This window comes from Oreochromis niloticus, linkage group LG8 (genome assembly GCF_001858045.2).
Source record: "Oreochromis niloticus isolate F11D_XX linkage group LG8, O_niloticus_UMD_NMBU, whole genome shotgun sequence".
NCBI lineage: Eukaryota > Metazoa > Chordata > Actinopteri > Cichliformes > Cichlidae > Oreochromis > Oreochromis niloticus.
This window is the reverse complement of record NC_031973.2, coordinates 4,340,301-4,483,108: the sequence shown is the minus strand read 5'-3', so window position 1 is coordinate 4,483,108 and position 142,808 is coordinate 4,340,301. Positions and strand designations below refer to the sequence as shown.

General features: G+C 41.1%; 7 protein-coding genes across 13 annotated transcripts; 6 read left to right on the top strand and 1 right to left on the bottom strand.

Annotated features, from left to right (window-relative positions):
- The first annotated feature begins 23,807 nt into the window (after positions 1-23,807).
- On the top strand, positions 23,808-37,290 carry fam171a2b (family with sequence similarity 171 member A2b). The gene is made up of 8 exons (XM_003448706.5): positions 23,808-24,075; positions 28,141-28,368; positions 29,018-29,110; positions 30,556-30,714; positions 31,058-31,237; positions 31,336-31,449; positions 31,905-32,031; positions 32,691-37,290. Exons 1-8 carry the CDS (start codon positions 23,979-23,981, stop codon positions 34,180-34,182), a joined length of 2,490 nt encoding a protein of 829 aa, XP_003448754.1. The 5' UTR covers positions 23,808-23,978; the 3' UTR covers positions 34,183-37,290.
- A 1,135-nt stretch (positions 37,291-38,425) lies between these two features.
- grnb (granulin b) lies at positions 38,426-54,102 on the top strand. Of its 5 annotated transcripts, none has more exons than XM_025909682.1 (17): positions 38,426-38,571; positions 38,859-38,934; positions 41,893-42,033; positions 44,381-44,506; positions 45,165-45,269; positions 46,453-46,594; positions 46,716-46,843; positions 47,039-47,168; positions 47,252-47,343; positions 47,963-48,107; positions 48,581-48,678; positions 48,851-49,087; positions 49,577-49,813; positions 51,097-51,351; positions 51,428-51,661; positions 51,965-52,219; positions 52,313-54,102. In XM_025909682.1, the coding sequence occupies exons 2-17, from the start codon at positions 38,932-38,934 to the stop codon at positions 52,457-52,459; spliced, it is 2,475 nt and encodes an 824-aa protein (XP_025765467.1). In that variant the 5' UTR covers positions 38,426-38,571; positions 38,859-38,931; the 3' UTR covers positions 52,460-54,102. The 5 variants fall into 5 exon arrangements, with proteins under 5 accessions (XP_025765467.1, XP_013128876.1, XP_025765468.1 ...); XM_013273422.3 differs by having other exon boundaries at positions 45,156-45,269; XM_025909681.1 differs by lacking the exon at positions 38,426-38,571 and adding an exon at positions 38,620-38,752 and having other exon boundaries at positions 45,156-45,269.
- A 1,297-nt stretch (positions 54,103-55,399) lies between these two features.
- Positions 55,400-73,386, bottom strand: LOC102078859 (scavenger receptor cysteine-rich type 1 protein M130). Its single transcript, XM_025909685.1, has 11 exons — positions 73,341-73,386; positions 67,345-67,377; positions 66,928-67,215; positions 63,338-63,652; positions 62,979-63,263; positions 62,503-62,814; positions 62,138-62,428; positions 56,911-57,225; positions 56,806-56,844; positions 55,941-56,023; positions 55,400-55,833 (listed from the first exon to the last, which is right to left on the bottom strand). The coding sequence occupies exons 1-11, from the start codon at positions 73,384-73,386 to the stop codon at positions 55,723-55,725; spliced, it is 2,118 nt and encodes a 705-aa protein (XP_025765470.1). The 3' UTR covers positions 55,400-55,722.
- Positions 73,387-79,398: 6,012 nt separating this feature from the next.
- On the top strand, positions 79,399-82,325 carry LOC102080391 (serine/threonine-protein kinase pim-1). Its single transcript, XM_005453684.4, has 9 exons — positions 79,399-79,556; positions 79,957-80,199; positions 80,333-80,467; positions 80,589-80,683; positions 80,817-80,864; positions 80,968-81,186; positions 81,294-81,474; positions 81,561-81,731; positions 81,821-82,325. Exons 1-9 carry the CDS (start codon positions 79,496-79,498, stop codon positions 81,910-81,912), a joined length of 1,245 nt encoding a protein of 414 aa, XP_005453741.1. The 5' UTR covers positions 79,399-79,495; the 3' UTR covers positions 81,913-82,325.
- A 1,770-nt stretch (positions 82,326-84,095) lies between these two features.
- Positions 84,096-96,634, top strand: map3k14b (mitogen-activated protein kinase kinase kinase 14b). Of its 3 annotated transcripts, none has more exons than XM_025909519.1 (15): positions 84,096-85,269; positions 86,907-87,183; positions 87,807-87,879; positions 88,241-89,051; positions 89,704-89,838; positions 89,976-90,105; positions 90,189-90,317; positions 91,361-91,465; positions 91,880-92,043; positions 92,133-92,283; positions 93,116-93,682; positions 94,190-94,296; positions 94,668-94,788; positions 94,865-94,965; positions 95,278-96,634. In XM_025909519.1, exons 2-15 carry the CDS (start codon positions 86,913-86,915, stop codon positions 95,440-95,442), a joined length of 3,030 nt encoding a protein of 1,009 aa, XP_025765304.1. In that variant the 5' UTR covers positions 84,096-85,269; positions 86,907-86,912; the 3' UTR covers positions 95,443-96,634. The 3 variants fall into 3 exon arrangements, with proteins under 3 accessions (XP_025765304.1, XP_005453742.2, XP_025765305.1); XM_005453685.4 differs by having other exon boundaries at positions 87,804-87,879; XM_025909520.1 differs by lacking the exons at positions 94,865-94,965; positions 95,278-96,634 and having other exon boundaries at positions 87,804-87,879; positions 94,190-94,345; positions 94,668-94,745.
- A 3,427-nt stretch (positions 96,635-100,061) lies between these two features.
- arf2b (ARF GTPase 2b) lies at positions 100,062-108,875 on the top strand. The gene is made up of 5 exons (XM_003448636.4): positions 100,062-100,215; positions 101,310-101,467; positions 102,277-102,387; positions 104,999-105,123; positions 106,981-108,875. Exons 2-5 carry the CDS (start codon positions 101,320-101,322, stop codon positions 107,140-107,142), a joined length of 546 nt encoding a protein of 181 aa, XP_003448684.1. The 5' UTR covers positions 100,062-100,215; positions 101,310-101,319; the 3' UTR covers positions 107,143-108,875.
- Positions 108,876-111,715: 2,840 nt separating this feature from the next.
- Positions 111,716-135,214, top strand: grb7 (growth factor receptor bound protein 7). The gene is made up of 15 exons (XM_005453686.4): positions 111,716-111,881; positions 117,867-118,035; positions 119,904-120,021; positions 125,055-125,211; positions 125,286-125,407; positions 127,629-127,703; positions 128,520-128,657; positions 128,755-128,865; positions 130,088-130,186; positions 130,270-130,353; positions 130,442-130,558; positions 132,569-132,626; positions 132,780-132,867; positions 133,690-133,783; positions 133,873-135,214. The coding sequence occupies exons 2-15, from the start codon at positions 117,872-117,874 to the stop codon at positions 134,017-134,019; spliced, it is 1,572 nt and encodes a 523-aa protein (XP_005453743.1). The 5' UTR covers positions 111,716-111,881; positions 117,867-117,871; the 3' UTR covers positions 134,020-135,214.
- Positions 135,215-142,808: the final 7,594 nt, after the last annotated feature.

Genomic DNA, 142,808 nt, shown 5'->3' with positions numbered 1-142,808 from the left:
AATGATTACATGTTTCTTAATACAAATGACAATAATAAAACATAACCCCAACAAAAGTGGTAACTGACACTTTTGTTACCTACTTATTATTATGAAGTCTGAACTGTAGAAAAGGTGTAGCCAGCATTTTCTGTAACAGGGCCAGAATGGAGAGAAAGACTGGATAGAAACATGCAAATTACTAAAACCCTTTTATTTTGGTCTATAAGCCTCCTGGTTCTACTTTTATTTTGCACTTGATTCACAGATATATTACTTTCTGAGGATGTTTTGTGATTTTAATTGCAATTTTTTTTTAGTGATTTAAAGTTCGGTAACCGCTAACAAGCTAGCCCTGTCTCATTTTCCCATTGTCGGGTAGGTGTTGTGGAGGTGGGCAGATTTTCTTCTGAGCATTTTCAGCTGTGTGGAACTCAGCGAGGCTACAGACAAGAACAAGGATTACTTTACATCTCAATCATGTTTTTGAACATTGGTTCCTTGCATATTCCTCCTGTCTGCATCTGATCCCAGGAATATACCTGCTCCATGTCAGTACATCTTCACCTTTCTGAAGAGGTTGTTTTGAGATCTCATTAGGAGTCTTTCATTTATTCTGCACAGGGTCTTTTATATAATTGTCTCTATGGCACTTGATCTGAAGATCATCTGTAATTACCACGAGAGACTAAAACCCATTTTGTGGTGCAGAAACGGTAAACAGTGTCATTTTTGTACCACAGATCAGGTTTGTTATTTAAAAAAAGCCAAATAATTAAGAGACATTAAAATAGTTCTGGGTCAAGAGCTGCTCAGATAAATTAAGAGTGACTTATATTTAAAATTTGCTGCTTTTTTTAAAATAATAAATGTTTAATTAGAATTTTTCCGTGCACCAGTCACCCACAGTTTGTTTCAGGAAATCTCTGCAGCTCCTGAATCAAACTTCCTGGCCTCATCATCTTGTCCGTGCAGCTTGTGTATTTTGAGTTGTAGGGAGCAGAGAGTGACTTCTGAGACATCTCTGAAATGAACTGTGTGGGATTACACTTATTGTCTTGAATGGGCGTGAGATGGCTGCAGCTGTGCCTGGTTATATCACTTTCTTCTTTGTCCTTTATTCAGATTTCGTTTTTGCTTTACGTTAAGGGTCTGTGTTTTTTCTCCACTTCCCTCCTCCGCTCCTTTTTTCACATCCTTGTTATTGTCCTAATTGAGCTCACCTGTGCCTTATTATCCCGCCCACGGTCTTTGTTAAGAGTGTCTTTTCCTCATGTTCCTAAATCATCTTTTGTTGGCTGCCTGTTTACTGTCTTTTATTTCTTTTGAATTTTGACATGATTTTGGATTTCATCAGCTGCTTTTGTAATTTTCCCCGTAAAGAATCTTTGTTGTTGTTGTTGTTTACCTGCTAGGCTCCACTGCCTCGTGTTTAGCAGCTGTTTTCTCCTTTTGGAGTTATTTCTGACAGTGTTCTGGACTCTCCCGACTCATCGAGCAGCACTTTTTGTTCCGACCAATTAAAGTTTCATTTACCTCCTTGCCAGGCCGTTGTCTTCTGTCTGCACTTGGGTTCATGTTAATCTTGTATAATCTCTGCACAGCCAGAACACTTACATGGTGAATAAAGAATCTCCCTCTCTTAGCTGTCGTTTCATCACTTAAGCTCTGCTCATTGTGACGATACAACAAAAGAGAGACCAAAACTAGATGATGCAATTTCTGGAAAAACTGTGGGCTTGGTCTTTGACTTGCTGTTAAATAGTTTAAAGTGGAAATGTTGGCTAAAAAAGCTAAAGGGAGATAACAGTTTATGCTATTATCAAAGAAAGATGAAAAAATGTGATTTAGGAGAGAGTGAATAAACTAGTAATCAGAAGGTTGGTGGTTTAATCCCAGGATCATCTAGTCTGCATGCCAAAGTATCCTTGGGCAAGGTGCTTAAGGCTGTGAGTGCGTGAATGTTAGGTTTAAAAGTGCCTAGCCAAGAAAAAAGTAATTGTGTGAATTTGTGTGAGTAATGCTTGTACTAAGAAAAGTTCAAATAGACTAGACGTGCTATTTAAGTACAAGTCCATTTATGCAGATGGGTTTAAATAGGGTAAATATGTGTGCAGGTTCATTTTAACTGGGACTTTATTGAGGTTTTGCAGACATGTGACATTAACTTGTTCCCTGTTTGGATGTGTGACAGTCGTGGTGACAATGTACGATGACGTGAATAACGCGCCAATCTAACAAGCCTAGAACCTGTCCACTGGCGATCTGGCAACCACGCTTTCCCTCACGAAAAATAACTATTCCTCCATCAGTTGTGAGTGTTTCCTGGAGTCCTAGTCATGCTACAGACTGGTCAGTGACCCCTGAGTGGTAGTAAAAAAGAGGAGCAGTCAGTAGTCAGTCCCCTACATAGTGGAGGCATGCGTTTGCTCATTGGGTACCGATTGTTTCTTTATTACTTCGTTTTGACTATGTTTTACCAGAAGTCTAGCAATAAATCTACAATAGATTAAGGTTAAAATGTCCCCAGGCTAAACCTGGAACGCTAACGGTACCCAATCCCTCTTTGTGTGAGTCATGCAGAGAGAGGTTGAACATGCGCTAAGTGACAGAGAGGCAATCTCTTCCCACTGAACAAACTTGCGTCTCCACTACATAACTTACCATTACCCACACGGCCGATATACATTGGCAATGCATCGCTGTGGTGTCTGGGAGTCACTAGAAGAATTTTAATGCAGCACCTTCTTTGCAATCAATACCATCCAGTGAGAGCGAGCAAGCTTCTGGAACTACCACCAGACAGCTGGGTAATACATTGTTTTCCTTAGGAACCAGTGGTTATCTGACAACCAGTAAGATGGACAAGTCATGAGTGATGTGCATATGAGGCCTCATGAGAATTCTCAATTGAGTTAAATCATATCAACCAATTGGGGTTGAGTTGAGGGGTTTTTCTACACAACAAACATATAACAGGATTGTTTCTTTTGGAATAATCCCACCAAAGAGTAATGGGAAGTTGAGCTGCATGCATGACTCAATGGATGTGTGCGTGTGACAGAGAGGTGCAGACTTTAAAGTCAGACAGATATTTCAACAGCTCAACATCATGTAAATACAAACAACATCTCCTTCCAGTCAATTGGAAGCACTTCCAGATTTCTAACCCAAACTGTTTGCAGCTATGCCTCGGTAATGTCAAAGCAGTGTGTATATCGATCCCACTCAGGCGGTCAAAGCTGAAAGCTGAAGCTTTTAGGCACCCGTGGCATTTGGATCATGATGCACACTTGACTATCAAATCACAGAGACAGAGTGTGTGCATGTATATAAACTCACTATGACATAAAACTAAAAGTCAGGTGCAAGGTGAGCGTCAGCAGATTCTGCTCACATGTGGAAAGTAAGTCATGCAAACATCTTCTCACAAGAAGCTGTCTCGTTATGAGGGGGCAATAAACTGACAAAAGGAGGGTAAAGCTAGAGAAGGGACCCTCGAAGCTGGCCAGGAATAAACACTATAGTTTGATGCAGAGCAAGCCTAAAAGAATAAACAAGTTTTATGTAGGCTTGATATATCTCATTTTAATGAAGAGCTTTCTCAAAAACACGTAGCTGGTTCTAAAATCAAAATTGATGAGACACTGATGTGTAAATTATCACAGAGAGAAGAGGCCCTGGTCCTGATGGTCTGGGAGGGAAAATACTGAAGTATTGCATGCATTTACCATCCTCTTTGGAATGACGGAAAGTTCCCAGCATATGGAAAGAATCTGCTGTGATGCCAGCAACAGGGTAAGTCTCTTACTGCACTCAATTATCATAGTTCTGTGGCCCTCACATCCGTTATTATGAAAACATTTGATCACATTGTTAAATCTGAAGTTTTATATGCAGTGTGTGACATGCTGAAGTCCACACAGTTTGCCTTTAGGGCACATTGGGGACGGGCCGCTCTGTTAAAACACTGCACTAAGTGGCCGGGAAAGAAATCAGATCTGTGCATGTTTGCTTTTTATTAACTTGTCTTCTGCTTTTAATTTCATTCAGCCATATTTTCTTGCACAAAGGCTTTTATCTGATTTCAGTGTCACAGTGAGTCGGCTCACTTAGTTTTTAACAACCAGCTCCCACAGAGTTTGGGTTAATGTACCTGGTAGGTGCTCATCATCCACTGGATCCCTTCGGGGTTGTGTGCTTTCACCACTTTTATTTGTTTTATTTGCTAATTAATGTCAGAGCAGTCAGATCAAGAATTATCGTTAGCTGTGTCGATGACTCTGTAATTATCTTCTGCAGGGAGTGGAGCATAATCACAATCACGATCCTTGATTAATTTAACTGGTATAAACGGAGATATTGTCATGAAAATGCAGCTAAAACCTCAAGAAATGATGATTTATTTTTGGATTGGGCCCCTTCCCCTCGTCTCTGAACCACGGGTGATTAAAGTTACATTTTTCAGTGCTAGTTTTTTTTTTTGTTTCAAGGAACTTACAATGTTTTCCTGTAAATATAATTTACAATCATTTATTGAGTTAGTCCTTCTCTTTTCTATGATTAATCCTAAAAAGAGGAGCAGATGGGGAGGATTGTCAGAGATAGCTGAAAGATCACCTGAGCCGTGCTTTACAAGCTTCATCTGTTTGACGTCAGGGTGTTTTCATGTTGAATTCCAGATGCTGTCATCATGGTGAAGGTTTGATTGACACCAAGAGATTCAGATTATGGTAACAGTGTAGGTCACCACAACAGTTTTATCTGAAGTGCAATTTTCCTTATTTTTATTTCAGCTCCTACCTTTAGGAGTCACCACAGCCATCATCTGCCTCCATATCACCTTTGCATGTCCTCCTTCATGACATCCACAAACCTCCTCTTCCTCTTTCTTCCTCTTTCTCTCCTGCCTGACAGCTTCATCTTCAACATCCTTTGTCCAGTATTTGCACTATTGCACCTCTGCACATGTCCAAACCATCTCAATCTTGCCTCTCAAACTTTGAGCTGTTCCTCTGACGTACTTTTATCTGCTCTATGGGCTGTTTTCACTTACTCTGCTGTCAGCTTTGTGGTCACAGTAAAACAGGCTACTCAAGGAAAGATCTCCTTATTAAAAATAGTATTTAAGTAGAAATGTTAAGATGTGAAATACTCAAGGGATATCACCCAGGTGATGGGGTATTGCAAAAATAACATATAACAAGTAGTGTGATGTGAATAACTCAAGTAATGCATGATTTTAATTCAAAATCTCAGCACTATTTATAGCGCTTAGATTTTCTCTGTTGAAAAATTCACAGGTTTTCAGCATTATTCTTTATCTCTGAGCTAAGAGAAGCTCCGTGTGAGTTTTACATTGTGCAGCTGTCAGAAAAAATAAAAGCACTGATGAAAGGCATTGATAAACTTAGATACATAAAATTACAGGAGATAAGATTTGATTGGCAATTCCTTTCCTCGCTCCTGCACAGGAGTCACATGGTGACCTGCTTTAATCTGATGTGACTCTCATACAGGCTAACAGAACTACAATTAGCATGCAGCAGAAACACCCTCAGGTAACCGCAGGCGGATTTCAGCATCTGTATGTCAGCACACAAGGGGGATCTGATCATTTAAAGCCTGGTGCTGATCACGTCTCTGCATCGCTTTCATCAAGCCCAGAAGGGGTGCTGTGATCCCACGGCTCGCATGAAGATCAGAGGTGCTGATGGTGAAGTGGTGTGCTTCATTTCAAATAATCATGCATTATATAAATCCCACTGTTCATTGGTGGGTGACCCGAATTCAGCAAGAGCACGGTGACACAGGTCACTGACAGCTGGAAACCACTTCTCAAGCTCTCCTCTGCCCCCTGCTGGTGCACTGCACTCCATGCATGTGCCAGAATCCAGTAAGAACATGCAGGTGACGGCGCCGATGCACAGATATAAGGTGTCAGTGAGGATGTAAGAGACTGCATCATTCCATAAACACTCATGTCTGTAATAATAAAATATATTTTAGCTTTAGCATTTATAAAGTGCTTTGTCAAAAGAGCGAAAAATCTAATAGTCAAAGACAAGATTTTAAACAGCGAGACAAACGTTAAAGTCACACACAAGCCATAAAAAATTGGGACTTAAAAAAAATCAATGGAAAACAAAGATGAAACAGTGAAGAGGACAAACAAAGGTGGAATCAGACATTGGCATTAAATGTGTTGTCTTTCAAAGGTTTTAAGACGTTATTTTAAAGTATGTCACTGATTCTGTGAGGCTGATCTCCTCAGGCAGGTTGTTCCAATACCATGAGATCCTGATGGCTCCTATGGAGCTTGACTTTGCAACCACCAAGGAGGGCAGCATGTGAGGAATTGTGAGCTGGCTAATATGGAGCTTAGGGACAAACCAAGATGAGCTTTGGACCTACTGAGGTGTAAACCTAACCCTAACCCGTCAGAATAAGCCTACTTGATTCTTTTAATGGTTACTAAATTGTTCTCCCAAGAATTAACAAGCAGCAGTCTGTTTTACCTTTCTCCAAAATACAAGGTTTGCACTTCTGATGACTTGGATATCAGAGGGTTAAAAGAGATGAATAAAAGTTGGTTCTAAATGATGCGGGAACTCAGAAGAGTTCATGATGGGATGTGATGCCATCAGTGAGAACTAGTAAGAAACCAAGCAGGGTCACTTTGAACCAGCTGGAGATGAGACAGAGGTTTTCCTTCATACCAGAGAGAAGGTTGTTGCAATATTTAAACCATAAGAAAACAAATAATTCCCCACATTTGTTAAGCTGTTGTGTTTTAGAAGCTTTGATTGATAAACTTTTACAGATATAATGAAACTTTAGAAATTTTAGCTCCTGAGCTGCACGGACTCATCGAGTCTGCTCAAACTATAAGTCGTGTTGTCACAGAATGATCTGAAGACGTCTCAAAGAACTTCTTCTAAACGTTCACATGGATTTAGGTCAGGTCGCAGTGAAGGGATCTGCGTAACAGTAAGCCTTCTTTGGTCTCCCAGTAGTTCTTCAAAGCTCTGAGATATGTTTGGACTTATTATCCTGCTGCACTGTGGATGCAGAGCTCAGGGTGGAGCAGGTTTCTGAAGAACAGAGTGCTGTTTCTTCTCAGTCACTGTGGAGTCGATTTAGTCCAACTCTAGAGTAGCTAAGCATCTCAGACACCGTGGCATCCTTCTGTTTCCTGTTTGCCTCCTTGCCTTCCCCCTGCTGTTACTCCCACTAACTTCTAACTGGGATTCATAAGGAAATAGGACTTTTTTTCTCTCCATCATACACTGTGAATTCCTGGTATGTCTGTCTTAGTCTGCTCCAAGGGTTTAGCCTTATTTGCCATCCTTCAAAGTGATTTACAGGCTCCGCTCATCCTCAGAGACCAATGGAGGAGACAGACCATTTTTATATGACTTGCCAGGCTGAGACGATTACTCACATTTGGGGTGAAGCACAAACTGATGCCCTGCATGAATATAGCAGTAGTTCCTTTGATGGTTAATCAAACACTTAATTAAAAAGGCATGACTGCCTTGTACATCATGAAGACTAATAAGGATTTTATGAAGCCCTTAATTGTAAAGATGTAAAAGTGATGGTAAAGTTCAAAAGATAATTACAATTTTAGTGGTTTTGATGTTAAAATGTTTCCATGTGGACATGTTTCCACAGCAAAATGCTCTTGCTTGGAAAACAGTAGTTACTGGATGTAACTCCAGTTCTATGAGGTTTTTTTGAAGCTCCCTAACAGGCTTCACGTTGAGTTTCTGTAGCCACACTTTTTCTGCGCTGGCTATAACCACCGCTTAGCTCCGCCCCTGTCTGAGACCACTATGACACTGGCTTGTTTTTATGGAACTATTGCTGATTAGAATCTGACACTGTCATTTATTTTTGATGTTTTTCCACCATCGTGTTGCTAAATTTCCAGCAAAGTTCTGCTGGAAACTTGAGGCACAGTCATATTTCTAGCCCATTAAATGGCTTTAAGTACTGATTCTCGTAAGAAGATTTACCTGCTAAGTTTGTTTCCACAGCCACTGGATGCGCTTTTCCATTTCATACAAGCATTAACAATTCGAACCATAACTTTTTAATTTATTCACATCCAAGCCAGTAAATTAGCCGATTTAGAAGAATCTGGCTTCTATAGCCTCTGCTGTTGCAGAGAAAGGAGTCAGGTAAGGTAGCAGACTTTAGTCTGACGGAGTTGGAATTGTCATGTGTTTTCCGACTCATCCCAATGTCTGAAAAAGAGACCACTTCCTGGAAAACCTTGTGCAATACCGCCCAAGCTGAGGGTGCATGAATGCCAACCTTTCAAAAGCTGTGCTCATGTGAGTTAAGATGGCACTACTCAGAGGCAGCCAGCTCGCTGTGTGAAAGCCATGCAGAGCAAAGGACACTAATGGCTAAACAGCTTCCAATGCACAGACCCACATCTGAACTTCTAAGGATTTTATTTACTTCTGTAATTTGGCAAAGTAGGCTTCACTACCTCACAAATACACACAAATGCCAAGTGTCAGCATCAGGGCTACAGTACTACAGGGGATAAGTCAAATTAAGTTATTATGGTATACTGAGTTTAAGTCAGAAACACTTCATACAACTTTTTATTTAAAACAATCAGAAAATGTCCCTGTGAGTGGTCTGGAGTTTCTTTTAGAGTTTTGTTTTTGTCTAAGTAAGATTTAGTAACGATAGATCTGAGGCTGTGTTGCATTTCTGTATCCTGCACAGTTACAGTAATACTGGCAAAACAAATCTGCACATAATCACTGACCGGGAGTCATTAAAACACAACAGGAGCCTCAGCCGGTCACATCTACAAGAATCTAAATCCAAACATGACATCAGTAAAATAATGATCACAACTCTGCTAAGTGAAGGATTTAAAGTAAAGCGGGCCTGTGAGTCTGTGCTGCTCAGTTCAGAAGTGTTTGTAGTTTGTTTATATAGATAACGCAGTATAACGAGTTTAATGTTGTCACGATCAAACAGGCAGGACTCAAACGCAGGAGTCTGAATGATGCAATAAAGAGAGTTTATTTACAGCTAGACACCAAGTGATATTTATAAACAGTGATGGGGGGAAGAGGGCTCCGGGGAATCCAGTGAATCCGGGAAAGGGAACACACATCCAAGCTCCTCTTCACACAACCTGTGACTCACACATCCGAAATCTCACTCCACGCAGATGCACACTCACACTCGCTCGACAAGATCCGAGGAAAACAGGAAGGGTTCCAGAAGGTTCTGCACAAGGACAGGAAACACACATTAGAAAACCAAGATAGCATGACAAGGGAAACGGGAATCACGAAGAGAGCCTTAACTATGTAAAGGACTGGAGGACCCTGACAAAGTTGATCCAAAATACTGCAGAGAGTACTGGCAAAGACTGATGGTGTTTCTCCCGTGTTCGATTCTCTTCAATGGCCTCCTGTAAACCCCAGAATTTAAAAATTATCCTTCCATACAAAGTCTTGAATAATCAGTCCCCATCATATTTTTAAAAACTTTATAGTAAAGAGTAAGGCAGAATCTTCAGCTAATAGGCTCTTTTAATGTGGAAAGAGCTCCCCATTCGTGTTCAGGAGACACACTTTCTCTGCTTTTGAATTAAAGCTAGCACGAAGAAACTATTATTAGGTATAGACAAACACAATCAGCTACTACAAAGTGTGGGGAAAAGGAAACAAACTAACAAATATTGAAAATTATTTAGGAAATAATCTGAAAGGGACACTCAAAATAAACTAACACAGAAAAGAAGAGACAGAAGGAACACTGGAGGCATAGAAGAACATTACAATAAAACACTATGAAATAAATCTATGATTTAGAACATAAACCATGCTTTCAGATACTATATCACAAGTATGAGCAAGACTGTGATTTGGTAACGCGCTTTTACTCAGTAGAAACAGATTTAGAAAATATCCATAATAATTGATTCAACAGAGGCTGAGATACGAGTTTTGCAGTATGAGTCAGGCAATTAATCCTGAACTTGCTGGAATGTGATTTAATACCAAATAAAAAAATATTTTATGCTTGATGCTTTGACAGGCTGTCTGTTGTAACTCGGGTCTAAACAACTGAGCATATGAAAATCATTTTGACACAAACAGAACCTCATCAGAGTCGACTCAGTATTTCTTGTTTGTTTTTCTGCGTTTTTTTTTAAATTTTTGTTTTAATCATGATTGGAATATTTCAAACTGCTGTCCATATTTATTACCAGTATAGGTTCATTTATGTCTAAAATGATGTTTCACTCTGAATTCAATTTTCTGTTTTTTGCATTTTTCCTTATTTATTATTATTAATATTAATATTATTATTATTGTACATACATTAAGCTTTTTTGCACTTTTGTTTTGTGCTAAAGGAGTGCAGATTTGATTCCATGTTGTCCAGTTGTCGGTCTGTGTCCATCGCCGTTGCTCTGACTTCATCACAGGAAAATTTAGAAAAATTTCAGATTGACCTCTTGACCATCTTCTTTGTGAGAGCTGATGAAACCAAATATCATCTAATACAGAAATATCAGGCTCAAATGTCAGAGCTGCTGAACGGCTCAGCTGGTCACCTCTGTGGCTTTTCATGCAGAGGCTGAGGGTTCAAGTCTGGGCCAAGCTTTAATACGTTTTTATGCTTGTTACGGTCACAGAGCCCACAGAGGGCACATCAGCAATAGTTTTTGTCCTTTTTATTTTTTCATAGATCATGTATATTTTTAGTTCATAAGAGCACAATGAATGAGTCCAGGTTAGAGGTGAAGACAGGAAACAAGCACGAAATAGAAGTGATCCTCTACAGTCGCTGATATAAAGCCACAAAACAATAAAGTCCATAACGGTTTAAAAGGAATGCAAAAGCATGAAAGACAGGCAATAAATGAATGAAACACGCAAGAACAAATTGTGCAGAATGACAGGAGAACGTAGCAGAAACCCAGACATACTGCACGCAACTGGTGTAACTTTTACAGGGATGTCATTAAACCATATATGGCAGGAGCTCTCCATCACTAAAAACTTGTTTACACTGCACTCCAACTCCTCTACATCACACATGTTGCCTGAGGTGGCTTGCAAGAGAAAATACATCTGTCAAAACAAATCAGAGTGATTGTTTATTTGCTAATGCTAGCACTATTCCACACAACACACAGATCATTTCTGATCTCAGAGCAGTGAAGGCAAAGCCTGGGACAGTTTGTCCCCCATGCTGCTCTCCAATCAGGTTCTACAGATGTAAATGGAATCAGAAGCGAGCGGAGTTAATCCAGCTTCCAGAGACAATAGCCAACTGTGGCCACAAGATGGCAGTAATTTAAACAATTGTGCAAACAAGCTAGAAGCTTTATGACAGTGCAGTCCTTGCATGTAAGGCAATAGATTGCTTTAACTTTGGTCTTAATTAATGTCTGCTTTTTACATTTCATGGGGCAAGCCTGCCTACACACACACACACACACAGTCACACAAACATGCATAGATACAGTGTAATTAAGGGCACAAGTGAGGTCAGAAAACAAGAGAAAGCAATTATAAGCAGGTGAAATAATCACGGAGAAACTGCCTTGTCCTTCCCCACAAAGGATTAGGTGGGAAGTAAAACCCTGAAACATAACCTTAAAAGTACACTGGATGCTGATGGCATGAACACAGAAAAAAAGAAAGAACAGAAATATGGAATGAGCAAAATTCACAAGAAATAACCAGCTCAGAATATAAGCTAGGACTAAATAAAGACCAAGGGCTCTAATATTTATGGAGTTTAGAGGTTTTTCTATTTTAGTCCTAATCGGCAATTAGAACAAACAAACTAAAAAACCCCAAAAGAATCAAAATAATTAAAAAAAACTAAACAGAAACCCATAATACACCATAGTAACCATAATACATGAAGTTAATAAATGAAGAAACTTGAGATTTAGGTGCAGATTGGCAGGAAGTATCAGACAAGCTAGAGAATTCAGCCGGTCATCTCTCTGTGGATTTTAACTCAAAGGTTCAAGCCCAGAAAAACTTATAATATATCATTTTATAATCATAATGTCTAAGAACCTCCAGGTGCTACTGATTTACCACCTGGCTTCACAGCTGCACATCTCAATAGGTTAAATGAAGGGTTAGAGATCAGAGGGTGAGTGTTTCAGACTTCTTGTGCACATTTCATGAGGGAGTCATGGTACTCATGCTGGTTTATGCTGCAAGTTAGATTTTATGATGGTGTATCCTAACTACATATGACTCGTGCTCAGTGTCTCACTTTAACAGATAACCCACCTCTGATGCTTCATATGATGATCCACTTCACCCCCTTTTCCTTTCAGCCTTTTTATGTGGCAGGTCTAATCTGCAGGCACTGGAGGGCTGGTGCAGCCCGTTTTCACATCAGTGACACTGATGTGCCAGAAGCGCTGAGAGCCTCTCCTCCCTGAGATACCGTTTTTGATTTTGGTTGCTCTTTGGTTTGTACCCACATACGACTAATTCTACTGACTACACAGACCATGGTTAGCTTGAGTTCTTTCCTTGTTTATTTATTTAATTTAAAATAAATAGTCTTAATTGGCATTTGTGTAAATCTCCCTTTTGTAAATGCCATGTGGCCCGGTTTGTGACTATTTGTTCATCTGTAGTGGAAAAACCAGCTTGTTTGCACACTCTCCTGGTATAAGTTCCTACATAAGCCCTCTGACTTCCTGTTGGCATTCTTGATCAGACCGACTGAGAGAGAGAGTCCCTGAAAAAACTCTCTCTCTCCGTTAGGGTTTGCAGTATATCGAGTGGAGCAGAGCCTCATAGTTACCACTTCATCAAACATGAAGCCTTTTCAAGCACATGCCAGAGCTGTCAGTGTCTCCACGCTTTAAGCAAGACTTGTTTTCACTATTCTGCATTTTGTTTTTTAAACTCATTTTAAAAAACCTGACCTGCTCAGACCTGTATCTCTGGCCCCTGCTTTCCACTCCTGTTGGTACATTCCCTCAGCTTCTTTGCTACAAAACAACAGCCCCCCTTCACCCAGCCTGCCAAACTACCCGCTCTCTTATTCCCAGGGCGTCAATTAATGCTGTTTTGTCAAAGCTGCTGGCGTATCTGTGTTACGCAGCAGTTAGTGGTGCATTAGGGCGTCACAGTCCGTTCATCTGGGTGTTTTTTTCACACAAGAGATTGCCTCGCTTCACAGCACTGGACACTTCATGCACAATCCACTAGACAGTGATGATAGATGATTGACAGGTGTAGTCCTTCTCATACAGTCTTCTGCAGAAGTACAGTAAGGTGTACCTGACTCACAGGTGCTGTCTATGTCCAGATTTTAATGTCCAACATGTCTCCTCACCCTCCATTCATTTTATCCAACCTGTCATGGGGTGAAATGTAGGTGCACCCTGGACAGGTCTGTAGTCTATCACAGGGGTAACACTGAGACACAACTCTTCACTCTCACACCTATGCGTGATTAACCTAACCCATGCATGTGTTTGGAGTGTGGGAAGAAGCCAGAAAATCCACTCAACCACAGGGAGAAATCTAAACCTCAGTGGCCTCAAAGCTAGCAGAATGCACAGTGTGGCCAAAATACTGGCTTTAGAAAGTGGAATAGATGATGACAAAATATTTAAAAATCCATCTTATAGACAAAATGACAAAACAAAGGTGAAATGAAGCAAAAATCTAAATACAGTGTGACAAAAGACAAAGACAAAAAACTGCAGTAAGTTCATTCATTTAACAAGTGCATTAAAGCTTTAAAGTAAAAAACATCTTGACATTATTCTGCAAGATTTCAACTTTTGGTTTTGCTCTGTTCTCTGCACTGAACCCAGTGACTGGTGCAGCAAAGAATGAGTCCTCTGTGAAATACCCAAAAAATATTTATGCAATTTTGCACGAAGCAGCTGCAGGAAAATGAATGTCCAAAGACAGGAAATAGTTTAATACATGTGAGTAGGTCATGCTCCCCTTGTCCTCTCAGGTTGAGACCAACCACCTTTCTATCATATCTGCATGTGTATGTAGTTAACTGTACTTATCTCTGCCAGGAAGTGAGCATAGCTACCCAAGGTTCCCGCTGGCACACCTGTTTCTAATCAATACTGACCTGCAGTATTTAACCACAGCTCCCCTTTCATCACCAGATCAGTGGGATTCCTTCCTGATGTGTCAGCCTGCCTGTCCCAGTCTTGCCCCATTGAAGAGAACTTAACTGTGCAAAAACCTGTGGAAATCTGAAAGAGCTTATCTGTGCCAAAGCTAGATAAACTGTATCCAAAGTAACTTTGAACTGAATCCTTGGGTTGAATATTATTTAATATATGATGTAACCGGAGTTAACATGGTCAAACTTTAATATCCAAATCATATCAGCTATGCACAAATGAATATATAATGCTTTTTCAGTTGTCATTGTCTTACCTTCCGTCAGATAAAGTAGAAAGAATTCTGAAAAGAATCTCATTGGTCAGTTTTTCTAATACATTTTGTAGAAAAATGAAATGCTCTGTCATTTATAGTAACACACTGTACACACCTATTACAGTCTCCTAGTATACATATCACAGTATAACACTTTTCAAATCAAAATACAAAATACAATAGACTAAATCCCACATAGCAAAACTGGTATGGCCCGGATCTGGCCCACACAATGTGCTTACACATGGCCCACATACCACAAAGAATGACGGCCCTTTGGTGGTCCAGATCTGGTTTGCCAGAGGTGGCCCACACATGGGCCAGCACAAGGTCAGTTCCAGACACACTGGTGGTCCTGTGCTGGCCCAGAACAGTTTCACCTCTGGCCCCAGATGTCAGCCTAATGTGTACCTTAATGTAGCCATGTAATAACAACATGTGCCGGAACATGCAAAACAAACATGATGAAACTGTTCAGACAGTGAATGGACTGATTCTTATATAGTGCTTTTCTAGTCTCCCGGATTACTCAAGTTTCTATACAACGTGCCACATTCACACACTTTCTCAAAACTGAGTGCTTCCTAACTACATTCATTCACACTCTTGATATGCAGACTGGAGGAGCCAGGAATCGAACTACCAACCTTCCAATCCATAGGTGACCTGCTCTACCTTCTGAGCTACAGCCACCCACTGGCAAAGACGAGTAAACCCTCTCTAGGTTTTGGATAAAGTTTACACTCACAAACCTGTTAAACCTGCATTTGAAACTTTGGCTACCAGAGCAGTATAGTATTGCAACATGGTATTTGGGTCTGCAGACAACTACACACACGCCACATGTGTGTCTGCTATCTGCATCAAGCGTTGTAATCATAGCTTTCTTACTGTTGTTAAGCCTGGATTGGTGGCGTGGTGGTTAATGCTGTTGCCTTACAGCAGGGGTGTCAAACTCCAGGCCTTGAGGGCCGGTGTCCTGCAGGCTTTAGATCTTACCCTGGGTCAACACACCTGAATCAAATGATTAGTTCATTACCAGGCCTCTGGAGAACGTCAAGACATGTTGAGGAGGTCATTTCAGCTGTGCTGGATCAAGCACACATCTAAAACCTCCAGGACACTGGCCCTTGAGGCCTGGAGTTCGACACCTGTGCCTTATACCAAGAAAGTCCTGGGTTCAAATCCACAATCTAGCTAGTTTACAGTGGGTTCTCTCTGGGTATTCTGGTTTCCTCCCACAGTTAAAAGTCACGCAGTTATTAGACTTAGGTTAATTGGTCATTCTAAACTACCCATGAATGAGTGCAAATGGTTGTTTGTCTCTGTGATCACATAGAGACTGGTGAGCTGTCCAGGATGTACCCTGCCTCTTAACCTATCACTTTGGGGTTATGCCCCTGCGACCCAGATGAAGATAGAATGTAAATCCATTCAATTTTTATGTTAACTAGACTTTGTTGAACATTATGTAATATGAAGACAACATGTAGTATTTAAGTGACCAAGTAGTATTGGGGTAAAAGTTATTGAATAGTGTTGGAATAAAATGACAAAATTGTGAAAGATTAAAATATTCCAAGAGCTCAACTTACTTCATCTAAACATGTTTCAGTCATGTTTTATCAACACAAAATGCAAAAGGTTATTGAATATGAATGAGCTGTGTTGATCTAACTCAGCTGTTTAAGTTTCTGCCAAAGCAAAACAATTGTGTGCAACCAATGTCCACTATTGAATTAAGTAAATCCAACATGCTCTTTTTTTCAGTGTGCCATGTTGCTGCTGTTTGTTGCTCAACAGCTTTCTGGAATATCACTTGACTGTTTTCAAAGAAAAAAAATGAAGCAATACCAAACATGTGATGGAGAGGCCTCCAGGAGAACAATGGCTGATTGTGTCTGCCCAAACATGCCCCTCCCCTGCTGACTCAAGGATGCTTCCTGATCTGAGAGCTGAAGAATGTCATGCAGAGTCATCACTTCACTCATGAGCTTAATTAAATATCCCTTTGTCCGTTCAAAAGTGTCAGCAGCAGCTTTAATCTGTTTTATGATGTTCCAAGCAGCAGCAGACGCTGGCAAAGTTTCAAAACTCATTTTCTTTATGAAGCCATTAAAAAGACATTTGTCTAAGTGAATAACAACCTACTATAGAACAAATTAGTCCTACACTTAAAAAGCTATAACCAGCGGCTGTGCCTGATCCAACTTTAACTTTGATCTTAAGTTAAATTTGATCTTAATTCCCAAACATGAGAAAAAGACCAGAATTAAATCTTTTTCTTTGGTTTTGTGAAATTTATGCTCAGCACTGTCACATTTTAATCTTCAAATAACATTTATGATCCTAGTTGCATATTTGAATGAATTTGTCAATATGCTCCTACAACTTTTCAGTGTTCTTTACATGAATTGGCCCAATATTGTGGCGAGGATAATTTAAGGTTATGTGCATACATCTAATCCTCTAATCACTACATCGTGATGTTTTTGAGTGATCAATGGCTAAGGGAGCTAGAGTAGCAAGATTTAATGCCGCAGAGCCGGTAATGTGGAGTATCTTTGCACAAGTCCTTTAAATCATACACAGCAGCAAAGCAGATGTTTAAATTTAGTTTGAAACAGAACCATGGATGTAACAAAGGATACGAAAATAGCCCGACTGTTATGAATTCATTGTAAACTGTAAAGTTTTCACAGGACTGCTGTCATATGAGAAACTAAGTACAAGCCATTCTGGCCCACTCAGCTTTACAACAATACATCAGATCATTGAGGTTTGCAGGCATTCATTCATGCACAGCTCTGTGAATGTCACACCACAGCATTTCAATCAGGCTGATTTCTGCATTACGACTGGGTCATTGCAGGACGCTTTTCTCTTCTTTTTTAGTCATTCTGTTGTAGATTTGCTGCTCTGCTTGGGATCATTGTTCTGTTGCATGACTCAGTTTGGTCCAAGCTTTAGTACTTGGACAGATGGCTCACATTTGACTCTATTATCAGCCCCTCAGTGCTGATATGCTGCGTTTGGTTTTCCCAGCGTGGTGGATCATGGTCAGAGATCTCCACTTTGCTCTCATGTGTTCACAGGTCATTGTTCCAGGAGTCTCGTGGTTTGTTCAGACGCAACTTTTCAAACCTAAGCTGTGCTTCCATGTTTTTTTAGAGATAAGATGCTTACTCCTTGAAACCCTTCCTAACAAACCTCTTGACTCTTTTTTCTGTACCGCCATGGACTTAAATATTTAACATGTCAACTGAGGCCTGTAGAGTCTCGGGTGAGCATTCTGACATTGGGGTGAACTTAGTGGGATGTTCACTCCTGGGAAGACTATGGCATGATCCAAACAAACATAAGGTTTGTCTAAATAAATTTCATTTGCTAATTTTTCTTTGTATAAAAGTGATCAAAAAACAAAATTATTTAGATTTAATTATTTAAGAACATTTTCCACAAACAAAGGAAACCATACAAGTATGATAAACACAGACAGAGACATTTAAAAAAAACAATTTCTGTGTAAAACATAATTACATAGGTTCTTTTAATTGCTAAAATATCTTCATTAATCACATAACATTCACCAGAGAACCACAGAGGTTTAGGCAGCATTTCAGCCACACACTAAATAAGCCTAAAAGATGTTATCTGTCATATCAAATCTGGCATGCCTTTCCAATTACAAGATTTTCACTTGGGTGTTCCAAATAAGCAATTCCATCTAAAGCGGGGGACATGAACATAATCATAACCTAAACCCTGCACAGGTTCAACACACCCAGAGTATTTTCAATAATCAAGGAATAGGCTGTATGTATGTAAGACTCTGTATTCAGCCTGATGCTCATCTGGGAAACACAAAGTTTAGACACTCTTGCTTCTTTGTGCACAGATTGAAGAGATCTTTCAAGAATAGTGATGTTATTTTCCAGACTTGAATGGTCAGTAGGTGATTTAAAGCTATGAGCTCTAATCTGGCACATGACCTCCTCCAGAGCAGATAATGTTGACAGTATGATTTACCATAGGAATGCACTTCGGTGAGAACAAGTTACCATGGTGATGTATCAAAAATGGGTTAACCCCAAAGTTTAAGATGAAATCCTGCTTTGTAGGATTTCAGATCCTACTTATAGGACAGGTCTCAGAGAGTTCTGCTGGATGTTAAGCCAAGATAAGGCCTGCAGTCAAACAGTAAAAAAACCTACTTCCCCTTCCTAATTACATTGCCTTGAAGTAAAATGTCATCAGTAGCTGGATTTATATGGACTTAGAAAAACTTACACTGGGCTTTATAGTTTTTCAAGCAATTCTCATACTAGAAAGTTCATTCTCACTGCTTTTAATGCAGTTTTCCATTTCTCATAATAATCTGTGCAAAAGACACTGAAGCAATCAGAACCTTTCTCAGATGTCAAACCACTCAAAGTCAGTCCATCACTGTGGAATTAGGACCCAAATCCAAACAAAGCTGAGCTGTTTATTCTGGCACATGTACAAGAAATCAAGAACTAATATGTATAAAGTGTCAAAATCCAAAGATGTGCACAGGCGTACACAACCAGAAACACATAAGGGAACAGCATGCTGAAACAAAGACGGAAGAAAACATTTTGTACAGGAGGGTAATTAGGAGAAGTGGACACCGCAGGGTAATGAGAGGCAGGTGAACAAAGATGAGACAGGAGGGAAGTTAAATCTAAAAAAGACACCAGAGACACATAACAACAAAAAGCTATCAGAAACTAGATTCAAGGAATCGGAACAGAAAATCCCGAACTAAGAGCTAAACCAGAAGAACATTTAAAATAAATCTTACAGACCATGATGTTGGCCAATGAATAAAAACTTCTCACCTCTATGTTAAGATCCCAAATGTTTTGATATTTCTAACCAAACCTTACCGTACTCTTTGAAAAGAGTACTGCAAAAAAATACAGGCCTAACGTAGAGTAACAAGTGTTAAAGTGTTAACACAAAAATGAAACTTTAAGGATTTATTTCAAACTTCGTACAAATATTAACGATTGATTCATTTGATCCATTTGCTTCTGCTTCTCCGAGGTCGGGTTGTGCGGACAGCATCCTAAACAGAGAAGCCCAGACCTCCCTCTTCCCAGCCACCTCCTCCACCTTATCCAGGGGAACACGGGGTGTTCTCAGGTCAGCCAGGAGATCTAATCTCTTCAGTGTGTCCTTGGTCTATCCCGGGGTCTCACGGTAGGACACCTCACCCAGGTGGTGTCCGTATCAGATGCCTGAACCACCTCAACTGGCTCTGAGCTCCTCTTGAATGTCTGAACTCCTCTAACTAAACTGAAATTGAGAAAAGCAAAATGACATGTGAAACTATATGTCTTAGAAAACAAAGAAAAGATACTCCAACATAGAGCCCAGCAGCAGGAGCTATATAGTACAGTAAAGTCAGCACACATGTATATATACAAACATAAATTACCATAAAAGCAAAAAAAATGAAATATTACAGGAACATCCGGTCTGTCATCTGTGTCACACCACATCGCTGTTCCTGCATCACATCCAATGACTTCCCTTGAAACACAGAGGGAAATGTCTTTTATTTGCCTTCCCGAGCCTCAACAAGTCGGAGGCGCGATGTCCTCGCAGTCAGAACATCTGAATATGAATTTCTCAATCATACACCTTCCACCTCAAAACAGAGAAGAATTCCTTGCTTGCGTTGAAGTGACGGCAGTGGCAGGAACTCCATTATTATCTGTTGGTGGCTTTCAATTCATTCCCTCAAATGGCTCGAGTGGTGAAAACCTACAAATTTCCACATTGGGTGGCATATTGGCTTTCACAGTCAGCCTCTCATTTGGGGGAATGAGGGCACTGGAGAGGCCATGTACAACAGCTGAAGAAGCCAGTCTGCGGCACAGCTCCCAAGGATGCAGCATGGTGAATTACCCCATGCTGAGCATTAGCAACACACATTATGATGGTCTGGCACATCCACTCAGGCCTCTTTACTTTATTCAAGTCAAGTCCTGCCTCATCCACACACATAAAAATGTGCAGCATCTCATTTGCATCCAACTCAACTATCTTAGCTTTGCAAAAAAAGAAAGTGCCTAAGCTCTTATACTCTCACTGTTCTCCTCTAATGGACGCTTGTGCAGTCAGACATGTCTGTCTCAGGTGGAGACACTTTCAGAGACGATGCTTTGAAAAATCCAACTGTCCTTCACAAGATCTTTTAATCTCATGGCATCGTTTTCTCTCACCTGTGTCACCTGCTGCTCGTCTAAAACCTGACCAAAGTTTCTGTGTTTGAAGTAAACCTCTTTTTAAATTTGCTTTCAAGTTAACGACAGGCATGAATCCATGCAAACCTGGTCACACAGCGATTACAACCAGGACTACACTGAACTCCATAGTAAAACGTTACAATATCAAAGGTTTGTTTAGTCCCGTTCCTTCATATTTGAGCTCAGCCAAACATTTTCTAAATTTTCACCTGATTTCATACATCAATAAAATCCTCTAAGCAGATGTGAAAAGCCCCACAGACAGGAGATTTGATTTCTGTAATGAAAATGAAATACCACTGTGCCAAATGTATCACTTTTTTTAATAACAATAAATCTACAAACACCTCTGTACATTGCCTGGGAAAAAAAATCCTTGAGCCAAAGAATTTTTAATTAAATAATAAAGATGATAAATATGACAGCCGGCTGCCGTTGGTGAGTGATGAAAGTAGACAGAAAGAAACCTGGATCGAAGGGAAGATCTGAACAGAGTCCAGCACTAAGCCCGTCTGTGAATTTCTGCCCTAATGTGAATAACAGAGCGAGAGAAAAAATCACTGTGCTCAAAGAAACCAAAGACAGATAGATTTATAGTTAGATTTACCGAGCTCCTCATCAGAATAGCAGACATAGCAAAACCAAAGTCGTTAAAACTCACTGCATTTATTTATTTTGAAGCATTATTTAGATTTAGCATAATTTAAATGATCAACAAGACATAAAAGGTGCATGCATAGAATCACCAGGAACAAAACACGAAAAAGTTTTAAAACTTTGCCTCAAAAATGTGGTTAAAATGCTTTTTAAATTCTGCTTCTGTTACTGAATTCACTCGTATATTTCGATTCAAGACTCTTTGAGCACTGCGTCTCTCTCTTATAACGACTGATCTTGGTTGGTTTTCCTTCTTTTGTGATGGTTTCCCCCCTCTGATTAGTTTCACCTGTGTTGTCGTCAACACCTGTTTCCGGCCAGTCACCCTCCCCAGCTACTGGAGGTTTTTGTTATTCTTGTATTCAAATGTCCGAGCATCCCTCGTGTTTATAGCTATTCCTTTTGACTTTACAACAAGAGCCACATACAGCTCACACTGATATCACATCATATCGTATCGTATATTTTCCAAATGTCTTAACATGAGAAAAGGAAATGTAATTTCAGCAGTATGTCTCATTTTTTCTACGTGATAAAATAAATGCTGCTGTCAGCATGGCTCCTCCAAAGCTGGACCGGATTGGCATGCCAATTCTGGCCCCCAGGCCTCATGTTTGACACCCCTGCTCCAGCTCAGCGCCCCATCTAGAGTTGACTTTTGTTTTAGCTGGATGCTAAACAAGCACACTTTCAGAAACTAGAAGGTGTTACCTTCCTACATTCAGTTCTGCATTACATTGTTGCTGTTAAAGGCTTTTCCAGCTGGCTGGATATCGGTGTAACCCAAACCCTAGATGTTCAACTAAGAGTTTAAGTGAAAAGTTTAAATTTTCCTTTGATATTTACTGTATATGCACAAATTCAAAGAAACACTGAAGCCTCTCAAAGTTAACGTTTGACATAGATTTAACCACTAAAACACCCAAATACACACGCTGACTCATTAGGGCTAATATTAAACCTGAAGGTGACTTCTTCCTTACAAATGAGTGAAGACAAGAACGAATAAAGCTAGATTTGAAAAAGAAGTCCAATTTCAAGAACAAGTTTCAAATGGATAAAAAAATGTTATATTATCCTGTGTCAATCAGGCTCAGTCAGTCAGGCACATATAGATATGTAAGATAAGATCAAAAAAGGTGGGAGAAGTTAAAGATAACGTACCAAAAATATTTTAAGGTGACTGAAAACTATAAAATAATTTAGTGAAGTTTTTATACCTGTCCACAGAAGAGAAACTCATTATATGAAGAAGAAAAAAAGTTTTTGCAGGGCTCTGAAACAAACAAAAACCAAATACACCCGTGCCTGAATACTTTCAGAACTACCTTTAACAGCAATAACTTAAAGTAATATTTCTCTGTATGACCTGATGCATGCTCGATCACCCAGGTCCATGGACACTTGGATGTGCTGTGAAAGTCTTATGTTTTGTTTCAGTTCATTGAGGTTTGAAGGAATTCATTTATGCAGAGATTCTGTTGCATAATCCAGTTTGTGCCGAGCTTTAGCTCCCAGACAGATGTAGTCTCGTTTGAATACTTTGGTATACAGAGGAGTTCACGGTCGACTCAATGACTGGAAGACACCCAGTCCTGTGGCTGCAGAACAAGCCCAACTCATCAGCCCTCCGTGCCTGTGCTGACAGTCAGTATGGGATGCTTGTGCTGATGTGCTGTGTTTGGTTTTCTCCAGACGTGGTGGATCATTGACAAACATCGCCATTTTGGTCTCATCTGTCCAAAGGACATTGTTCCAGAAGTGTTGTGGTTTGTCCAGATGCAACTTTGCAGACCGAAGCTATTCTGCATTGTTCTTTCCACAGAGAACAGCTTTCTCTCTGCAAACCTTCCAAATAAACCACACTTGTTCGGTTTTCTTCTAATTATACTGTCATGAACAAACATTTTGAGGCCTGCAGTTTTCCTGAGCATTGCAGTCTGACCTTGGGATGAATTTGCTGGGATGTCCAGTAACAGTTTAGATTCTTTTTATCATGAAAAAAAGCAAGAAACTACAAAACATTTAGCAGCTTTTCAGGTGGGAATATTTGATGGTTTTGTAGCATTAAACTCCAGCTATTAGTCAGTTTTGGCCTCCTCCAAAATGCATATTTAGCAAAAGGTCAGCACCTATTATGACGGATGCCATCAGAAACAAGACTGGATTATCCTTCTGTTATATCTGACCTTGTTTATCGCTGATGAACTAGATTATTATTTTGGTTTTAGTCATTACTGGTCTGTTATTGAGGTTTATCCTAATAAAGGCTTTTAAAGATGCCCTCTGTTCCACGCATTGATAAAAAAAACAAAGCTGAAAAACTGAGATTAATAATCTAATAATTAATAATAATCACATTCCGAGCAGGGGCTTTGACCTCCATGAAGGGTCCAGATTGGTATCAGAGTAGTGCAGATGGGTCGCTGTTCCACTGGAGATCAGCAGAGGGAAACGTAGCTCCCTTTCCTGCGCTCCTCCTCAGACAATAAAAACAAGGCGAAGCCCACACAGTCGGCAGCATCTCGGCTCCATTCAAAGACGTCTGAAGGGGGGAAAAAAATCAGAAATATGGACACACGGCCGCCGGTCTGGGTCTAGAGATGTAGCTGCAAGGATGCCAGCCAACTGCATCTCCCGTTTGCTCCTCTTCGTGTCGGTGTGCGCGGTTTGGGAGGCGCTGGCCAAATCTCTTCCAGATCAGGGAGCACTGGGTAAGCTCGCCATACGGGGGATGCAGCACAATGAGGAGATGGGAGTGGTTGCATTTTTACGGCTTTTGTCGACAATCAGTCGATCTGTGCAGCGATGCGCCCTGATTTTATGCCAACCTGAAAGATATTTGCGGATAATTACAGGCGAGGCTTTTTGCCGTGCTTGCCCCGGGATAGCGTCGTCTTTTGGCGGTATAGATTCTTTAATATCTGCAAGCTGCTCTGACAGAGAGGCCACGCTGGTGGCCGTGAGCTGGTTATGCTCCCGTGCTGTGCAGATGTGAGAGATTCAGATGTGAGTGCAGGCCTGAGTCTGTTGTTCCTGTGCAGTGTCAGGCCCAACTAAGCCGGGCCTTCATGTGTGTCATTGTTGCTTTGCACAGTTAGTAACAGTGAGAGCAGGAGGGCCTGCGGTCTTGGAAATGTGTCAGTCCCTGAGCCAACATTTTAGATTTCTTCACTCCAAAATCAGTTTCCCTGGATGAGAAAAAAAACCCCCGCTATTGTTCCGTTAAATAATGCTTCAGCAGAGGCCTTAAAATACCCCGTGTTTATGTTATTGTGGTGCATGTTTAAGGACATTATGTAATTACATTGCATTATGCATGCCTGAAGCTATTTTTGACATGCATGAATGGTCACAGGCACAGAGAGTGGAGGAATGTAACTGAGTATTTGAGTTACTTGCAGTGCTTTCCTGCTGTGACCTTCTCCGTTTACAGCCCCACACTGTAGAAGGAAATGCTCTTCTTTTTAATCATCGTCCTTATTTGTAGAGTCACGTATCAAAAGCAAGCTAATAATAAACTGGAACTACAGAAGATTGTGAAACCATTCCTAAAATGCTTTTTAGTGGTCCTGTATCTTTTATTATGTAGATTTTATTGATAATTCTTCACTTTACTTTTCATATTGTCACTTTTACTTTTAGAAAAAGGGTCTGAATGCTGCTTCCACCTCTCCTTTAAGAAATGTTTTGTCTCCTAGAGTCTAACTTTTTAACATAGATTTTGCACCTTTGCCTCGAGGGAGGAAATTGTTATTTAATTGATGCGTCAGGCTTGTTTCGGGAACAGCTCAGCAGTTCTCCAGACCTGCAAGCATTTGCACAATGCTACAAATCTATTCCTGTATTTAGAAATGTCACATTGCTGACACATTCGGGCCTAAGTTGTGCCACTTTATGTACTTACTGCTCGGTTACAGCCCTGGCAGGTGTTCTTTGGGTCAGCTGTGGCCCCACTGTCACGACACACCTGACATTGGGCCCTTGCACTGTGGACCTGTGACTGAGTTGGAGCAGCCAGATTCACCCTGAGCCAACATTGTTGGTCGAAGACAAATGTGGCCCATGAGAAAACTGCACATGTGGCTGAAAGCAAGGCCAAACATGTGTTACTTTAAAAAAAAAGCAAATGATGTTACACTGAATTTCTGTGAACATTTCACTCTTTTCTAACAGTTTGGTCATTTAATGGACAAAGCCCAAGTTGGTTGAGGCCAAACATTAGTAATAAGTAAACTCCAGATGTGAAACACAAACCATACATTGTTTGCTATGTGTGTTGGTGGGGATGCTGCTTGTTTTGGAAGGAAATAGATTAAATCAAATCAAGCTTACACCAAAGCGTAATCCATCTGCAGATTTTTCTTTGCATCCATATTGAGTCAGGTTTACTCCTTTATGCATATAAATTTAAAACATAAAGTCAGAGATAACAGAAACAGCGCAGGTATGATAAACACAATCGGAGCCATTAAATAGTCTTTCTGTAAAACACAAAAACAATGTCACTTTGACATTTCAGTGACTAAAGATCAGTTTATGGCAATTATATTAAAAGAAAAGTGCAAACTGTACAGGAAATTAGAGGCTTCCTGCCTCTGACTTTGAGAACCATTCGGTGAATTTAAGTTGGGTTTTGAGATGCATCCACTGAATCACTTTTGAAGGACACTGAGGGAGTGAAAAATTCCCACTGTGTCTCACTGTGACACTGTGACTCTCAGTGTTTGTGTCAGTGGAGCTGCTTCAAGCCTTCAAGTGCGGAGCCCAGATTGAGGAAATCCTCTCTACACGCACACACACAAAGGAGCCTTTATTGGACCATTTATGTTAATGGATGGCAGCATTTATGCATCCACAATGGATATGGACACACAAACACCCACACACAAACATACTGCTTATTATCTGAATGCAGCCATTAGCTGCTGTCTCTGGAAGAGTTGTGCATCGAGGGGTTTGTCGCTGGAGGCCTGCGCGGTTTTAGCTTGCAGTCCTTCAGGGACTGAAACACAACAAGCCAGCTTTTTGGAGTGTCAGCTTGTATCCATGGGAACATCCCCAGCATGACCCACATCTACGTCGTCCAAGAGACGAGATGAGAAAATGTTCCCGGGCTGAAAAGAATGATGAGGGGATGGGGGGCAGAAATAGCCATGCAACGGATTTATGACGGGTGTGGCTGTGATGACTACAAACATCATCATCAAACTAACAACAACAATCATCCCCTGCTGGAAGTGATTAGTCTGCTGCAGCAGCGCTGACAGCACATAAAACTCACCGGTCAATACATTTAAAACTCTGAATGCATTCTTCTTCAGTCACATCTGTTGACTCATAATATACATGCTGTGGGGTCAACATAAGTTACACCTCCTGGTGATGTTATACTCACTGATGCCCTAAAGGAGACCTATTTTGCGTTTCCTAATTTTCTGTCAGGGAGATATATTGTTACTACGGTGGATGCACCATAGTTCATGCTGCAGACTGACCTAAACCTTCAGCTTTAAGCTGTTTTTTCTTGTCTGGGATCTGTGTGATGTCAGTAAGAGGAGATACCTTAAAGCTGGTCATCTCAGGCACAGAAGCCCCACCCACCTAATGTTTAAACCTTCAGTTTACAAGGCTCAGCCAATCAGAACAAAACTGGCTTAAAGTGGGAGGAGCTAAAATGCCTAGTAAAGGATAAATAAGAATTATTTCGATTTTTTTTCAACTCACTATGTGTTTATACACCACTCTGCTTTTATTTCTTACTTATTATTAGTGCTGTCAGCGTTAATCTCGTTAAAATGACATTAACGCCATAACCGCATTAACGCGGCAAATTTCCGTTAGCGAGTTAGCGTGGATCACCCCCGTGCATGGGGCTGCACGGAGCTAACGGGTTAACGAGCTAACCGCGCTAATGCTTTATTCACCCCAAATATCTATGTGCCAACATGAACTGCTAGATGATGTGGCATCTTTTATGGTGCTGTTTGCTAAATGTAAGTCGCTATAGACAAAAACATACTTTTAATGCACTGATCAGTGTTTAAATATTGGGCTGTTTTGCTTCTATAACCTTTTTTTTGGAAAAATGAAGTTAAAATGTTTATTTAACCCAATTTTGTCACTTGTACATATGTAATTTAATACTTACTTGATGGGAACATATTTGCATATTTAAACATAAACTTTCTGAACACTTATGGCAAAAAATCATTAATTACTTTAATTTGAACTTAGTGTAATAATTAACTGAGGAAATTTAACATTACCATTTTTAAACTTAACTTTTCAGAAAACTTTTATTACAAAAACCATCTCTGTTAATGTAATTAAATCTAAAGCCTGATTACCTCCTCATATAAGGCAATTCTAATTATTATAGTAAATAAAATACACAGTGTATTTAATGTTTTTATTTCACCTGTTGGGGCATATGCTGTGTTTCATGGTAATTATGTGGCCTTGTCTCCGTGTAGGTCATTTTGAATGACATTGTAATGCTGCTGCATAATTATGCCGTCCTTGTAGGACAGCTGAGGGTGACTTGATAAATTGAGCCATACTCAAGTGTAATTAGATCTTTAAAACTGCAGTTTAATGAGACTACACAAGACTGGTGAATTGGAAAGCTTCACTTTTAATATGACAGAAATGTTACAGACAAATTGTCTTTTATTCTGTTCAATAATTGACAAAATATTAGCCTTGTTTGTTCAAAACACTCATCAGTTAGCTACTGGCTAATTACTGGACCTCTCTCCCGCTTTTTTTTCTTCCAGAGGTGCAAATAAGAGTCCAGGTGTTTGACAACAGCGACCTGTCCCCGTTGGCAGACGCTCAGGTGGAAGTACACGGTAACCAGACCCTGTTGGCGTCCAGCCGTGCTGGCAAAGATGGCGTGGTGAGAGTCAACTTCCTGTACCGCGCAGGAACATGGGTCATTATTACAGCCTCCAAACAAGACTACGTCACCAACTCTGTGCCCTGGCACTCCAGCCGCATCCCGCGTAAGTCCAGAGCATTTTATGCCGTGTTTGCTTTTTTTTTAACTTGGCGAGTACCGTAACGGTAAAGCCTTTATAATGTCGAGTATAGAAACATTAGATGCTATGTCCATCTTTTATATACATCCAGTAGATAATAAAACCTATGTGGAAGCTGTAGAAGGAGTCGACAGATTGAAGTTTAAAGTATTTTTTACCTGTTGACCTACCTCATCCATTTTAAGATTACTCCAAAGGGTGCGCTTGGCTTCGATACTGCTGTGATTAAAATGGAAGCAGCATTTCTGTTCCATAAAGCCTGGTAGAGCCACAGCTGAGATTTTTTTTAGAACAGTATCAGTAAGTCAGCGTTCACCGCTTTACTCTCTTGTTTTTAATTGTGGGAATAAAAAATGTCTTTTTTGTTTTTGTTGCTGGAGTTTTGAAATCTCAGTCGGGCCTGTGGATGAGGACGAGGAGACTGGATTTAAAAACTGCGTCATGTGTAATTCACCCACAGAATCCATCTTTTTCCCCTTTAGCCTTAAGGTTATGGAGCTGCTTTTGCCTGGATGATGGTTATTTTTATTATTGTGAGACTTAAAACAAACTCTGTCTCAGCAGTGTTCCTGCACCTGTGAAATGTGCTGATTTCATTTTCTTCTTCTTGTAGTGTATGCAGCAGTCAGCCTGTACCTGCTCGTTCAGAGGCCGGGAACTCTTATTCTGTATGATGATGTCCTGCAGGTGCTCTCCGGGTCTCCAGGTAAAAACAGCCTCTAAACAATTTAATATAATATAGACTCATTAGAAAACGATAGTTCTGTAGTGTTGATTTGGAGTGTTCAGTTTGGCCATTCATGAGTTTTTATTTTTATGTTACAGTCACACGAGGGAAAACAGAGGTTCAATACCAAAATGGTTGCAAATCATCGCAATCTTGTTGCCTTTTAAATGGTTGTTTTGAATTGGCTCTGCACCCACTTCCAGTTAGTAGTCTTGAAAGCAATTCTGGTGTGTCAAATTAGCAATAAAATGGCAATAAGAAGAGACAGCCTAATATCAATTTGCATTTGAATGGAGGCAAGTTGCTAATTACATGCAATCTGTTTGTTACATTTTGGTGATTAACTGCAACAAAATGTCGGAAATTGCAAATCTGTTGCACAGAAGTTCACACTGGCTTATGTTCACAGTCCAGCCTGAAACTCATAGATCTGAAACAGAAATGTAGAAATTAATTCACAGACAGCGATGCAGTTGCTTCAGGGGTGATTTAACTGCACAGTCACAATGGTACACCTGTGTAGGAAAACAACCAGAATACAACCAGCTGGCAACCAGATGACTTCAGTCCTCTATTACTCACAGATGAATTGCACTCATCATCACAGGTCGACTCAGATTGATTGCAACGTTTTGGCGAACTGTTTGTTTATAAATTACACAGCAAATATCTGCAAACCTTTGAGATAAGAGTAAATGTAGTCAGTCTGAGTCTGGAGAAAGGTTGCCTCCCATCGGGTAACCCGTGCAAGTGCATTCACAGGCAATCGAAAGTGGACATTCAGAGGTTGAGGGCGTTGCACATTCAACTTCTGGGTGAACATTTGGTCATCACAACAACTGTAATCAGTTACTGAGTATGAAACAGTTCAGTGGTTCCTGTTTTTACCCTCCTGTGACTGAGCCATTACACAACAACAGAACTCTGAGACTGTACTGTATTCCCTCCACACCCTGTATAAATGAAATCCCTGGATCCCAACAGGTATTTCGATCAGGTTTGTTTTCTTTTTCCTAATTTTACTTACTTCAGTGCGAAGTAATCCATATTTGTGAACATGTAGCCAGTTTTTCTCATCTATGGTTAAACAGTTACCGCATCCAGAGTTGGATCCACTCCAAAAATTAACCACTTCTGAGTCAGAGTGGTCTCCACCTTTCAAGAAATTTTGTGGCAAATCCTCCGTAATCCTTCTAATAATTAGATAAACAAACAAACAGATAAGCCATAATTAAGGATTCACACCCCTCTCCACAACCTTAAGCCTAGAAGAGCTGTGCATTATTATTACAAATATAGCTCAGTCACAGCCGCCTCCGTACAGCTGTAATGCACTCAAACCGATATCGTTACACCTTTTCAGAAACAAACACGGTGGTTGTAGGCGTGACAGACTGTGAGGACGGGGATTGTTTCTTTTTCAGGGGCTCGTAACCAGCCGCTGGTGCAGCTCCAGAGGAAGTCCATTCAGCTGCCGTCCAGCTCCAACTACACAGCACTCACTGCTGTGCTGACCACAGCCAGGAGCCAGTATGAAATCGGGGGATTCCCCTTCCTGCTGGGCCAAGAGACCAACAGCTCAGGTCAGTGTCAGTCTGTCAAACTGGTGTCACAGTGTGGGCAAAGTTTCTGTGCCTTTCTGGATCGTCTGAGAAGGTTTCACTGGACACATCTACGTCTTTCCAATAAAATCTTAATGCCGCAGTTTGCATGGATATTGTAGTGTGCTTTAGAAGTAGTTCTCCCAGATCTGAGTATAAGCTTGATGTAAATAATTTGCTGCTATTTTGCTAATTTATTGTCATTTATAGCCACTCGTATACCACAAATTTGATGGTTCCAACTTGTCTGGTAGCAAAATGAAGATCAGGGTTATTATTCTGTTCATTTTTAGCTGTTTGTATTTGTGCCTTACCACCAATGCAGGTGCAGAAACTGGGTGGATGGACTTGACGGCACTGGCAGTGGTCAGCATTCAGCTTTTTGATAAAGACGGCAGCGTGATCCGTGTTTCAGATCCGATCCACATCTCTGTGCCGCTGCCGTCAGACACCCGAAACAGGATGGCCACGAGTGTGCCCGCTTGGCTGTATCAGCCAAAGACGGGTAAGCTCTGTGCTAAAACTTACAAATAGTCTTTTATTAATGTAAATTATGTATGTATGACTGTACTTAGAGGCTGCTGATCATTTTTTTTCTTCCAGGGCTGTGGGTTCGGAACGGGACGGGCTACATCAAAAAAGACGGGACACAGTTTGTCTGGAACGTCGTGGTTCCTCAGATGGGATACTGGTTGGCTGCCTTTCCGACATCTTCAGGTATTGAAATTGAAACGGCTGTTATTGGTAAAATGTTAACTGGTGACTCTTCATGTGCCTTTATACTGCTGTGGAAACACAGATGACAAGAAGCTGGAGACGCCTTTACTATAAGATTCACTTTATCGTCCCTGAGGAACTCAATAATAAATCAATAAACAAGGTGATTTAAAAAAATCCTAGCTTCCTTAAACTTGCATCCGTTTTTAATGGCCACCAGGGGGTGACTCCTCTGGCTGAAACAGACACCAAGATGGTGACAGCAAAACCAAAGGGTGACGTCATGTAGCTATTATCAGCTGAACCAAGTTCCTGGTTATTTCATGATCAATGTAAATCAAATTCTTTCCTCCTCACTCACTTTACAAACAAACTAGCAGTTGTTGGGACAGTATAATAGGGAGCTGACATGCTATGAATGAATCTGAGTTAACTTTTGCAATGATGTCTTGCAGGTTTAGGTTTGTCTCATCCAGGCTTGAGGGATATCACCACCTACCACACTCTGTTCCTGCTGTCCATCCTGGGATCACTGGCCTTGCTGGTGCTCATCCTGCTCTGCGTGCTGCTCTACTACTGCAGGTGTGGGGAGCATAGGTCCAGGTCCCACTTTTAGGTTTCTTTTTGTAGCAAAAATGTGGGTTTACTTTAGTCCTGCAAACCCTATTTTTTCTACTCTTCGCTCTGTATGATATTAGTAGAGAAGAGATCTATATATCACAATGTTCGGACCACACCCACCTGCTGTTTATGAGGGGCGACCAATCATAAGGAAAATAGCTTACCAGAGGACGGGCTTGTTTTACACATTTAAAGCAGCTTGTTTAAAACAGCTTGTTTTAAATGTGGGCTTATTTAAGGTTTGAAGAAAGTTTATTTTGAGCATAGAATTATGCAAAGATACTCTAGTAGACATGTTTCCTTTTTTTACTATAAAATAACATTAAAGACATTAATTACATTTAATTAAAGATTAAATAACATTAATTAAAGGTTTCTTGTGTACACTTTTAACAAATTCAGGGGTCTATTATTTACTGTAGCACACAAATAATATCCGCTAGATAGTGTACCACAGTTTTTTTTTCCAGTAATGTACTGATCATGCCTATGATGAAGGTCTTAAAAAGTGGCTTTACTGGGTTAAGTTCCTGCTTTATTAGACACTTCTTGAAATCCCACCTCTTTTTTTAGGAGATATTTTGCTTCTTTCTGACTTTCAGTTTTTGTTTATCTTTCAGACGGAAGTGTCTGAAACCACGTCGACAGCAAGGCAAACCTCACACGTCCAATCTAAACGGCGCTAAGAGAGACCAGGGCACATCCACGTCACGGCTAAATCTGATCTGTGGAGGCCATGTTGAATCAGGCCCCTCCAATGACAAATCTGACTTGTCGCCATCGCGAGACTACCAGAGTTCAAGGGAGGATTTAACTAAGCATGTTCCAGCCCACATGCTGCGACACGCAAAGGGTAAAAATGCGTCAGGTTCCCAACGGGGTGAAAGCTTCCCCATGAAGGTTACACGTGCCACAGAGACCAACAACTTGGACAGCCCTTTGTTGCATGACGACTACAACCGGAACTACAGCCCCAAAGATAACAAGGAGTCCGACTATCACAGACACCACAACGCCAACGACAATCGAGGGTACTCCTCCGATCCCCCGTCCCCACCTCGCTTCCAAGGTTACGTCCCAAGCCAGTCCGACAAGCCTCCGGATTATTCCGCAGCAGCAGCAGACAGCCTTGCCCGACCTACTTCCCTCAACACCCAACCAGGTCAGATCATCTTCTGCAGCTCCATTGACCAGATGAAGGAGAACATGTACCGCAGCATGGTGCCAACCCTGGTTATCCCCGCCCACTACATGCGGCTGCCATCTGAGTTTTCTGGCAAAGATGGCAAGGACCAGAAGGATCAAGACAAAGATGGCACACAGATGGGAGGAGGCCAGCAGCACCATCACCACCACTCCCAGAAGCAAGGCCAGCAGCAGCAACAGCAGCAGCAAGGAGGATCTCAAGGCGACGACTCTGAGGAACCGAGCTGGGCATCTGACTCGTCCGGGGGGCCTGTGACCATCCCAGTGCTATTCAACGATTCCACCATGGCTCAAATGAACGGGGAACTGCAGGCTCTGACGGAGAAGAAGCTCCTGGAACTTGGAGTTAAACAACACCCCAGGGCGTGGTTCATCTCTCTCGATGGTCGAGCTAACGCTCACGTGCGCCACTCCTACATAGATGTTGGGAATGACCTCAGTGGCGGTGGTGGATTCGGAGGTGGCTCCAGCAGCACTCCGCGGGATGTCAACCTGGAACCGCCTCTGGAGGCCCAAGAGCGAAAATCAGCTGGAAATAGAAAGGGAAAAGATGAGCGCTGGGGAACGGGAGGACGGAAGGGCCACGGTGTTAGCAGCGGCGGGAAGAGTTACTCCAAGCTGGCCTACCCTGACCACAGCGAACCCAGCAGCAGTGAGGGACGTCCCGTCTCTCCCGAGGAGAACTCCCTAACCCCTCTTTTGGATGAAGGCCCGTCCTCCCGAGGATCCACCATCCCTAGAAGAGGACGCAGCCGTGTGAACAGCAGCCGCAGCAGCAACAGCGAGAACCGCCGCGACTCCATGACCAGTCCAGAGGATGATTCCGAGGACAAAGATGAGAACAAGAAGAGCCCCTGGCAGAAGATCGAAGACAGGCCTCTGATGGTCTTCCACCCCAGGAAGTGAGCTTTTTGAATGAACACTGGAACTATAACAGCCTTGTGAGAGGGGAGTCTTTGACATCACCGAGAGGGAGGTCACAATAAGCACAGCCACTGCTTCACCAATCCATATCCAGGTTGTTGTTTGACCTTTGTGTTTGCCAGTTACTCTCGTAGCCTCACTGTCAGTTAATCCCTCTGGTTTCCACTGAGTTGTAGATTGAAATCTGTCCAGTTTATTGTGAACCCCGTCTCCTATCACCTGTCACTGAACCATGGTCTGAGCCATTGCACATACTGACTGTGGAAATAGCCATTTTATAGAGCAAAATATAAGAATAGAGCACTTGCTAATAATTTGATAACTTATTGATTGATACTTACAGAGTATTTGGAAGTGGATGGCATTTTTTATGGAACTGATGGGAATTTTTGGCAAATTAGGTTTTTTCCCTGGACTAATTCTACCCAAATGCTCACAAGATGTGAGCTTCTTTTTTCTTCTCTACTCCGAAACAGCTTCCCTGTCTGAAGAAGTTGTGTAAGTTTGTCCTTGAGCCCTTGTGAACAGATTACAGAAATATTATAAAGTCCAGCGTGCGACTTGCATTTTGCTCCTTCAGGGATGTTCTTGATTTCCTCTTCCTCCTGTACTGTGTTCATGTGTTGTAATTACTTACTCAAATAGTAATGATTTGAACTGTTCAGTGTCATCTCCATCTTCTCTGTAATATTACAGTGATCTACTGTACAATTTTGCCAAAAGTACGCATTTCTGCCTTTCTTCTCTTGGTGAGAGTTTTGGCCAGCAGAGACTTTGTTGCATTTGGGTCATTCCAGTAAAAATCAATCAGTGCCTCCCACCTGACCCCGTTTGAATCAGCAGATTTTTTTCTACAACAACTTTAGCATCTGTAATAAAGAAATGTAAGGTTTCACCTTAATACTGTGGATATTTTCAGAGTTATAAGCCCTCAAAATACCTAGGAGTGGTTTAAAATTCAGCTCTTTTTAATTCACATTAAAGCTCTGTTAAAAACTTTATTTCACACCCACTCTGTCACAACCCAAAGGGTCTCAGGACGAGTGGATGCTCTGAGTACAAGCCAACATATGAGAACACTTGAGCTAAACAAAAGTAATGGCCAAAGAAAATCTGGAGACCCTCGAGGATTTTGAAAAACTTCTTTAGAACCTAAAATTGTTGGATAAATGTGATTTATCCAAATGATTAAACACAGTATGTGAGCACCAATGTCATTTCTTGTTTCTACAACTGTGCGCTACAATCATGTGTGTTGAAAGATCACTGTATAGGAATCACAGCTGTGAGATGAGCCTGATATAAAGATGTAGATCAAAACGGGAACCTTTCATATGCTATAGCTTACTATCCCACCCACTGGGTGATATAATCCTTTAAAGTTTACTCAATTTTTTGGGAGTTTTCTCTGGTGAATTATTAGAGTTGTTTCTGTAAAATCTGTGTTCATCAAAAGCAACATTATGGATTTTAGATTGTGACGCTTGGAGATGGTGTAACATTGATTTGGTCACAGTTTCTAACTTTGTAAATGTATTTTTTCACATTTATGATGTTAAAAACTCAAGTAAAACCCTGTGTACTTTGAGGGCCTATAACTTGGACAGTATTTATAGAATGAAGGTAAAAATTTGCATGGCCTCGTTAAAAAAGCCGTGGAAGCTTCCGAGGGGGTCAGGTGGGAATTTTTTTTTTCAGATTTGGCTGATTTTATATGGCATGACCCATTTATCTTGTGTAAATATATGCCCAGATATTTGAAAGACCATTTGGTATAGAAAGGTTGCATGCATATGAATGTATGAAATAAACAGAAGGCACCAAAAGCCCTCCCCTACAAGTTCCTGCTGTGTAGACAACCCCTAAACGCCAAGAAACAAGCGTAGGTCCAAACCGCTTTTACTTGAAGACTTACTACTTCTGAAATATCCTACTGAGCTCAGCGGGGGTTGCCTGTAGACAGAGCCTGAACCACTTCTCTCCTGTAAGTGCCTTCTTTCACATAGGATCGAGTGATAGGCATGCCGGTCCCTTTTTAAAATGCAGTCGGCGGTCACCTAAACTCACTGTCGAGATCGGCAGGCACTGATAAGCACACTGCATTGCGGTAACAACAACACGCGTCACTCTGGGGAGCATGCCTGCCAAAACAGACAACTTTTCTTGCGGCTATTCCGTCCTTGGATATCTTAATTTCTTGTATCTATCCTCTTTTTTCACCAAACCTGTAAATGGTATGATCTATATGAGATTTTATGTGTATACAATGTGCATGTTAAATGTAGAATAGGGTGTTTTTAATGATTTTTTTTTAACTATTATTATTGATAACAAGGATGTTTGGCACAAAATGATGCATTGGACTGTGTTGCCAAATGAACTTCATGAAGATACACTGACTTTTCCCTTAATCCAGTTCTAACGAAATTCACTTCCGGTCGTAAATGTTTACAAAGATAACATACTGACCAACACGCTCCTGCTGTTACTAGCATCACCACTGCCTATTCAACAACTGTGAACTCAGAGAGGCTGACGGCTGTTTTGTTGGTGGTTTTTGCAGAGTAATGGGTTGCTTATGAAGGGAAAACGGCTGTATAAAAGTCATGCCGACATGTTGGTCCTTTGTACCATTCGCTTGCTGTTCATAAGCCTGTGTCAGTAGCCTACGGAACAAGCTGAAAATGTGATGTAACTCACAGTCTGAAGAATAGCACAACCACGAATCGAATCCTGCTGAAATGTTGCGTCCACTGCTGTAAGTGTACTTTTATTTTTTTGAACCAGATATGGAAAGTATTGAGTTGTGCAATCGTGGCTTTTCTTGCTTTATGTTTTGCATATGGAGTGTTTTCTCAGATTTGGTGAATGATTTGACACCGAATCCCTGAGAGGAAACTTCAAATCTGGCAACCTACCGTGCTGGATGTTTTTGATAGTACTTAAGAGCGTCAAGAGGACTGAGCTGTAGGCCTTCATCCTGTGCAGTAAATCATCGGCTTCATTCACCTGGTCAGTTGTTTGTAAACTGTAAATTGATTCAACTTTCTGTACATGAGACAAAATAGAAATAAATTTGTTCCCACGGTCTGTCTGTGTTTGGGATTTTATTTTGAAAACCACATCAAAACTAGCCTCTAATTAGGTCAAAAGTCCATGAAGAAAAGCAGCAAACTCAAGCTGTTGGAAAAGTGAACGTAGCAGAACAAACAGAGATGGCAAATAGATGTTCTACCAAAGGATACTGAGGGCAATCAAGGGAAGAGGAAACAGCTGGAGGAAAAGAAACAGCTGAAATTAATCAAGATCAAAGATACAATTAAAGTAAATCTAAATACAAGACACAAAACACAACTCACTGCCAAACTAAATCAGGAAGCAGGCAAAAAACCTGACAAGAAGATCAAGAATAAAGTAAACCTTGGGTATCAAATATTTAGAAAACCAAGTGTTTTTAAATAAACAAAATAAAATTGATTAATTATGAAATTAAATAAACACTTTTCACATCAATTTAAAAAAACAAAACAAAGCAAAATACACAACAATAATGTTTTAAATCTTCTAATCACCTAGGAGTGGGAAGTATGCACATTTATCCCACCCCTTCTTCATAAATCCAGAAGTATTGTTTCAGCTTCCTTACTGATAGAAACTTCAGAAACAACAACATACATATTTGTAATTGCACATAATTTGTGCACTGTTTGAAATGCAAAAAAAAAAAAAAAAAAATCATACATAGCTTTTATAATTCCACAATTTTATTTCCGCACTTCAAAGGCAAATACCTCCAATTTAGGAATGTTGACTGCAAAATTCGAGTAGAAAAGGAATATAAAAACTAAATAAACAGAGATATTGTTTGAAACTCAAGCATCATAATCTTTTTATTATACCTAATAATGACCATATACTTTAAGCAAACCTTTCCATAGTTTTTCTCCACACACACAAACACGAAAACCTTTTCTAGTAGTATGCGAATCAACAGGTTTGACGTTGCCCACCGCTTTGAGTTATAACGTCCTTCTCTTACAGAAAACATGCTTTCATTAGTTTGTGATGTTTGAATTCTCACCACATCTGTGCCAGTGTCGTATGTTTTTGTAAATTAAGACAAATAATACAATAAATAAAAAGTTAATTTAATATTTTATCTTAATTATATTTTATTTTGTTGTTGTTGATGTTGTTTTATTTTCCTAACCCTGGAACGCTGCAGTGTACTGGCCCTTTAAGACGCTAGCCTGTAGAGTCACGTGTCAGGCGTCATGTGATATAAGTATTATCAGAGCCTGTTTGCTTTGTGTGTTGTGGGTGTTGCAGACGCTACATCAAACGGTATATGTATGTGACCGTTCAGACGAGGTAAGAGGATGATTTCCGTTTCGTACGCGGAGTTTTTAAAAAAGAAAACATCCGCTTAACTTCATTTAAACCAGCTAGCTTTGTTCTTAGCTGCCTAGCCTGCGACGCTAACTTGTATCTTTATTTAAAAAGCTAGCGTTAGATAGCTCGCTTCTTTCAGCTGGCGTTTTTTAAGTTGCAGGTTTGTTTTGTTTTTTTACACGTTGTCCCTCCTTTTTTCCACTGTAATATGATGCAGTATTTCCTAAAAGAGTAACATTGACTGACAGTGTGCTGTTGTTTTTCAGGAGTATGCAGAAAAGTGCCCTGTGCTGATAACGAATAAACTCTTTCTGCCTGCTCTCAGGATTCCTGCTAATCATGGTAAATGTTTTATTTCGTATATATTGCTTAAGTATTGGATTTGTAAAGGTTTAGTTTGTATATTTAAAAAAAAAAAAAGTGGGCGGAGAGCGACTAAACCACATCCCTGAGCTTTACCATATATTGACATATGGCTGCACAGGTGAAGCTTAAGTCTTTCACGTTATGAAGTGTTGCAGTTGTGCTTTTAAAGTCGATGACGGTAATGTTTATCTTTTATTGGAATGTGAGCTTAACGTGTGTTTACAAAGAAACTAGACTTCCCATTATTGCCCTGTTGGTGCAATCTTTTCTATCAACTTTTATTTGCTATGTACCAGATCTGTTTGTGTGCCTTTTAGTTTATATTGCCCTCCCACGTTAGATTTAAATGAGTGTTGTGGTGTTGCACTTTAGCGTTGTGTGCTACTTGTTAAGTATGTCTTTGTAGGTTCCCAGTTATCTGGGTCATGGTAGTCTTTAGATCTGGAATATAAGGCAGGTGGACTTCATAAGGTTTTGAAGATATTTCACTTCTCATCCAAGAGGCTTCTTCAGTTTTAGACCAACTAGTTGAGAGGGAATGCTGTCCTTTCACACCTTGCCTCAGGTGACTGACATCATGCTGGGCTGGAGCAATGCCTGAGGTTTCACTTGTCTGCTCAGGCGACAGGATTGACCCGAGCCATCATGACTCTTTTCCAGTAGCCAGTGTGAAGATGTGGTAAAATTTAGAATCTGGCAGGTGAAACTAAAGTGGATTACCTGTGTAAATTTACTTTAATGATTTCTACTCTTAAACTAAATGCCATGAACAGCACACCAGTCCAGGGCTGAAAGATCTTATGAACTAATCAGATAATTTCAGCAGCACATTACTTATAGATCTGCACTCTGATTAAGACAGTGGATCTGTACATGACAGTAATTAACATAAGCCAGGAAATTTATCAAATGTCAGCATCCTGAGCAGTCCCTAATCTTTCATCTTCCCCTCTTGTTTGCTTTTTTTTAAATTTTTTTTTTTTTTTTTTTTTTTTTTTTCCCCCCCCTCTCCATCTTCTCGATTTCTGAGACTATTGCACATTAATATTTTATTCTTGGACAGTCTCTCTAATTGGAAATTGGGCTGGGAGACAAACTGTGCAGAAACAGTTTGTTTTTGTGGTTTTTGAAACATTGCATTTTAATCCTTGCGCCCCGTTTTTGCAGTACTAGTAGCCACATGCTCCCTCTGAATAAGAGTACGGGGACTATGGGGTCTTTGAAATTGAACATGTCTCTATTACAAACCAGATGTCTCACTTGGGTTACAGAAAAGAGAAGGAAACGAATGAATAGAAACCTGTGAGATGCAATGATGTAAAATCTTAAAATGATAGAATACAATGATTCTAGTAGAACAGGAGCTCATGAAGCTAAATGGGTATTGAGGCGTATACAATTTTGAAAGGTTTCATTCGCCTGTGCTCATGGCAGTGGAGCTGAATGCCATCAGTAATAGATATGGACACTTTCCAAAGAGTGAGAAGTGCAAAAAAACACCCCAACGCTAGCCTAGTACAAAAATGTGAAACTGAAAATTGATGTTTTGAGCAGATGCATAACGCTATTTTAAACATGTTGCATGTGTTCAGTTTGAACATCCCTTTTTCATTCTCGGTACAGAGTGTGCAAAAGATGAGAAGTCGTTAACTTCAGCAAAACGTATTTGTTGGAACTTGGTCTCAAGTGATGGAGCTGTAAAAGCAAGCTTCATTTTCATATTCAGGCAGTTTCAGGCGCAAGCTGTCATCTTCCAACTCTGAAGAAGTTTTTAACCTGAGTTTACCTGTCTACCCTGAGTTTGAAATCCCTGATTCACAGATGCTACTGCTTGCTCTCTACCAATCATGCAGTGCATACTGTTATTAAATTATCCTTAATGAGGAAATACTTGTGGTTTGAGCCCAGAATTGCCACCTTATCAGAAGCATCCAGACTTTTAAGAGACATTTCAGACTGTTTTGTTTCAGTTATGTTTTCTCTTGATTTCCTCTTAACCAACAGTCCAGAGGAAAATCAGTCTTAAATTGGCACTAAATCTTTTTTTTCATTACATTTTCCGTAGTCGCTTAAGTTCTGTTATTCTGTTCTTTCTACTCGATTTGGATTCGGAAGACTTTATTTATCCCCGAGGGGCAATTGAGAGACTGACCTTGCCGACCGTACATACAATACACAAACATCACATTGGGGAGACGGGTCAGGCTAGGTAGCTGGCTGGTCAGCCGCACGAGCAGCGACCTGGTACCAAACAATGGAAAATGCACAACATCAGGAAAGACGAGGAGAAAAAAGAACCCCCCCCCCCCCAGACTGAGCTTCAACAGGGAGATCAGTTTGAGAACAGGAAAAGAAACGCCTCTGCGCATAGCACATGAAAAACTCTTAATACAGCATAGAAACACATGACAAGCAACAGGGATGGGTAAAAGGTGAGAGACAGCCAGTGTAGACAGCGCATCCGGGGGGGGTGGTGTCAAAGAGCAGGTTCTGAGAACTCACGACCGCCGTGAGCTTCTCCAAGATGTTATCCAATTTTCGCTCAGAGGTCTTATTCTGAGTGACTGAGTCTTAAAAGGCCATTAAGACTATCGTTAATGATGCTAGCGGCCAACTAAAAACAACAGACATGAGTCACTTTCAGTCTGTTTTTGCAAAAGCCAATAATTGAATCTTGACCTCGTGACTTCCCATTTATAGTGCTGCTCTTTAGGACATAGTGCTTATGATATGAGAGTTATGACGGATAGGAAGGGAACGTCAATCTTAGAAGAATCTGGGTTTGTTTAGTGGCGAAATCCAGTTTCAGTTGAAATTCTTTTGGAGCTGCTGCACATACTTGTCTTTGTTTTCCTCCTCACTCACAGCCAGAATAAAACCCAGAAATTACCATAAGGTTTTGTATAATTTGCTCACTCTGTTCCCTGTGTTCAGACTCTGCAGATGGGGCTCTTGTGTTTGGCCCTGCTGGGTCTGAGCTCAGCGCTGGTCTGTCCCGATGGAGGCATATGTCAGGGCAAAAACACCTGCTGCAAGAATACTGAGGGGGGATACGGATGCTGCCCACTACCACGTGTGAGTTACCATCACTGCTGTGTCTGACCTGGATATTAATCAAGTACACTATTGTGCTTCTATAAGAATTAAGAGGATGGGTAGCAGCCAGGTGCTGCTAACCAAATGCACTTGATTCATTGATCATCAGTGAGTGTGAAAAAGTTGGCTGGTCTGAAGCATTCGTGTGTTTAACAGTGCTGAAGAGGGAAGATCCCAGTAATGATCTCAGAGGAGCAGCTGTTGCTGCCCATCAATCTAAGGGAGGGTTATAACGCCATTTCCAGTCTGTCTGAAGTTCATCATTCTACAGTGAGATAATTCACAAGTGGAAAACATTGGATACAGTTGTCAGTCTTCCCAGGAGTTTAGGTCCCAGCAAATTTACCGTGAGATCACACCGTCCAATGCTTAAACTGCAAAAAACAAGATCAGCATCTCACACTCTACATGCCTCAGCGTGTTAAAGTTCGTGACAGTACAATTTACAAAAACAAAAGATACTAAACAAAAAACGGGTATGACTTGTTTACAAGTGTCAGGAAAAAGTGCCTTGTCATGGCAGCACAGCTTAGGTTTGCAGAGTTGCATGTGAATGTTCTGCAACTCTTGTGGAATATTCACATGCAATGTTTGTTTGGCACTGTATAAATATAAATAAAGTTTGATTTAATCTGTCCAAATGACAACAGCACCTCAGTGCACTTTATATTATATGATAAAGAGCCTACAATGATTCGAAGAAACCCCCAAATTGGACGACCCTGATGAACAAGCACTTGGCAACAGTGGGAAAGAAAAAAAAAAACAACTCCCTTTGAACAGGAAAGACTCCTGGAATCAGACTCGGGGAGGGGCAGCAATCTGCCACGACCGGTCGGGTCGTGGCAGGGGAGGAAGACGGGACAAAAGATGCTCTGTGGAAGAAAAGCCAGAGATTAATAATAACATCAACATCATCAACAATCATGGGATGTGCCCAGCAGCCTAGGCCTGTTGCAACGTAAATAAGGGAGGGTTCAGGGTCATGTGATCCAGCCCCAAGTACATGCTTTATCAACTCTAATCTTAAAACGTCATTCCAAATGTCAGCACAGTGGTGGAGAGCTGAGGGTTTGTTTCACAGCCGCAGCGTTGTACTCTAGAGTCAAACGGTCAAATAAAGCATGGCCCAAACTGGATCATGCATCAGCACAATGATCGCAAGCACAGCAGCAAATCTACAACAGAATGGTGAAAAAAGAAAAGACTGAAGTTGTTGCAGTGGCAGGGCAAACTGCAGACCTCAACCCAACTCAAGTATAGTCAGGACCTTCAGAGAGCTGTGCATAAATGAATGCTATATGCCTCAATGAGCTGTAGCAACGCTGCAAAGAGTGGGAAAAATTCCTCCACTGCCAAGTCCAAGTCTGATGGTCATGTAGAAAAGAATTAAAGTTGTTGTTGCCTTTAGCGAGCTGCTGAGGCATGGCTTGTACTTGGTTTTTCACATGACAGCAGAGGGTCCTGTGAAAATTAACTTTCTCATGACTATAAAGATTACTTAATGCAGAAGAGAGCATTTTTATCCATCTAAAACAGTCATTAGACGGCCTTTAATGTCACAGTAGGTTGGGTCACATGGAAATCAAGCTCGTGCAACTGTTGCGGTTATTGCACAAGCGGCCAAATGCTTGGGTTGACTTGCATTCCACCATGACTGCTTGAACTAACACAAACGTGTGTTTATTGTTGTATTGTGATTGTCTGAGAAGTTCCATTGTGTTCTCCTCACTCACTCTGGCTTGTCCTGCCACAGTACACAAACTGGAAACCTGCAGCGTGTGAGCTGTAGAGTACTATTTATTTAATTTTTTTTTGGTTTTGTTTTAAGAAACTATCTGAGAGGAATAAGGCGCGCGCTCAAACTCGGGCTGTTTCTCAGCCATAAACTGCTCTCACTGAGAACTGAGTGTGCATTGTGCTGATCGAGGATGACACAGACGGTTTTTATTTATTTCCTCTGTGCTGGGGCGTCTTCCTTCTGACAGTTTTATTTTGAGAACTTGTTCATATTGCTCACATACTGAAGGGGAGTTCTTTCAGAAATATTGTAGTAGACAGTTTAATAGAACAAAACAGTCCACATACAGTTTCATATAATGACCTTGAACATTATGCATATTATTGACAGTATGTTATTTATGACTTTTGTAAAAGAGTTGCAGGACTTTTGTACTATAAACTAATAAAATTCGGTATTTATGTTCTGCATGGAAAAAATAGTTTTTTAAAATAATTTCAGTTTGCTGTCACTTAAAATGAATTTTTTATAAGGTTTCCTCTCATGAACCTGTTTCTCTTAAACTCTGTTTGAATCCACCTGTAGGCAGAGTGCTGTTCAGACCACCTCCACTGCTGTTACGAGGGCACGCTGTGCGATCTGGTTCATGAGAAATGCGTCAATAAAACAGTTTCCCTGCCGTGGATGACACGACTCCTGACCACACCTCAGGTGAAGGGGGTGGGGCAAAGCTTAGCTTCTGTCTTTAGACATCTTAATGCTGATTACCCCACCAACAACCACTGAAGCTGTTTTGGGAAGAAGTTATATTGGAAGATTATCTTAAAGGAAACCCCAGTGAACCAAGCTTAGTTTTGTTATTTGTATGTCCTCCTGGATACGTTGGCTCAATCGGCGTTATCTATCAGAATAATGGAATCATCTTATCTGCCTTGTATGTTTCTCCCACTCCAAAAACAAATGACATAAAAGAATAACACGCATGGCTAAACAAGATGTTTGAAGAGGTGCGAGGAATGTTTTTGAAACGTGCAGAGCATTGAAAGGCACGATGGTGTTGGTTTCACGATGGCACTCCAAGCTGAGATGCTTCGACCTCCCCCACACAGGCTACCTGATCTCTCTTGGTGCAGCACCAAGATCTTTCCAGGGACTTAATCTCTCCAGCAGTTGTTTCTTTTCTTGTCTTGCAAGGAAAAAACTATTTTATATCTGTATATTACACTGTAGCTGAAGTGATTTTTCAGTGTGTTTTGATTAATTGGACTGTTCATATTTGAGTGTTTTAAACCTTTTGTTTGTTTGACCATGTGGCGTCCTTGCATTTGTATGCGTTGGCTGTGATGTGTGATTGCTCCAGCTCGAGGAGATGGTGAAGGCAGTCGTTTGTCCGGACCAGGTGTCTGAGTGTCCGGATGGCACGACTTGCTGCCAGCTTCCTGACAGCTCCTGGGGCTGCTGCCCCTTAGCCAAGGTGACACACATGAGCACAAACACCATCTTTGCCTAAAATCACCGGCTCCACACAAGCCCCAGTTTTCTCACACCAAAAAATGATCAGCTGCTTCTTGCATGAGTTCTTGACGTGCTGCCCATGTAGGTTTGTAGCTGTTTAAAATGAAATATGATGTATTTCTTCACGAACACTGTATGTTTAATACGCACTTCAGTTTTCCTCAAATGGTTTCAGACCATGTTTATGGATGATGTAAAGGATGCACAGGCTTAGAAAATGCAACATCTTTAAGAATCTTAAAGTTTATAGGCAACCCTTCTACTACCACAAATTCCAGACACTTCATTTAGTGATGACTCTGTTTTAAATTCTTAGCGGTGATCATTCATTTACAAAAAAAGTCATTAGACTTGTAGTCTACTGCGGTTGTCTGTGTTGCGTATATATTTGCCAGTGTCTTCAATGATGTTGCCTCAACCCTCATTGAGGGCTGGTTGTGTGGTTCTGAAGTTGCTTCATGAACAAATTGGCTAGCAACACAGAATGACACTGCACTTCTGCCACAGACGCCACATTTTCTAAAGTCAAAATGAGTGAGTCTGACCTTTTGAATCACTTATAGCTGCTGATGTCAGCACTCTGAAGCTGCAGCTGACAGTAAAGGCAAAGAGGGGAGAGCTTGATCGATCCTGAAAGCAGCTAAAAGTATAAATGTCAGTCTCTACAGTAAGTGTTAAAAATGTCAGACATTTAGGACTTGATTTAGACACCCCAATAATGAAAACTTTATATATTTCAGCTTTTTCGTATTCTAATAATGGCTTATATGGAGTGAATGTAATTCTTATAATCTCTGTATACTCCTGGTGGAAAAACATTTAAAAATGTCTGTGTTCAGAGTGAAATGACCATTTCAAGACATTTATTTGGTTCAAATGAAACTTTCTTCACTATTTAAAACTCATTGAGGCTGCAGCATTACCTTGGATTCAGATGTGTTTGTTGGCTGCACATGCAGTGATCACAGTGCTCATTTGCTTTAATAGAAAGGCACATCTGCCTGTTTTATTCAAACTACTCTATATACTGAATTTAAAATGTCTCACGTGCATCAACTATTCATTTTCATGTCCCAGTTATATATCTATAGTGCTGGTGTGCTTCGCTATCCCTGTCAGAAATGATCTTCTTCTCTCTGCAGGCGGTGTGTTGTGACGATAGGCGCCACTGCTGCCCTGAGGCAACAAAGTGTGATATCGCTCACTTGCGGTGCGTCTCTGCCTCGCTGGAGTCCTTCCCCCTGCTGGTGAAACTACCTGCTAGAAGGAGAGGGAATAACCCAGGTGGGGATTACCTCATATAAATGAACTGTGAAATGTGATGATCATGTATTCACTTACAGCGTTTCTAAATTTATATGCAGGTGATACTGTAGTGTTAACAGAAGACTGCGTTTCTTTTTAGGTCTTACTACTTTTGTAGCTTCTATTGGCGGTTCAGTATCATGCCCTGATGGGAAACTCAGCTGCCCAACCGCTTTCACATGCTGTCTGCTACCCAACGGAGAGTACGGCTGCTGCCCATACCCAAAGGTAAATATAAATGCTGTAGGTGTAGTACAAGTGATTTGAAGTCAAGTCTTTCAACAGTTTCCAGCGTTTTTCATATTTTTGTCACTGAATTAAAGCTGTTTGATTCTTACTGTACTGATTAGGGGGAAATTAGAAAAACATTGACACGAGGGCTACTAATGAGGCCAAAATGTCCTGTGTTTGAATCTCATGCAGGCCACATGCTGTGAGGATCACCTTCACTGTTGCCCTGCCAACATGGAGTGTGACCTGAAGCACTCACAGTGTAGGCGTGGCGAGACCGTCATGCCCCTGATGAAGAAGATCCCTGCTGTAGCCAATGACAGTAAGTCTTATCTTTAAATTAAAAACAAACGGTGAACAGGATTTTTATTGATGGATCCTGTGTCACTTCTGTCATCCCCTCAGTCAGTTGTCCAGACAAGAAGGCATTTTGTCCTGATCTCACCACATGCTGCAAGATGATCAACGACACCTACGGCTGCTGCCCGATGCCCAATGTAAGTAGTATGAAGTCACCGAGTGATGGGGTCAGTTTAGATGAACAGAACGTTGCAGAGAGACAAACTCTTGCTATCTAAAGGTCATTGTGAAGCTTTTTAATATTTTATCAGGTGTTTAGTCATTTTAGATATCAAATAAGTGGCATATTTAACAAAATGAAGGCTGCTTTTGCTCGAATGTAATGAGTCCCAATTTCCTTTCTTTTATGAATTTAAAATACTTATGGAGAGTTGATTCAAAGTGTTAAGACTTTTGGTAGTTTTTCTCTGGAACTCTCAATACGAGGTTGAAAGAAATGCTAAAACGCTGCGGTGAAGTCATCATTAGACTGAAAAATCAGAATAAGCTGCACAGTGCTTCAAAATGAATGGATAATTAGCCAAAAACACAGCAAAATGAAGACAGGGATATTCTTCAGTGTACAAGTCCTTCACCTGAGCTCTGCCCAATAGAGCAGCTTGTCAGTTGCTGAAAGCACAAAGACTCACAAAATGAAGGTAGTTGCAGTAAAGGCCCAGGAGAGCAGCTCGTGGGGAGGAAATGCAGTATTTGATGAGGTTGAGTTCTCACTTTCACACAATCATTGATTGCAAAGATTTACTTCTCTTCTTTCAGGCCGTCTGTTGTTCCGATCGCGTCCACTGCTGCCCTGCAGGCTCAGAGTGCGACCTGTACCACAGGACCTGTGTGTCTACCCAGAGAAACCCCACCATGACTCTGGCAGAAGCTGCGACCGAGCTCCTTAAAGTGCAGAGAAAAGGTGAGTGAGATGGCCGTCGTCACATCTTCTGTGATCAAACTGTAAATGTCTAACGTGTTTCAGAGGAAAAACACGTTTTAATACTGTTTTATTAATATCTTCAGTAATGTTGCCTTAATCTGTTTTTGACTAAAATTCATCAACTTTAACATTTTGATTTGATTGTGTGGAGTGGGAAGAAGCTTTTCTCCATCTGTTTTCATCTTGTCAGTGATTAGGTTTCTTTGTGCCAAAATTTGACAAGGAGGAAGAAGAATGTGTGAAATATATATCTGGTTGTGCTGCATTGTGGTTGGTGTGTTTTTGGTGTTTTTTTTTTTTTTTTTTTTTGTTTGTTTTTTTGTTTGTGTGTTTTTTGTTTTTTGTTTTTTTTTTCTTTCCCTCAAAACGTTTCATTGAGTCGAGCAGTGTTACAGGAATCTAAAAATGTTAGCTTCTGTCATGGTGATTTTTATTTTCTGCATGCCTTTCAGTCCATTCCATCCCCTGCAACGAGTCTGTGGCCTGTGCTGACAGAAGCACCTGCTGTAAAACACTAAAAGGAGACTGGGCCTGCTGTCCGTTACCACAGGTACTTGTCCTTTAATGACCTGTTCTCCTTTCCGACAGGGACTCTGTAACTCATGTGAGTGAGTTATTGTCCATTAATAAACATGAGCAGAGTTTATTAATGGACTCTCCTTTAGGTAATGTAGTAGGTTCGTTTGCAGACTCTAAGTCTGGGTTGTTCTGCATCCCTGCAGGCTGTGTGCTGTGAGGACCACCTGCACTGCTGCCCCCACGGCACCATTTGTAACCTGAAAAGCTCCACGTGCGACGCCTCCACAGGTAACGCCGTGACTCCCATGCTTGGACACGTGCCGGTATTTCCTTTACTGGAAGACGGTAACAACAGGTGCGACAAGTCAACGACATGTCCTGGGAAATCCACCTGCTGCAAGACTGCGAGTGGCAGTTGGGCCTGCTGTCCGCTGCTTCAGGTAATCTGGGGCTGAAGTGAAGACTGCCGCCTTCTGTCCTGTCTCTAGTTTTCAAAATGCTCAGCTCATGAAAATCCTGTAACCACAAGTACATCAGGCTCAAACCACCAAGACAGAACTGAGCCAGATTTTTCTGAGGAGGGCAAACTCATGCAGACGTGAGTGGGCGAACAGTGGCGCAGGTCAGCGGGTGAGCTAGTAACAATGCGCTAATTCGTAAACAAACATGATGCCAATTTATTTCAATAAAGGCTCACAAAGAGCAAATTAGTGGGTGTTAAACAAGCAGACTCGATGAGGGAGCGGGTACTGATCACCACCTTTGAAAAGACGTGCTAAATTAATGCTGCCCAGGACGCTCACACAGAGTTATGATCTTAAGAGTTTAAATTTGTAGTTTAAAAATAAAGAAAAGTTGTGAGCTTAAATGGCTTTCTAGTAGTAGTTCGGTGTAACACTCCTCTGGTCTGTATTGTGTGTACCCGGCAGGCTGTTTGCTGTGACGATCACATCCACTGCTGCCCTCACGGCCAAGTCTGCAACTTGGCAGCCGAAACTTGCGTTGACCCTTGGGGCTTCTCTCCGCCCGTCTCCTGGCTGACAAAGGTACCAGCTCTGACCTTAGAGGTGGAGGATGAGAAATGTGACGAGAAAACCAGATGTCCGTGGGGCTCCACCTGCTGTAAAATGAACTCTGGACAGTGGGCCTGCTGCCCTTTACCTCAGGTCAGCATCTCCTTTCTGCCTCCTGATCATATGTGCTGGCCAGATTTAACTCGTGTGTTTTGATGTGCAAATAGCCGAGGGTTTGTTCTTGGTGTCAGCTGTGGTTATTTCTGACATCCAGTTCTAATTTTTCTTACTGATACTTGGATTATTTTTATCCAGAGCACGTTCAAACACAACAGAAATTGTAATAATTTAGTTAACATTAACCACCAAGCCTTTGTAATTCCTGTGTGATCCCAGGAGTGCTTTCATGGTGCATAAGTGGCTCATCTTTAGGTCATCACCTATTTGTTTACTGCAGTAGATGATTTGACCAGTATTTCAGGAAATGGGCTTGTAGATTCCAGCTTCCAGGTCTTGAAAGTTCACACACATCTGTTAAGCCCTATTTGCACAGGATTAGTAGTACCAGGGGACCTCATGTGATTTAGACACTTGCGCGCCCCTCCTAATCCTGAATTAAACTCATTAGAGGTCCCCAGGTAATCCTAGATCCAATGTGAACAGTGATTACAGTCCAGCTTAAGACGTGTGATGGTTAGAAAATGTCAATCAAACCCAAGTCTGAGGATGGAAAATAAGAAGTCAGCTGTGGCTCTGAGTGCATTTCAGTAACGTCTCAGTCACACTAGTTAAAACAAAAAAGAAAACGGGACAGCAGCCTCCTTGTAACTCGGAAACTTCAATTGAATATGTATTGAATTTTTATTTGATCTGTAACTGTTGGCAATTAGATGTGTTGACCAACCTGAAAAATGCTCAACCTTTGGACGACAACCCGGTCATAAGCTGAATACATCCGCTGACCTTCCAATAGGCAACTGGTCTCAATTGAAGGCTGACCACATCTCATCTTTGTTTCTTCACAGGAATCAACTTAACTGGCTAACAGCCAGTTGTGTTCTTGTTAATCCATAAAAATGAAATGTTGCCAAGCGCTCGTATACCTGAGTGGATTTTTCAGAGGCAAAGACGGAATAATCGAAATTCAAAAATCTGAATTTTAAATTTTTGTATATAGACGCGTTAAATCATCCATAATACTCCTTCTCTTTTGGGAAGATGTAACAGAAAACACTGAGCTTTACACCTGGAACCAATGGTTTAACAACAGAACTCTTAATAGTAGACTGTTGGTGTTTCAAAGCTAGAGGTGCATCACACTATGGTGTCAAATAAAATGAGGATAACTTTCCCGCTGTTTCATCAACAGAAGAGCAGCCTGTGATGTTTCGAAGGATTTCAGTCTGATGTAGAACTCGTTCCTTGTTTCGTTCCAGGCTGTGTGCTGCAACGATCACAAGCACTGCTGCCCCAAAGGCTACAAGTGCAATGTGGCCGAGGGGACCTGTGACAAACCCGGTGGCCTCAGTGTGGCCTGGCTGCAGAAGATCCCGGCCCTGCAGGAGGAGCTCGGCCGGACTGTTTCCAATCCAACTCGGAACATGTGCGATGCCCAGACCAGCTGTCCCAGAGACACGACCTGCTGCTTCATGGAAAAGGAACACAAATGGGGCTGCTGCCCTCTGCCGAACGTGAGTTTAACCCCTCTTTTTAAATTATTAATTCTTTTTAAATGGGAGAGTGTCAGTTACCCGTGTTGCCTGTCAGGCTGTCTGCTGCAAAGATGGAAACCACTGCTGCCCCAGCAGACACACCTGTGAGCCCCACCACTCCTCCTGCTCCAGAGGTTCCCATGTTATACCGTGGTTCGCCAAAGTAAGCGCTGTAACGGAGCCGGGCGCCGTGATCGACGTTAAATGTGACAACAAGAGCAGCTGCGCTTCAGGGACGACCTGCTGTAAGCTGAAGACCGGAAAGTGGGGCTGCTGCCCGCTGGTCAAGGTTTGTGCATCAGTGATGTTCAGACGGTTATTAAATCCTCGAGTTTTTCCACAAAGGTGCTCATTTGATAAGATCACAAACTTGCCTGTGATATTTCTGCAGTGTCTTGCTGATGTAGAATATCATTTGGTTTCACAACACGACTAAAATGAATCAGACGGCAGTTTCAAAAGTGATTTAAAACCTGTTTTCTTTCCTGTTTAAACAAATTTAGTGCTTATAGCAGGAAATTGCCATTTAGACCTGAAATGCTTCACTCGTGGCTGTAACATGTTAATATCCGGCATCGTGGTCTCTCCTCAGGCTGTTTGCTGCACTGACCATGAGCACTGCTGCCCTCAGGGCTACACCTGCAACATGCAGACAGGAACATGCGAGAAGAAACAACACTACCACCGCCTCAGCACCATCCCTCAGATCGAAGTGCTACAGTCTGTGAAGGAGGCAGAAGACGAGGAGGATGTGGCGTGTGACGGCAGGGGCGAGTTTCGCTGCTCCAAACGAGACACCTGCTGTAAGATCTCTGCCACGGAGTGGAGCTGCTGCCCCTCCCCCAGGGTACGTTCACCTGTCAGTCCCTCCCACTCACTTTGAGTTTGAGCCTTGCCAATTGATTCAGTGCTGAACACGCTCTGATGTCTCTGTTCTCAGGCCGTCTGCTGCTTTGACTCGAAGCACTGCTGTCCTGCTGGGTACTCCTGCGACCTGAAGGCCGGAGGCTGCACCTTGCAGACCCAACTGACCTGGGACTCGTGGTTTGGGGACCGAAAGAGAGACACTGTCCCCCACGGACTCTAATCCACTGAGGTGCAATGATGATCCCAATCTTTCCGTTATATCTACTACTGGTGTTGTCTGTGGACAAGAAGGGCTTCTCATGTTTCATTTCATGGAGGTGTATTCAGAGTTTTTTGCACTCTTGAGTATTTTGAGTTTTGTGTGGTGGGGGGGGGCATTTGGTCCGCATATGCAGGAAAAACATCTGTTTAATTGCTTTTTGCCATTGAAGGAATTTTAGTGAAGTTGAAGTAGATTTCAAGGGGGAAGCAGGTCAGACCTAGCCTGGATGCTGGTTGAAAATATTTATTGCACTCCTTCAAAACCACTCCACATTTAGGCTTTACAGTGCGTCTGTTAAAGGATTACTCCGGTCTGTTTCAACCTGCCGTGTTATCTGTTAATGTCAGATCTGTCATTAATGCACTCTGTAGTTTGCTTATAGGTAACAAATCCCATTTGAAAATAAACTTCAATGAATTTGTCTCTTTTGAAAGTCGATTGTTTCTGCTGACTTTTTTTTTCTTTCTTTTTTCCTTCAGAGTAGCTTTGCACGAGTGAACTTAAAATAATGAACCCACACAGGGAGCTTGGCACCTGCTCTGTTAATCCTGTCTGAAAGTGGCTGCTTCACTCCTTTAGCTCCATGTATCTTCTGATTGGCTGCCCAAACCTTTAAACAACAGGTGGGTGCGGCGGGCGGAGAAAGCACTTTTAAACCTTTAAGATAGAGGAGCAGGTTTCTGTAAGCTTTTGTACCAAGGTTGACAGTTCCTTTGAGTTTGTGGAACAAATCTTATGCATATTTTGATGGCATTTGTTGCTACTTTCACGAAAAACTCCCTGATCATTAGTGTTTAAACGTGAGTGCACAGAGCTGGTCTACTTCTCTGGAAGAGAATCATGAATGTACAAACTGCCTTTTTGTGAGCAACATTTCCTAAATAATCTGACTTTAACCTTTCCTGATAGTTTATTCAGTAAAATGGCAAAGCCACAAATTAACCACTTTAACAGTGAGAAACCACAAATCTGAACAAACTAACAAGTAGCCTTTAGATCCCCCCCAGTGTCTCTGAATTTGTTAATTTGACTGTTTCAGGCTTAGAGGATGAAATCGAGCTGTCAGATTAGAACTGCTGGGATTGTGGGCGTAGACATTCACTTCATGGTAAAGTGGTTTTGGTGTCTGGGGACTTGATTTTTCACTGACTCTTAAGAGTTTAAAAAAATGAAATCATACAGCAGACTGTCAAACATTATTGTTGTACATACAAACTGAAATGTAGGCGATCCAAAGTCTGTAAAGGTGAGAGGAAAATGACGGGACACGAACGAGCATTAAGAACAGTTTGTGCCTTCTTCAGTAAGAGTTACCTGTATCCTTTGGAAAGTCTTTTGTTTTGTGCAGTTGTAACATTGATTTGCATCTTTGTCTTTATGGAAACGTAACACAGGCGCTCAGGAGAATCATGTGGAGTTACTTGTGAATTGAGACTTGGTCAGTGTCACAGTTGGTAATATGTTGTTTGTAGATTCAGGAGTTCCTAAAAAGCTGAACTCTCTTAAACTGAAGTCATTTCAATGATTTCTAAATGACTGTCATGTAAAATGTTTTACAGATTGGCTCCATGTGAAAATAAAAGTTCATTTTGCTCCTGTCACAGGCTGATTTCACTTTTGTTTGTTGTTTTCCCCCCCCCTCCTTTTTCCCACTTACCCACTCTAACATTGTTAAGAAGACCTGAGTAAAAGCATACTGCTGTGGGTCCAGCTTCACTCTCTTTGGCAGGCCAGAGGTGGCAGCCTTTACTTCATCACCTCTAGTGGTAGAAAACAGACACTACAGCTCTTCTGCTTCAGTAAAAATGTTTGAGTTCTAAATAAGGTCAGATAATCCTGTGCTACTCCAGTTTGGTTACTAATTGTAACCCTCAAGGTCAGAAGGGAGAGTTGGAATGATTTTTTTTTTTTTTTTTTTTTTTTTTGTTTGTGTTAAAAATGTGTGTAGGTGTTGCTCAAAATGAAGGAAACACTTAACACTAACTCCAAATCAGTCACTTCTGTGAAATCAAACTGTCCACTTAGGAAGCAACACTGACAATCAATTTCACATGTTCTGCAAATGGAACAGACAACAGGTGGAAATGATGGGCAATCCCCAGTAAAGGAGTGGTTCTGCAGGTGGTGACCACAGCACTTCTCAGTACGTGTGCTTTCTGGCTGATGTTTTGGTCACTTTTGAATGCTGGTGGTGATTTCACTCTAGTGGTAGCATGAGACGGAGTCTACAGCCCACACAAGTGGCTCGGGTAGTGCCGCTCATCCAGGATGGCACATCAATCTGGGGTGTGGCAAAAAGGTTTGCTGTGTCTGTCAGCGTAGTGTCCAGAGCATGGAGGCGCAACCAGGAGACAGGCCAGTACATCAGGAAATGTGGAGGAGGCTGTAGGAGGGCAACAACTGAGCAGTAGGACCGCTACCTCCACCTTTGTGCAAGGAGGAGCACTGCCAGAGCCCTGCAAAATGACCTCCAGCAGGCCACAAATGTGCATGTCTCTGCTCAAACAGTCAGAAACGGACTCCATGAGGGTGGCCTGAAGGCCCGACGTTCACAGGTGGGGGTTGTGCTGAAAGCCCAACACCGTGCTGGACGTTTGGCATTTGCCAGAGAACACCAAGATTACCAACTGTGTCACTGGCGCCCTGTGTTCTTCAGATGAACTTTATCATATCTCTATCATAATACTTCAAGCTCAAATTTTTAATAAAAAAATATTAATATACACTCGTAATAAATGTTACAATATACCATAAAAGTAAAATTGATTAACACAAAACGATTGTTATGAAATAAGATGATGGATTAAAAACTCTAAAGACATTTTAACAAAACAAGCAAAATCCAAAGTAGAAACTAACATTTTCTGTGTAATCGTGTATGTGTATGTATTTTTTTTTTTCTTAAAAAGCAAACTTCTAAATCAAACCTCCAATATTGCAAAACTAAAACAAATGCACAAAAGATTTAATTTTTTACAAAAATGAATTCCTTACTGATATTAGGCACAACGGGAGAAACACTGCCAAAGTTGGGTTAGCATCTTAACCTTGTAAAGCTTTAACCATGAAATAATTGCTACAACATTCTGACATTTAATTATTCTGGTGTTTACATAACTTTCAGACTTTATATACACCCATCATTTTTGTGCAGTTTATTGTTTACAGTAGCGCTGCATGGGTCTGGCTGTATACAGCAGGTTTTTGAGGGGAAAAAGAAATCACACTGATGTAGAGGTCTCATTTTGACCTTCTGGAGATGCACAAACGATGAGGTCAGAGTCAATCTGCCCACTGGTCTCCTGTCTGCTCAGCATACGCCCCCTGCGGGCCTGGAGAGACATGACAGCACATGATTCAGACTGACTGCGTCGCTTGTCTTTTCAGCCCAATAAAGCGGCCGAGGACTTCATTCTCAGCACAAAGACGGGTTCAGTACCTTCCAGTAGAAATACAGGACGATATTCTCCAACAGCAGAATCAGCGGCAGGACGACCACTCTGATGCTAAGAGCCGTTTCATCTGATCAGACACATTCACAGTCATCAGGAGTCCGACAATCACTTCAACACAGAGTTGATTGATTCACGCCCATGTTTATATCTAAAATTTCACTGAATACTGAACATCACAGCACAACTACAGTTTGTCATTGTTCATTCAGTCAAAGAGCAGCGAGGGGAGTAACCTCTGGATTAATCAAAGTTTGTTTGGCCACATTAACGGGAGACATGTTGCATCATGAAAGTGAAAATATAACTGTGAATTTGCATCTCAGCAAAGGCTGCTGGAACATGATGTGCACATTTCTATCATGGCCACCAGCCTATAAGGTACAGGAGCGCCTGCTTTTTATGCCAACAGGCTGCTCAGTTCCCACAATAATCTTTAAGCTACATATCCACCTATTGGCAGAGGTCATAAGTAACAAATGCTTTGTTACTTTACTTACGTAGTGTACTTAAGAATTTTCAGGCATCTATACTTTGAGTATTACTTTTTCCTTATACCCCCTACATTTTAAACAAATCTCTGTACTTTCTGCTTCTTGCATTTTCAAAACAGACTCATTACTTTGTATTTAGAATAAAGCTAAAGCCTTCATGTTTTAGGTTAATATATTGTTTTTACATGTGATCAAATTCCCAGCTTTTATTTCAGAGAATTGGGCTGACGTACTCAGCTTGTAAAAAATAACATAGTAAAATTCAAATTTGTAAGCCTTCATTTCTTCATACGCCTCATCTGAGGTAGACAAAACAGTGCAGAAAGTCTGAGGTCTCCACGTCTCAGCTCCACTTTACCTGCACAGCGACTGGCTCCTCCCACCATCCTGACAGGCTCTGAACAGAAACAGAGAATCAGTAAAGTGAGTTTGAACTAAATTAATGCTGCAGCTCCTTTTCTACCTGAGCAGGTGAGTCCAACAGCTTTGCCAGGTGAGCAGCTGCTTCTGGTTGAGTCTGAGCTCCTACAGTCCAGGAGAGCAGACTCATGGCCTTCACACTGGAACTCTTTGCTCCACACTGGAGTTTCCTCTTCTCCATAGAGCCCCCCCTGGACAACTGAAGGAGACCCACAGCCAAGCTCCCTACAGACCACCTCTGCAGCCTGCAGGTCAAAGTCAGCTTCACACACTGAGGACCAGCTGGGGTTAGGCTGGTCAGACTTCACCTCCAGTCTGCCTGAACACAGACTGGTCCCATTCATCAGCCTGACAGAGTCTGGAGAGAGAGGAGAGCAGATTAAACAGAAATAGAGGAGGGAAAGCAGACGCACATTAAACAGATGACAGTAAAAAAAATCGATTATAATGTTCAATGTGTAAAAGTTAATGTCACAACAGGAAATATTAAAAAAAGATACACAGTGGAATCTGAATTTATACTGATCATTCAGCTGAACTGTGACAACTGTGCACAAATATGAAGAAGAAACTAAAAGCTGATGACAAAATTGAGTTAGGTTGCAAAACCAGTATAGTCATTAAACAGCACTTTGACTGAAGTCTAGTTGTGTGTTTTTCATGACACTTTCATGGTTTCTCACTTCCTTCACTTGCATCCCTCCCTCCTTTCTTACCTCCTCCTGGTGTGAGGACAGAGGTGCAACATCCAAATCGTGCTTCCACAGCTGCAGTCTGAAGGCATTTCAGCTAATTATGCCATGCTGCACAGCTGGCTCCTCTGTTAGACTGACTATCAGTGTCACACATCTTTATCTCTTATCAGATAATTAAAGACAGCAGGCTTTCGGCCTTTTCTTTCTTTTCTAGCTCATAAACTGTCTACTTGGATTACATCCTGGTTTCTAAACTCATAGTCACAACATGTAATTGTTCCCTTTTAAATAAAAAGAAATAAAAATCTGACACTGTGGCTCAGTGATCACACGAGCAATGGAAAGGCCGTGCAGAAGATATGGAAGACTGAAAATGTGACAATAATCAATAATCATAAATTGAAATAGGCAAGGAATTCGTATTTCTCTAAATTGATCTCAAATAACTGTGACAACTCCTGGGTCATGTAAACTCAATGGTCAGCCCCACTTCTGGTCAGCAAAGGGAAACAGCCACTGAGACGTGAACAGTTTTTAACTGGAACACAGTCGGGGGATGTTTAGCATTGTTGCCTCACAGCAAGAAGGTTCTGGGTTCGTGGAGTTTGCCCGTTCTCCCCGTGTCTGCGTGGGTTCTCTTCGGGTACTCTGGGTTCCTCCCACAGTCCAAAGACACACAGTTAGTGAGGTTAGGTTAATCTGTGATTTTAAATTGGCCCTAGGTGCTAATGTGAGTGTGAATGCGACAGCCTGGCAACTGCACCCAGGTGTACCACACCTCCTGCCATATTGTAGCTGTAATGGGCTCCAGCCCTCCGTGACCCTGAGTTGCATAAGCAGACATCGATAGATCGAATGACAAATGGAAAAAAGACACTTGGCTCTAGATCAAGCCCGGCAACCAAAATCATCACGAACCCTCAGCTAATATGTGTTTTTAATGTCATCCCAATGCAAGAACTGGATCAAAAACGTTCCCGCCTTAATTCAGCCACCTGTTAGCAAGATATGATCCCTAAAATTCTGCTCCTCAAATCCTCTCTACTATTAGTTCATCATCATCTTACTGGTTTTAAAAATGCAAAGTTCAACCTGTCCTAAAGAAAACTACACTTTAGCCTCTCCTCTTAGAAAATTTAATATCTTTTTTTGTCTAAAATGTCATTAAAGTCTGTTGTTTCTCAATCAATCCTACATATGAACAACGGCAATATATTTGAGGAATATCAATCAGTTTTCCATACCCACCACAACTCTCTGTTCTACTCTAATTTTACTGGATCTGAGTTCTACACTTGCAATACAATTGACCATATAAATAATAATTCATATAAACCACCTTGAATGATGTGTTAGAATCACTGTCCCTGCATGGTTTGCCTCCTACTTTTCTATTATAACAGAAATTTTGTTGTCTTTATCATCCCTCGCATGTAGTGTTGCCCAGAGATCAACACTGGGTCCTAATTTCAGATAATAATGCAACTAAATGTCCTCATTTTGAGCGGTGAGAAAAATACAATATTGAATTCGATGACTTGCCTCTCTGACTTTTTTATGTTGTTGTTGTTTTTTTTATGTCAGAAAAGTTTAAAAATTTAGTTGCTTTTTTTCTTAATTTTTTACCAGAAATCTGACTTTTAAGTTGTAATGAGGAGCAAAGCCTATGTTAGCATAATGGAAAGCACCCTTTGTTTATTCAAGCCAACTCTGATGTTGTCACAGAGATGTCTTACCTGAGCAGGTGAGCTCCAGGATGAAGAATGATGACAATGATGTTGCACACTCCCTCAGAGAGGAGCCAGACTAAACACAATTAGATTTGATCCACCACACAGATCTCTCAGCGGACTCCTCTCTCTGTCCTACAGAAACAGCTGAGCCACAGTCCAGATGTTCACAGACCACAGCAGCTTCCTTCAGGGTCGGGTCATAGCCATAGACCGGTCTCCAGTGTGCCTGTTTCACCTCCACTTTACCTGCACAGCGACTGGCTCCTCCCACCAGCCTGACAGGCTCTGAACAGAAACAGAGAATGATCAGTAAAGTGAGTTTGAACTAAATTAATGCTGCAGCTCCTTTTCTACCTGAGCAGGTGAGTCCAACAGCTTTGCCAGGTGAGCAGCTGCTTCTAGCTGAGCCTGACCTTCTACAGTCCAGGAGAGCAGACTCATGGCCTCCACACTGGAACTCTTTGCTCCACATTGGAGCCTCCACTTCTCCATAGAGCCCCCCCGTAGGGCTGATGGAGGCCCACAGCCAAGCTCCCTACAGACCACCTCTGCATCCTGCTGGTCAAAGTCGGCTTCACACACTGAGGACCAGCTGGGGTTAGACTGGTCAGACTTCACCTCCAGTCTGCCTGAACACAGACTGGTCCCATTCATCAGCCTGACAGACTCTGGAGAGACAAGAAAAGATGAAACAAAAGTCAAAGCCTGCAGAGATGCAACAAAAAAGATCCATCCATTCAGGTGTTAATCTATCCTCTTTTGATTATTCAAGTTGTGAGGACAATGGTTAAGGCGAGAACCCCTGGCTTCCTTCTCCCTATCTACCTCCTCATCTGAGGGGACACTGACGTGTTCCCAGGCCATACAAGAGATGTAATCTCTCCAACATGTCCTGGGTCTCCAGGAGGCCAGCCACCCCGGATTAGATTAATGGCAGAAATCAGATTAGCACCTCCACGTCTGAGCCATGGTTCTCAGCTGGAAAAGGCTGGTGCCCACCTTTGTTAAGGATGAGCTGGTGCCACGAGCGGAAGAGTTCAAGTTTGTTTGGGTCTTGTTCACAAGTGAAGAAAGGGGGGAGCAGGGGGTTGATAATAGAAAAAAAAAAAAAGTTTAATATGTGCAAGAAATTAAAACAATAACCACAAAGCATCATCACAGATGCAATATTCAGTATGCACAGTTGGACTTTGAAATCAAGATTTCGGGTGCTTTTCATGATGCCGTCTCCTCTCTTCCTTCACTTGCATTCTTTCCTCCCATCTTATCTCCACCAGTTAAGAGTGTGAAAGGAATGTGAGGACAGAGGAGTGGAACAATTACAAATGAAAGAGTTTTGCTTCCACACATACAGTTTGAAGAGAGTTAGTTATGACCAGTGATGGGAATAACAGCGTTATAAGTAACGGCGTTACTAACGGCAATCACTTTCTGGCAGATGATCACTTTTTGGCACAACACCTGGAGCTAGGGGGGCAAAACAATCATATGAGTGCTGCTGTTTGACTGAGGAAGAATAAAGTAGTCGTGGTAAACCAATCACATGACCATTTCAAGATGAAAGCAACAAGGTGATATATACCAGTTTTTAAACTGATAGGCCACGTAAAACCAGAGTCATGATAAACAATATATATGCTGTGTTTTTTTTCTGAATACTTTTGTCACGTTTACTGTCTAAGGACAGCGCCAGCAGGCATTCTCTGCTTATTACCAAAAAATAAAAAAACAAAACAAAAGACGCCCCTTTCCTGTTGGTGGAAAAATGTACAATGTCGACCAATCAAAAAATGATATGGCAACATGACATTTGGTTGTTTAGGAAGGGGGGGAGTTTTAGGAGTGACGGTGAGACAGAGAGAAAGAAAGAGAGTGGAAAAAGAGAGAGACAGCAAGTTTTGAGATGTGAAAGATTTGTGAAGTTTAGCATGTTTGGAGTGTGTAGTTCGTGGAAAAAAATATAACTTTTTCTACTCTGACTTTATGTTTTTTGTCTGATTTTAGATCAGTTGTGTTAATACAGTATGTCAAAATGAAAACATAACTGTAAGTTCAGACACGTGAGGTTGTGCTGAAAAGGATGATACCAAACAAGGCAAAGTAAATCGTTTTTAAAGGTGAAATGTAGAGGGAGAATCAAAAGTAGTCAAAAATGGCCAATTATACCCTAGACCCCAGAGGGTTAAACATTTTTTTTACGTAACGCAATAGTTACTTTTCCTAGTAATTAATTACTTTTAGAATCTTGTAACTCAGTTACTAACTCAGTTACTTTTTTGAAGCTGTAACTAGTAACTATAATTAATTACTTTTTCAAAGTAACTTACCCAACACTGGTTATGACATGCCGCAAAGCCAGATCAACTGTCGGACCAACTATCAATGTTGCACAGCTTCATCTCTTATCAGACAATAAAATACAGCAGGCCTTTTCTTTCTTTTCTAGCTTTTATTTATCTAGACAAGTGAATAGTGATGTGTAATCCGTGAATGAGCCTGCACTAAGAGCTGATTCTTTGTAGCGAACAACAAGAGCTGAACCTTTAGTCTGTCTGGCTCACCCCTACTGAGAATCCATGCAGAAACAAATGGACTTATTTTGATGAGCATGTAGCCAATTACATGTAAAAACAGACAAAGATAATACTATTATGTGAAAGAAGGAAGAGGGGAAGACTTTGCAAAGACAAGTCTCCAAATGAAGAGCTATTTTTGAGCCATACACTCTGTAAATAAACTACTGTAGTTATTCTTATGTGTCAAATTTATAACAAACATTATAATAAAACATTCCCAAATCACAGGAAAAGAAAGGACATGAGATATTTACTGATGGAGTTACCTGAACAGGTGAGATACATGAGGTATGCATTGTAACGTGGTTTTAAGCATTCCCTCAGAGCAGATCCAGACATGAAACACTCAGAGTCGATCTCCCACCAAGATCTGGGAAAATTCTCCATTCCTTCAATTGCAGAAACAGCAGAGCCACAGCCCAGCCTGTCACAGATAACAGCTGTTTCCTTCAGGGTCCAGGAAGAACCATACATTGGCTTCCACTCACCCAAGTGGTTCACCTCCAGTTTACCTGTACAGTGACTGGCTCCATCCACCAACCTGACATCATCGGGGTCTGAATAGAAAACATGACGTCATCAGTTAAAGAATAAAGATAGCTTGAACAAGATCAAACGAGCAGGTCTTTACCTGAGCAGGTGAGTCCAACGACTTTGCCAGACGAGCAGTTGGTTCTTGCTGACTCTGTGCTCCTACAGTCCAGGAGAGCAGGCTCATGGCCTCCACATTTGAACTCTTTGCTCCACACTGTAGTCTCCTCTTCTACATAACCCCTCCCCTGGAGGACTGAAGGAGACCCACAACCAAGTTCCCTACAGACCACCTCTGCATCCAGCTGGTCAAAGTCAGCTTCACATACCGAGGACCAGCTCTGGTTAAACTGGTTATTCACCTCCAGTCTCCCTGAACACAGATTGGCTCCATTCTGCAATCTGACAGAATCTGGAGAGACGATAGTTTTAGTAGCAAGATATTGATATTATGACTTCTCAACATGATTGAATGATGCAGTCACTTAGTTTTGAATCTCTACAGTCATTATCTTTGGCTCACACATGATGCTTTTTTCATGTTTTCCTCATAAAATATTTAAGTGATAGACTTACCTGAACAGGTGAGTTTCAGGCTGAAGTAAGGGTCAGATTCCAGTGACACTGCACATTCCTTCAGAGAAAATCCTGACTTAACACAGTCGAAATCGATGCTGCATCCAGAGCTATCTGAGGACCTGGTAATGTCTATGTTAAGCGCAGAGCCACAGTCCAGATACTGACAGACTATAGCAGCTTCCTTCAGGGTAAAAAAAAAGCCATCCACTTTCTTCCAGTCTCCTTGTTTGACTTTCAAATTACCTGCACAGCGATTGGGTCCTCCTTCCATCTTAACAGGCTCTAAGCAGAAAGCAGAGTGTTATGAGATGAATATAATGAGTTTGAACCAAATAAAGGTGATGTTTTTCTTCTACCTGAACAGATGAGTCCAACAACTTTGTTACGTGAGCAGCTGCTTTTAACTGAACCTGATTTCTTACACTCCATTAGAGCAGACTCATGGCCTCCACAATGGAACTCTTTGCTCCATAATGGAGACCCCATTTCTCCATAGAGGCCTCCCTGGACAACTGACGGAGGCCCACAACCAAGTTCCCTACAGACCACCTCTGCATCCTGCTGGTCAAAGTCGGCTTCACACACTGAGGACCAGCTCTGGTTGGACTGGTCAGACTTCACCTCCAGTCTCCCTGAACACAGACTGGTCCCATTCATCAGTCTGACAGACTCTTGGAGATAAAAGAGAAATTCAAACAAGTCAAGAAAATCACTTAGATTCAAAATTCAAAGATTTTTTTATTGTCATTATGCAGTCATGATGAAATTCTGTGCGATAGTTTAAAACAGACGGCATATAAAACAGACAAACACACAATAAATATGAACAATAAGGAGCACATTTAAAACAACATGAGCAGAGGGTTAAATACGTGGAGGTAAAGTGAAAGTTCTTTGGGAATCACTTTGTGGATGAAAACAATACTATTTATATGCCATATGCATTTATATGCACACTGAATAGATCTTTATTGTCACTGAACAATGAAACACAGTTTGGCAACTCCCCTTTGGCAGCATGTAGATTTTTAGATTCAGATTTTTTTAGGATAAGAGAAGAAAATAAAATGGTTTAAGAGGTGCCTACTGTGAGTACAAGAAAACAATGATTAGAATATAATATATGTGTATATATATATATATAACTTAAACACCCAGCACGCCCCTGCGGGCGGTTTATCCTTCAAGCTCGGGTCCTCTACCAGAGGCCTGGGAGCTTGAGGGTCCTGCGCAGTATCTTAGCTGTTCCCAGGACTGTGCTCTTCTGGACAGAGATCTCCGATGTTGTTCCCGGGATCTGCTGGAGCCACTCGCCTAGCTTGGGAGTCACCGCACCTAGTGCTCCGATTACCACGGGGACCACCGTTACCTTCACCCTCCACATCCTCTCGAGCTCTTCTCTGAGCCCTTGGTATTTCTCCAGCTTCTCGTGTTCCTTCTTCCTGATGTTGCTGTCATTGGGAACCGCTACATCGATCACTACAGCCGTCTTCTTCTGTTTGCCTACCACCACTATGTCCGGTTGGTTAGCCACCACCATTTTGTCCGTCTGCATCTGGAAGTCCCACAGGATCTTAGCTCGGTCATTCTCCACCACCCTTGGGGGCATCTCCCATTTTGACCTCGGGACTTCCAGGTTATACTCGGCACAGATGTTCCTGTACACTATGCCGGCCACTTGGTTATGGCGTTCCATGTATGCCTTGCCTGCTAGCATCTTGCACCCTGCTGTTATGTGCTGGATTGTCTCTGGGGCATCTTTACACAGCCTGCACCTGGGGTCTTGCCTGGTGTGATAGACCCCAGCCTCTATGGATCTTGTGCTCAGAGCTTGTTCTTGTGCTGCCATGATTAGTGCCTCTGTGCTGTCTTTCAGTCCAGCTTTGTCCAGCCACTGGTAGGATTTCTGGATATCAGCCACCTCCTCTATCTGCCGGTGGTACATACCGTGCAGGGGCCTGTCCTTCCATGATGGTTCCTCGCCTTCCTCCTCTTTCTTGGGTTTCTGCTGCCTGAGGTATTCACTGAGCACGCTGTCAGTTGGGGCCATCTTCGTGATGTATTCGTGGATGTTTCTTGTCTCATCCTGGACTGTGGTGCTGACACTCACCAGTCCCCGGCCCCCTTCCTTCCGCTTAGCGTACAGCCTCAGGGTGCTGGACTTGGGGTGAAACCCTCCATGCATGGTAAGGAGCTTTCTTGTCTTTATGTCAGTGGCTTCTATCTCCTCCTTTGGCCAGCCTATTACCCCAGCAGGGTACCTGATCACGGGCAGGGCGTAGGTGTTGATGGCCCGGATCTTGTTCTTACCGTTCAGCTGACTCCTCAGGACTTGCCTGACCCTCTGCAGGTACTTGGTGGTTGCAGCTTTCCTAGCGGTCTCTTCATGGTTCCCATTCGCTTGCGGGATCTCCAGGTACTTGTAACTGTCCTCTATGTCTGCAATGTTGCCTTCTGGTAGTTCAATCCCCTCAGTTCTGACTACCTTCCCTCTCTTTGTTACCATCCGACTACACTTCTCCAGTCCGAATGACATTCCAATGTCATTGCTGTATAGCCTGGTAGTGTGGATCAGTGAATCGATGTCTCGTTCACTCTTGGCATACAGCTTGATGTCATCCATGTACAGGAGGTGGCTGACAACCGCTCCGTTCCGTAGTCGGTATCCGTAGCCAGTCTTGTTAATGATCTCACTGAGGGGGTTCAGGCCTATGCAGAACAGCAGTGGGGACAGAGCATCTCCTTGGTAGATCCCGCACTTGATGGTGACTTGTGCTATGGGCTTGGAGTTGGCCTCTAGTGTTGTACGCCACATCCCCATTGAGTTCCTGATGAAGGCTCTTAGGGTCCTGTTGATCTTATACAATTCTAGGCATTCCAGTATCCAGCTGTGGGGCATTGAGTCATAGGCCTTCTTGTAATCAATCCAGGCTGTGCACAGGTTGGTCAGTCTGGTCTTGCAGTCTCGGCTACTTAACCTGACAGTTAAAGTTTCTGCAGTCCCCTTCAGCCTGTTACCCACTACTCTCTACCTCACCTTTGGACTATATTATATATACATATATATATATATATATATATATATATGTATATATATGTATATATATACATATATGTATATATATATATATATATATGTATATATATATATATATATATATATATATATATATATATATATATATACATATATATATATATATGTATATATACAACAAAACCAGGTCTCTCTGAAAGTTTCCCAATTATGTAGGAAGTCATGTTTAGGACATCACTCAGACAGCCAGCAGATTAAAGGTAACATGGAGTGAAACATATCACTCCTGGTCCAATTGGGAAGAGGACCAGAGAAAACTACAGTCTGACATTGTTTTGGCAAAAACAAAAGAGGTGGCATAAAAGTATAATTTTACAAAACTTGTGTTTAGTCAGCCAGCAGTTTCAGGGAATAATATATGGGGATTCAAAATATCTGCTGACTTGGAACTCCTGACTTCTTCTTTCATTTCAAATAAGTTCAAAATAAAATTTAAAAATATGCTTAAAATTCACCTGCCTTTGTTTTACTGATAACATTAAAGAAACAATGCTGGTAGATTTCATATCTGTTATTTAAAAATTAATATTTATTATCCATGACCTAATCCTACGTAATATTTTTAAATAAAATACATTATAATTCCCTTAAAAGTAAACACTGCCCCAATAGTGAGCTGTCTTGGAGAAAGTTTGCGATCTCGGAGTTTGTGTTGTGGTGTTTATGAATTAACTTGTGTCTGTTTTTTGTTGTCTTCTCCTTCATGCTGTTTGCTTTTCTCTCTTTACAAAAATTACATCTGGGTTTAAAAGTACACCTGTCAGCATTTCCTCACATACACACAACATACGTGTTAAACACACGTACTATCAGCACTGATGTCATTGCTGATGTCACTTATGGGCTTACCTGAGCAGGTGAGATCCAGGGTATCGACAGAGGACGATGATGTTGCGCATTCTCTCAAAGCAAATGCAGACTGAACACAGTCACGTATGAGCTCCCACACAGGTGTCCTTTCAGACACCCAACTATTTCCTACAGAAATAGCAGAGCCACAGCCCAGATGTTTACAGAAAACAGCTGCTTGCCTCAAGGTCCAATCAATACCATGCACTGCTCTCCATTCTCCCATATTTTTCACCTCCACTGTGCCAGCACAGCGACTGGCTCCACCCACCACCCTGACGTCAGGGTCTGATGAGAAAGCAGAGTATCATTAGTAAAGAAGTCAATGTACTTCTCCAAATAATAAAGTTAAAAAATCTTTACTGCTCATTCTCTTCTGTGATTCTTTATTTCTCTTTAATTTGTCTGTTTGTTTACCTGCTGAACTGTGTGTCCCTATAGACTGGACGCCTGTGGAGAAAAGCAATGAATCCATCAGTATTAAACAAGAACTTGACTATAAAGGTGCTATAAAGCGCCTTGAGGCGACTGTTGTTGTGATTTGGCGCTATATAAATAGAATAAAATTGAATTGAATTGAAACTGAATTGACTGGGGCTCAGTCATAGACAGGGAAAAAAACAAAGACAAAAATAAAACAAATTATTCCCAAAAAGTTGATTCTGTTCATCTGGACGTAGCATTTTCAGTGGGAGAAACGTTTCGTCACTCATCCAAGTGACTTCTTCAGTCTCAGCTGACTGCAGGTTTCCCCAACCTTATACACAGTTCCTTTGCACAATAACTGAAACCAGCCTACTGAATGAACAATGGGCTGTGAGGTCAGTTCCTTGATCATTAATGCAGTACTACTACATGCACTTTAAATCTTTTCTGTTACAGTCTAAAAAACAATGTTAATAAAGTTATTCTTTGTTTTAAGTTTTAAGTTTATTTTTTTTTGTTTTAACTTTCTTTTTTTTTTGTTAATGTTAATAAGGATACAATGTTGTGCAGAGATGTACTTCTAATAACAGTTTTATAGACAAATTATACAATTTATAGTTGCGGGGGAGAATGGGGGGGGTGAAATGTTTTGTTCTTCCTAAGGGGGGTGTAGCAGAAAATCATTGAAAAGCACTGCCCTAAAGTATCCAAATCATAGACTCATACCACTTCTCTATCAGTAAATTTATCGTTTTGCCACTTACTGTAAACCTAAATACTCTTGCTATGACGCTTCCCCATCATTATAAGCTTTTCCCAGCTTCTCCTCACTTGCCTCCTTCCTGCTCACCTCCATCCTCTTCCCTGCTTTAGTACATTCACTTTCGGTTCAACACATAAAATACGTCCACACATGAATCCGTTTATGCTCAGCCATTGTTGTGAGTGCGCACTAGTGGTGTGCGGATCGATATTGAAATATCGATTCTTCCTATACCAGTTATTTATGTTCTAGAATCGGCTGTATAAATGTGTCGCAGCCCCTTGGCGTGACCTCCACAAACAGCCTCCACATGTATTTGCAATACATGTGGCAAGACCACTAACCTCGTCAAACACCCCAGAATAAATCATATCACAGAACATGACGAGCTTATGTTGAGGCGAACTGCAGAGGAGGAGAGGAGAGGGACAGGTGCTGCTAGGGCCAGACAGACATCTCTTGCGAAGTTTTTTAGTGCTGCAGGCAGGAAACGTGTTCAAATAGCGCACAACTGCAGGTTTTTTATTTCTATATGATAATTCTGCATTTTTAACCAATAAGAACAAGTAGTCTGTTGTCATGTAATCATTATGAAGCTATAATTTGAAATATAATAAAACATTACGTTTTTGTACAAATTATCGGTATCGGATCAGTATCGTAGATACCACCCTGAATTTTACTTGGTATCGGATCGGAAAGGAAATGAGTGGTATCACACATCACTAGTGCGCACTCCAAGGGGCTGCGACACCTTTATACAGCCATATTTCACATATGACTAAGAAAGGCGGAAGAGGAAGTAGTTCCTTCCAAGTTAGACGATCCGAATAGTTTCTTTCCACTGTGTTCCTGTTAATGATAAACTACAAATTTACCCCAAATGACTAAAATACTGCGACACATTTATACAGTCGATTCTAGAACATAAATAACGGGTATCGGAGGAATCGATATTTCAATATTGATCCGCACAATACTACTGATTTCCTCTTCAAGGCCAGCTGGAACAACAACTCACCACCACCGACAAGCGTTATTGTCGCCTCACTCATGCGCTTCATTGCAATTTATGCTTGTACTCACCTTGTTTCTCTTGTGCCTAGTTGTGTCCACGGATTTTTTATCTCACCGCCTACAGTTTCCACCCGGACGCTGGACTTTGCTGCTGAATTTGCCACACTTTGGTTCGGACTCCCTTCTTCCTATCTCCTGCCTGCCTCCCTGCTCTCACAGTTAGACCACCTCAAAGATTGGACCCCCTTAAACTCACCCGGACCTTCAACAAAAAACCAACCTCCTCCTCACACATGCCTCAACCTGCAAACAGACAGCAGTCCATGTTTGGCTTCCGGCTCTGAATGTCACAGTTTAAGCCTCAGCTCACCTGTGTCAGCCACCGCTGCAAGCCCAAACTCAGGAGTAATCCCCTATCATAGTATCTCAACCCACCCACCACTTTAATCACACTCTAGATCTTGTTTTAACATATGGCATAGAAACTGAACATTTAACAGTGTTTCCTGAAAACCCTCTGCTGTCTGATCATTTCCTGATAACATTTACATTTACAATAATTGATTACACAGCAGTGGAGAGTAGACTTTATCACAGTAGATGTCTTTCTGAAAGTGCTGTAACTAAGTTTAAGAATATAATCCACCCACTGTTATCATCTTCAATGCCCTGTACCAACATAGAGCAGAGCAGCTATCTGAACGCTACTCCAACAGAGGTCGATTATCTTGTTAATAATTTTACCTCCTCACTACGTACGACTCTGGATACTGTAGCTCCTGTGAAAACTAAGGCCTCAAATCCGAAGTACCTGACTCCGTGGTATAATTCTCAAACACGTAGCCTAAAGCAGATAACTCGTAAGCTGGAGAGGAAATGGCGTGTCACAAATTTAGAGGATCATCATTTAGCCTGGAGAAATAGTTTGCTGCTTTATAAGAAAGCCCTCCGCAAAGCCAGAACATCTTACTATTCGTCACTGATTGAAGAAAATAAGAACAACCCCAGGTTTCTCTTCAGCACTGTAGCCAGGCTGACAAAAAGTCAGAGGTCTACTGAGCCAACAATCCCTTTAACGTTAACTAGTAATGACTTCATGAACTTCTTCACAAACAAAATTTTTATCATTAGAGAAAAAATTACCAATAATCATCCCACAGATGTAATATTATCTACAGCTACTTTTAGTACCATCGATGTTAAGTTAAACTCTTTTTCTCCAATTGATCTTTCTGAGTTAACTTCAATAATTAATTCCTCCAAACCATCAACGTGTCTTTTAGACCCCATTCCTACAAAACTGCTCAAAGAAGTCCTGCCATTAATTAATTCTTCGATCTTAAATATGATCAACCTATCTCTAATAATCAGCTATGTACCACAGGCCTTCAAGCTGGCTGTAGTTAAACCTTTACTTAAAAAGCATCTCTAGACCCAGCTGTCTTAGCTAATTATAGGCCAATCTCCAACCTTCCTTTCATATCAAAAATCCTTGAAAGAGTAGTTGTCAAACAGCTAACAGATCATCTGCAGAGGAATGGCTTATTTGAAGAGTTTCAGTCAGGTTTCAGAGCTCATCACAGCACAGAAACAGCTTTAGTGAAGGTTACAAATGATCTTCTTATGGCCTCTGACAGTGGACTCATCTCTGTGCTTGTCCTGCTAGACCTTAGTGCAGCGTTCGATACTGTTGACCATAGTATCCTATTAGAGCGATTAGAACATGCTGTAGGTATTACAGGTACTGCACTGCAGTGGTTTGTATCATATCTATCCAATAGACTCCAATTTGTACATGTAAATGGAGAGTCCTCTTCACCCACTAAGGTCAATTATGGTGTTCCACAGGGTTCAGTGCTAGGACCAATTCTGTTTACATTATACATGCTTCCCTTAGGCAGCATCATTAGAAGACATAGCATAAATTTTCACTGCTATGCAGATGACACGCAGCTCTATCTATCCATGAAGCCAGGTAACACACACCAATTAGTTAAACTGCAGGAATGTCTTAAAGACATAAAGACCTGGATGGCTGCTAACTTTCTGCTCCTTAATTCAGATAAAACTGAGGTTATTGTACTCGGCCCTGAAAATCTTAGAAATATGGTATCTAAGCAGATTCTTACTCTGGATGGCATTACCTTGACCTCCAGTAATGCTGTGAGGAACCTTGGAGTCATTTTTGACCAGGACATGTCCTTCAATGCACATATTAAACAAATATGTAAGACTGCTTTCTTCCATTTGCGCAACATCTCTAAAATTAGAAATATCCTGTCTCAGAGTGATGCTGAAAAACTAGTTCATGCATTTATTACTTCCAGGCTGGACTACTGTAATTCTTTATTATCAGGATGTCCTAAAAACTCACTGAAAAGCCTTCAGCTGATCCAAAATGCTGCAGCAAGAGTCCTGACAGGGACTAGAAAGAGAGAGCAGATTTCCTGTATTTTCTTCCCTTCATTGGCTTCCTGTTAAATCCAGAATTGAATTCTAAATCCTGCTCCTCACATACAATAAATAATCAGGCCCCATCTTATCTTAATGACCTTGTAGTACCATATCACCCCATTAGAGCACTTCGCTCTCGCTCTGCAGGCCTACTTGTTGTTCCTAGAGTATTTAAAAGTAGAATGGGAGGCAGAGCCTTCAGTTTTCAGGCCCCTCTTCTGTGGAACCAGCTTCCAGTTTGGATTCAGGAGACAGACACTATCTCTACTTTCAAGATTAGGCTTCAAACTTTTCTTTTTGCTAAAGCATATAGTTAGGGCTGGACCAGGTGACCCTGAATCCTCCCTTAGTTATGCTGCAATAGACGTAGGCTGCCGGGGATTCCCATGATGCATTGAGTTTTTCCCTTCCAGTCACCTTTCTCACTCACTATGTGTTAATAGACCTCCCTGCATCGAATCATATCTGTTATTAATCTCTGTCTCTCTTCCACAGCATGTCTTTATCCTGTTTTTCTTCTTTCACCCCAACCGGTCGCAGCAGATGGCCCCGCCCCTCCCTGAGCCTGGTTCTGCTGGAGGTTTCTTCCTGTTAAAAGGGAGTTTTTCCTTCCCACTGTCGCCAAAGTGCTTGCTCATAGGGGGTCATATGATTGTTGGGTTTTTCTCTGTATTTATTATTGTGCTATCTACTGTACAATATAAAGCGCCTTGAGGCGACTTTTGTTGTGATTTGGCGCTATATAAATAAAATTGAATTGAATTGAATTGAAGTTTCACGTATTAATCATCATTCCCCTGTTCATAGTGAATTCATAGTGTAGGCTACTATCTCTCCAAGTACCCGCATTGCTCATAGTTGTATTTTGTGTGTTCCCTTGTACATAGCCATGCCCTGTTCATTAGTCTCTTATGTAAATAGATGTTAATTCACCATTGTATATAGTCACTGTTTCACGTTCACAAGCACTGTATAGAATCCCATCTTCTTTATTAAAAGTTATTTCACGCAGCTCCTTGTGTCTGAGTTTTATCTGTTCCGTGGGTCCACTCTGCCTCCGACAGCCTGTGCCGTCACATTTTCTTTTTTTTATCTGCTGCTACAAAAATGACTGCCAACAAAACAATTTACGATGTCCAAAAATGCACAACGACAACACAGAAGATATCGATCTATATCCCGGTGTCTGATTTTATACATTTTATACTGGGGAGGGGGGTCAGTACGTTTGACCATATAGTGCAACCTTGGGTCTAGCAATGGAAGCAAAGGGCTTCTATTGGTATTTTATCATCTTTCCCAAATTACAGATGCTGATGAATTTTGAAAGACCAGTGAAAATGTCAGGCTTCAGATTTCATTGTGCAAAAAAAAAAAATGGTTTGAAAGTGGGTCAACAGAAATTTATTACCTTTCCTTAATATTCCTCCCATAGCACCAAGATAAACACAATGTTTTTTTCTACCCTTTCTCTTGTTTATGTATGCTTTTGCATTTACACACACACACACACACACACACACACACACACACACACACACCAACACAAATCCATGGAAATGCACATTTAACCATATTTAACTATTATAATCTGCCATTTGCACCTTAGCACCCATGACCACAACGGTCTTCTACATATAAAAAAGGGATACCAAACATTAAAGCTGACTTATACGTGTTGGATGCCCCAAAGTGCTTCTTCTTCTTCTTCTTTTTTTAATTTAACAGCAGCTGGTAACACAAAGCATCCTACCTGAGCTCAACAGCAGCATCACCATCAGAACCACCAAGTGATCCATTTCCAGGTGGGCTTCTCTCTGCACTGATCATTACATGTGCTACACTCACTATTTATCTATAACAGGAAGAAGTGGCACTTCTGTCTTCTTTATCTGATTTTGGTGGTTCTTGATTCGATGTGAAGCATCTTCATTTCACTCACTCTATTTCAAAGTCACAACATGTATTTTATTTGACATTTATTTTATATCACAATAAATCGAAAGTAATTTTTAGTCCATAGTTACTTCTGTCTCTGACCTCAACCAGAGACAGAAAAAGAGCAAAGTAGTGAATATGTGATGCCTGTAAATCTATACCATAGACATAGATATTGTAATGCCACTAACTGGTTAGTGAACTCCTGGCTTGTCCTGTTTACATTATACAAGTTAACCCTCCCTTAGTTATGCTGCAATAGGCATAATTGAGTATTTTTTCTTCCATCGCCTTTCTCATTTTCTATGTGTTAATAGACCTCTCTGCATTTATTCATTACTTGTAATTAATCTCTGTCTCTCTTCCACAGGATGTCTTTATCCTGCTTCCTTCTCTCACCCCAACCAGTCCTGGCAGATGGCCCCGCCCCTCCCTGAGCCTGGTTCTGCTGGAGGTTTCTTCCTGTTAAAAGCGAGTTTTCCCTTCACACTGTGGGTGTGCCGGGTCATATGATTGTTGTGGTTTTTTTATTATTGTAGGTTCTACCTTTCAATATAAAGCGTCTGGAGGCGACTGTTGTTGTGATTTGGTGCTGGATAAAAAAATTGAATTGAATTGAATTGAATACTTCAGATAGAATTTATTAAATCATGATTTAAACAATATTATTAAATTGTAAAGGATTGTATAAACTCAGTAGGAAACTTGTTTCATGTGAAGTTTGTACAGTGATAAAAATATCTAAAGTCTGCAGTTTATGCACAGCAGAAAAGTAACAATATTGTTGTGTGTGACCACAAACCGCACTTGTTATGCTTCAAGTAAATGCACATGCTCATATGTTTGAGTAATAAAAATAAATACAAAAATAAATGAATGCAAACATATTCGTCTACAGTAGAAAAGTATGTGTTATTTAAGCTTTTTTAGTTTCATTGTGTGTATGTGTGTATGCACAAATATATGACAACACGGTGTGTGTGTGTGTTTTTTTGTGTGTGTGTATGTGTGTGTGTGTGCGATTTTCAGCATTAAGCAGCATCTTTTTTATTATCTGTCATCCTTTTCTTTTCATCTGCTCCGCCCCTCCCTGAGCCTGGTTCTGCCGGAGGTTTCTTCCTGTTAAAAGGGAGTTTTTCCTTCCCACTGTCGCCAAAGTGCTTGTTCATAGGGGGTCATATGATTGTTGGGTTTTTCTCTGTATCTATTATTGTAGGAAATACTGTACAATATAAAGCGCCTTGAGGCGACTGTTGTTGTGATTTGGCGCTATATAAATAAAATGGAATTGAATTGAATGTTGGGGGTGAAGGTAACAGTGTTCCCAGTGGTAATCAGAGCACTAGGTGCAGTGACTCCCAAGCTAGGCGAGTGGCTCCAGCAGATCCCAGGAACAACAAGGATCCTCAAGCTCCCAGGCCTCTGGTAGAAGACCCGAGCTTGAAGGATAGATCGCCCACAGGATGGCTTTGCCTCTATGCTAAAACAGAAAAATATGAACAGTCAGAGGTTAAAGTGGGATTTGGAGAGTGGGGGAGCAATAAGATCTGTTATAGTGATTCAGCATGGGGGAAATACGAATTCAAAATCATTTCTGTTGTGAGCTCCAGTAGATTTTCTTAGTGGCCAAGCTATGATCAGCTGACCTGCTGCTTTTTGTAGATTTGCACCACCGAATTCAACGATGTCAGCAGATGTTTCACAGCTTTCTTGGCTGAGTTTCATTTCCTCCACTAACAATATACTGTATGTTCTCTTTATGCTAAACTGTATAACGTTGGTATAGTGAATGAATTCAGTGAATGAATTGAAGCATCACCAGCTTTAATGTAAATTAAACTCTACTACACTTTATGAAAGCTAACACTGACCACCACAGCCACCACGTATCAGTCAAACACAGTACTTTACTGTGACTTCACCACGTTAATGCAAGCATATTATAGGGATGTATAACCTTCCTAAAATTAGTAAATGATAAGGACTTAGAAAGAATATTTAGTTATTGCAAGTCTGATTTTAAAAATCAGAATTTATCTGTTGCATGATTAAAATCTGCAGTTTACGCACCATGGAAAATAAACAGTAACTTTGCGGTTTGTAACCTCAGAAAAGAGATAAGATGTTCCAGCTCACATTTAGCACAGAACCGTGGCTCAGTTTCTGAGTGTCTAAATGAGTCTTAAAAAAACTGGACAGTCTGGGCAATGAGCTGCAAGAACATTTTCTAACAATTTAAGTCAAAAGACTTGTGCTAAAAGATTTCTTTCTTTGTCACAGCAGCTTTTTCTTTATCACGTAGAAAAACAGTTAAATATGTAACTTCTTTACACTGACGGAAAGAGGAGTTCAGGTTAAAGCGGGCTGTCTGGGCGAATGTCTGAGTTTGACACCCCTGATTTACTCGGAAGGAGTGCAGGTGTCCGTGAGTTGTAGTCAGCATCTAGCTACAGAGGGGGAGCATAAAGGGAGTAACTACATGACATGATGTTTTACAGCATTTCTATCAGTTCAACAACATCATCACACGAACTGATGTACTAGCTGAAGAAAGGAAAGAGAGCTAACTTCACTCAGAGATGGAGAAAGATAAGAAAGACAGAACAGGACAGGAAGAATAGATGATAGATTTAAAGATAAGGACTGCTCAGTGGTGTTTGATAAACTGGAAATTAAAGCTGACATTAAGTCCTCACGCTTTTAAATCAGATACTGAGTCTGTACATGTGACATATTGTTCAGTTTGATGTTTCATATTGTGAAACATCAAACTGAAGTAGACTAACTGTGTTTTAAAGGTTACATGAAAATCCTCTGCAGTTTAGCAGGGTTCCTGCACCTGCTGAATCCCATTTTAACCTTCCATACTCATTTTTCTGTTTAGAGGCAAAGTCACCCTCTACAATGAAGGCAGCAGAAAGTAGAGATTTTTAAAAAAAAAAAAAATTCCTTCTTTTTCTCTGCTCATGTTCAACTTAACGGATTCAAGCTAATTACTTTTAGCAGAATTAAAATTCGTACTACTAATATTGTTTTATCATTACATTAATATAGCGCACGGTTCAGTTAGCTTTGCACAAAAATAGCTGGCGCCTTGAGGCATTGGTTGTTGTGATTTGGCACTATATAAATAATTGAATAGAATAAAAATGTCCTCCAAGGGGTTACTTTTTCCTTTCTTACTGGGAGTACACTTTAAAGCCTGTCCTTTTTCACTTTTACTTGAGTAAAGAAGTTGAATCAGTACTTCAGCTTTTACTGGAGTACTTTGTAACACTAGTATCTGTACTTCTACTTAAGTACAGAATGCCTGTATTTTTGCCACCTCTGGTCATCTCAAGAACTTTAATGGCTTGTAATCTGTCTCTTCATTTAAGATTTGGCCCATCTTGCAATAAATGTTCCTTCCAGAGGTTGTTTTTTCCTCCCCCTGCAGTCTTTAATTGACCTTTTAATAGGGAGGCAAACACTCGAGGCTGAAATTAGCTTCTTCATAAAATCTGATGATGTGATAATTAAATTTGGTGAGGTCATCCGTACACAAAAAGCAAAACAAGCCCACACACTTCCTGTGACCTTTTCTCCCCTGTATCATCTTACCCCCACCCTCACCACCCAGCTCCTTCTCGTCATCAAAAGTTGTTATGACGACCTGAGTAAACAGAAGATACGGGAGCAGAGACACAGCTGTGATGGTGGGGGTGGTCTATGTGTGCCTGTCCTACTTTACTTTGAACTTGGAAGGTCAGAGATGCCAGGCCACCTCTAGTGGTAGAAAGCAGACGTGACAGCGTTTCTGCCTGAGTTGAAAACAAAGCTGTTTGAGCTCTAAACCAGGTCACATTGTCCCGTGCAACCCCACGCTTCAGTTACTCATCCTAATTGTCTTTGTAAACAAAGAGATTTAATAATAAAAGCAATCATCTCGAAACTTTATTATAAGGCATTGTGTGAGAGAAAAATGATTCATAGTACATGTACACAGTGCACACATATTCCCTGTTATCCTCTTTTGTCACTCATCCAAGTGACTTCTTCAGGACTCATTAAAATATGCGAATGACAACAGCTAACTTATCCTTAACCTATTTTATAAGATAAGTAAAGTTATTTCATTTATAACATTGCACATAACTATGATAACTTGGTACATAGCTAAATTGTCAGTATAGCTCATAGAGCATGTTTAGCACCCTCATTACTCACCATATTGGTTACACCTTTAAGAAATAAGTAGGATGGATGTTGTATCATAAAACATGATAAGAAGGCTGATTAAGTTTTTTCACTAACTCATCTAAACAAATAATTTTTTAGAGGGTATAGCAGATTTGGAAGTTTATCCTAAAACGACAACTATAATCTCCACATTTCAACTTTTATCTCTTAACAGAATTTTGACTTTATTCTTAAACCAACAATAATTTATTTTTTTCATAATGTGAACTTGGAGCGCATCTTTCCTACCACAAGAACATGAGATGGGCACAGTGAGCCCGATACTGGACAGCTAAGGGGAGCCCAAGTTATCCTGATTCAGTTTGTATGTCAGAAGATACCTGCATAGAGGATGGTCCTCTCAACAAATTCATGATAGATTTAAAGTATGTTTTTGTCATTATGAAGAAATATATATATATATATCAGTCTTCCCTTTTGTTGACATTCCTTAAAGTGCAAACTCTCGTCTTTAGAGTCTAAGAAGCTTGGAAAGGAAAGCGTCCGGACTTCTTTAAGTTGCTTGAAGACGTTTCACCTCTCATCCCAGAAGCTTCTCCAGTTCTAAGGTCAAATGGTGTCTTTAGACTTTTCATATTCCCCCTCTGCCTCCCTGGGCCCAAGAAGCAACAGGCACTGCACCCAAAGCACCGAGGGCGGCACAGACGGATACCTTAGGTGTTCTGCGTCGCTGGGGCTCTGGCACCCCCCACCGTCCCTGGTCCCGGACGGAGGTACAGCATTCCAGTAAGGTATCAAGGGGGTATACGCCAGGCTTTGGTGGACAAAGGCTGCACACAGGCCCTGGTTCACCCCGGGGCATAATTGGAGGAGGAGTGGGTGTAGGTTAAATGTGTGCATGGGGGCACTCACATGCAAAACACATAGGATAAAGGCTGCAGTTAGTTTGTGCCTGTCACATCCCCTAATTTTGGAAACAAATTGGCTGGGGTTTAATAACCTTTTGGGGCAGTATGTGGGGATGCGATCACAACCTTTAGTAGCGTGTAGTGTCTGTGTGGTGCTCAGGATGACGGGGGGGGAGGAGACTCACTAGGGCCTCACTACAAGGGCCCGCCGCCCCGTGAAAGATTTTCCACTGGAGCAGTCTCGGGATGACACCCAACTCTCAGCCTTTGACCAAGTGATAGAAATTGATGGTCGGACCTACGTGCACATTGTATTACTGAATGATCCTAAGAGAAAAAAATACAAAATACAAAAAAACCCCCAGTTACCAATGCCTTTATAAAAAACTGTTATATTTTATTTCACATTTGATAGTCACACACTCTGTTATTGGTTAATCGTTTGATATAATATGAAAGTTTAATGTACAATAATAAATACGTTAAATCAGATGACAATGTAGCTGACACCGTGTTTATCAGTGTTTGGTCAACCAGAACTGTTGATATTGGCATCCACACATCAAGTTTTTATACAAACAATATTAAAATATAAAAAAATATAAAAATATAATGAAAGAAACAGTTGAATTAATATGAAATTACTGAATTATATGAAATATTATGGCTTTGTGTGCCACAGTGTTTTTCTTTAAACTACTTGGGAACACTTTTACTGGCAGTCGGTGATGTCACTGAAAGGCAAGGTTCTGTTGCCATAGTCTCCTGAGTTTTTGAAAGCTCACTTACAGAACTCACTTAAACAGCTCAGAAAAGACAAGCGCACACACACTTGAAGAAGTAGTCACTACATTTTCCTGTTTAAAAGATTTTAAAAATTAAGATGAACAAGGAAACAAGAAAAAATACAAGTCCAGCAGATAACAAAGATCCAGGAGATCAAAGTAAGTAAACAAATACAAAAATCTGTGTAAAATCCCCCAAATAACAGAATCTACATTTCTAAAAATGTTGACACTCTGTGTATAAAATGAATCATTTGAATCCTATGTTGGACTGAAAATAGCAGAAATACAACATGTCTAATCAAAGAAAGGTTACTGGGGCACTTTGTCTTTGGTAAAATAATGGGACAAGTTTATTCTTGGACTCAGCAGTAAAAACAGACCAACAAGTGTCATGAATCTAAGACTTAGTAGACCTGGTATGGACTCGTGTGGCTCTGTTTTTATCAAAAGGATAAACTTATTAGAATTTAACCAACACTCATTAAAATACCATCAAAATCCTTCCAGTCCTGATGTCGAGCACTCTTTTTCACTACTGTGTTGTTGTTGTTTATAGACTGTGAGAGCAGGATGGCTAAAAGAAAGGCCAGTCCTGAAAGGAAGACCCCCGTAAAAAGGAGGAGGGTCACTGAGGAGGCTGCTCCTTCCACCAGCTCAGACACTCATGAGGTCAAAGGAGTGAAGCGTAAGCTCCAGCAAGATGCAGCCGGCACAACCAGTCCAGCAAAGAAGTCGAAACTTGCTGAGCCTACGAGCGGTGACGAGGAGCAAGCGTCTTCCTCCTTGGACGCTGGTAAAGGTAGGCTAATTAGTTGAGTGAGGGGTAGATTAAGTGCACAGCTGGTTGCTCAGTTTAAGATATTAGTGTTTGGGAGATATTTGTGTCTATGATCTAATAAGCTGATGTGCTTTGGTGTTTTCCACATCTGCAGACTGCAGTCAAAGCACAAATGGGTGCATGAAAGATGGTAAAAGAAAGGCTGCAGGAGACAGCAAAGAGCCACCCGAGAGAAGGAAAAGGGACAAAACCAAACACAGCGCCCAAAATTCAGCAGCTGACCAGAGACGTAAGTAGCAAGCAGCTTGGCTTTTATACTCAGGTGAAGAGCAAAATGAACATTTAGGCTACAGCAGAGAGTCATTTGTGTCACAGCTGTAGTGAAACAACATGTGTGTTTGTCTTTTCAGGTGAATTCCAGGCCAGATACGTGGAGGAGCACCATCTTGGAGGAGGCGGCTGTGGAGCAGTGTTTGCTGGCTACCGGATAACGGATCATTTCCCAGTAAGTGTTCAGATGGTGGGAGTAAGACAGGCAGTAACGCAGATAATAATATCGTAAGCTGAGACGTGTGCTGTTTCACACCTTTAATGATGTCATACTGAGGAAATGCTCACCAATGCTCTGTGTCTTTTAGGTAGCCATCAAACACATTCCAAAGGACAGAATCCCCATCAAAGTGAGGGTAAGTGTGCAACACTTGAACTGTTTTTACATTCCTGGACTGAGTGCAGCGTTCACCTGTGGAGCGTCTGTTCCTCATCATCCACTTTGTTGGAATATATCAGGATGAAAACGGGAAGCTGGTCTCAGTGGAAGTGGCCATTATGCTGAAGCTTGCAGCTGAAGCAGACGGATCAGTGGGAACGTCAGCACCCGTGTCTCTGCTGGACTGGTTTGACCTCGGCACAGAGCTGATCCTGGTGCTGGAGAGACCTGTCCCCGCTGTGGACCTGCATGATTACATAACAGAAAATGGAGGATGTTTACCAGAGGAAAAGGCCAAGGTAAGTTGACTGGAAGAGCCTTAGACTGTACAGCATTCAGTCAAAGCTCAGAGTATCAGAGAAGCATCAACACATTGACTCGTTACTGTCTTCTTCATCTTTTCCAGGTCATTCTGAAGCAGCTGGTCGATGCAGCAAAGGACCTGGAGGATAAGCACATCTTTCACCGGGACATCAAGAGTGAGAACATTCTGATTGAGACCGGCTCAGATGTGCCTCGTGTTCGTATCATCGACTTTGGACTGAGCTGCTTTGCTAAGGCGCGATCGCTGTACCGCGTCTTCTACGGTAACATATTCAGCTCCTGCTCTTCACAGATGTAGCAATTTGTGCCTTTTGTTTTAGAAGAAATTGTAATTGTGTCTGTTTATTAGGTACACCTATTCACACCCCTCCCGAATGTTACGGATGCAAGAAATACAAGGCTGGACCCACCACGGTGTGGCAAATGGGAGTGGTGCTGTATGAAGCGCTTCATGTGGGGGACTTTAATACCGTGACGTTCCTCCAAAAGGAATTGATATTCAACAAGGATCTGTCTCCACGTAAGAAAACGTCACGCTTCAACATTCATTGATGGCTTGGATCACTGGAACTATCATCTTCATCTTTTTTCTTCTTTCTTTGTTTCCAGACTGCCAGAATTTCTTGGACGCATGTTTAACCAACGTCCCGGAGAAGCGCCCAACGCTGGGGGACCTCCAGCTTCACCCCTGGCTCAGATAAACCCGTCTCTCTCACACACAGACACACACTTCATATCTTATCATATAAGTGTGATACATTACCTAACTTTCTTTTTTGTGTCTTTTTTACAGGAAAATATTGTTTTTTGTTCTTTTGGCCTATTCTAAATTTTGGTATCCCGGAGTTCCTGTAACACCCCCCCCCAGCCGTCCCAGGAAAGGGGATCTCTCTTTGAATTGGCTTTCCCGAGGTTTCTTCCCATCAATCTGGCCCCCCGGGGAGTTTTTCCTCGTCTTCATAGAGAGCTTGGGCTGGGTCAGGAGCTCCATCAAAATTGGCCTAATTTGATTAGTTTAATGTAATAAAATACTTTAATGTAATCAAATAAAAAAAGAATAAAAGTCTGAACCTTTAACTTGAACTTCCATCAAAATAAAACTTGTTTAATTCAACTTTGCTGAGAATGCTCTTTCATTACCATTTCAAGGATTGTTTTTTACCCATGATGCATTTTGACAAGTAAGAAAACTGAAAACTAAATCAGGTTAAAGTATGCACAAAGAAAGTCACACTGTCACTGCTCTGAAGACTTGCATCTGTTGCCCTAACCCCTAATGCGTCTCAACAGATTTCCTGGTTCTACCAGAGGTTGCAACAGTTTTTCCTTCCCACTGTTGCTGATTGTTTGCTCATAGTGGGCTCTCTGATTGGTGGGATTCATTTTCTAATAGTATAGGGTCTCTGCCTTCCAATGTAAAGCGACTCTAGACAACAGATGTGATTTGTTGCTATAGTTACGGTTGAATTTAATCATTCATGTCCATTCAGGAGTGGAAGTGTTATATTTCTTAATATCCATCTGTACTCAATGTGATTTCCATAAATTTAATAGAGCTGTTTGACTGATCGCCTAATATGTGACAAAAGAATCAGCTGTGATGCTAATGACAGTCTGCGCTCTCTTACCTGTCTGTAAACGTTGGCCTTGTCTCTCTCACTCGTTTAATGTAATTAAATAAAAATTAGTACAAATCTGAACATTTAAGTTAAACTTCCATCAAAATAAAACTTTTTTAATTCAACTTTGCTGAGAATACTCTTTCATTACCATTTGAATGACTGTTTTTTACCCAAAAAAGAAGAGAACTGAAAAGTAATCAGGTAAAATTATAACTACTGGCCTGTATTTACCAGTAAGTACAAACTCTCCACAAGTACCACTTACCTCAGCCCTCTCACTCGTTTCCTGGTCCAGTGACACCTCTCTCCTCTGATGCAGAAGTTTCAGCCCGTGCTCTCCCAGTGTTCCGCGTACCCGACCATTTGTCCGTCCCCTGGTTTCCCACGGCACCTGTGCAGAGTTTCTGTTTACGACCTTGCTCTTGTTTAAGTTGATTCCTCTCATTAATAAATCTTGTAAAAAGTTCAAGCGATTGCACATGAATTAAGGTACTTTAATTTAAAAATGGAAGGTGATACAACCTCAAAGCGTGGTTGCCTCTGGATGTAAAAGGAGAACGAATGTCTAGTAGTTACACTATATAAAGTACAGATGCACAATTGTTTTAAAAACTGTTACAGCTTGTTATGGCGACTTATGCTAAGTTAACCATCTCCTGGCCTTAGAGCTAAATTATTTTTAATGGATCCTGATTACATAAACACAGGTTTTATAGTTTGCCCTCAGTGGCACTGATTCATTATTCCCATCAGTGAATGAGAAATGAAGACGCTGAAACAGCCTCAATGAGGCTTTTCACTTCTATGTATAGCCGATTCGACCCACCAACAGCAGCAAGGACTGGAGTGACAGGAACCCACTGACGTGTGAGGAAACTTTCTGCACAGTCTCACAATTGGTCGACCTCTGATCCCATTCACATGTTACCAGGGAGAGGGACCCTCCACCCAAATCACACACATAACGCACTCCCTCCTGTGGTATTTTACTAATTCAAACAGGAATGCACCGTCCAGTTGTCAAGGGACAGAAGAAACCGAGGCAGCTTTTTTTAAAGTGTGACTTACTTAAAATATGTTATGCAATCATTCTTTAACTCTATACACAAACAGATGTCAGTGTGTGTATATGTAAAGATGTCATATCGACAATAGGGTTACATTTATCAACAATTTGATTTTGTCTTTTTAATTTCTTTTGGTTCTGAACACAGTCTGTCACCAAATAACAAGATGAGCCTCAATTTGATCCTTACATTTATACAAAGTATGATTTCTACTATTTCTTTTTCACCTTTTCGGCAAATTAACTTCAAGTTTGTGTATACAGGTGGGAAGAGAGTTTGTATGCATAACTGTACAAAACAATAATTACACAATTCTTTACAGCATCTTAATATGTGCATTATTTACACTACATCTATATTAATTATTAAATCATCATCAGTACCTTTATTGTGAAACTGCTGATTAAGCTGCATGGATTTCTTCACCACAATACACAAAAGATTTTAAAGATTTCATTCAGTTTAATTTTATTGTATTTGTACAGCTCCAATTCACCACAGCAGACACCTCGGGGTACTTTATATTGCAAGGTAAAGACCCTAAGATATATGAGTGAAATGTCCAACAAACAGACGATCCCCTGTGAGCACGACTTGGTAATGGTGGAGAGGAAGAACTCCCATTTAACAGGAAGAAACTTTCAGCAGAATCAGGCTAGAGGAGGGGCAGGTTTCCATGTGGCAAGAGATAAAAAAAACACACACAAAAAGGACAAAATAATGGACTCACATATAAACCTGTGGGGTAGAAGGTCTCAGTGCATCACAGGAAACCCATAGAAGCATATCGATGAGGTCGCCTGAGGTCACCCGATCCAATAACTGGTTTTAATGAAACCAGTTATAGGCCCCACATATGGGTGGGCTGACATTTGGCACTTTATTTTTATTTTTTCCAGCATTTTTGAGCCCTCACAACTTCTTAAGCACAGGGGACATGTTTCTAGTGCTGGAAAACAATGCTTCTCTTCCTAATAATACCGTCACACTGAGGCTTAAAGCTGAACGGTGAGAATTTGGCTTTAAACTGTTACACTTGCAGTGGGTTTAAAGACCCAAGTGTCATTGAGGACAGCTACGGAATCCATGCAGCGTGTTTGAGGCTGGTGTGGGCGAGTGGGTGGAAGGGTGGGCAAGTGGGTGGACCCGGGTGACAGAGGTGCAAGAGCTCGTAACTCACACACATGGTCAGCCAATCAGCAGGGCCTGTGGGGGCAGAAAGCCGGTAAGTTACACTTGGAAACTAACAAACACATAATAACACAGAGAACGGACAGACAGCAGAAGACAGAAGGAGTCACGAGAGGAACCCTCGATCTGTTCTGCAGGATTTCAGCTGAACCCGAGACCAGCTGACTGAGCTCCTAAGGTAATGTGCTCTGCTGTGACTGGATGTTTGAGTCAGACTTTGCTGAGCTGGAGGTGTCCTCACTGTCAGGTCACAGAGTAAGAAGGACGTTCGAGGCTGATGGAAAGTTTAGTGAAAGTTGCAGCATATCCAGAGTCTAACATGTCGATCTTGCATGTCCTGAAAGTCTGATCGGCTCTTAGATGAAGCTCATCTGTAGATAAAGCCTGGTTAATTCCATATTATGAAAGCAAAGCTCTTCAGGTATCCACTCACACAGGCTCTGTGCGAGCACTTCCAGGACAAGTGCAGCCTCCGTGAGTGGGAAGAGTGTCTGTTTTGATCCCCCTGTATTCGCTGTCAACATGGCGAGCACTGAGGAAGAGAGACTTTGACAGCTGGACAGCCTCAGTGGAAGGCATGCAACCGCCCCTCTGTGTGCTATTTATATTCACCTTGCCGGGCTTACAACCGGTGTCCCTTCATTCACACCCCGGCACGGCAAATGCCACCACATTAAAGTGCTTGTCAGCTACAAATCAGTGGTTTCTACTACGGCTGAATTAATCAGGGTTCTTGTGTTGCAGGAAGAATTTAAGAACCTAAAAGTGAAATGATTATTTTAGGCTCAATTACTGCCTGATATTACAACCCTGTATTTGTCATATCATTTCTGCCATATCTTGTTTAAATATGACAAAACTAGGGTTGTATAATTAAGGATATAAGAATGAAGTAGTTTTCCTGCTTAACATAAAAATGTAGGATAGATATTTAAATAATTAATAATAAAAAAAAACATATACACATATTTCTTCATGGTAATAATTTCTCAGTGGTTCCAACAGTTAAGATAAAAACAGAAAAGAAATCCAATATCACATATAAAATATTCAACATCACACATTTCCATACGGTATACAGTATTCCTGATCATTTTATTATAGGACAACTCCTGGCTTTAGATGATGATTCATTTGTTTTACAAAAAAACAAATGACTCTATTTGCACAGGAGGGAAAGAAGTGAGCTGAGCAGCACCTAAAAAATCTGATCTGTAGTGACCCCCAGTGGCTAAACTCCTTACCTGTGCAGGTGTTGTCCCTAAACAGTTCGTCATAATGAAAGAGCAAACTCAGTCTATTATTTTGTTCTTGTATAAAATTAAAGCAGATTTAGGGAAAGGTGTTTGCATCTGCTGCTGCACAACAAGCTCACATGTTAGTTTAGATTTTCTTAGACAGGCCTACTGATCATAAAAAGACTTCTAACCTTGTTAGAAGTCTTTTTAAAGCATATGGCTTCCTTATACTCTAACTCATCAGCAGCCAAGCAAGAAAAATATCTCCCCATTCACTACAAGGGTTGGGCACCAAATCATATGTAAATATTCAGGATGAAACCTGCCAACTTTGGTGATTCTCAGACATTTTATCGCCAAGAAAAAACAAATGTATCCATCTATTATCCACCCACACGGTTCTACATAGTGCAAACACACACCTTTAAAGTACTAAAAGAACAGGGTCCATTCTTTGTGGCCAAATTATCCACACCAGGATTTTTAGTAGGATCTAACTTACTTCAGAACACTCCGTATGAAACTTACTGGTTTGGTTTCTCTTCTTTTAAACATATTTTTTCCTTCTCTCCTCCAGCTCTAGATGCAGACCGACAGCGACAGAGACATGGCCATACCTCGGATGTTTAACTCCAGCACACCGTTCATCATCGTGGCCGACGGATCTGAGCTCTCGATTCTCACCAAAGTGGACGACAACCAGGGATGCGAGGAGGAGAAGGACTCGCTCGTCCAAGCCATTGGCCCCCATCTGAGTCGAGTGATGCAACGCGGCACAGCCAAGCATGTTGTCACGCAGGGGCGTGAAGTTTCCGAGGAGAATCCGTGTGTTTCTATAGTCGCGCAGGCTGAGCGTAAGAACATGGAGTCAGGACTGTTTTACATTCTTTTCCTTTTTGTTTTAGTTACTTGCATCCTTGTATTATTTTGCTTAAAAAAAACAAAACAATGAAAGCCTATGTAGACTACATCCAGCACAAGTCTCCAGTCTATGGGGCTGCACAAGACTTAATGCAAGACCTGAAGGGCCAAAAAAAATTTCATGTCAGCACATGATGAGTTCTTCTTTTAAACAAAAGGCTTTGATCTTGCTTTTAGAGAGTAATGACTAAAACAGGCTTAAAGGTTTTCAGTTCTCTATAATTGTTTTGAATTGTACATCAGCACTTTTCAGGTTTACAGAACAGCTGCTTATGCAACCAAAGATCACTAATGTTCACTAACAAGCAGGTGTATTAAAGAAATGGTGCATTAGCTGCTGTTGTGCAAAATTACATAATAGCAGCTAAAAGCTTGCAGAGAGGAATGCAGAAAAAACAAAGAAAACATTTTTACTGTTACTCTGAATGGAAGCATGTAGTAGTAGCACATGAACCAGGCTTTAAACCATTTTCACATTTTCAAATCATGTTTATGAACTTTAATCCACAACGAGACTTCTCTAACTCTAACTCCTACTGTTTCTCTGTCCCAGGAGAAGACTTCCAGGAGTTCAGCCCGACTAACACTCAGTGCCCCTACTCTCAGTCTCGCCACCTCCAAAAGCACAGGTAAAGACATGTACAACACACATTACCTGTGCACAGGCTTAAATGCCCTCTATGGCCAAAAATATAGGATACAGGTATTATATGATTTCCATTTAGCTTGTACGTGAGGGTTCAGGGTTCTTTATGAAGCTGGGTATGTGTATGAAGGAAGCTATTGTGCTCGTGACCAGCTACATATTTGAATTCATAGATGGTAACAAGGTTTTAGCTGTGCTTTTTCTCTGTGCATGAGGCAATGACCTCTTCATGCACTTTAAATAACTCATGTGCTCCAAACAACACTGTGACCAGCTGGATTTCAAGGAAAGCATTAAGATTTCTGTGTGAGAAACCAAATTTTCATACTTCTTCTCATTTGTAGGACTCTCAGTAAGGAAGCCGCCTTTGTGATGGACTCAGATGACGAGAACTTTGAAACAGCCGCCAAATTCCCGCGCTACCATCTCCAGAGAAAACAGCGCTGGAAAACCAGAACCACACAGAGCCTCGAGGAAGGGGAGGAGCCTCCTATCATCCAGGGTCTGTGGGTGCAGGAGATTGATTGGCTGAAATCAGCAGACAGAGAGACGACTTCATCAGCTGAAATCATACCTCCTCCTCCTCAGTTTACTGACTCGGCCTCAGACCCCTGCAGAGACTCGTGCATGTGTGACAGCTGCAGCTGTGCAGACGTTTGTGACTGCGTGAGGAGATCAGAGGAGGCGTCGCCGTCAGAGGACCAATGCAGATCCGTAGATACAGAAGACACATCCAGCACCGACCACAGAGGAGGCTCGGGCTCTGACACTGACTCTGTTCGCACTCATGAAAGTGACTCAGACTCGTCTTACGACGTCGACATTGGCACACAAGGCATCATGTTGACCTTTGACCTCATGTATGTGTCTGGATTTACCCCTTCCTCCCATGCAGGATGGAATTCTGACTCTACAGGAAGTGTGCAAAACCCAGTGGGAAATTCAGAGTATGCCCACAGCCTCAGCACTGAGAATACATCCCAGTGCTCCTTTGGGTTTGATGACATGAGTGACACAGTGTTAGATGAGCTGAGGGGCAAAGTGGCACACATACCAAAACTGCTTCTTTCAGCTTTCTGCAGAGATTTAATCAAACAGATCCTGAACGGCTGGAAAACATCGAAACCTGCAAACGAAGGACTCATATTTCACGACGTAAGACATTCACATCCAGTTTATCCACACTGTTTTTGTTTATGGACAGTAGACAGCAGAAGCAGTAGTATTCAGGTACTGAACGGGCCAATCACAGTCGCTGCAGGCTGCATCAGTGCAGCATGTAGTTCAGCTTCTAAGGAGATGTACATCAGGTTACCTTGTAGGTTACATGCAGGGTTTCACAAGGACTCAAATTTAAGTAAAAATCCCACTTTAACCAACAATAATGAATAACAATGTTTTTAATTCATAATATAGTAAAAAATAAATGAAGTGTAAAAATCTGTGACATCTAAAACTCTGAATGCAGACTTTTCACCACATGAAGGTGGAAAATTTTACTTTGTGTACAAGAAAATGAAAACATGTTGATGTGGATGTTTAGAAGCTAAAGACACATTTAAAAGACAATAAAAGTTATGAGCCAAAAGAAATCAATAAAAAATAAGTAAATAAATAAGGTAACTTACTGTCAGCAGTAACTTGGTCTAGATTTGAATACTGGTGGTGAGGTAGGTGAAGTGGCCTGAAGGGAAGGCTCGTCTGGGATTTCAGCGCTTAAATGAGGAAGACTGGCTGTAAAAGTTATTTTTTTATGGGGGATTTGTGATTTAACACATTTCCTTTTTTCTCCCTGTGTTTCATCAAGCATCTCCAGCCCAGCAGTTGTCAGTACAGGGAGGGAGAGGAATACTTTGTCCTTCATCACATCCAGAATGGATCATATGGTGATGTGTTCTGCGTTCGTGACAGAAGCACTGGCTTCAAATGTGCTGCCAAGAGGGTAAGCCAAGATCCACTTAGTCAGTCATTACAATCCAGATGTGCTCCACCCGAGAGGTTTAAACTCCTGAGAGCTGACATGCTGATTTTATTTAAACTATTTTCCGTTATTTAGCTCATTGTTGACGTTCTTCTCAGATTCCACTGAGTCATTTCAGCAGCGAGGAAGTGAGCACATGGACTGCACTGAACTCTCCTCGAGTCGTGGAGCTTTTTGGAGCTGTGAGGGAGGGGCTTAATATTGTTCTCCTCATGGACCTGAAGCCAGGTAACCTAACTACACTCTACAAACTGCATAAAAACCGTCTGAGCAGTCTGAAAGAGTAATCATATTCTCCCAAACCCCATCAGCTTGTTTGGCCCAGCTTCTAAAGGAGATGAACTGCCTACCTGAAGATCTGGCCTTGCATTACCTCCATCAAACACTGGGGGCGCTAGAACACCTTCACCAGAGAAGGGTGGTTCATTTGGATGTCAAAGGTATGTGTTCTTTTTTTGTGTAATGACTTAGATCTAAATGATAATATATACAAACATGTATGAATATAATATATATAAATTTAAGAGATTTCAAACCCTCTGGACATTTTAGAGTGGCCTGGTTCAACCAGTGTGGTCCTAATCATTTTATATATACAATAAATCAAATGTGCAAGTGTCTGCAGATGCATTCAGGCATTTTACTTGAGGAAGTAAAAAAATATCAGCAAATACTCTTAAAGATAATCATTAAAAAAAACACTTGCGTGTGAGAAGTGGGAGCTATGAGCGTCTGGCATCTTGATAACAATAATAATGCCATGCTTTATTTTTAGGCAGTACATTTTATAGCAAAACATTTTTCTTTGTAGAAGTTGCTAAAAAATGAAGGACACGAGTATATAGGTAGTACTTTTACCTTTAGTTCATTATACACATATATAGTTTGTACTTTATTATTTAGGCTCATTTCGACTTTAACTTGCAATGGAGACTTTTACTTGTTTTGGAGTATTTTTCTACTGAGATACGACATGTCAGACTCTACCCCGAGTTTGTTGTGAGACCCCAAAGTACCTTTGCAGAGATTTTATATAATCAGTAGAACATACAGAGAAGGGAGTCCAGCGAAGCCTCAAGCTGGTGGTTCTGCTGTCAGCTAACATCTCCTGTGACGGTACCTAATCCTAAAGTGACACCTCACCCCTAAACCCTCGGTAATCCCTGCTCATACGATTGAGCAGGAGGGGTTTGCACACATTAGGCCCCTCTATTGTGCCCTGAGCTCATGTCTAAAAGCTTCGCTCATCATACATCCGTCAAATTACCCACTCTCATCATATCAGATGGCACAAAGTTCCTGTGCTTTATTTGTAGATGGTACCTTATTCTACCTTGAGATGGCCGTTCAGGCTTTAGCCCCTCATGCACCCATCACTCTTACAGCCTCTGACAGCCTCCTGCTTCTCAGTCAACTGTTTCATAATGAGCACCCAATGAAAACAAGCTGTCCCACTGAATCCTGCGTGTTGATCTTATTCCAGTTGACAATGTGCTGCTGTCTGCTGACTGCAGAGACACATTCCTCTGTGACTTTGGTCTCTCAGAGACTTTAGATGACAGTGGATGGAGCACCAAGAATTTCAGGGGTAAGTTGATCCTCAAAAGTCTGAAATAAACTGTGGTGCAGTTTACAAATGACTAACATTTTGGTTCAAACATTGATCTAATTAAAACACATAAATATATATCACAGCAAAATGTCAGTCTTTTTAAAATCTACTTGTGAAATGATCTACTCCTTAGGCTCCCATAAATACACAATAAGGAGTTTGCAATGAATAAATCTGCCTTTCACCATCATCTTTCAACCTTTAAACATTCATATCTTTAAAAGATAGCATGCAATATTCTCAGCCTACCGTGTTAGCATTCAAAGTTTTGCAACAGTCTTCCAAGTATTTGATTATTAACCCCAACGTTGGACATATTTTGACCTCTACATTCATGAATGGCCCTTTGAGTTTTAAGACTTTCAGTTCATCTAACATTTGTGAATGTAGGAGCTGCATTCCCCGGCACAGAGACCCACATGGCCCCTGAGGTGGCACGAGGGGATCAACTCTGCGCCAAGGCGGACGTGTGGAGCAGCTGTTGTATGCTACTGCACATGCTCAATGGATGCCAGCCATGGATACGTTACTATTCCCATCCACTGTGTCTCCAGGTAAGAACCTCTTATTTGCTGATTGTGGAAAATCAGACAGTTACACGCTGAATGGGACAAAACCACACTTGCGTATTCATCTGTTTTAGATTGTCAATGAGCCTCCGCCTCTGTGGGAGGTGCCATCCAAGTGTAACAACTTCACAGCTAAAGTGTTCAGGGCCGGACTCCAGAAGGACCCTGAAGGAAGAGCGTCAGCAACTGAGCTCAGGAAGAAAACCACCAAGGCCCTCAGAGCAGGTCGATGCACCTTATAATCCTTGATCTTCTAATCATTTAAATGTATACAATTTACATTACATTAGAGTTGTGAGAGTGGTGAAATCATGGCCCACAAACTAAAATGACTTTAAATCACGATACAAGCATTCAAAGCCTTTAGAGAAAAGCTGCATGTCATCACCAAACAAACAAACAGCTTTTTGAGACAGTAATCCAGCCTTTGTTACATCGAGGCTGGATTATTGTAACGCACTTTATCGTGGGGTTAGTGATGCATCCATGAGGCGTCTGCAGGTTGTGCAAAATGCTGCAGCACGTTTTTTAACTGAAACAAAAAAGTCTGAGCACATTACCCCCATTTTAATTTCACTCCACTGGCTACCTGTACATTTTAGGATTGTTTTTAAAATTCTCTTATTTGTTTTTAAATCTCTTAATGGCCTCTTCTCTTTCTGAGTTTAAAAGTCTTCTTAAAACATTTATATTCGCTGAAACATTTGGCACTGTTTAAGGGGGTTGACTCAATTTGTTTTAACATGTTTTATTTTATTTTAGTTATTTATTTTATCTTATCTTATTTTTATTTTATTTTTACTTTGCGTATGCTATTTGCATGTGCAGCACTTTGTGAACTCTGGTTTTATGTTAAAGTGCTTTATAAATAAAGATGGTATGCTATGGTAAAACAAATAAAATAGATTATATAATATCTCCAAGAGGGAGTATCTCTTGAGGAAAATAAAATAGGACCTGTATCCAAATCCACTTTTTGGCAAAGAAGGGACTCAGCTGTCTATAGATGCCAAGTATTTTAAGCATATTGTGACACTGCAAATTATTTTTTCCACAGTTGGAGGTCTGAGTTCTTGGTCCATGAAAAGCGCCTGTGAAAAACTGTATCGTGTCCAGAACCAGAATGAAGACACTCCCTGCTCTTTGTCCCATCAGATTCAGAATAAACCATCACATACTGGCTCAGCACCTGCTATGTACTGGGTGAGCCCTTGGAGAACTGCTGCAGTAGACGAGGACAGCAACGACTGGTCAGAAGGAAACTCAGACCAAGAATCTGAGTTGGAGACATTTTGCTTAACTGGGGAGTGGGACTCTGAGCCAAAATCACTGCGGGATGATTACATCACTAATGAAAAAGACTGGGAGACCGGGTCTGATTCAGAGGTAGATATATACATGGGGGAGGAGGAATATATTCAGGAGAAGTGGCTGAAAACTGACAAGGACTATGAGGGGGATTGGGAAGAGGAAGGAGATGAAGAGGAGGAGGAAGAGTGGGATTCTACCGAGTCCACGGAGTATCTTCGTGCTCTCCGAGGCCTTTTCCCTTTACTGCAAAAAAGTCACCAGATAGAAGACGATTCATGGGGATCAGAAGCAGAGCTGGAATACCTCAGAGATGGTGAGTCACAAAAAAACTCAGTGGAGCATTACTAAAGCCCCGAATCATATTATTATTATAAATTTGGCTCAGATGAGGTTACAGAGCTCTTCGTGTCATTTTCAAAGATACACTTTTAAATGGGACATATTATCCTCTTTCTGTTATTCTGTCATTTGCAGTTACAATGATGGATGCTCATATTAAACACAGCGAGCATTTTTAAAAAAATGAGGTCTGTTTATGTAAACCTAATCCAAAAATTCCAGCTTCAGACTGCAACTTGTTTTCATGCATTTTTTTTTAAATCTTGGTTCTGCATGATGTCACAGAGACAGGATATCCCTAATATGGTCATTTCAGGTACACATCCACAGGATCTTCAAATGTTTTGTTTATGGGCACAGCTAATCAAACAAAGTCGGTTTAAAGGGACTGGAGCTAACTTGGCTTGTTTCAGAGAAGGTTGTCAAAGCCTCATCAATGTCCGCTAATAACAGAAACTTTTAACATGTTGTCCTTTACTAGATGTGACTAAAGGTACCAGAATCAAGACCCCGTCCCCTGAACCTCGAGATGAACCACCATCCTGCTTCAGCTGCTCTGACACATCGCAGATAGATGCCTCAGAGAAGGTGCGCACCCATGCAAGAGGGATGTAGCCAACCTTAACGTCACTTACTGGTTTGCAAAGTCTTGTTTTTGAAATTCGAACCGAGTGCTTTCGCCTTCGCCATCTTAGCATTTAGAAACCAGACATCACGAGAGTCTGACAGTCAAACTGAGAGACATGTGGCTCACACTGCAACGGCTTTTTAATCACAAGCTAGACCCGCGCTAAAGTGAAGCCTGCTTTGCTTAAGGCACTTCTTCACTGGCTTGAATTTTGAGACTGGGACGCTACGTCCATCTTTTACATAACAAACATGTGCATGCATGCTTCATGTTTAAATTTATGTACAAAATAAAATCCTCCACAAAAGAAAATCTTCTTTCTTATTTTTAGGACTCTGATCACTCGTCTGATGACCTCAGCTCTGGCATCTTTTCCTCCTGCAACAGTCAGACTGATGCGTGCTTGGAGTGGTTAGCTTTGGCCAATCGGCCGTCCTCACAGTGCTTTGAGGGTAAGATGGCAGGGATGCATCTCTGTGCAGATCGAGGGCTGTTGGAAGAATTTTTCTAATGCTCTGACATTTGCAGGTATTGATATCTGGATAGAGGACCCCGAGGGCAAGTGTTTGAGGATACGTGAACGTAGGCGGATCAAAGTGGGTCATGTTGCCATAGGAATTAGTGATCAGGTATGAGAGAGTTTTAAGATGTCCAGAAACCGTTTAGCTGTGGTGATACATCAGGCCGAGGTTTCTGTTTTGTTTCCTCAAAGTGTATTTTGGTTTGCTTTTTTCTCTTTTCTTATTTCCGGAACAGAAAGTGAAATGTCCCGAAGTACAGTTAAAGAACAAAATTGGGGAAGTTTAGATTTAAATCTGTGACTATCCAATGAAAGAACAAACACACTAAATTATCATTACCACTTCAGCATTAACCCTTTGCAGATACATCTGACACCCAGTCAGCCAGAATCCATATGAATAATTACATCTGTCACTCAGATCTCGGGGAAAGCCTTCACTTTGGAGACTCTGGACAGGAAGACGGTGTCCTTTGAACGAGAGATCAGAGAGTCTGGTCTGTGGCTTCGCTGTGTTCCTGCTCCTGACAGATGCCAGCACTGGAGGTGGAGAGTCAGAGAAGGCAAGCTCGAACTTCGAGAATGAGACGGATATTTTCTGTTCTCTGTTGTTGTTTTGGTCTTTTGGACTAATTTAATTTGTTTTTTTTTTATTGGGAAAAGCTTTTAAGCACTTTAAAACTTTTCTCAGTGCATTTACACATAGCTCAACATAAATAATCCATTTTGACAGAAATATGGGCAAAAAACCTTAAACACAGGAAAAACAAAGATACCAATCAAGCACTTTATTAGGAACACCACACTGAGTTCAGGTAGGCCCTCTCTTTGCTAGCCGACAGCCTCAGTTTACCTCCTGTGTTGCCAGAGTTGTTCTTCTGGATTCAGACTTGCTGGTTAGGACGACAACGTAGGCCGTCTGAATTCAGTCTCATATTTATAAAACCACGTTTAAGATGAAGGAGCCATTAGAAAATGACTCCTTCCAGTGTGACTGGTGGTTGTTGGTAATATGCTGGCAGAAAGAGACCAAGAAAACATTCCCCATGTTACCCCACTGACACCAGCAGCCTGGGCAGGTTGGCTCATGCTGATTTTGACCTACCATTTACATGGCGATGGATCAATCCTTGCTGCATTTCTGCTATCTGGGCTGCATTTGATAATCTCACCATCCTGTGTTTAGATTAGATAACATGTTTTTTAATCCAGTGAATCACATTATTAACAGGAGCCGTCTGACACTCCATATTCCTGCAGATCCACCAAGGCTGAAAATTCCCTCCATGCCACACATGAACTGAGTATGAACAGGATCCGTGTTTTGTTTTGTTTTTTTCCTCAAGGAATCCCAACACAATTTCTCATTTTTTTCTTTTAGTGTGATATTTTTACGTATTTTTGTAGATGTAACACAAAATATCCAATCCTTCAAATAATGGTAAAGGATCCCTTCAAAATCTCCCAGATCCAGACCTGAAATGATAACCACTTTGAAGTCCCACAGCTGGCAAAGATACACAAACAAACCGAATCAATTGCAAAAATAATCTCTAATTTGTACTTAATAACTAGTTACATGTCCGTTACCTTACCAAACCCCGGTACTTAGCTTATACTGCTGTGTTAAACCAGTGTCATAACCTGCGCCCAGCCTGAGCTGCTCCTTACCAGAAATCCAACAACACATTGTAGGAATCCAGACCTCAGCCCCCGTGTTAGGTCTGTAGTGTGAAACATAATATATTGATGAGCACAGGAGTAATATTTCTGCAAAATAAAATGTAAGAAGGGGCACGGTGGTTAGCACTGTTGCCGCACAGCAAGAAGGTCCTGAGTTCAATTCCACCATCAGGCCGGGGTCTTTCTGTGTGGAGTTTGCATGTTCTCCCCGTGTTTGCGTGGGTTCTCTCCGGGTACTCCGGCTTCCTCCCACCGTCCAAAGACATGCAGCTTGTGGGGATAGGTTAATTGGATAATCCAAATTGCCACTAGGTGTAAATGTGCGAGTGAATGTGAGTGCGAATGGTTGTCTGTCCCTGTATGTTAGCCCTGCGACAGACTGGCGACCTGTCCAGGGCGTACCCCGCCTCTCGCCCTATGACAGCTGGGATAGGCTCCAGCGCCCCCCGTGACCCTGAAAAGGATAAGCGGAAGCGAATGGATGGATGGAAAATGTAAGAAGGATTTATTGTACCTAGCTTGCTCAATATGCAAATACAACAGCTAATATGTGGAGATATGTTGATTTCCTCGTTTTAATAACTCTGTCAGTTTTGTCACGCTCACCTCTTTCCTTCATTTCAGCAAAGTGTTGTTCACATCTGAACGTTGAGCTCTGACAGGATCATCTCTGTTTTCACTGGTGTTAGCAGAACAAAGCAGAGGAACGAGAATAAAAGCAAACATTATGGTCAACCATTCAGCACGGCACTGTAAATGAAGCTTCAGAGTTTCTGCTGCACTGGTGCCACGTGATTGGCTAACTGAATAACTACTAGCACAAGCAGGTGTTCCTAATAAAGTGCTACTTGAGTGTACAAATAAAAGAAATCTTAAAATGTCTATTTTCAGGTTAAACTGTTTCTATATGTTTTAAGTAATGATACAAGTAGTTTACACTCCAAGGGGGTAAACCTGCTTGAATAGGAAATGGTGTTGGTAGAGCTGTAATAGGTTGTGACATCTGTATTTTTTTATTTTGTGTGTTAAGATTGTTTCCCTCTTTCCGTTCTCCTGCTTGTTCTTTCCTTTTATGGATCACTAGGAACAAAAAAATCCGTTCTTTGTATCTCTGTTTACTTTCTGATGTGGAAGAAAGAGTTTGTCATGTCATCTGTTTCATTTTAGAGTTTAAATGGCATGAAGCTGCCTAAAATGATGTGTTTTCCACAATATATCACAAGACTGGAATCTCTTGGTACTTGAATGTAACTGATATTTTATATTCTAATAAAAAAATGACTCAGAGGCACAAAAGTTGCTGTCTTCTGCTCATTTCCAGCTATTGCCTTTCCCAGTCGTTTCTGACTCGGTGTCATTTGAGAAAGACCAGGATTAGACCTGTTGCACACTGTAAACATTGACAGCACTGATAAAGAGGCCCAGCCCTATAAAAACAGATGATGTTAAACACGTGAGGCTGTTACATGTGTTGCATGTGACCAGGAAGGTGTATGAAAACGTTTGCTTCAGCCTGATCCTGTTCATACATTAATTGTAATATAGGTATTGATCTTACACAAATTGTTTTTGTACAGTGTAAACTGTATTTGATAAATATCAGATATAAACATTTTTCCATCTGGGCATGAAATATACAATTTTGCATTATTTGTATTTGAAATAGTTCAGCTAGGTTCCCACTGAAGAGAGATTCATGTTATTAAATGAAAAGTAACTACATGTGACACTCTTTATGACTATAGCAACTAGCTGGCTAACCTTAGCTTCCTTCTCATTGACATCAATAGCAAAAGTGCTATCAAAAGCCAGACCAGTGCTTGCTTTTTGTCCTTGTGTGGTGTTAACTGGTTTTTGACATTACTAATTAACAGACTCCATTTTCTACCCAAAGGTTAGCTGATGATCTCGCTGTTAATGCTGTGAACAGAAGAGTGGTATTCAAACAAGGTTCCCATGAACGAGCACAGCCATCTTTAAACTTTTTTGCAGAAAATTCAAACTGACTCACTGATGTAAAGGTCACTACAAAGTCCCAATTTTTTTAGTTATATTACAAACCCTTTAAACTACAAATAAAAGAGGCTTGATAATTTATTATTAGACTTTTTTTTTAATCTATTGCTGCTGTAAGGCCCACCAAGTGTAAAAAGATATATGCACCTTCCAGAAAGTGTAGTTGACATGGAAGCGCCTTAAATATGCATTCTTTCTAACGACCAGCAGGGGGCGACTCCTTTAATGCAAACACACTTCCAGAAGTTTTTCCTTCCTTGATCTGTGCCCTCAGTAAACTCTTAGCTGGTTGTGCTAAGCTTGTGAGCACAATCTGCTAATTTTAAGTCATACTAAAAAACAACATGAAGTTTCCTCTTTGGCTCATGACTTGTTAATCATAAGATGGCAATTGTTGGCCTGTGGTGTCCACTTTTTTCAAAATACCAAGATGGCAACAGCAAAAACAAAACACTCATCTTGAGTCACCAGCGCTTCACTACCCAATGGGTGATTACGATGACTACATCCATCTTTTGTATACAGTCTACAATAAGGCCTCACATTTCCAGCTTGGTGCTTGAGGAATGTGAAGCTTCTGGATCCTCTGATAGCAAACACAGCCAATAATAATTGCAGACATCAGGTGCTGTTAGCTGCTGACAAGTGTGATTAATTACCATTCTAAAAGTCATAAACCATAAATGATTAAAGACAGTGGTTGTGAGACCCGCAGACAATGAATTTAGTCATGAGAACCTGCAGCCTTGCACTAATCATATAATAGATAGCATTTCTGTGTCAGCAATTTGAATTAACACAATTAAAATAAGTGAGGATCTAAAAAGAAATTTCAGCATATCTCTTCAAGTGAGTCCACAGGGAGGATTTCACTGGTACAAGTCTTCAAAGAAATGCAATTAATCAGATTATGAGGAACGAGATGGAAAGTAAGGCCTAAAAGTTGGGATCAGCCAGGATCTTGAGTCCCGGCATGGAAAAAGGGGCCTCTAAACACAAATAAATGGTAGAACCCTCCACCTCCCTCATACAATTGGAGAGAGTCCTGGAGAGGCCTTCGGTGACCCCAGTGATCACTAGGTTTTACTCAGAAAATGTGCTTAAAAGTAATTAAAAAAATTAAACATCAATAGAGAAGAAAAACGATCAAAAAGTAAATCGAAATGACCGTAGGCAAACATAAAATACAGGAAAAACAATAAACTAGAAACAGATTTTTCTAATGTTGCATTTCCGTGTTTTGTTTTTTGACTCCCTATAGTCCTTGTGTTTATGTGTGGATTTCTTTATTTAATTATCATTATTTGTCTCTTTTGTGGCCGATTTCTGTTTCCCTGTAGTCATTTCTCGTCGGTTAAAAAAAAGGAAAAGAAAAAGAAAAACTCTGAGGGCCCGGTTCTCAGTGTCTGAAACTTGAATAAACTTGTGTACGGCTCACTTCCTCGACATTTTGTGCACTGTGCGCACAAGGCTCTGCCGACACGCTGATTGGACCGCGGAGACATCTGGGCGGGTTATCCGTTACACCATGCGTGCTACGATTGGACGCGGTGTGATAGTGGGAAGTTGCCGTACGCCGGTGTCTCCCTGGTTGCGCAAGACGCCATTTTGGGGTGACAGTGAGAGATAACGGAAAGATCGAGAAGCTGTCGTTTTAAAGGTAATAACCCACATAAACTCGCTTGTTTTTTTTGCTGTAACGCCATTTATTGTACGGCGATTGTCGCACGGTACCAGCGATTCGATTTAGTTTCGCCTGAGCATGACGTCACGAGGTTCTTTCTCAACTGTGACGCGGCATTTAGCTAACGGCTGTTAGCTTAGCGAGCTATCGTGTATCAGATCTTTTAATGTTCACGCCTAAGAAACCAGGCCTCAGTTTTGCAGGTGGATTTCGTAGCAGGTCATCGTTAGATTTATTAATAATATATACTGTAACCGACAGTGGTCAGTAGACCGTAGACGAACGGTGTCGCCTGCTCGTCGCAAGTTAGCATATGCTAGGAAAACTAGCTATCTGGCTGAAGCATCCGCCCTTAGTGAAGCGAACTGTATCCTGTTTCGAGTGCTGGTAACCAGGTAAAGAGAGAAAACTTCAGACTTTACACAGAAAATCTGCGCGTTCACATAGCACAACGTTTCAGCCTTTATTGACACATACTGATATGAACTTTACATTAACTTAGGTTGACCTTATGGTTGAAAGCTAGCGTCTTGTGACGGCTCACTCGTACAGAAACATTATCCTAACCGGCTATTGCAGAGTTTTCTAGCTGGAACAGGCCTCTCTTATCTTTTCATCAGTTAGCTATTCGCTTTATCCACGGTTGTACAGCTTAGCCTCAGGATATGCGATTTTTCTGCTGTTAAATAATTGACACATAGGAAGTTTTAACACTTCTGTAGTGTAGAAGTTAATGGCTGATGTTGGTCGGCCAGAGTTAGCTCTTAACTTAGAGTCGTAGACGAAAGCCTCAGTCATTCGCTTGTGTAAACATTTAACTTGTTCTCCTCCGTGTGTCTCACAATGTACCTCGTTTTTTCGACTAAATATACAGCTGTCATCGAACTGCTCTAATGTGGTGTACCTCTATGAACTGACTAACGATAAAACGATGGTAAATCAGTCCAGATGTCAGCTGTTTTCTCTGATACATTTTCCCTGTATTCACTGCCTCTCACCATACTGCACTGAAACAGATTAACAGCAGACCGTACACTGCCTTAACCCTGTCTCCGTCTCTGCTTTGACAGCTTCATCACCATGGGGAATGTATTTGCGAGCTTATTCAAAGGCCTGTTTGGCAAAAAAGAAATGAGGATTCTAATGGTGGGGCTGGATGCGGCTGGAAAAACAACTATCCTATATAAACTCAAACTCGGAGAGATAGTCACCACCATTCCCACCATTGGTATGGACATTTACATCTATCACTCCACTGTCATTATTGTAAAGAAGCTGTATTTTTAGACTGCTTTGAGAAGATGTTATTAGTTATTTCCCATTGTTATTAGAGAGGACAAAAAAAAATCCTGTTCACCAGATCTTCAGGTCTTTTAAACATCTGACTGTTAATTTGTTTTAATTACAAGGGATACACTGTTACGAAATTTAGGGTCATGACTAATATATCTACTTTTTGGATTTTCTTTTCTTTTTTTTATTGCTATTTACTTCTTACTTTGTTTCAGGGCAAGTAATTAAATCATAATTAAAATTAATGGATCTATTTTAAAGTCTGTTTAAAAAAAAAAACTTAACCAGAAGTGATGTGGTAAATATTGGCCACAAAAGCAGGTGAATGCCATTACCAGTCCACTGGGTGACCAATCATTTTGTAGCTTTAAGCAGTTAAGGTAATTTTTTTTGTGTGTGTGTGTGTGTGTCCAAGTTTAATGCGTTTTGATCTACAGCAACCAGATGTTTCCTTATTTCAGATTTTCTGGACCATTTCATTTTAACAATGGTTTAACAAAGAATAAGTGATAAAATGAGAGTAACTGAAGACCGTTTCTTGATTAAAATGCAGTCATGAAATGTTGACTTTAAAAATAAAGTCATATTAGGAACAAACAGTGGAAAAAAAAATAAAAAAAATAATAAATCGTAGAAATCTTTACCTGCGTGTAGTGTTTGCTGTCGAGTGGTCCAAAGCCTTTTAGTGACTCATCTGTTTCCTCTCCTTTTTTTTTTCTTTTTTTTTCCCTTTCCTTTTCGCAGGTTTTAATGTTGAAACTGTAGAATACAAGAACATCAGCTTCACAGTTTGGGATGTGGGCGGTCAGGACAAAATCAGGCCGCTGTGGCGCCACTACTTCCAGAACACTCAAGGTGAGGTGAAAGGGGGTGTGCAGTGGCATTATCTTAGCTGGCAGTTGTGTCAGTGAGCATTACTGCCCGTAGGTGGCCTCGTTGGTGCATAGAGGATATTAAAGAGACCAATGACTCACATGCCATTGTTCCATTCTCAAAGGGCGTATTGTGTGACTCCTCTACTGTTTCCTGATGTGTAACTCATCAGAATGTATAGGCCTATGCTGTCTTGTGTTTGCCACTCATGATCCGGCTTGTAAGCAAACTAAGTTGAACATTTTGTGGTGTCTTTAATCTTCAGAAATTAATTGTGATTGAAGCCACCTTATTTGCTGCACTGCCACCAGTGCTCCTGTGGTTTCCCTGCATGCATTAGATGAACGTCACCTTCCACATACTGAGCACCCAAGTGTGAAATTGAATGTGTGAATCATTTCAGTGATGATCTAAGACGCAGCATCATTAAACAAACAGCATGTCTGACTACAGAATTTTCTTCTGCAGCAAACAAGGAAAGTTGTGTTTGGGCTAGAGAGCCGAGTATTGGTTAATGATTTCATGATTAAGGTGACAGAAAATTGTTCTTTCCGTTATTTTTCCAGGCAAAAAAGATTAAGGTTCTATGCAAAATTAGACCTGCGGACCATCTCAATCTAGTCTGATGTCCTTAATGGTCTAGCCTCTCCCCAAGAAACGTTTTAAAAAAAAAAAAAAAAAAAAAAAAAAAGACACGACACTTCAGTTTTTTATGATGACCTGTTACATCTTCACTCTAATGGTAAAGTTGTGAATAATTTAAAGTTCTTAGCATGCAAGTGGATTTTTTTTTTTTTGACAATCTAACAGAAAATTCTGTTTAAAGTGTTTCCCTGATCTTACGTTATCTAAGTCAGTATTGTCTTCTGAGGTGGGGGGGAAAAGCTGCCCATCACTGTTTTAGGTTTTTAACACTGACTGTTTTTAACCTGTAGAGATGTAAAAAAAAAAAAAATTGTCAAATGTCTCATGGTGCTGTGATGCCCTTAATGCTCATACAAAGTTATTGTACTACAACTGAAATGCTTAGAATATCTAAAATAGAAATTGTCTCTATCAGTTCTGTCAAAAACATAATGAAAATGGCCATTCTGAATTATAGCTTGACATCTTGATCCCAACATGAAGAGAGTCCAAACAGTGATCAATCTCAGTTATATTAGAAGATCTCTGGCAGAGGTGATAAATGATTAGCAACACTTCCTGGAATTACTGCAGTGCAAAAATACTGCTTAACTGAGTTTATCTGTGGCTTATCAGAGCTGTTAAAATGATATTAATAGAGTTTACAAGTTACTTTCCCATAAGTCCAATAAAGCCTTCTTAACAAGTGTTTCACTGAACCGTGTCCGTCAAGCTTCCACATTTATTACGTCTTTCTGTCCGAACATCATGAGTTAAAATGAGAGTTTGTACAACTTTGTAGTTATACTCAGTAAACATGAGTAGAAAGTTGCTGGTTGGTGTTGTGTGAAATGTTCCCAAGTTATCACTTCGCTGTTAGCTTCCTCTGCGCTACGAAAAACACAGAACTGAATAGTTCAGACCATATAGCGGATTATTGTCTGTGATATCTGATCCAGGTTCTGTAGATAGGATTAACCAATATATAATCAGATTGGTGTTTACCTAAAAATGCGTAATTATCTATCACTTACGGTAACAAAGAATCAACCCTCAAAACAAAGAAAAACCAGCACTCCTGTCCTTGATCATGATCCATCAGCTGAACACCAGCTCAGTCTCAAGAATCCTAAATTTCAGGCAAACTGACCAAATTAACAGCATCACTGTGTCCTGTAGAAATTCCTTTCATTTTTGTGCCCTTCACATCTCAGCACAGAGTCTGTAATGTAACAGGTGGGTCAGTGGTGCTGCATACAGATTCTGGTCTAGCTTCACAAACAAATAGTATCTCAGTTATAGCATGTGATCACGTCTTGCCCTGTTACATGAATATAAAAACATCCTGTTTGTACATTCAGTGAGCTGTGGGTATGATGAAACATTTCCCCAAACAAGCTGGCACACAGATCAGGAAGTGTGCTTCAGCCATAGGAAATTTAACAAAATTACCTCCGTTTTCTTGGCTTTGTCTTTATTTTTTGTGTTAAATTTGAAGCAGGAAAACATCAAACGTTCAGAACACTGTACTTTCATCCATCCCTTATGTCATGAAGCTTTTTTTTTAATACGGTCATTAAACTGTCGGTTGTCTCAAAATACAGCTTTCATATGATCTATGACAACTGAAAATCATTTGGCAGCTTTATGTCATAAATTAATCTGTACTGAACTTATCAAATGACTGATGTGTTTAACAGCTTCTGGATTTAATATATTCTCACAGTCAGCAGACCTGAAGCTGCCAAATCACAAATTATTACTGATACTTTTTAAAAAGAAATTTACAGCCCACTCTACTGTTTTGGGGATTATTAAATGGCCAAGAGAGCTGGTCCAGACTGAATTATTACTGGAACAGAGTCAGAGCTTTTTATCTGGGACAATAGAGCATGTATTGTAACCAGAATATAAATGAAGACATGTTTCATCATTTTTTATCCTTTTTTTTTTTTTTTTTTGTATGCAGGGCTCATCTTCGTGGTGGACAGCAACGACAGGGAGAGGGTGAACGAGGCGAGGGAGGAACTGTCCAGAATGCTTGCCGAGGACGAACTCAGAGACGCCGTGCTGCTCGTTTTTGCAAATAAACAGGTGAGTTTGAGTTTTCTTCCTGCAGGGGATTCAGACACACGCAGAGCCAAGAAAAGAAATGAGCCTCAAAATTTACTTCTCTGTTGGTTTGGATGAAAAAGCTTTCAGATATCACGATCAAGACTTTATTTGTACAGGACCTTTCTTTAATTAAAAAAAAAGCCTCTCTGCTGGTTCAGAGGCAGAAATGAAAGTCTCAAAATGGTGTGAACTTCGACCTTAAATGTTTCCCTGTCTGGAATTTATATACTTTGAGATGGGACTGGGGAGCTTGTAGCTAGCCATGGTAATGTGGGCAGGCAGAAATATCAGGCGGCCATATTGTTCGAGACAAAGTCCATAAATTGGTGCATCCTGCTAGTAACCCGAAGGTTGCTGGTTTGAGGCCCTGTTAAGATGCTAGAATGTCTGGATTTGATGTACTCGAGTCCTGGCAAAAATAAACCAAAAACAATAACCTGATTAAACTAATATTTAAAAGAAGAATGGAGTCCATATGTAGAAGCTATTTCATTTTTATATTATCTTTTTACACTGAAGAACAGCTGTCACTGCAGGATCAACATCTGCACATTGATTCTCTATTCTCAAACCTGCCCTGCGGTAGTTCACATGTATTGAGAAGAAAAAGAAAGCATTGATTAGATAATGAGCTTTGTTAAATGTTAGGCTGCTCATTCATTTTATTTGTTTGTCAGAACTTGTCAGAAAATTGCAAATGATGATAAATCTCAGACAGATTTAATAGAAGTAACACCCCTCCCCCCTAAATGAACCGTGACTAAAACCGCTACAAACCACTTCGTTACTGATCTGTTGAAATCTTAAATGTGCTAACCAATAGACCTAACCACAGACATCAGTGACAGCAGAGAAAAACCAACAGGATATCGTCTCATCAACCTATCAGAACAGGTCATATGTTTGAGTGTTGTTAACCTGAGGAGAAAGGTTAACACCAACTTCACTGTTTCGGCAGGTTTATCAGTTCATGTAGATTCAAATGTTCATCTGGTGTTTTGTGTCTGGATGCTCTCTGTCAAGTTCACACCTTTGACACTTGGCTGTGTTTGGTTAGCAGGAGGTTCTGTTCAAAATCTTGCAGAGAGGCAGTTGTTGGTCGATCTTTGCAGACTTTCTGGTCTGTGTGCAGTTTTTAGCACAGTGTAAGTGCAGGATGTGAGCGAATCAGCAAAATTATTGATAAGGGGCCCATTAAATTCAAAACTTTTCATTGCTTCTGGCAAATGTGCACACTTTTGAGGGTTTGAGCATGTTCAAGCCCTCAAAAATGTAATTCATTAGTATTAATAATGTCAGCATAATATAACTTGTATTAATATAAAATAGTGTAATAATTGATCCCTATAGTAAAATAATAAAATCCAAATGTAAATATTAATAGAAATATGAAACTTAAATCAGTATTACGACTACTACTAAGGATGATTCAGTAAATGAATAATAAATGAGCCTTAGCACATTCAGTGTTCAGGCTGTTGTGAAAATGACTCCCATGATCTGTCACCACATTATGACATCATCCAGAAACTGGATGTTTATTGGCCCCCACCATCATCTATTCTGGATAACCCTCCTCTCTGACTCTGAGAATGATAAAAATAAGATTATTTAATACGACCTGAAACAAATGACTTTTTTTTTTTTTGTCATCCCCTAAGCCACTGCTGTAGCCCCCTGGTGGCCATTAAAGAGAGTGCAGGATTAAGGCACTTTCACATTGCCTGAACTGTTCACAAGCTTTTCTACTGTTGATGAAAGCTTGTGGGATTTTTGGTTCAGATGGTTAAAAATGGTTAGAACTGCATCAGAACTGGCTGTTTTCTCTCCCTCTAGGATCTCCCCAACGCCATGAATGCTGCAGAGATCACAGACAAGCTGGGCCTGCACGCCCTCCGCCAGCGCAGCTGGTACATCCAGGCCACCTGTGCCACCAGTGGAGACGGCTTGTACGAGGGCCTCGACTGGCTCTCCAACCAGCTGAAGAACCAGAAATGATCCATTCCAGCAGTTTTGAATTATTATTTTTTCGTTTGTTTGTTTGTTGTTGTTTTTTTTTTTTCTCTGTTTCGACACAGCGGCAGCACCGGATCCAGGCCCCCCTCTGTGCCCCTCTAACTCCTCTGCCCCGGCTCTTTCTTTCAACGCCTTTCTCCTGCTTTCTCTTCCTCCTCGTCAGTACTCTTGGGGCTCTAGCCTGTGCTGCTTGTGTGTGTGTGTGTGGGTGTGGGTGTGTGCGTGTGGGTGTGTATGCCTGTGTGGGTGTGAAGGCGTCTCTGTGTATGCTGGCTGGGATCGGGAGTAACCCTGGCGTGCCTTTTACACACCTCCTGTGGAATCAGCAGTCTGGTTTTCAAGCCCCCCTCTCTCTCTTTCCATCCACCAAACTCAGTCTCTGCCCTGCTCGGCCTGCCCCCTCCTCACCTAATCTAAGTCTTGCACGGCCCCCCCACCTTGACCCTGTTCTGCCCCGCCCTTACTCTTCAGAGGAAGCACGGTTTTCATACGGCAAAGAAAGAGCAAGGGTGCAACCCCCTACTCCTCCCTGTAGAATATATCTATGTTGACTAGAAATGCCCCCCTCCCTCCCACCTTCAGTGCTTAGGTGTTCATTTTAATCTGATTTTTGAGACCTCAAACCCACCAAGAGATTCAGTAAATTGCATCTTAACCTGTATCAGGTCGAAGCAAATGGAAAAAAAAAACAAAAAATGGAAAATTAAAAAAAAAAAAAAGTAAGAAAAGAGAAAATCCCATCCTTGATCATTCTGGTGTCATCTGAAAATCATGCTGTTTGTTTTATTAATATTATTATTATTATATTGGAATATAAAAGATTATTCTTAGCAATGGTTCTCCAGTGAACACTACCTTTCTCCCCTCCCACCACTAAGTGAGAGCGTGAAGCACAAAAGAAGAAAAAAATTAAAAAATTAAACTCTACGAGAATATGCAATTCTTGACTTTGGGTTGCTGGCGTTTAAATCCTGGGATTAAATTAGGATTTTCCTTTTTCTTTTTTTCTTTTTTTTTTTTTTTTTGGAGATGACCTTCAGTGTTTCCATGCCAGATACAAGGTGTTGGACATTTCGCACACTTCAGACTGAGGCAGGTGTCCTGATACATTCACAGGCTTCACATGTTATTCCTTTAAAGAGATGTTACATGTTATTTTTTTTCTGTAACTAGTTTTAGCATTTCTATTTGTACTTTGACTGCTGAACCAAATGCATTTGAGCAGTATGACAAATCCTGTATACGGAAGTAGAAAGTGCATCCTCGAGGGCCTCAGACGAGTTTCTTTTTCTTCTCACCAACGGTTGGCACTTTTATTTTGAAAGTCTGAAAGCATCCAGCTGTGTGTGATCTTTTTTTTTTTTTCTTCCTGGTTGGGATGAAGGATTGGCACCAAAAAAAAAAAAAAAACCATGATAAAAAATAAAATAATGAAGGCTCTCTATAACTGTGAAGGGTCCAGACGTCTGGGTGTTTACAGGCAGAAAAGACCAACACAGTTAGTACTCTGTCGGAGGCTTGTCGGCGAGCTGGAAGGACTTGGTGGTAGACCTGTTGAGGGGAATGGGTGTGCAGTTAGCTGGTCGTCCTCAGTGTTGAACCATGGGGGTTAGAGCTGGCACTTCTGTCAAGAATGATTGTAAATCTGTAAGTTCCCCTATAAACTGTTTCTGTGGGGATTTCCTGAACACATTAATAAACATGATTTGATCCAACAGCTGTTGGAGAGGCTTTTTATTTTCTCACGTGTTACAGTGGTGGATCTTTGCATTAAACAAGTTTGTAATAATGAGGCAATCCCTGTGAAACTTCAGTCCTCAGATGGCGCCCAGTCTGGACAGCTTTTTTTTTTTTTCCCCCCTTGGCTCATAGTGTGGTGGTGTACACATTCATAGTACTTAACAAGCAAGAGATCCGGAGAAGGGATGCAAATCCCTTGGGATTTTTTTTTTTTTGTTTGGTGTTTAAAAAAAATAAAATGTGGAGCTACCTGCTGTGGTCAACGCTTTTTAATGACCAGCAGGGGGAGACTCCTGGTTCCAATGGAGCCCTCAGATGACTTGCTCTGTGGCCTCGCTCAACATTTTTCTGGTGATTTTATGGGCAGAATTATTCATTTTGGGTCATACTGAGTAAAACAAAGCTCATTTTGTGAGTTATGCTGATTATTACAGTCAGGAGGATAAACCACACTATGCTTGGTGGCTAACCTTTTCAGGAAATATCCATAGAGGCCAAAACCGGTTTGCAAAGAAGTTTGCAAACGTTTTAATATGGGGTCTATGAAGGTGAGACGATGAGTTGCAATTCATGCAAAGTCTGATTTCACCTAATTTAAATATTTATGTAAAGTAGGAGTGATTGATATATTTTATTTGAAACATTTGAACATATGACTCCGCAAACTGAAGGTGATACTATGCTGTCAAAATGTGTTGACTGTAGAGAGGACAGAGGTGGGTTCCTGTCATTGATGCAAAATAAAGGAAATGCATCTTAATATTAATTCATTCATTTTGGCACTCCTGGCTCTCCATATGGTAAAAAAGTCTGTCTGCTGAAGTGGCTGCTGGCTGCAGAAACACTAACCAAGAAAAGGAAGACGTGCTAGGTTTGTTTTCTCTTCAGGACAGCGTTTCTGTTCCTGTTGGGTTTACTCAGACACACTTCTTAAAAGTTTCTTTCGCCAGCACAAAGTCTGTGTTTGAATGAACTGCGGGAATTCTTAATCTTTCAGGAAATAACAGTAAACCTTTCTAAAAGAGAAGAGAGAGATTTAATAAATTAAGTTGCTGCATTCATGACGTGAAATTACTGTGAAAGCACAGGTTTGCATAATTACCCTGCAGAGGCAGAAGTGTTTCCTCTAAGTTTAAACATGAATATGTTTATGAAATATTAAACTTTTGTTTGTTTCTTGCTCTGACAGCAGTCTGTAAAAATGTAACCAGGACTAAACTGCTGGTTAAACTTTGAACAGAAAAGCTCAGCCTCCAGATTTCACCTCTAGGTGGAGACTAACATACACAGTCACGTACATACAGGCCTGCTGCAGACTAGAGTTCCAGTCTGAGTGAGAATGAAACTATAAAATCGAGACAATTAGTTATCAGTAAGGCAGAAAAAGCATTTTGGTGTCTGGTAAAACAAACCAAAAAACCCCCCCCAAAGTTTTTATTAGTTTATATGAAACAGAGAAAAAGCCCAGATTTTTCATTTTTATTCATGATTAATTTTTAGATGTTAAAATGTCAAAATAATAAAAACTAATTTGCACAAATCTGTTTTTTTCTAGTCAGTTATTATTTTCTTGACTAATTTGTGAGATAATTTATTCATATATATTTTTTAAAAAGTTTAACTTTTTTAAGTAAAAATACTACTTTAAAATATAAAAGCCTTGTATATGCAGTAAACAGGGTTAAAGGAAAATAACTGCTGGATAAAGTTGGATGGAACTTTTAAACAGTAAAGGCAGCCAATCAGTGACTTTTAATATTAAACCAGCAAAGATTTCCGGTTCCCATGCGGACAAAGAAGGCAACGTTTTCTTGCTCTTCTAGGTGGGCCTCTGTTTTAAGAAGGTTAAAGGGACTTTTCTGGCATACAATTAATGCAAAAAGATGCAAAATAGTCACAGAAAAACAGATGCAAAGCAAACACAACGACACTCAAAAGTGACCACAAAATTATCCAAGCTAACCATAGTGCTACAAAGGGCTACTTAGAGACACAAAAAACTGCAAAGAGATATAAACGAGCCAAAAAAGATGCAAAATAACTAAAGTAATGCAAAGCAACAAAAGCTGGGTTACACAACTGCATGCAAAATGGGCAGAGAGATGCAAAAAGCAGACACAAAGTAAGGCAGAGCAGACAAAAAGGCCCAAATGATCACAAAGTGACACAAGGATAAAAGTATCACAATGAGACAGAAAGAGAGAAAATAATAACAAAACTGATGCAAAGTGATTCAAAAAGATAAAGAATACACAGATGATACAAAACATCTCCATAGAGATGGAAAATTCTCAAAACAGATACAAAATAACTACAATAAAAAAAAAAATGAAACCTCACAATGGGGACGCAAAACAACCACAGAAATGCACAGGGGCACAAATAACCACAAAGTGACACAGAGTAATGGAAAGATGCATAAAGGAAGTAAAACTAGATGTGAAAAAACTGCAGAGATACAGAAACGTCCCAAAAGAAGTGTGAAATAAGTAAAACTATATTAAAACAAGAGGCTCTGGATGCAAAATAACCATTTGATCTATAAATCATGGGTAAAACTACCCAGCAAAAGAGATTTCTCCCCAAATTCTTTCTCTTTACCCGAGTCCACCCTGCTTTACTGGCTCAGAATATTCTGTGTTCAGGTGTGATTCTGTACTCTCTGCTTTATGTAAGTGCCTTGGTATTTTCCAGGAGAAATAAAAATGGCACAAGAGTACATGAACCCGGAAGGTACAGACATGTTTAAACTGTTTTTTTAAACCCGTAAATGGCAGCAGGGGCCTCGGCGAGGGAGGGGCCACCGTGCACACCTGACGCACTGGCTCCTCCCCCTCTCACCTCTTTAGCACACATACGCAGTTATCGGCTTTCTGTTTGGCTGCCGTGGGTTAGAAAAACGCGAAGCTCAGCATCAGAGTAAGATATTAACAGTATGGTTGAAAGCTGAAACCCGCCAACTTAACAGACGGAGTTTACAGGTAAGTCTTCAAAGATGGTAACTGGTTGTCAGAACAGGTGCAGGCTGGTTTTGTACCACGTATGAAGCTTTATATTAAGTCAAGGAGTCAGCCGAACTCGGCCTAATTAGCCGTTGGCTCAATTTAAATTAATTACGTATGTGTTTAAGTAGACAGAGTCTTTGTAAAGACAGGAGTACCATTTTTCTCGTGGTTTCATTATAGAGTTCTGGCGCCGTGCCTAGAACTCACCTGTGTCTGCTTGATTTCGGGCTTTATTGGGGCTTCCAGGGTGCACAGCTCGTTATTTATTGTTTGCAGATGCGATAAGAAGCGCGATGTGCCGAGAGAACTCAAAGATTCCAGAATCCATGCTTTAAGGCTTTAAGGTGGACTTGAGAAATCAGTTTATTTACCTAACAAACAAATATTTCTCAAAAAAAATGTTAAAATGACCCGTGTAGTCAACCGAACTTGACCGAATTGATCACTGTTTTTGTCCTAATTAAATACAGCTGTGTTCAATTGGACTGATGTTATATAAAGGCACGTGGGCGATTATCCCACAGTTTCACTATGGAGTTCTCTGACGTCGCTTACGCCTCACCTGTGTTAGCTGTGATTTGGGACTTCATTGGTGCTGCCAGTATGTACAGCTGGCTCTCTTTTCATTTACGGATGTGAGAAGAGTCTGTGAGAGGACTCAAACACTGCTCGGGATAAGCTTTAATGGTTTAAGTTTGACTTGTGAAATTAATTCTTTCACTTTAGCGCACTGCGATTTCGCCAATAAAAGATTACATCCAGGGATGGGTTTAGCCGAACGTGGCCGACTTTATCATTGGCCTGGTTTCAACTAAATAACTGAATGAGCTGGACAAAATAAACACGTTTAAGACATTTTTCTTAATTTTAGTATTAAGTTCTAACGCTACATCTGCACCTCACAAGTGTTACGTTTGATGGCAGTTTCACTGACGCCTACAGATAAATGTGTCACATTTCTTAACATAAGGTAGAAGCTTTAATGGGAAATTATGAAACCGTGTTTCTTCATAGTGTATTAGAGGATAAACGCCTACATTGCCAATCAGTGATAAGTGTTTTCCATCCGTGTGTCGGCATGTTTCAGGTACTCCATCTACAGGAGGACCCTTATCATTGGCCTACAGTAAACTGTACTGTTGGATTATAATTCATTCCGACTTTTAGTAGTTGTAAAGGAAGTTGGAGTTACTTTTCCTAATAAATCATCAATAAAATGTCATTTTCACAAGTTTAATCATCACAAGTGAGATATTGCAATGTGTGTCCATGATAAATGATCAATCACATCTGAAGCTGCAGTAAATGTGGCCAAAAACCTTAAAAATGAAGTCTTAAACTGTGTGAAATGAATAATTTTGCCACTCGGTGGAGCATTTGTTGGCGGTAAATTTGATTATGAGGAAATGGGGTCACTTGTTCGCTAAGAAAATAGGATGATTTGCCCTTTATTAATAAGGAACGATACAATATCAGATATATTAAACTAATGAACTTCAGGGGTTTGAGACTTTGATCTGTTAGATATTTTAAAGACCCCAGAAAATTGTTGCGAAATGAATTAATGATGAAAATTAGCCAGATTTAAACTGTGTGTTATTTTAGTAGTAATCAGTCTGCAGTTGATACAATTAAACTGCTCTGCTGTATTGTGAGAAGGCCATTTCTTAACAGTGAAGTCAATCAGGTGTGACTCGGTGAGGTTTTGTTTCTTTTGCAGTCTGAAATGAATACTTTGATATTTTAATGTGCAAACTCGGGTTTGTGGTACTTTATTTGTAGTGATGGGGATTTTTCGCCTGCATACACATCATTTTTCAAGCAGATGAATAGTGTTGGCAGCCCTTGACTTGAAGTTGCAGATTTCATTCAGCTGCTTTGTGGTCCACCGGTGCTTTTCTTCTTTAAACGTGTGTACACCTGTTCACACACGGCTCTTTCAAACTGGGGAGATTTTGCACCACTAACCGCTGCACACTGGGTGTCTGTATTTGAACAGGGCAGTGTTATTGATCTGCTGCTGCTGTTGAGAATAAAGGCGATGCTCGGATACCCCGGCTCTGATGTAAGGATGTTGTTGTTGTTTTTTTTTTTTTTTTGTTTTTTTAAACCTGTAGACTGGCAGCAGAGCTCGTCACCTGCTACGCGATCTGCATGGCAATAACAAGGAGACAATAAACCCAGTCAGTATGCTCTGGGTTCATTGTGTCTGCACAGAGCAGAGATTCAGGGCTTTTCTGAGAGAGGACAATGTCTAATTGTTTGAATATGAATCATAAAAAGAAATGCGTGTCAAAAGTGATGAGTCAAGTTTTCATATTGGAAACAAAAACTTGTTTCGAAGGCCTTGAATTGGCAGCTCGGCATCATTTTATCGGACGAGAAATCTGATAAACGACGGAGGAGTGTGATAAAATTCTGATCAAATCTGAGGTGTAAAACAGAGTGACAGCAGCGAGGTGGTGGAGCAGGTTTACTGCCGATGGTACACTTGATGGTGGTTTGATTGAAATGTCCTGAAGCAAAACTCTGAAATACAGTGAGCCTCGCAGTGAGAGCAGGGGAGACTTGTAGGCTGCTTCAAGCCAGAGATGGCGTATATGAGAGAGCTGTGCAGGTGGAAGTAAGTTTGAGCGGAGAAAAAGTTGAGTGAAATCTTATTTTGGGATAAAATTGTAAGGTACTCCAGTGCTTCCTTTGTTGCATCCAGAGGATGTAGTGGACCCTCCTCCATGCAAGGAAAGGAGGTGATGCCATCCAATAATCCACATGTTCGCTTTCTTGCAGTGATGAGTGACACAGATCATGCAAATGTTAATTTACACTTTTGTAGTTTTGTTTAGTTTCTCTTCCCTTTCATGCTGTGACCCCCCGATATGGTTTCAACCTTTAACAACAACCTTTGTTAAACTAGATGAACTGTGAACACCGTGCATTAGTTTTAACCTGAATTTAAGTGTTCTATGAATTAATTTAACTTCAGGCATGGAAAACTTTAATGAAGGCGGGAGCTGCTCTCGATCATCATCTGTTCATTTCTATTTATTTGAAATTACAGCTCTGGCAGTGACGTGGTATTTTTCACCAGTGGGTAAAGTATCGAAGATCCACCTCCTGGATTTTAGTTTGATGTCAGCAACATCTTCGGCCACATGCAAGCGCAGACAGATTATTATTATTTTTTTTTTTTTTTTTTTTTTTTTTTTTCCCTCAAGTCCTCATGAGGTATCCTTCTCACCTTTCCTTGATCTCACGATTTTTTTCATTATGATCAAGGAAAAGTGTTTTGGAGACGCGTCACGGGTGTATTTTCTGGTCGGGTGTTTGTTTTGGACCTGTTAGCAAACTGATGCAGAATCATTAAAATGAAATGTTGCCTAATCTGAATGAATGTGCTCCGGCAGATTATCATGTAAGGGAAAAAGATCGGTTCACTGAAATAAAAATAAACTAGATTAGACAGAGCAACAGAAAGTAGATGGTGCATCTCATGATTCAACATAAACTTTGAAAGAAGTGTGGAGGAAATGTTTTTAGTGTTTCAGAATAAACAAATGTCTGAGACGTCTTAAACAGACATGAATATCTTCTATCGCGCGGCTAACGCCTCTCCACCAGCTAAATATGAAACTTAAAAAACACCGAAACCCGCGTTGGCGATGAACTGAAAATGAATACAATGATAGTAAAACTGTATTAACCCTGCACCAGCTCCATATTTCCAGCTTTTATGAACCTGTAAATCTGTTTTATATAAGCTTGACTTGTATTTTTTTTGTTCTAGAATTTGCTTACAAATGATTAAAAATAATTTTTAAGAGATTTGTATTTGTCAAAATCCTAAAGTATTTGAGCAGGTACTTCAATTATTAGCGGCAATCAGCACGAGTTTGAGAAGAGATCTTAATTTTAGAGAGTATGTAATGCCATCGATTCTCTTCTGCTTATCCTTTTCATGGTTGCGGGGGGGCTGGAGCCTATCCCAGCTGTCTTAGGCAGGGTACACCATGGACAGGTCGCCAGTCTGTTGCAGGGCTAAAACACACACAGAGAACCATTTGCACTCACATTCACATCTATGGGCAATTTAGAGTTACCAATTAACTTATCCCCAGTAACTGCATGTCTTTGGACTGTGTGAGGAAGCTGGAGAGAACCCAGGCAGACACGAGGAGAACATGCGAACTCCACACAGAAAGACCCCGGCCTGAAAATGCAAATGATTTAATTAAAAAAAGCTAAAACTTTGTGCTTTCTTTTATTTGATACAAAACAAATCAGTGCTCTCTGTTATAGTGTGGGTGTTTACGGAAATGTTGAGCGACCTATAAGGAAATGTTTTCACATTCAGACGGCGCGCAGCAGCAGTAGGTGTTTGTGGAAAATCAGGTTCACATTTATCTCTGGCTGTCTGCCACGCAGGTTTATTTTCAGAAAGACAAACATGACTCACCCGTGCTGTTGTTCTAGTAGTATTGTATGCTAATGCGTGTAATTAATATCATGTTATGAAAGGTATTTTGTTTATCGTCAATTTGCACAAACATGGTGACAAAGAGCTTCCGGAGATCAGCAGCACATCTGAAAAACAAACCTCTGTGCAGTTGTTTGTCAACATATGGAAAAAACAAAACCTCCTTTCTAAAATTACTGTCATGAATTAAAGAGAAGAGAGAAGCTTAAGTATTCCCTGAGATTATAAATGATAAAGTGTGAGGTTGGTTTTTGCTTTTATTTAGTGATATCTCAGTGCAGTCATACACACTTCAGTACTTGTTATTAGGAAGTGAAGCAGTATTATTTTCTGCACTTATGATCTTCATGTTATTTGAAGATTTTGATTCAAAACAAGGAAATTATATTTAACTGAAGTGTGGCGATAAGTTTTGGCCCTGCTGCTCGTCTGTGACGTGTTCACTGAGATGTGGTGACTGGCGGTGCTCAGAACACTTCAGTCCTTCCTGTTGTGGTTTAAAGCCCACAGCCTACGTGAGCACTGATCCTGTAACCAAGAGAACTGCCGCTCACTGAACGTTTTCTCCCTTTCAGATCATTTTCTGTAAATTATAAAGGCTATGTGGAAAAATCTCTGATCAACAGTTCCTGAAATACTCCGACATTCAAACTCACTTCCCTTAAATCGCGTCTCTCCTTCCTCTTCCCCCGTTCTGATGCTCGGTTTGAACTTCGGCAGGTCGTCCGCTGTTGTCTGTGTTAGTGAGAAGATGAACAGGTGTTCCTAATAAAGTAGGTAGTACCTCTGAATGGCAGTGGCATAATATCTACCTTTATTTTGAAAATCTTATGAAAGTAGTTTTGGTGAAATGAATGAAAATGAGGCAGATACAAAAGATTGTTACCCTACAGGCTTGCACTTTTAGAATATGCCAACATAAGTAACACAAGCCACAGAAAATGAGCTTGAAATTGTAATCTAGTCAATATGTTTTGACTAAACCATCAATATAGAACATAATCCTGAAATAATGGCTTATGAAAAACACTGGATATACACAAAATGTAAAGTTTGTCCAAAAACATCCATGACGGTTTAATCCTAAACTGGCTGTAGGTGTGAATGCCGTATGACGGCTGGGATAGGCTCCAGCCCAACCGTGACCCTGATTTGGGTAGTCGAAAATAAATGGATGGAAAATCTGGAATCAGCAGGCAGTGTTTACTGTTTCTATTAATATCTCTCCAATAATGCAGCACAGAAATGTCGTTCTCCCAGTCATCATGCTTACACTCACATTTTTGACGTACAGCTGGCTGATTAAGTTTTATTAATTATACTTTTAGTACTTGGAACACTCCCTCTGTCTGAGTAAAGGTCAGCAGTATTTTGCATGTGGATTTTACCAGCGAGCTCATTGCAACATGGACGACATCGGCTATAATAATAAACCTGAGCTCTCGAGCAGCCTGTGACTGGGGGCTGACCTTCACCTTTGCCCTCAGGTAACATGATGGAGGTGGCAGGTTCCTGGACAGAAGTGTTTGAGCGCTCGGAGACGAAGGAGGAATCGGCCGAGACGCTGTTGGGCAGCTCTACTCTCACTCTGGCTCCTCTGGTATCTGACTCGCCATCCATCCGCCGCTCCCAGCCCATCCTGATTACCTCAAACAGGTACGACCAGCACACACATTACTCATGGTGACTGCTCAATACACACGCACACACAACATGGACATGAATCATTAAACTCATGAAGGAGGAGGTGGATGTTGACTCAAGTCAGTGACTCAAGAGTCATCTGATGTTTAAAGAAGTGAGTTTCTGTTCCTCCCAGTCTTAAAGACGCAATAAATACTGTGAGCTGTCAGTGGGTAGATGTCACACAGGTGCTGTTTGACTTCTTTTCTTTGCTGGATTTCTTTATCTCGGCTTGATGGATGAGCTAAGACAAAGAGAGCGACGTTTTCATGATGCAGAGATGTCATCACCTCTGTGCCAGCGCAGTAAAATGAATAGATGTTCCACATTAGGCAAGACCAGGAAGAGGAGACCGGTTCCTTCTTCCAGCATTGGGTGAAAAAATATAGGCTCTCCCACTGCTGCAGTCTCCCCCCCCCCCCCCCACATGATTATGAATCATTTAGCTTTATTACTGTCTGACTGATATCAGCCCAACAGCTAAAACAGTATTAGGTAACAGCATCTGTCTGCCTCTTTCACTTTCCCCCTCCGGGTCTAGAATTCATTCAGTTTGTTAGCGCTGTAAATTATCTGACCTGTCTCCTCCTCTCTTCACTGTGCATGTTTTACAAAGGAAGAGGAAAATGTTATACAGCTGGAAATCTCACAGCAAATACAGCACTATGTGAGAGGCGAGCACTTGGAAAAGTGACGCATAAATATTTACGTGACTTTAAAACTAAAGGGAAAAAATCCAGCTGTGTCAGCAAAGACTTAATAGGGTGACGGGGATTATTCCCATAAAACCTGGGAAGAAATCCAGACTGCATTCATGGTTCAATATTCGATTGAATTGATGTGTTGCTTATATTTTTACAGCAAACAAGTTTTAGCTGAGCTGTGACTAGACCTGGCAAGTTTTATAGAAATTCAGGTGCAAGGCCGAGGCGCCCTGTTTTAGGTTTATCATGGTTTTGAACAGTTTTCATCTTCTTAGTCTGCACATCTGGGTTAGAGGAATCTTCCAGGAACTATGACGCCATTTTTCCTGATTGGTCATGAGATGGGGATTTCATACTTGCTCATCTTTTATTTGGAACGTAACCTGTTCTGGAGCAGGTTAGGGCCGCAGCGTAAGTTACCATGGTGATATATCCGGTAATAAGTGAGCACCCATGAAAACCCAGGCTTAAACCTCACTAAGTCTCAAATCCTGTTTAGTAGTGCAAACCACCTGTAATCTCAGACTAAAGGGAGACCCACCTAGGATCTCGAGTCGCTTGTCACCAGACGCTGATGACTGGTTGCTAATGGATGTTGTCTTGATAACAGTCTTACTAATTTAGCATGTCATGCCACTCGATTTTCACTTGTAGCCGAGGACATTTCAACCCTAAAGTCAAGTTCGTCTGACACGTGTGATGGCTGCAGGCAGCTAAGCGTATTATGCCGCGTCCCTGCAGAATAGGTGAGTCAGGACACTGTTTACCTGACCTCTCAATGTCTGATCAACGTGCAATATGAGTTCAGGCCTGCAGGGGGCGAACTGTCATGTTGTTGGGTTTACGTGCACGCTGCAGTTAGCTACGTGAACTTTGACCGTCTCAAACACGTGAGACTCGACTTGTTGTTGGGATTCGTTTATGTCCCAATTCTCAGCCCCAGTAGAAATGAATATAATCGGCTTCATTGTGTCTGCATCATGCTTGTTACAGTAGATTCTTTTTTTTGTTTATCATCAAGATAAATATAGAATATTACTAGGCTTATCATTTGACTGCACAATGAGCTTATTTGTCAGTTTTTCTGAGTTTGCCTCATTTTGATGTCGTTGTGTTCTTTCTTTCTGAATGTTTCAGGGCGAAGGGCGTGGAGTCGTTCTCTTCCTCCGTCCCGTCCATACCAAACCCGTTCCCTGAGCTGTCCAAATCTCCGGTGCTGATCAGTTCATTTCCACCACAGTCGAGTGACAAACATGTAAGTGTCCTTCGTAATCAGCTAATTCAGAGATCCAAGGTACCCCTTTAAATGTTTCCAGTAGTAAATATTCTGTTTATAGCTCTAAAGTCTCCTTTTATTTTGAATATTTTGTTAAAGTGACCGCTGCATTTTTAATCCTTTCATTCCCCATTTTCAGTTTCCCTGAATTCAAACCTCATTTTAGACTTTCAGTCATGCTTTTTAAAAAAAAAAAAATAAGTGTTGCAATTCTGCAGGCAAATTATCATTAATCCACCTTTCAAAACTGTCCCCAGTGGATCCTCCTGTTTTCTTCTATTATAATAATAATAATGGATTGGATTTCATATAGCGCTTTTCAAGGCACCCAAAGCGCTTTACAATGCCATTATTCATTCACGCTCACATTCACACACTGGTGGAGGCAAGCTACTGTTGTAGCCACAGCTGCCCTGGGGCAGACTGACAGAGGCGAGGCTGCCATATCGCGCCATCGGCCCCTCTGGCCAACACCAGTAAGCGGTAGGGTAAAGTGTCTTGCCCAAGGACACAACGACCAGGACAGAGAGCCCAGGGATCGAACCGGCGACCTTCCGTTTGCAGATACGCTTCCCAACCCCCTGAGCAACGGTCGCCCCAACTTCTACTTCAGGTTGTAATTTCCGTTTCACGTCAGACTTGCCAGAGTCGGGCTAGAGGAGTTAGAAAGTACGGTATGAAGCAACACTTTGTTGGGTTAGGTCTTTTATTTTCATGGGATTTATTGTACTGGTAGGAAGTGTTTGTTTGGCGTAATCAGAGCTTCTACTGTGTGAATTCCATCACACCTGCTTGGCTCTGCAGGGTCTGACAGGTGCTATCAGAACACGGAGCCTTTACCTGTGTCTTAACCTGTCTGATTGTGACTGACAGCTGAGCTGTGTTGCCATGCCTGCATGGACTCATTTTGAATCACAAACACTGCCAGAGTAAACATGTCTGCAGTTACATCAGCATGTCAGCTGTGGACTGAATTTATTTCATTTTTTCTAAATATTCCACCAGAAAACATCGATGCTCTTACCTTTTGTCACCCTCGATTTGAGTGACGTCTGTGTGAACTGAAATGCACTCGGCGTGACTTTGAACTTTTTGTTCCCCTGAGGACGTCTTCAGGTCTTTCTAGGGTTCAACAAAATCAATTTCCCGATAGTCAGTGGACTTCTTTCTCATTACATGAACCGTTTGAGGTTAATGAAACTGAGAGTGTGACTCTGCGTGTGAAGAACACAGCAGGAAGGCGATGCTGGATGCCGTGAACATTCCACGCGCATACGTGCGTGTGGGCGGTGAAGAGGACTCTGTCAGACACTGTTACCAAAAGTATTCACTCATCCATCCAAATCATTGAACTCGGGTACTCCAATCACTTCCATGACCACAGGTGTATAAAATGAAACACCAGGCATGCAGACTGCTTCTACGAACTGACTGTCGCTCTCAGGAGCTCAGTGAATCCCAGCAGGACATCGTGGTTATATCAACATGGAAGTGATTGGGAAGTGGCAGACCACGTAAAATCACAGAGCGGGGTCAGCTGAGGCCCATAGTGGGCAGAGGTCGTCAACTTACTGTAGAGTCAGTTGCTACAGTTCTGCAAACTTCATGTGGGCTTCAGATCAGCTCAAGAACAACGCACAGAGAGCTTCATGGTCGAGCAGCTGCAGCCAAGACTTGCATCACCAAGATTAATGCAAAGAGTTGGATCCAGTGGCGTAAAGCACGCCGCCGCTGGACTCGAGCAGTGGTGTAAAGTTTGGCAGAAGGGGGGATTTCAGTGTGAGGTGGTTTTTGCGGGAACAGTTTGGGGATGACCCCTTCCTGTTCCAATGTGACTGCACACCAGTGCACAAAGCAGGTCCGTAAAGACGTGGAAGAACAGAGACTGCGAGCCAGGCCTTAAAGTCCAAATGTCCTCACAAATGTGCTTCTGGAAAAGTGGTCAGAAATTCCCATAAACACTCCTAAACCTTGTGGAAACCCGTCCCAGAAGAGCTGCTATAGCTGCAAAGGTTGGGCTGACGACATATTCCACCCTATGGGCTTTATGATGAAGCTGCAGCCTGCCTTCTCTTACACATGGCCAGCAGCACAGAGGCGCCATGACTGGGATGGTGAACCCAGGTGGAGTGAAAAAAGTTTATTTTTCAGGTTCGAAAGCAGCTGCGCTTCATTAGTGTTATCACAATCAAATCCTTCAGTCAAAACCCCAGTGAAAGTCTTTTTATCACACCACCTGCTCAATAAGCTTAAAGGTGAAGAAAACAATCTTTTCAGCTCCTCCCATCCATCACCAGCAGCTCCACACACAGCGATAAAATGCTGAAACTAAAGCTGATCTTTGCTGCCATCTTTAAATCTGTGAAATCACAGAATGGTGAGTTCATCCAGATCAAGAAGCTGAGCGAAAGAGTGTGTTTGAGTGCGTTTCCAGCTTTGAGGTCACAATTTGTGCACAGGAGTTTAGTCATGCAGACACAAAGGGCCAAAAGCAATTCTATAAATAATAAATCCTTTTCCCAGTTGGCTGTGGAAGAACTTGACTGTCCTGAACTCTGTTCCTTCCAACACACCTGCTCGGAGCTGGGACTTATCCGTGCTGGACCTCTGTAAATTTCTCTCTCCCTGCAGCTGGTTAAACATGTGGTGAAAAAGCTGATGCTGGCAGGAAAAGCAGAGGATGTTTACACAAGCTTTTAATTTAATTTACTATTTTTAGTTTCCAGCAATTTTGAAAATAAAATAATCAACTCAAATGCACAGATAACATTGAGCCATCAAACATCTAATTTAAAAAGTAGTTTTAATTTTGTAATTTTGGTAAAAATGATGCATTCTGACGTGTTTTTTGATCCCATCAGTAGCAGGAAAAACTAAAGCAGCGCAGGATACAAAGTCGTTAAGTGGAGCATTAACCTGAAAAGAAACAAACGAGGAACGAGATCAAAATGAATCTGAAAACACAAAAGCTCGTGAGCAGAGTCGTGAGTCAGCTTCGTGTGGGCTGCAGAAGATTTTCAGCTTTCCAAATGGGCTGTGGCGATCTGGAGGTTATGAATGACTACCATAGAGGATAGTCTTCACTCTTTGCTTTTCATTAACGCACACGTGTGTGAGCGTAAAAGGTGTTTGTAGTAAACCAGTGAAACCAGTTCCTTTTGGATTAAAAGATAAAATCATGAGCTTTGTGTCTTAAATACGGAAACGTATGTATTTATCTTTTTCAAATGACCCGAGTGAATAGTCAGTGGACTGACTGGATACTGACCTGCGGGGATTTCAGCTAAAAGAATTTTCCTCCCCATAATCCCGCTTGGTCGATGGTACCTATTTATCATGGCTGACGCAGCCACTTGCCCAACCAGTCTGGACTTAATTGATTGACAGGCGCAGGTTTCAGGGGTTTCTGGTCGGGCAGGTTCGTTGTCTTTTGCTTGAAAGCGTGCTGCGAGATCCAGACAACGTGTCAGACAGCAGCGCGCTCAGTCTCATCCTGACCGGTGGATAACCTGCAGTCGGTTCACCTCGGGAGCGCACCAGCGCGACTGCTTCATCGGTCTGTTTACCTCAGCGCGTGCAGGTGAAGATGGGAGAGGATTGGGTCTGAAGCCTGCGGTGTAGACGCTCAAAGTTAAGACGCAAACAAGATGAAGAATAAAACAAGTCTCGCCCATGTCAGACTAAAATTAGGAAGAATTAAAAGGGCCTTCCATTTAAGTGTCAAGGCTTATTAAATACATTGTGGCTGTCTGACGTTGCACAACAGTTGGCAGGATCTTGGCTGCTTGTCTCGAATGCACTGATGTTGAAACGGTGCCAAAACCAGCTGTAAGACTCATGTAGCGCACTCGTTAGTGTCTCAGATAATGCTGTTTTTACCTCGTACTACATTTGTCCCACAGGTATAGCCAGTGGTGCCAGCAGTGAGCTTGATGTCACACTGTGCACATGGTGTCTAACCTCAGATACGAGCAGAGCATCTACAGACTCTCCAGGATCCTAAATGCTGCTTTTAAAAAGCTGTGTTCATTGGCTCATTTCTAATCCAACACTGGGTTTTTTTTTTTTGGTTTTTTTTTTTTTTGCAGCTGGTTATTATAGTTTATTTATTGCCTGATGTGGTTGTGATAATTGTCACCAGGTGGTACGGCAAGTGTGTAATTGGAGATAATATGAACCTCAAAGCTGAGTCTCACGCTGAATGCTTAAAGCCGAGCATTCTTCTGCTCCTCCGTGAACTCGGTGACCTATCGCGGTTAAGTTCAGGTGGCTTAACGTGAATGTAGAGGATCAGAGCGAAGACTGATCCCACTACAAGACGCATCCGAGGATGGATGCTCAGGAACCTGAGCTGATGGGCTTTAGCCACATGTGCAGAGAAAACAATAGCGGCGTAGCGCAACCATTAACACAGGGATGGGTCAGGGTCTCACGCCTACGGAGGCTCTTCTGCGAATCATACAGTTCAGCTGTGAGCACAGAGTTTAAGTTTGTCAGTAAAGCAGCATTTCTCTGCTCCATCTGAGCTGTCAGGTTATCTCAAATATTCATGATTGTCTGTAAGCAGTGCACTTTCTCATAGTTTTTAATTTTCACTTAGGTTGCAGCTTTTTTTAAAGTAGCTGTCTCTGAAACTTTAACTATAAAATTAAGTCTCTTTGGGGATTTATTGGCTGTCAGTAGCTCACAATGAGAGCGTGCCCAGGCCTGCCAGCAGCATCTCTCTTGACTCTCCTAGGTAATGCCTACTGCTGCCATCCTAAAATGTAATTTATTTCTTTTAAGTTAAGAAGCTAATTAAAATCTAAATGCAGAAAACAAAAAATTGCGTCTCTGCAATTCTGTTATGCAAGGTTGGGAAATTCTAAAAACAAAAACAAATTGACTTCATCTTTTGTTTTGACAAAGATTAATATTAGCACCAACTGAAATCATTATGTGTGAAGTATTGGATAAAACATGAGGCGTTTTTGGTGATTTTATTGACGTGATGTATGTGAATACTTGTTCAGGCGATTAAGGTGTATGGAGAGGACAGCCACAGCAGGTCGGTGTGGGTTTCTCCAGGAGCCACAGCCAGGGAGGTGTGCCACATGTTGGTGCAGACGGCTCACTGCAGCGACCAGGAAAACTGGGCCCTCCTCGAAGTCCATCCCACCCTCGGTCTGGGTAAGACGACGCGGTGAACGAACCTTTTAACCGCGGTACGTTGAAATTTCTCACACCTCATCCTGTCTCCACAGAGAGGTGTCTGGAGGACCACGAGGTTGTGTTGGAGGTTCAGGCGACCTGGTCTCTGAAGGGTGACACGAGGTTTATGTTCTGCAAGAACTATGCCAAGTATGAGTTCTTCAGGAAGCCAATGGTATGCAGCCAGCAGTGTGTTTAAAACCATGTGACAATGCAAATCTAAAGAGCGGACTCTAAAATGAATAACCCTTTTTCCCTTCTTGCATAACAGCAGACTCGGCAGAGGCATTTTCAGTCTTTATTAAACAAGTCGGTGCAGTGGATGTTAATAAGGCCTGACGTCATGGTGGCTTGATTGACAGGTTGCGTGCTGGTGCAGACACACTGACTTAATGCCTCAGATATTTCATTACATCGACTCTGCGCTGTCACCTGTGCTGTTAAACAGAAACGACACTTGAAACACACTGAAACCAGTCCCGTCCCACGGCTCTCTGATGTGTGCCCACACTGCCTCCAGAAGGCTCAGGAGTGAATAAGATGGTACATTTAGGCCTTAAACTTGCACAGTTGCATAAAGCAAACAGAAATTTTGAGGTACAGTTAAAGATTGTGTTAGTGAAAGTAAGAAAATGTAGCCTAGATGTTGCATTCTCTGAAGTCTAAAAGTAACGTCATTTTAAATGTTGCTAAATTATGTCACATTAGTTTGCATGGTGTGGCTAACGCTAGCATCCATGCACTGAAGCTGAATGTGGTTAAATATGAGTGCCGGTTTCCTTTGATAAACCTACAGCTGCACATCTCTTAAAGCCAAAGCACTGCCGGACCACACTGTCCTCTCACAGAGGGAGGAGCGGTCAGGGATGCAGACTCAGAAACATGTCCTCTCCTCTTCAGTACATGTCAAAATAATTGGTGTAACTGCTCCTATTTTACATATACACGGCTTGAAATTCATATTTCACAGTACAGTTGGCTGGAGTTCCTCCTTAAATGCTTAGCATGTAGTTGTGAGTGTAAGGTCTTGCGTTTTCCTCTTCTTGCTTTAGATTATAATATCTGCAATTTCTGCTTTTTGTCTTTGTTTTGGTGGTTTTCTTTTTGCAGCTCTGTCACATCTGCACCTCCATCATGGTAGAGTTACAGATCCAGAGGTATAAAGATACTTTAAGAACACTGTTGAAGTACACTTTTTTCAAATTGCTTGGTCTTGTAATTTTCCAATAAAAACAGTTCATGCTTTGTGCAGAGAAAGTCTCTGCCCTCTTAGCCTCGTGTTATTTTTCAGTGCGTTTTTCATCAGTTGACGTAGATTGATGTGTTTTGCTGCTGTAGTTGTCTATGTTGGTGTCTTTCTGAGCAGAGAGCGCACACCGGGTGTTGACCAGGTCACATGTTGGTCCACCTCTGCAGCACATCTGGACCTGTGCAGTGTTGAGCTGAACATTGTTAGTGGGGATTTTCCCATGTTATAAATGCTGATTTACTCAATGCTGCACTGAAATTAGTAGGTAACAGTCCAGTGATTCCAGCAGACACTTTGCCTTTCTGGGATTGTGTAAAACATTTCTGCACGTTAGCACCTGCCAGACAATGGGTGTAATTTTCTTTCCTTTGGTGCTGTAATTACCCATCCAGCCACATTTGTGGCTACAGCGCTGAAAAACAAAAGCTGCAAAGTAAATGTTCTTTATTTAGTGTTTGCTCGGTCACATTACAACATAAATGCTTCAGTTTGCTGACTGTTGGATGGTTTCAACAGTCAGATATTTTTTTTCTTTTTTTTTTTTTTTTTTCCAAATCTGATGATGACATTTCTTTGGTGGGTTTTAATTTTGTTTATGCGTAATTATCTCTTTTATAGCGGTTATGCGAGTCCTGTGAGGGGAGTTATTGCTTGAGCGTGATTTTAATACCAATAATAAGAGTTTAATGTTTCCTCGTTGGTTTTCCATCACACCTTCACGCTCCGGGCACAGTGGGTATTAACCATCTGCGTTAGTGTTAAATTTAAGTTGATGAACGTGCAGAAACCTGCATGTTTTAAGCTAACACAACCGCAGCAGCAGTCTCCCTCTGGGCACTTTCGAAAGTGCCAGTTTGGCACCAGTTTGATTTCTTTGTGCACACGACTGGAAACTTACCTCAGGCTTTTTCTGATCACTTATTTTATTGCACTTTTTTTTTTTTTTTTTTTTTTTCACATCTTGAACAAAGGATCATGATTGATTGGAAGGTGTGGTGTATATTTATCTTTGTGTAGTTTGTCGTGGTCCTTGCTCACTGATTGGTTGGATGATGAAGTCACAGGAGGAGAAGAAGCTTCTTTGTCATGTAAATGAGTGTCTGATCGTCTCAGGGGTTTAATGACAGTCCTCTGCTTCTTCTCACAGCTCTTCTTCCCAGAGTCCATGATCTCTGACAGCGCTGATGTCAACAAGGGTATGACATCATCAGAGCTCATTAAGGTAAACTGTCCTGAAATCAGAAGCTCATTCACAGCGGCAGCAAGCAACGCTGAAAGCACTGCTAGATCTGTCAGCTCAGGGCTTAATGATGTTTAATGTTGCTGCTCGGAGTGGTTTACACTGCAAAACCAAAACATCTTAAGATTATAATTGACAATGTAAAATGAAACGTGTATTTACAAAGGTTCAATCAGAATGACAGGGTCCAGCATTAATGTATGATATTACTAAAAAGCAAAAAGCCAGCATTTGTTTTAATTAGGTTTTTTAAAAAAAAAAAAAAAAAAAACCTCTTACTGATGCATGAAAAACCAAAAAACTTGTCACATTGAAATTCACATTTGAAGACTTTTTTTTTTTTTTTTTTTTTTTTTTTCTCGTTAATTCTGAAGGAGCAAAAAAATCGGACTCTCTGAAAATCTGTATAAAGTTTAAACATTTGGGGGCTCTGCATCTATGCACTGATCTGGCGTTTTCCAGTTACGATGAAATATCAGTACTGTGGTGCTGGAAGACAGTCAAAGGCAAATTCTGATTTGATACCTGTGCTGGATTAATAAGTCGTAATCCTCACTGTGAGGAAGACACTACAAATGTGTTTTATCTGAAAGGCATCTTCCTCAACTTTGCTCTTCAAACTATTTAAAACAAAATATGAGAAATGCTTTCAAAAATGCATTTACTCATAAATTTACTCGTGCATACACCATCTGAGTGCTTGGAGTCTCTGAGTGCAGAAGTGCTTTTCAGTATGGAAGTATGTGATTTGAGGTTCCTGCAGTAATGCTGTAGTAATGAGCTGTGTTTACTCATCAGAACCTGCTGAAGTCCGGGACCTGTCCGGAGATCCAGGGTTTCCTGCATGTTAAAGAACCAAGTCGAAAGGCCTGGAAGAAGGTTTATTTCTTCCTGCGCCGCTCGGGACTCTACAGCTCCACCAAGGGCTCGTCCAAGGTCAGCAGATCCAGCACAGTCACACAGACTTTAGTCGCAGTAACTATGTTGCCTCTAGTTTGAGGAGTAAATCGAGGTTCTGTGTGTTTCCGTGCAGGAGCCTCGTCACCTGCAGTACGTGGCTGATCTGGACGATCTGAACGTCTACACTGTGGTGAACAGCCGTAAACTGTACGGAGCGCCGACAGACTTCACCTTCTGCATCAAGGTGAGCTTTTTTCCCCCAAGGCAGGGTAAACGCATGCAGGGTTTTTCCACTATAAGCAACTGTGCAAAAACACTGCAAGTGTTTTTGCACTACATGATCTGTTAATGAAAGGAAGCTCTGCTGATGCTTCACAATAAAGGCATCCCTCCTAGTTCAATAAACAGAAGCATAAAGCTGCAATCTGACAAACCACAGACAGAACTCCAGAGATGCTGACTGGATGTAAGATGTCCCGAGTGATCAACCTGGTCAGTGGAAAAATCCCACAGAGTGGTTTGACCTCCTTGGTTTTTCTGTACGATGATCTCGTGTTTGTTCAGTCACCTCTTCCATTTAGCGTTCCTCTTGCCTGTGTAGTCTTTGTGGCTCACTGAGTCAATAAAGATCACTTTCACTTGTCACATGAAGAAGGAAACAGGTGTATTAATGATGGCTCAGAAGCCATGACGGTGAACCTGCACGCACAAAATCAGAACTCCTTTACCGAGATGTGGCATCATTCCTGTTTTCCTTACTGCAGGGAGTGAAAACGATCCAGATCAGCCGCTGAATTGAAAACACACATGGGGAAAATTTGGCCTGGAGGCTGGACTGAGATGGTCAGCAGGCCAGTTCCTGATATCCTGAAAGGAAAATTAAATAACACCCAAAAATCGATACAAGCTGCAGCATGGTGTGCAAGTGGAGCAGCTACATTGTATAAATTTATTAATGATACTAAATATAGTTTGACACTGAGACGTGGTGCAAATATTGGCTTTCTTGTCACTAAGCTTTTTTTATTACCTGGATGTACGCGGACGCCGCCATCTTGGACTACAGTTTGCAAAAATGGAGCACTGACTCTCCTCCTGCTGCAGGTTCTGATTAGAGGAGTCCTCCGTCTCACAGTGGACGACCGTGGAATGAGTCTCACGGCAGCTCAAATCATCAGTCAGCCAATAGCAGCTACTTTTGGCTGCTGGTGGCACTGCATGTTTTGATTTGTTGGATCTGCACTGAATCGAATGGCGATCTTTTTGATTGCCACGCAAATGTGTTAAACTTTCAAAATAAAAGATTGGGGAACTGAGTTGTCAGTAACTTGCTGCCCACTCTGTGTGTGACTGTAGCCAAGTCTCTCACATTGAGACATTTATTTCTGTTTTTATTTTAAATTTTGGCAGTTTCCTCCATATTTGTGCGCCTTCAATAAATCTGTCTTTCACTTGTGTTTGCACAGCCGTCCAAAAATCCCATCCGTGTTCAGGACCTGAAGATCCTGTGTGCTGAGAACGAGCAGACACGAACTTGTTGGACGTCCGCCTTCAGATTGTTCAAGGTATTGTCCATATTTATGCAAGAAACACCTTGTTTATCATTTTATTATCCATGTGTACTTATAACCGTCTCGTGTGCTGTCAGTACGGGAAGCAGCTCCAGCGTAACTATGAGATGTCCAAAGCAGCTCCACAAAAAGTGGAAGGATCCAGATTTGCAGATGGCAAAGTGAGCTCCTCACACACGATGCAGCAGAGAGTTTGAGCCTCTTTGGATCGTCCTCATGTTCATGCTCTTCTTTTATCTGTGTGGGCAGTCAAAGTCGGAGGATAGCCTGGTGGCCATGGACTTCTCTGGGAAGGCTGGCGGGAGGGTCATCCAGAACCCGATGGAGGCCCAGAGCGCAGAGCGGGAGGAGGGGCTTGCATGGAGGGTAAGGATGGAGGGAGGTGCTGATGCAGGACCAGACCCCCATTAATTAAACTGCATACAGAAACTATTAATGGAGCACCTTTCCAGCATGTTAGTACAGTTCAAAGTGCTTCACAGAACAAAATCAAACAAACCTCATTTCTATTGTTGGTTGTGTACAGTTTGGTCCTGGTTGGTTAGTGTCCAGTGATTGTACTCATGGGTTTGCAGCTGACATAGGCTACCTGAGAGCAGCGAGGCTGATCCAGCACAGCTCAGGCCTGTGACACCGACAGCGAGTTGGCTGAGACTACAGAGCTGATGGGAAGAGTCATAAAATTCCTGTTAGCTTTATACGCAATGCTACGACCCCGTGTAAAGTGCAGCTTTAACAGCTTTTAATAACATCGCTGAAGCAAAAAGTTTAAAAGGACACTTTTATATATAGAAACAAAATTATTTTAGTGCTCTCAGATCAAAGTACCTGTAACAGCAGTAAAATATTCCAGTGATGGTTGTCAATATTTCCACTGCTGCACAGCAAACGGTGACTGCTGATTAATTCGGCAAACTTTATTTTTCTAATTGTAAACTTCCCCTCACAAACACAAGGTTTGAGCAGCAGCTGGGAGGAATGACCATATTTGGGATGTGCTTAGAGCGACCTGAGCTGTTGAATCACAGCTCAGGTTTCACTCAGTATGTCCAGATAATCCCTGTGTGAAACTTGGGTCTCTAATCTGAGCATCCATCAAACTTGTTGTAAAGGCTTTAAAAGGAAACCGGTGAGCATGCTTACGTAATGTGGTTTCAGCTCGACCTCATGGCAAACGGTGAATGGTCACAAAAATAACATCAATAACTGTCTTGTTGTTTTGTTTACATTCAGCCCAGCATGCTTGAAATGATTAATGTCTGCAGCACAAACTGCATGTTGTGGAGACTCTTAACTGCTCATCCGTCGCTGTGGCAACCAAGGGAAAAAATGTCAGACCGTTATATTCAAACTTGAATCGTAAAATGTTTTTATTGCCTTCCTGAGAAGTTTTACTAGTTGAATCTAACAGAGTAGATTTTATTGTCTAATCCTAACAGATGACAATAACACCATTAAAATAACTAATGGGCTGATAAATAAACATGAGTGGTGAAATGATCCATGGCAGCGTCAAACCTCCGGCATCAAATGTGGACTCTTTCACCATATATTTTTTTATTTATTTGGGTTTTTTTGTTTTGTTTTTTTTAAGTGAAAAATATTCACTTTGTGTATATGGATGCAAATCGGTACATGTGAGATGGGAGCAATGGAAAAATCTAATTATTTACAATTGTGACCATTTCACAAACAGCTGTGAGATTATAGAACTAAAATGTCATTTAATAAAGTCACTATACATGCAGGGTAAAGCCACTGTGGTGGTGTTGTTGTTTTTTTTGTTTTTTTAACTTTATTTTTCTGTAAATTGGTTGCGGACAGAGGAATTTAGACACCACAAGATGTCTTATTTTTTTCCCCATTCCACAGTGAGTGGGTGCTGCTCGCCGTAAACAGCAGTCAGAGCGAGGTGTGCCTGCGGCACGAGAGCAAATCCTTCTCTGCACCGTCCATAGATTTTTCACTAGGCGCTCTTTGGAGGGAAAAGTCACTAAATCAGCAACTGAAGCCTGACAGCCACTGCTGTCAGAGAGAGAGATGTCAGGCATCCAAGCAGAGACAGTGCAGGCTCTATTTCCACACTAAAAAAAACATGCATATTTATACAAATCTCTAAAAGGGAATGAATTCTTTTCACAACAAATATCTGAGTACAGACGTAGACCTTCAATTCTTCATTTTCTCTTCAAAAGAAATTTGCATCCAGTGTTTGATCGGCGTTCTCAGGAATTTGCTCTTAGCTTAACGTGATAAACTTGGACTGCAGCTAACTCACCACCCAGCCTGAGATTACCGGCTGGTTTTTGGAGACGAGGTGACTGTAAATGCCTGATGTTTTAACTGGTTTCTCTTGTTTTTCCTTCTCTGCCACAGAGGCGAGAGGCCCTGAGGTGCAGTCTGCCTAACCTGAACTCTGCTGTGAGACCTTCCTGTAAGTTCACATGAGTGGAGATGTGGGTCGTAGTCCAGGGGTTCCTTTTTTTTTTTTTTTTTTTTTTTTTTTAAAAAGAAACAAATGCAACAAGACTTATTGTTTTTTTTTTTTTGTTTGTTTTTTTTTTGTTTGTTTTTTGGGTTCTTTTAGCCATCCACAAGACCCAGCCGTGGTTTCATGGTGGTGTTTCCAGAAAAGAAGCACAGAGACTGATAGAGAAGCAGGGGCTGGTGGACGGGTGAGTGGTAAAGGCATCACATCTGTACGAGTGTGCCTGTGCAGTGATCAGTTTGTATTCAAGTAGTTGCACATGGAGAGTATTTAGCATGTGAATGTAAAACTGCAAGGTTGTGCTATTGCTATTAATGTTAGCCAAACACACAGACGGGGACAGATTATCGGTCTCATCCAGCCTGGGACTGGGTTAGGTCACCTAGAAGGAACTGGAAAGAACCACTACTCTGCTTAGCCTGCTGCCACCACAACCCAACCGCAGAGGGAACATGGTGATGCTCTTATTTCTCCCTTCTGTTATTCTCAGAGGGAACCACTCACACTTTCTGCTGCTGGCAGACATCTGCTCATCACTGGGCTGAAAGGGTTCCTGGGTCAAGCGCTACAGTCTTTATTTACAATTCCCAAGTAGTCCACAAAGCCTCATTGGTGCTCGATGACTCACTGGAAGCCTTACATGCAGCTAGCATGTTTTGTTACAGCTCAGCTCCCATGAATGTTTCACCATATTTGCTGAAAGTGGTAGTTCTAGTTACATTGAACATGAACCAAGTTCACTTCTTGCAGTTGCAATCTTTGACCTGTAGAGGCCGCCTCTCATGGTGCTTTTGTGCAGTGCACTCAAATACTGAATACAGCATCCAGCCTGTCAGGTTTAATAGAGGAAGAAAGTTTCAGTGATGTACTGAAGATCATATAATTGGGTTTACTGGGCAAGTTGACATAAAACACGTCCTCTGTGTAGCTCTACCAGTGATCCCACAGGCTGCAGGATTGTCTGTGGTGCATTTCTTTCTGGAGTTTTAACTCGAGCTGCTTTTTGCAGGATGTTCCTGATTCGTGACAGCCAGCAGCACGCTCGGTGCTTCGTCCTGTCGCTGTGCTACCAGCTGAAGACCAAACACTACCTGGTGATCCCAGTGAGTTCCCTTCATTCAGTCTCTGCTTAAAAAGAGAAGCCTTCTGTGTGTATGACGCGCCCTAATTTTGATCATCTTCGTGTCTGCAGTTTGAGAACGGCGGCAGGAAGTACTACACCATGGACGACGGCGACACGCTCTTCATTGACCTCCTGCAGTTGGTCGAGTTTCATCAAATCAACAAGGGCATCCTGCCAGTGTGCCTCAAACACCCCTGCGTCTGCGTCGCGCTATAAACCCGCGGCTCCTTCACCTCACCTCTGCCCAGCTGCACCACCCGAACTCCCCACTCAGGTTGTCAAAGAAAATCTCTCACTGCAGTGTGATGAATTTATCAGGCTGTGAAACGAGGACTCGAGGGAAGACGGGCGAAAAGCATACTCTCTGCTCCTCCTCCCTTTAGTTTTAAACACATTATTCTCCACATCGTGCAGCTCCAGACTGTAGCTGCTTTTTAATTTTAATTAACGAGCAGCGGCCCCACCGGAGACGGCTTAATTAGCCGCGTTGGACAGACTTTTTAGCGCTTTGGGGACCATGTTGATGACGTGCACTTTGATTCGGATCCATGCTGCGGCTGCCATGAGCCAGTCAGACTTTCACTGTGATGAGCAGCACCAGCAAGAAGAGGTGGTGTGTGATTCTCACCTGCACAGTAGAAGTGTGGCCACCAGAGGGCGCTCTGACTCAAAGCTCAGAGGAGGAATTCATGGATTTCTCAGCTCAGCGTAGGAAGAGGGCATGTGTGGATTACCGAGAGAACATTTAACCATAAAATGCACCTTGTTGCAATCATGTAGCATGTAAATTCTCACTCTCCTGACTGCTGTTTTTTTTGTACTTGTATTTGTGCCTCGTCTTTTAAACAGAACCAGCTTTAATTCGTGTAACAGTAAAAGCTATTTCACTGCTGTATTTGCACAATGATGGTGAAGGGGAATCTGTCTTGTTTTGGTTTTACGAGAGTAAAAAGCTAACTGCCGAAGAGAAGCGGTCAAAGTTATACATCAACTCAATCGTAACCCTTTATTTTATAGGTCGATGATTTCTGACAGTTTTCTCCGTGTAATGAAAAGTGTAGTTTTACACCAAAAAGCAGAGCTGGTGCTGAGGTGGAGAGAAAATGCAATAATTACAAAATCTTTTTCCACTACTCAGAATTTATTTGGAAAATATGCACCAGCTTTTTAAAAAAAATCAAAAAAGGGGGGAGAAGGGTAACATTTGGTGATTGACTACACTTCATTTTTGGATTTTATCATGAAGATTTGTTGCTGAAATGTTTGCATGTATACACACATGGGCATTATACATTCAAAGACAAATTTAGTTTCCACTCATTTTATTATGTTGAACAGGATTTGTGACTTTTATTAACATGAAATGTTTTCAGATGTTTTATATGTTGAATAAACTTTCATATTAAAAAGATTCTGAATTGAAAATTATTCTTTTACTGCTCAAACTGTAACTGACTTTGTGTTATGCTGTGATGATCAGATTAAGTAAAGGGATGCCAGCCTGTCCAGTTCGGAGCAGAAACCACTGCGAGCCTGTTTCAGCTCCTTTGGTGGAAGTGACTACAGGTGTGCTGGAGAGGAAATGAGACTACCTCCATAGAGGTCATGGTTTAACAGGTGACCACAGCTCGATGATCGCTCCTTGTCCCTCCTGACTCCAGCTTTTTTGTTTTTGTCCTTGTCGCTGGTGGGTTTGCATCATACCTGCAGCCCATTCAGGTTACATAGTCCAGCTCCTCCAGTGTGACCTCAACCCAGCGGCATGACCGGCACCTGACCTGCAGTGGGCTCCTTCAGCATGCTTTGGCCAAACTATCAGACACCATGAGGTGATGCGCAGACCTGATATCCTTCAGTCAGACCTGTGCTAGCACACCGCTGTTCAGTTGGCATCGGCCTGAGAACACGCAGAACTGGCAGCTCTTATTGGCACCCTGATCTCATCACAGACAGCAGATTCACACTGAGCATTTGCAACAGATGTGAAAGAGTCTGCAGAGACCGTAGCGAACATCATCCGGCATGACCCGTTTGGCAGTGGGTAAGTGACGGTCCAGGGAGGTGTATCTCCTCTTCCCCCCCCCCCCCCTTTTTTTTTTTGGGTTGGGCTCCATTTGTTTGTCGTTCTGTTTCCCATATTTATGACACATTGGAAAAAACATCAACTATAGTTTTTAATCAATTTCATGCAAAAACGAGTTAGCGCAAGATGATTCGGGCTTTCATGCTAGGTATTAAGTATCTGCCTTGAGGCTTCTGCAGCAGTAAATCCTATTAATCTAGGTCTGTTATCCACGATTCAGTGCAAACATCACAATGTAGTCATTCGAAGTGGAAAATTACAATAAAATCAAAGCTTGCGATGGTAAAAACATTTACAGCTATCCATTATGTTTGGCAAATGAATGGAAATTCATGTCAAAGGGGCAAAAGTCACAATGTTACAAGACACTTTTACAATTTATAAAAAAAAAAAATCACAATGGGATCTGTAAGTGCACTGCTGAGGTTTAGGTGAATTCACCACGTCAGTTTAAGATTAATTAAAGACTTCAATAAAAAAAAAAAAAAAAAAAACTATCAAGTGTACTGATTCTCATTCTGAAGCTTCATTTTAATATGACAACTGGCCAGTATGGAGCTTAAAGATTATATACAGAAACTTGGTGGTACATGAAAAAAATGGACTCACAGACCCCTCAGAATTATCTGCTGTGTCATTAAAGAGGCCCACACTGACTAACCCTAATGTGGCTTTGTTGATGTATTGATCGATATGGTGTACAGATCTGTACTGGCAGGAACTCAGATTCAGAAGTATTTCCTCTAGTATATGATATATTCACATTATGTTTTGTCCATGTTTGATATAAACATTCAGGATAAGTGACAGAAAATAAGGCAAAGCTGAATAACTCCACTTTATAAGGTAGCATCTTCTAGTTTCTGAATGTTAAACACATGCTGTGAGACACAGGTACTCATGTCTGAACAAAATAACCTCTGTTAGCTGACATGTCATCACTTCCTTTGCCTGTGCCATCAGACAGTTTTGACAGCCCATCTGGATCCAACGTGACGCCTGCAATTTGTCTGCATGACTGACGCCGCTCTACCAGCTCACAACAGTCCTGCTCCCCGGTTCTTTTTCATACTCTTGTTTTTGGTTCGTGGTCAGTTTCTCTTCTTTTCCCTCTGTGACATCTTCCCTTTGTGAATTCTCGCCATCCAGAAACTGTAGGATCAGACTGAGGATCTCAATAGCAGAAAGGTTTTTAACAACTTCTTTTTTCTAAGGGAAAATAAGTGCATACAACAGATTAACTACTCATTGATAACTGTCCCACAGCAAACCAGTGTTTTAGCAAGTTGGTAAAACACAATGTAAATGTAAAAAAGCTGCCTGGTGGAAGTTACGAGGATCAGTAAAGATCTGAACCTTTACCTCTGCGGTCAGACACTGGAGCAGAGAGTGCAGCAAGTTTATTCCTCCTGAAGTAAAGACTTCAAACGTACATAGTAAAGGTGGGTCTGCCTGTGGTGTCCCTCTGCAGGGACTCTCCTGCTGCATGATGGGAAACCGTGTCGATAAGACGATTCAATTCTTTTTCTTCTTTGGAAAAAATAGTGTTTTTGATTTATTTTATTCATATTTTTTATGTGGCAGGGTTTTGCTGACAGCTTCAATATTTTCTTTTGCATTTTATTTCTGGAAAGACTTCCGGTGACTTTAGCGCAGAAAAGTCCCGAAACATTTTCCTGAAGACGCTCCGAGCCAAGGGCCCGCTCCGACTTAAAATAGATTACTGTGAAGCTTTTAACAGCCTCCAAACTAGATGAACATTAAAAAAAAAAAAGACAAAATCTGGAAGCCTTTTGGCGGAGCAACATGAAAGGCTGCCTTAAGGTTACTGTGCACAGATCCTCTGCTGCTGCATGGCTGCAGAAGCTGAAGAGCTGATTTCTCCACTGACCTGCTCTCTCGCTCTCTGTGTGTGTGTGTGTGTGTGTGTGTGTGTGTGTGTGTGTGTGTGTGTGTGTGTGTGTGTGTGTGTGTGTGTTTAAATACCAGTGTGCTCGGGTAACCCTTCCTCTTACTGCCAAGGCGTTGCTATGGCAACAAATTTTTTCTCTGTTGGCCTAGATGGGCAGGTAAATTAAAGGGTAAAACAGACAGAAGGGAGATGGGTCAGGAAGGCTTCAAAGAGAGCCGTGTGAATGAGCGGCACAATTAGGGCTGTATGATAACTGATTTAATTTCTTTGGAGAGACCGAGTGGAAAAAAGAAATGAGTCTCCTCAGCTCAAGTTCAACAATCCATGAAAAAGAGATGGAAGAAATAATTTTCTAATCTTTTCAGGGGGGGAACTGAGAGCAAGCTTTTAGCTTTTAACACTCAGTGCAAGAGTCAGATATTTAAAAATGAATCCAGTCAAAGTGTGTGATTCAGTGGGCCTGTGTTTGATAACTTCTGGTGCAAAAATCACTGAATTTGGATCAGCAGCTCGAAATGATACAGAAACTTCTGCCATTAAAAGTGCATCTGAGCATATGATCGATCAAATCAAAAAAATAAATGATCAAATAAATAAAATTAAGCTCCTAAAGTCCTGCAAATTTATTTGTTTTCTTTTTGTGTGCATAAAATAAAATTCAGTGAATTCGTCTATCATATCCTCCTGAGACCCAGGAAAAAAAAAGTATTTTGATTTTGATTTTTTTCATATAAACCAAGTGTTGGGTTGTTAAAAAACACATTGCAAAAAAATTTTTGTTTTTAACTAATATTATTTAAATTTTACAACATGTGCACTACAGTGCACAAGGGGAGTTCATTGATCACGAATGTGAAACTAACAAAATTCAATCCTTTTCTTGATTTCTAGAGAGAACTCTACATCACTGATATTATTCAGGTCTTGTTCACATGTTTGTCCCTTGTTTATCAGTTCCTTAGCCAAGAGGCACATGAACTCCAGGTACTGGGAGTTCTTTTGAGGTCGTTGCATGTCCTCGCTATTTTGATGGTACTGAAGCCAGGAGTTGGTGATGGCCAAATCAATGAAATAAAGCGTGGTGCGAACAGTTCACTTTTTGGTCCGACTAGATATTCTGTAAAAGCTGAGCATGCAATCTGATAGGTCAACCCCTCCCATGTCGATATTATATTCTACAACCACTGCAGGTCTTGGGACTTGTGAATTGGGACAGCCAGTGAATGGAATGATCTGTTCATCATAAAGACCTTTGTTGGCCTGGGCAGACTGAGGCAACCTTGAAGGACTCTCTTTAGAAGTGGTCCGACTTTCCCCAGGAAATTCTTTTTAAAAAAAAAATTTCTGGCAGATCATCGACTACTTTCAGCAAAGACCTGATCTTGTAGAAATGACCACATGTCATCGAATCAGCTGTAACTGCGACTCTTGTTTTGGCAGCCCAGTACATTCTAATTTTCGGATATCCAAGGCATGCAATGTACACTGAGATTCCTAAAAAGCTATTGATTTCTTCTGGTGTTGTTTAAACTACACCCTGAATCCTGTACCATACGCTGGTTGGTCAACAAGGACAAGTCCTGAATTAGTTTGTTTGCTGGAAATACTGCTGTGGGCTCCAATCATTAAGTGTCATTAGGGTACCATCATCTCCAATTCTGCATTCTCCAAACAAAGGCATGAACCTAAGATAATGGAAAATTGTCTGTGAAGGTTCTCAGTCATCCAGGTCATCGTAGTCAAAGGAGAAGCTTCTTCAGAACCTCTCGGATGAGAGGTGAAACGTCTTCAAGCAACTTAAAGAAGTCCAGACGCTTTTCTTTGCAAACTCCTTTGACTATAATGGAAAATTATTTAGCAAAATAAAATTTACTCCAATATCCGATATAGTTCACTTACAACACATTTACACTATGATTATAAGTTAAATCAATTTACTGGAAACATTTCTGCATGTTACCCATACTGTTTTCAGTCAAAATCAAAAATTCCTGATTGTCCTACATGCTGGTTTTGGACCAGATAGGATGACGGCAGATTTCAGCTGACCCTGTGTCGTTCTCCATTACATCTGCCCCTGCATCTTGATAATCTTTGTCTGGCTCCTCCTGGGTTTTCACCCTTTCCTATCTGGCTCATATGACTCTCATCTTCTGAAAGATCTATGTCTGAATCTCCCTCAATGATTGTATTAAGAATTCTTTCTGCCTCTGTCAAAAAGTTGTCTACTAGAAAAAAGTGAAACAAATTTAAGTACAAAGTCCTGACGTGCACTAGAGTACACATTAATAAATTAGTCATTTCCTCCGTGAAACTAAATGAGCTTAGGTCTGAAAACCACCTGAAATTACTTACTAGATGTTTATTATTGAAAATTAATCCAAATCTGAGTTTAAAAAATATTTTAAATGTAGATATCATGCTTACATTTCTTTTTTCCATAAAATGTGCTTGTCGGCATGACAGCCATTTTGAAAGGCGGGAAAAAGAGAGTTGGGAAGGCCACACCCCCACACACGTGACATCATTTTAAAGGTACTGTTGTCCTCTCTAAGAAACATCAGGACTCAGCAGAGTGGTATGTAGAGTATGAGTGATACAAGCAAAAACTAAATGTGTACTACAGTGCACAAAAATGAATTGCTGGGTCTCAGGAGGCCTGTGTCTACAATAATTAAAGGGAAAAACTGATACAAAGATGCCAATACTGTTTTCAAAGTGGTGAAAGTCAACTTTGATACTTTGTCTCTTTTCAAACTGTCGTCATTTTCTTGTGTCTGCTCTGTTTCTAATATTTTTGTGCTGCATTAAAAGTCGCATTAATACACATTTTCTTTGCAGCAGCATAAATACTTTTGTCGTCATGGGAAACAGGAACCATATTTTAAAAAGAAACTACTTTGGTTAAAGTTTGGTTAAAAAGAAGCTCGAGTTTACCGACCTGTTTGTACTGTTTTATGCTTACATGTCTTTGCTGTCCCTTAACTCAGAGTACCTGCTTTGAGCTCATCTGCCTGCCCACCTGACCCGCTCCCACCCTGCACAGGAAGACTTTATCTCATTGTTACTTATCTGACCAATAAAGTTTTACTTTGTAGCTTTCTGCACTGTGTGTTGTGCTGGAGCTGATAGCAGAACATGCAGAGTTTTCTAAGGTTGTAAAATGCAGTCATTAGATTTTAGTTGAAAGTAAATGACTTTACTGACCTTTCTAAATAATAATTACAGCTCTAATTCTCTAGTTTCAGCTTTTACTGCTAATTATCGTTCAGTTAAGTGAACTTTCTGTTCTAAAAGGTATGTGAGAAGCTGTGAAGGACATTTGTTTACTCTTTTAAAATATGATGCACAAAATAGTTAATTAGCAAACCTACTGGCTGTGAAAATAACTGTTAGTAGGAATTAAAATGCAGACTGTGTTGCCTGGCTGGGATCGATGCTTAGAAAAGAGGAGAAAGTTGTAATTTTTCAGCCTTTCATGCACAACTGAAAGCCAGAGAGAGGCTGATGCTTCTTAAACTCTTAGCTTTTTGCTTGAATGCGCTTCCTGCAGGTTTGAAATGCGGACTTTGTGAATGGAGCCGGTCCACTCTCACCTCGATGTTTAGGCTTTTTTTCTTCACAGCAAAATGACATGCAGCTCAGGTCAAGTGGTGCTTTAGAAATGCCCTCAGATAAAAAATATGGTCAGTTTGGCTCCTTGTCAGCCTGACTGACTTTCAGTCAGTGCATGCTGGGATAGCTTTAAGGGACACAGTGACCTTCAGTAACACAGGCCAAATGAATGCACTGCACATGAATTTGTAGCTGTGGCAAACGATACTGTGACACAAATATACAGGATACGGAAAGAAAAAAAGTTTCACCCTCATGTTCAACACACTGAAATTCAAACTCTCACACAAATGATGAGTAAAAAGAGAGAAAAAAGTCTCAGACCTTTAAACACCCAGTGTTTGGTTTTTAATATGAAAGCTATTTTTTCTAGTGGAATGTTTGACATTATTTCTCTCATCCAATATGTTTTAGTCTATGACTTCTTTTTTTTAACACGTAAAATAATTTAAATTCCTGAGAGAAAATTAGGAGAAGAAAACTGAAATCTAAGAGAAAAAATAGCAAATTTATATTTAAAAGAAACTTTTCTGTACTTTTCTGAGAAAGAAAGAATTACAAGGAAAAACATGAGAAAATCCTCCAGAGATTTATCAGGAAGACATTGAACACAGATTTTGAAATTATGAAGAATAAATTACATATTTATAGGAAAACGAGAAAAAATGAGCAAATTTACAGGATAAAACCCACAAATTTAAAGGGAAAAAACTTTCTTTGATCTACAGGGTTGATCTACCACGGTTGTTAGGCTAACTGGTGGCTCTAAATTGGCAGTCTGTCTGTGTTAGCACTGTGACAGACTGGTGCCCTATGACAGCCCCAACAACGCTGAGTTGGGTGTTGAGACTTGAGATTATGGCCACCCTTTGTCATTAGTTGTGACTGTTTCTTGCCTTTCACCTTCATTTACTTACTTATTTTTATCATCAATTTGGAATATGTTTTCCCAGCATGAATGAACATCTGCATCAAGCATTCCAAATTAATGAAGATCTGACACTATTGAAAATGTACAGTCCAACCTAATAAGTAATAAGTACTCTCCCCAGACCTGGCCATTGAATAGGGAAGGGTAGGGCTTTTATTAAGGACACTGAAATAAATTAGCTTTGTTTCAGTATGCTGTCTGGACCTTTATCTTCTATAAAATAGTAAAAATGTGGTTTTTAAATTGCTGGTTAGCTGTTTGCACTAAAAACTACTTTTTTAATTAATTTAACTACGAAAATTTGAAATGCATTGCATTCCACATAACTCTCCTTTCATTCATTATATTCAGACTTATGTGTCTCTCTCGCCCCTGTGGGCGGTCTTTATCCTTCAGGCTCAGGTCCTGTATCAGGGGTCTGGAGTTTGAGGGTCCTGTCTTTCTTCACAAGTGCCGCCTTGATC

Excerpts from the sequence above, each read along its gene's own strand:
- grb7 (XM_005453686.4), top strand. The coding sequence starts at position 117,872 with ATGATGGAGGTGGCAGGTTCCTGGACAGAAGTGTTTGAGCGCTCGGAG. Across the intron at positions 125,408-127,628 it reads AGTTCTTCAGGAAGCCAATG|CTCTTCTTCCCAGAGTCCAT; the intron begins GTATGCAGCCAG and ends TTCTTCTCACAG. Across the intron at positions 130,354-130,441 it reads CCAGATTTGCAGATGGCAAA|TCAAAGTCGGAGGATAGCCT; the intron begins GTGAGCTCCTCA and ends CTGTGTGGGCAG.
- map3k14b (XM_005453685.4), top strand. The coding sequence starts at position 86,913 with ATGCAGACCGACAGCGACAGAGACATGGCCATACCTCGGATGTTTAAC. Across the intron at positions 91,466-91,879 it reads GAGCACCAAGAATTTCAGGG|GAGCTGCATTCCCCGGCACA; the intron begins GTAAGTTGATCC and ends TTGTGAATGTAG. Across the intron at positions 94,966-95,277 it reads CCATAGGAATTAGTGATCAG|ATCTCGGGGAAAGCCTTCAC; the intron begins GTATGAGAGAGT and ends TCTGTCACTCAG.
- LOC102080391 (XM_005453684.4), top strand. The coding sequence starts at position 79,496 with ATGAACAAGGAAACAAGAAAAAATACAAGTCCAGCAGATAACAAAGAT. Across the intron at positions 80,200-80,332 it reads CTCCTTGGACGCTGGTAAAG|ACTGCAGTCAAAGCACAAAT; the intron begins GTAGGCTAATTA and ends CCACATCTGCAG. Across the intron at positions 80,468-80,588 it reads TTCAGCAGCTGACCAGAGAC|GTGAATTCCAGGCCAGATAC; the intron begins GTAAGTAGCAAG and ends TTGTCTTTTCAG.
- arf2b (XM_003448636.4), top strand. The coding sequence starts at position 101,320 with ATGGGGAATGTATTTGCGAGCTTATTCAAAGGCCTGTTTGGCAAAAAA. Across the intron at positions 101,468-102,276 it reads CACCACCATTCCCACCATTG|GTTTTAATGTTGAAACTGTA; the intron begins GTATGGACATTT and ends TCCTTTTCGCAG. Across the intron at positions 105,124-106,980 it reads TCGTTTTTGCAAATAAACAG|GATCTCCCCAACGCCATGAA; the intron begins GTGAGTTTGAGT and ends CTCTCCCTCTAG.
- LOC102078859 (XM_025909685.1), bottom strand. The coding sequence starts at position 73,386 with ATGGATCACTTGGTGGTTCTGATGGTGATGCTGCTGTTGAGCTCAG. Across the intron at positions 67,216-67,344 it reads AGGGACACACAGTTCAGCAG|ACCCTGACGTCAGGGTGGTG; the intron begins GTAAACAAACAG and ends CTTTCTCATCAG. Across the intron at positions 62,815-62,978 it reads CCTGAAACTCACCTGTTCAG|ATTCTGTCAGATTGCAGAAT; the intron begins GTAAGTCTATCA and ends TCGTCTCTCCAG.
- grnb (XM_013273422.3), top strand. Across the intron at positions 48,108-48,580 it reads CCTTAAAGTGCAGAGAAAAG|TCCATTCCATCCCCTGCAAC; the intron begins GTGAGTGAGATG and ends CATGCCTTTCAG. Across the intron at positions 51,662-51,964 it reads GCTGCTGCCCGCTGGTCAAG|GCTGTTTGCTGCACTGACCA; the intron begins GTTTGTGCATCA and ends GTCTCTCCTCAG.
- fam171a2b (XM_003448706.5), top strand. The coding sequence starts at position 23,979 with ATGCCAGCCAACTGCATCTCCCGTTTGCTCCTCTTCGTGTCGGTGTGC. Across the intron at positions 28,369-29,017 it reads GCACTCCAGCCGCATCCCGC|TGTATGCAGCAGTCAGCCTG; the intron begins GTAAGTCCAGAG and ends TTCTTCTTGTAG. Across the intron at positions 32,032-32,690 it reads GTGCTGCTCTACTACTGCAG|ACGGAAGTGTCTGAAACCAC; the intron begins GTGTGGGGAGCA and ends TTTATCTTTCAG.